At 38.7% G+C, this 121,896-nt stretch overlaps 1 protein-coding gene across 1 annotated transcript; it reads right to left on the reverse strand.

The window, feature by feature from the left end:
* Positions 1-37,974: 37,974 nt before the first annotated feature.
* On the reverse strand, positions 37,975-115,435 carry Gprk1 (G protein-coupled receptor kinase 1). Its single transcript, XM_067142814.2, has 2 exons — positions 115,251-115,435; positions 37,975-44,688 (listed from the first exon to the last, which is right to left on the reverse strand). Exon 2 carries the CDS (start codon positions 44,243-44,245, stop codon positions 42,170-42,172), a length of 2,076 nt encoding a protein of 691 aa, XP_066998915.1. The 5' UTR covers positions 44,246-44,688; positions 115,251-115,435; the 3' UTR covers positions 37,975-42,169.
* Between the last annotated feature and the right edge of the window lie 6,461 nt (positions 115,436-121,896).

A 121,896-nucleotide genomic window follows, 5' to 3' on the forward strand; every position in this document is an offset into this window, starting at 1 on the left:
CACCACACCCGGGAAACTGGAGTTGGGAAATGATGATGATGTTGATGATTTATTTTGTCAGACACTAACATGTACATTTGAGGTCCATTCAGCCTGCGTGATTACAACTGAGGAGCTATCTGACGGTGAGATAGTGGCCCCGGTCTCGGGAGCCAAGATTAACGGCCGAGAGGATTCGTCGTGCTGACCACACATCACCTCATAATCTGCAGGCCTTCGGACTGTGCAGCGGTCGCTTAGTTAGCCAAGGCCCTTCAAGGGCTGTTGCGCCATGGGGTTTGGTTTGGTTTAACATCTACATTACAGTTTTCCTAGCAGAATGATAACTGTGGACCAGTACATTGATTCTGATGAATAGATAGACAAGAATATAGGATATACCATAAGATTTTTTCCTAGTGGTTTAATGTCGTACTAACACGTCAAATGTTTTCAGCGACAAGAGGACGGGAAAGTGCTAGGATTGGGAAGGTATTGGCCGTGGTCTTATCTAAGGTACAACCCCAGCATTTGTCTGGTAGGACATAAGGTTAAGTATAGGCTAATGGACAAAATCACTAAAAAGAGCAGACATAGGACAGAACACAAGACTTGAAACAAAGTCTTATAACTTGTAGAGTTTTAGAGATTCAAATTTTGCACTAGTATTTGTGACATCATTATGCATGACTGCTGTTAGTTTAATTGATTTTCACTCATAAATAAGATCACTACAGAAAATATATTTTTGATCACTTCAATATATTATGTGCACTTCTGTGAGAGTTTGACATTTTAATTTTGATAACGTCCGGCCCCATGGCTAAATGGTTAGCGTGCTGGCCTTTGGTCACAGGGTTCCCGGGTTCGATTCCCGGCAGGGTCGGGAATTTTAACCATCATTGGTTAATTTCGCTGGCACGGGGCTGGGTGTATGTGTTGTCTTCATCATCATTTCATCCTCATCACAATGCGCAGGTCGCCTACGGGTGTCAAATCAAAATACCTGCACCTGGTGAGCCGAACATGTCCTCGGACACTCCCGGCACTAAAAGTCATACGACATTTCATTTCATTGTGATAACGATTTGCTGTTAAGTTCTTTAGGCAGTATTAATTAATTCTGTGGAAACTTTTGTAATTAGGCTCACAGTTTTATTTATAAAAGATTTTTAATTTTTTAGTGTAAAAACTCTCAAATTTACTGACGTTCATGGTGATAAATACCATGATACTTACAATATCAAAAAACTACTCCACAGGAATATGCATTGCAGTGTTTTTAAACGTACTACTAATTTTGAATGATGTAGGTTTAATAGTTCCAGAGAAAAGGTACATTGATTGTGCAAGAATGTATCTTCCCAGAAAACTGTGATGAAGTTTCTGTTAAGTTTTTAATAAAGAGTTTTTCACCTTTTTTATTTAATGCTGGTCATATCCATAGCCTTCTTCTTCCTCCACCTCCTGCTGGTGTTTTCTCTTCATCTGCTTCCTCTGCCTGGCCACCTTTTGCAAATTTCTCACTGCCCTTTTGGCCTTGGCAAGTCGCAGTTCATTGGTATCCCTCTATATAATAACAGTGAATGCCCCAGGTTTGATTCCTAGCCTCTGAATTTCTCTGATTCTGACTACATTTCTACCATTAAACACCAAACAAGCATCACATGCAGTTACCTTCACAACAATTGAAGAGACAAATGTTTCCAATTGAGGTTATTGTGGATCTCGTTTGGCTTCTGGATTTTTCCATGTGTGCCCTTCTGAAGATCTGGATGTGCTAAAAATCTAAATGTGGACTTGATTGCATCCATCTCTGCCTGTGGTAAGCTATGTTTATGCCTATAAGATTTTCCTTTAGCCTTGGTCTGTAAGTATTTGCATTAAGAAATGTCACACAGTGAATGTTCAGACACAGTATCATTGAAGAGTTTGTGAAAATAGATGGCCCAAACAGGTTTTCGCATTTTAATGACATCTTCAGTATTTTCCCTAATGGCTTTGCCATAATAGACTTGCAAGGTGTCGATTTCTTTGCCTGTAGGTCTATTTGCACCCCCTAGCACCTTCCCATCATAATTTTGCTTTTCATATCTTTCTTTAACTTTGTAAGTCTATCTCCCATCCTCTTTTGTATAAAGCCTATACACTCTAACTTCTCCAGCTTCGCATTATGTCCATAGGGTTCTCTTTTTGATAGTTTTTTAAAGCACTCAAGTCCCCATCACCAAGATACTTGGTATATTGTGCACCATATTTTTTTTCTGATAGCTGAAGATAAGCTTCATTCCTGCTGAGTCCATACCTCCAAATGAACCTTCATAATTTTTACTACACACTTTATTGTGTCCTTCCAGCCACCTGCTTTCTTCCTTCTCATTGACATGGTATTTTCTTACTGTGCTTTTATATTATTTTGTGACTATACAGTAATTTTGTGTAATATTCTGCAGACTGAGTGGTAAAAGTAAACTCGTGTCCTCATACCGACATGGTGCAGCTCTTTTCAAGCACACCCCCCAATGGAGGTGAGCTGCATGTACCATTTTTTAAAACTGCATACCAGCCCTCCTGCCATTCTTAAATTTCTGGCAGTACCGGGAATCAAACCCGGGCCTTTGAGGATGGCAGTTAATAACACTAACCGTTACACTACAGAGGTAGACAGACTGAGCAGTGCCCGGTGGGGTCTCATAATTTTTAAGTGATAAATTACATGTGTCTTTGTTTTCATCCCTTTTGTTTACAAGGTTTCTAAAGAATAGTAGCTTTAAAATTATCATGAATGAATGAATGAATGAATGATTTGGACAACAGCCTCCCCCTCCAATATTAACCAGTTAGACAGAGCAGTGTCCTTCTTTGCTGCAATTGTTAAGCACAGAAACCCCAAGCTCAGAAATCTGTTTACGCAGCAGATATTAAGGGCAATAAATGTATCACCGCTGCGCATCAGGTGACAGGTAGCTGACCTGAGTTTCCTCCATGGGATCATAAATAGGCATTACTGTTCAGAACATCTTGTCTTACTCTTCTTTCTCCGTGTTCCTTCCCGCTCCACCGGAATAAAAGATCTTCTCCACATTCCCCAAACTCAGCACTCAATACTTCAATGATCTTTTCTAATCCACCTCCCACCTCTCTTTAATACTATTAATAGGAGACAAGAGCTTGATATAACATCAGATAAAAGCATATCTTAAGGATAAATTGATGTGAAATGGTATAATCGCCATATTGATCAATAATGTAAAAAAATAATGTAAAACAAAACCTAAAGTTTTCCATCTATAGTATTGAATAGGTGAAAACCATTAGCTTTTGTTTTACCTTATATTTATCTTCAATATGGAATAGGACTAATATGAAATTTATTACCGGTAAGCTACTTATGATTTTGACCCATGATGACTTGGCTATGAACATGGGCATTCTCATGGTTTTCGATTTGACAGCTGTTATCAGTAGGCTGTGTACCTGATCTTGTTATCCTGTGTTATGTTTGTTATATTTTGATATGAAAGTTTACATTTGTTAATTAGTTTGTTGACAGTACAAGTGAAATTTGCTCAGTGTAGCTGTATCTTGTGATAAACAAACAAACAAACAAACAAACAAACAAACAAACAAACAAACAAACAAACAAACAAACAAACAAACAAACAAACAAACAAACAAACAAACAAATAAGCAAGCAAGCAAGCAAGCAAACAAGTATATAAATAAATAAATAAATAAATAAATAAATAAATAAATAAATAAATAAATAAATAAATAAATAAATAAGTAAATAAATAAATAAATAAATAAATAAATAATGGGGGATAGGGGGAGGAACTGTCAATACAATTTTATTTACAAATGGCTGATGATAACTGTAATGAGAGATGTACTGTCCTGTAAATAAAAAAATAAATAAATAAGTGAATGAGTGAGTAAATAATCTTCAAATTATGATCTTTCCTACTTTTAAAAGCTTTCCTCAAGTTTATTCATCTACTAATGTCATTCCACTGACAGCTTGAAACATACCACACAGTTGAGCATTTTGTCCCTTACTCCCAAGTCTGCCTAGCCCAAAGTTTGCAACATTTTCGTGACACTATTCCTTTGTCGGAATTCACCTGGAATAAATCGTGGATCTTTTGGATCATTTCCATTTCTCATATCAAGGGTATCGTAGTAAGACGTTATATTTTTTGGAAATGGAGATGGGAAAGAAGTAGAGCATAGTGCAAAGGATGAGAGTGATACAATAAAGCTCTTAACAGGGAATGTAGAAGGTTTGACGACATTGCCCAATATAATAGGGACACAGGAGCTATACTCCAACAATAGCCCAAGCGACGCCTTAGACGACCCCATAAGCTTAATGTTATGGAACGTAGAGGGACTAAGAAGCACCCTAAATCAAATGCCAATGAATATTATAGACACGGACATTGTAATACTAGTAGAGACGTTCTTAACAGATGCATTATCAATACAAGGATATTACATAACACACAGTCTGGCACTGCAAGGGACAAAAGGACGACCCAGTGGAGGAATATCTCGCTTCGTAAAACTGGAACTAACTCCAATGAGAACTATATACAGAACACCGCACCTTTTGCTGGTCAAAACGACGTTTAAATCATTGATATGTGAATACTTTCAGCCAGATACCCAAGAAGACATCATAATAGACTCACTAAAAGAAGCAGTAAACATTATAGGAAAGAATGAACCTCTCATCGTAGCAGGTGATCTAAACTGTTGCAAAGACGTGCCAAATCAGAAAACACAACTGGTGAAAGAATACCTAGAATCTGAAGGACTCCTGCTTGTAAACAAGCCAATGGAACCAACATACATCTGTCACAACGGACACAGTATCATAGATCTTGTCTTTGTAAACCATAAAATTACCATGAAATCTCTCCAAGTAATAGATGATTCACCAACGATCCCAATCAGAAAACATTTACCTATCAAGATAACTGTAACAGTGAAACATTTTGAACCGAAGAGCCAACAGGTGAAGACTAAATACAAAAGAGTAACCAATTTAACAGCCTTCCAGGAAATCGCTCCAACATTGGAAATTGTTCAAAATGACATAACCAAAGGCTTTCACAATTAAGTATTTATTTATTTTCCACCTAGTCGATACAATGATTGCTTAAGGCAATTTAATGGTTAAAAGGTAACTCGTATCCTCATCCAGAGGTGGCGCAGCTCTTTTCAGGCACACCCCCATTGGAGGTGAGCTGCATGTACCACTTCAACCACATACCAGCCCTCTTGCCATTCTTAAATTTCTGGCAGTACCGGGAATCGAACCCGGGCCCCCGAGGACGGCAGCTACGGAGGCGGACAATTTAATGGTTAAAAGTGGTACATGTTTCGTATATTATCAACATCTTCAGCCACATAACACTGTTTAGATGAAAAATATGTAAATTGACAATTGACTACAGTAGATAATATCATACATGGAGAACAAAAACTCTTTTAGGACTTCACCGAAGAGGAAGTAAAAAATTCCATAAAGGACTTGAAGGCTAAGAAAGCTGCAGGAATTGATGGCATTTTCAATGAATGTATACAAACTATAGAAAATATACTACTAACAACATGGACATCGCTCTTCAATAAGTGTGTGGAAATGAACGAAATCCCTGACACCTGGCGACACTCAATGATGAAGATCTTATATAAAAGAAAGGGAAACACGAGTTGCCTAGATTCTTACCGTGAAATTGCCTTAGAAAGCAATATCTTTAAACTCTTTACCAGGTTACGAACAACAAGACTGATAGAAGAGGTAGACCGCGCCTTACCGGAAGAGCAATTCGGCTTTGATGAGGGAGATCTACAATGAATGTGATAAAGAATCTGATTGACGACATAACGGATTCCCTCAGACATCCAAAAGGGAAACTTTACGCGATCTTCGTAGACTACAACAAAGTGTTCTAGTGTGGATCCTATACACAGTCTAATAATGCCTGGCGCAAGAACCAGATAGCTCCACTTTTTGGTCAATTTTTTTTGTTTTGTTTTTGTTTTGCTGTAAACTATCATTAAAAAAAGCTCTATCTGCTGGTGCAATAACTGTACTGCTCCACTGATTTTGTGCATAGTAGGAGTGTAAAAGGAGCTGTCAGGGTTGTTATAACTGTTTCTGCTGGCGCATGAACCTAGACAGCTCCTGGAGCTGTCTATTTCTTGCAGTAGTTATAGTTCAATGTTTGACTACTCGGCACTACATAGCTGGTATCACAACAGCACAAGGTCAACATGTAGTTCCTGTAGTACTGTGTTGTATTAGATCAGTAAGCAGTGACTAACATAAGCAATGTTGGAAGAAGTACCTTAAAATAATATGGACAGTGACAGTGAAGTAGAAGGCATAGACAGTGTTCATCTTCAAGATGGTGATAACATCCAGGCAGTTCCAGAAGCATCAAATGCTAGCCCAACCAACAACACAACCCCTGCTGCTAAAGGTAAGAAGTGCCACAGAAGGGAAGCATCATGGAAGAGAATGTGTTAAAAAGACACAGGAAAAGTGGTCATAAGTCCAGCTAGTGTTGTTGTAGACCAGGGCCTCTCAAACGCCCAAAATCTCACGCATGCAGACAGCGGAGCAGAGTTCCTGTGCACCGTGCATTGGTCCCGCTCGGCTCGGACCAACTCTTCATCTCTGGGCTACTTGGCTAAGCTCGGCTCGGATTTGGAGCACTACGGAGCAAGTGAGGAAGAGGGAGACAGGGGGGGCGAGCGAGACAGGCGTGGGGAAAGAGAGAGACAGCGCTATTGCTCCAGATTGAGGAGTGGGGATCTGCACTCTGGTCAACTAAGCAAAGTCGTCTTTTGCACAGTGCATGCACCAGATGCATGCACCCTGAGAGGCCCTGTTGTAGACGCACATATTACAGGACCTAACTGTAAGTGCAAAGTGAAATGTTTTACCAAAGTGGTGGATAATATTAGAAGTTAATAGAGCACTTCAGTGCAGTAGAGGACAAAAACAAACAGGATACACAGTATATTTAGGTGGACTAATAAGTATTACCCCTATACAAAGACGTAGGCCTAAAACCGGCAATGGACAAAATCGAGCTTACACATGCTGATGAACATGCCAAAGCAGCTACTACTTCTTCTGATGCCTTGTTGATATATGAAAAGTCCCCTATGTCTCATGTACAAAAGGAACTGAGGGAGTATACACAAGATATGTGGAACAACCAATGGATCACCAGCACTAATGGCCGGCTAACAAGGGAGTTGTTCTTTCCAAATATTCAAGACAGACTACAAAGTAGGTTTTTGCAACATGAACATATTATAACTCAGTTTTTGACAGGACATGGAAAGTTTGGATTATACTTCGAGAGGTTTGGAATCAGTATTCAGAAGCCCTACAGCTGTACCTGTGAAATGCAACAAACATGTTCCTCATCTTTTATTTGAGTGTCCGATTTTTAACAGGAGTAGATATGAATTATTAATGCATTTAAACATGTGTAATATAGAATACCAAGCACCTCTCACTATGGTATTTCAGAGAAGATGCTGTTATAAAGTGTTTGTTAAATTTCTCCATCTCATTTATAAGTCATCTCTATTTTAATTCAATTGTCATGTATTAACTTAGTCTCACTATCTATAGCCCTAATATACTACTTGTAAAATAGGGTTTGTAATGGGAAATTCAATAATAATAATAATAATAATAATAATAATAATAATAATAATAATAATAATAATGGAAGTATAGAATAAAGCAAGGTGACTTTGAGGTTAATGTGTGTGTAAAAGGGCTTTCTGTTCATTGCATAGGGTGGATTGAACTAATAATAAAAAACCTACAGGACACAAGTCCGTTTCCTGTGGACAACCGCGGGAAGCACAACAATAGACCAAACAAAATATCTGACAATATCCTACAAACTATTGATGACCATATAACTAGCTTCCCCAAACAAACACAGTCGCAAAAAAAAAAAAAAAAAAAAAAAAAAAACGCTCTCACCAGAATTAAATGTGACAAAAATGCATAGGTTATACTTGGAAAAGTATGAACCAACTGTCTATGAAAAAAAGGAGAAGGGAGGAAAAGTCATCTGTTTATGTCATCTGATTTTCATTCCCGTAATTTTTCTGAGTACCACAACCTATCCTTTGGGGTGCCAAGAACTGATACATGCCAAACATGTGACCGTTTCGACAATCGGATCAAAGGGAAACAAGATTCTGCTACTGTCGAGAAACTCAAGATTGAACTAGAGTTACATGTGCAGAAAAGTGAGGAATTTTACCACGATCTTCAAGAGAAAACAAAGCAGGCTAAGGAAAATGAAAACACTGAAGTGCTCTCTTTTGATTTTGAACAAAGTCTGCCACTGTCAGTAGTACCAAGTGGAGACATATTTTATAAAAGGCAGTTGTAGTTGTATAAATTTTGTATACATTCTAGAAAGACAGGCAAATCATTCTGTTATATGTATGATGAAACTATTGGTAGGAAGGGTCAAAACGAGGTGATCAGCATGCTTAATAATTTCTTACAAAGCAAGATAATTGATGACATCATAGTCTTGTATCTGTTCTCGGATAACTCTTTGGCACAGAATAAGAACCTCGGTATTTTTCATTTTATGTATACACTTGTCGAGGGACTTGGGAGATTTTGGGAAAATAATACACCAGTATCCAGAGCCCAGACACAGCTTCCTCCCCTGCGACCAGACCTTTGGAGTAATCAAAAAGGAAAAACAAAAGCGAGAGAGAATATATTTCCGACAAGATTATCGTGCCCTGGTACAGAATGCGAGTTGCAAGTTCATTGTTCGTGATGTAAGATGAGCAATGCTTTTGGACTACAGAATTCACTTCAATACCTTCTTAAAAACAAAGGTCAGTCCTCATAAAGATGCAATGTTGACAATGTCGAAATATAGATACGTTTGAATACATCAATGGACTGTCGTGTACTGTCAATGCGAGTACCATGGTAAGGGATGTCTTTGTTTTGAAGAAAGTAGGAGCTATTCTTTCCTTACCAGACGCATAAAGTGTTCTACATCGCAGTGTCTTAAAAGTCAATGCAAATATGTCAAAGGATGTTAAAGATATAGCTTCGAAATATGTTCCACTTGACTGTTTGTGGTTTTACAACCAGATAGTTTCAACTGGGAGTGATGATGCACCCGGTGATGTTAGTGCTGAATAATGATGAACTTCCTGTGAACCTCATTTCCTTGGTGTATATAAATTTTGTTGCATTGTAACGATATTTACTCTTACAGTAAGTCTGCTGTATAATAAAGTATTTAACATTGATGACTCAGGTAAATAGTACTGGTTATTGCATTCTCCACAGTAAACATAGTTTACTGGGGCATGAAACAAGACAGCTCCAGTGGTTGTGTGAATAAACTGAGAGGAGTCCAGTAACAGAACCTTTATCATTTCCACTTCAATATGTATGTTACTACTGCTTCTAGCTAGTGTATGTAGATAACCCTTGCTTTTGTCTGTTTTTGGAACATCAATTGAAATCAGGCAACTCCTGCGATCAACTAAGGATAGTTTGCCTAAATTGCAACAACCTGGTATCTATAGAGTTCCCTGTACTTGTGGCAAGTTTTATATTGGGCAGACTTCGAGAGCGGTATGTACTCGCATCAAAGAATATACTAGGTGTATCAGACTCAACCCACCTGATAAATCAGCTGTTGCTGATCATGCCTTAACACCTGGTCAAGATGCCTTGTTCCAAGAAGTGCATTTTCTTGCCCGTTTAAAGCAATATCGCCCAAGAATTATCAGGGAGGCGGTTGAAATACGTAAACACCCAGATAATTTCAACCGCGATACTGGCTATAACCTCAGTTAATCATGGCTACCGGTACCTATTATCAGAACCATTAGAGAATGATGCTTTACTGTTGCCATTCGGTGTCTCTAGAATGGGGCTAAAATGGCATCCGAAAGGGAAGAAGCACACTACATGCCGTAAAATACCTAATAGAACAAATCCAAGATACATTGAGGCATCAAGGAAAGAAATATTTTGTAGTCTTCGTAGATTATCGTAGAGCAACACTTGTCCAGAAACTCAATTACCTAATAGGGGCTACACATCCGATAGCAATCATAATCTCGAATATCTTCAAATATAACTTTATCCAAATATCAGACAACATAACCCTATCCAAAAACGTAACCCAAACAAACAGAGTCCTACAAGGTGACCCAATCAGCCCAATTTTATTCAACATCATGACAGCAGACATCACAGAAATAATCAGAGATACCTCAACATTGCTTATACTTTACGCAGATGATATGGCAATAGGCTCAGAAAACACAGAAGAGCTCCAAGAAGTCCCCAACAGGTTCACATCATGGGCAGAAAGAAACGGTTTGCAAATAAACCACAACAAAACCAAACAAATTATCCAAATATCAGACAACATAACCCTATCCAAAAATGTAACCCAAACAAACGGAGTCCTACAAGGTGACCCAATCAGCCCAATTTTATTCAATATCATGACAGCAGACATCACAGAAATAATCAGAGATACCTCAACATTGCTTATACTTTACGCAGATGATATGGCAATAGGCTCAGAAAACACAGAAGAGCTCCAAGAAATCCTCAACAGGTTCACATCATGGGCAGAAAGAAACGGTTTGCAAATAAACCACAACAAAACCAAACAAATTACCTTTAGGAAAGGAGGAAAACATGCACCTAAAAATACAATAAACATGCACAACAAACCTCTAGAAGAAGTGCTGAAATTCAAGTACCTTGGAGTCACCCTCCAAACTACTCGAACATCCTACAATATCCACGTCAAAGAAAGAGCAGCCACAGCAATAAAAGCCATCTACAACATTCAACAACCTCAACAAATATCATTGGGTACAGCAATGCTACTGTTCACGACAGCCATATAACCAATAGCAACCTATGGGATTAGCATCACCTGGGAAAAACTCACACTCAGCGACCTGATGACAACAGAAAAGGTCAAGGCCCGATATCTCAAGAGAATTCTAGGCATTGGGAAGTCAGCCCCTTCAAGATTAACATATGTTCTAACCAAAGAGGCCTACTTCATTGAAAATATCAAAAAACAGTTTTGTCTACCAAACATCAAGCCCTACGAGAATGCATGCCAAATCTTAAACGAGAAATGAAATGCTATTTTGTCTGACTTCTACTCCATGGACGCCATAAACGGAAGAGTGGAAGCAAGCAAATTACGAGCTACGGCACGTAATCACACGTTACGCCACTCATGGATTTCACCACAGATTCTGCCAAACCAAAAACTTCCATCAGCCGAACGATGATTGTATATGTAACCTGTGCAACGATCATTGTGAAAGATACCATGCCAAAACTGCAAAATGAGGACAACCTCAATAATAAGAATAGAATTAGCATAATTGACCATCTGTACAAAAATTGTTTTTGCACATTGTGCGCTTCTCACTTAATAATAATATAGGTTCTCCTACCACTTTTCCCACTCCTGTGGGTTCGAGGGAACGAACTGCGTCGTACTTGTGGATTTGGTCTTGTTTTATGACCGGATGCCCTTCCTGACACCAATCCTATATGAAGGAATATAATCACAATTGCGTGTACCTGTCGTGGTTGGTAGTGTAGTATGTTGCCTGATTATGAAGTGGTGTTGGGACAAACACAAACTCCCAGTCCCCGAGCCATAATAATTAATCACAAGCGATTAAAATCCCCTACCCGGCCGAGGATTAAACCCAGGACCCACTGAACCGAAGGCTGTTAGGCTAACCATTCAGCCAAGGAGTCTGACGACATTAATATAGGTTATTTTCCATTTTTTTTTTTAACATGCCATCCCCTCAAATTCCCCAACCTTAGCGGGGCTTGGGATGTTCCATCTGCACAGAGTTTTTTTCTCCTGATGGTCATAATCAATCAATCAATCAATCAATCAATCAATCAATCAATCAATCAATCAATCAATCAATCAATCAATCAATCAATCAATCAATCAATCAATCAATCAATCCTGATCTGCATTTAGGGCAGTCATGCAGGTGGCAGATTCCCTATCTGTTATTTTCCTAACCTTTTCTAAAATTATTTCAAAGAAACTGGAAATTTATTGAACATCTGCCTTGATTATTCCAATCCCTAACTCCCCTTACTATAAATGAATATTTGCCCCAATTTGTCCTCTTGAATTCCAAATTTATCTTCATATTGTGGTCTTTCCTACTTTTAAAGATGCCACTCAAACTTATTCGTCTACTAATGTGATTCCACGCCATCTGTCTGCTGACAGTTCGGAACATACAACTTATGATACAGACGTTATTTCCCACTTAGTCAAGCAGCTCGTATTCTTTCTCCCAATTCTTCCTGGCCCAAGCTTGCAACATTTTTGTAACACTACTCTTTTGTCGGAAATCACCCAGAACAAATCGAGCTGCTTTTCTTTGGAATTTTTCCAGTTCTTGAATCAGGTAATCCTGGTGAGGGTCCCATACATTGGAAACATACTCTAGTTGGGGTCTAACCAGAGACTTATATGCCCTCTCCTTTACATCCTTACTACAACCCCTAAACACCCTCATAAACATGTGCAGAGATCTGTACCCTTTATTTACAATCCCATTTATGTGATTACCCCAATGAAGATCTTTCCTTATATTAACACCTAGATTCTTACAATGATCCCCGAAAGGAACTTTCACCCTATCAATGCAGCAATTAAAACTGAGAGTACTTTTCCTTTTTGTGAAACTCACAACCTGACTTTTAACCCTGTTTATCAACATACCATTGCCTGCTGTCCATCTCACATTATCGAGGTCACGTTGCTGCCGTTCACAATCTTGTAACTTATTTATTACTCTATACAGAATAACATCATCCGCAAAAAGCCTTAAATCTGATTCTACTTGTTTACTCATATCATTTATATATATATATATAAGAAAACATAAAGGTCCAATAATACTGCCTTGAGGAATCCCCCTCTTATTTATTACAGGGTCAGATAAAGCTTTGCCTACTCTAATTCTGTGAGACCTATTTTCTAGAAATATAGCATCCCATCCAGTCACTCTTTTGTCTAGTCCAATTGCACTCATTTTTGCCAGTAGTCTCCCATAATCCACCCTATCAAATGCTTTAGACAAAAGAGTTGTGATAGAGTCCATTTGACCTCCTGATTCCAAGATATCTGCTATATCGTGCTGGAATCCTACAAGTTGAGCTTCAGTGGAATAACCTTTCCTAAAACCGAATTGCCTTCTATTGAACCAGTTATTAATTTTGCAAACATGTCTAATATAATCAGAAAGAATGCCTTCCCAATGCTTACATGCAATGCATGTCAAACTGAGTGGTCTGTAATTTTCAGCTTTATGTCTATCACCCTTTCCTTTATACACAGGGGCTACTATAGCAACTCTCCATTCATCTGGTATAGCTCCGCCGACCAAACAATAATCAAATAAGTACTTCAGATATGGTGCTATATCCCAACCCATTGTTTTTAGTATATCCCCAGAAATCTTATCAATTCCAGCTGCTTTTCTAGTTTTCAACTTTTGAATCTTATGGTAAAAGTCATTGTTACCATATGTAAATTTTAATATTTCTTTAGCATTAGTCTCCTCCTCTATCTGGACATTATCCTTGTAACCAACAATCTTTACATACTGCTGACTGAATACTTCTGCCTTTTGAAGATCCTCACATACACACTCACCTTGTTCATTAATTATTTCTGGAATGTCTTTCTTGGAACCTGTTTCTGCCTTAAAATACCTATGCATACCCTTCCATTTTTCACTAAAATTTGTAAGACAGCCAATTATGCTTGCCATCATGTTATCCTTAGCTGTCTTCTTTGCTAGATTCAATTTCCAAGTAAGTTCATTTTCCCCTTACTTCAACAGCCATTTCTAACTCTATTTCTTTCCAATCTGCACCTCCTTCTTAGTCTCTTTATTTCTCTATTATAATAAGGTGGGTCTTTACCATTCCTTACCACCTTTAAAGGTACAAACCTGTTTTCACATTCGTCAACAATTGCTTTAAACCCATCTCAGAGTCTGTTTACATTTTTATTATCATATTTACTTTTTTTAAACTGCCTCATGCCTGCTTTATGAGCCATATGGTAGTGCCTAACAGTCCTACTTTTAAGACCTTCCTTTCTAACATATTTATTTTTCATGATGGCTAATGCCGTCTATTACTTCGGTTTCTTTACAGAGCTTATCTGGTTTTACCAGCACCACATCCAGGATATTTTTCCCTCTAGTTGGTTCCATCACTTTCTGAATCAGCTGTCCTTCCCGTATTAGCTTATTTGCCTTTTGTTGGTCATGCTTCCTGTCGTTCACATTTCCTTCCCGATTGACATTTGGTAAATTCAGATCCCCCGCTACAATCACATTCCTTTCCATGTCGTTTCCCACATAGCTGATTATCTTATCAAATAATTCTGAATCCGTGGCAGTGCTACCCTTCCCCGGTCTGTACACTCCAAAGACATCAAGTTGCCTATTATCTTTAGAAACGTGCCTTACACCTAGAATTTCATGTTTCCTATCCTATCTCTATGATCCACGCTCCATTTCCGTGAGAAAATTTCTGTATCCATTATATCATTTCTCAGCCATGATTCAACTCCTATTACAATATCTGGTAAATATATATATCTATTAACACGTTCCCTGCGGCAGTGAATTTCGATGACTTAATGTTACGTCGTATCGGCCCACCGGTGACCCGATGCTGCCTTTAGTTATTATCGGTTCGGGTCACCGGTGACCTGACGAATTTGACTTTGTTTACTCCCTAGTATGACATCCTAAACCATGCATGTGCACTTGTTGTGTGCGTTATTGTTGAGGAGACATTCCAGCGTATTTACCTGTGCGACAGTGTTCCGATTCAACAATTGCGTGAAACAGAAATGACCCCGGAAATAATTGGGTCACCGGTGGGCCGATCAAAACTAGCAGTATGCCTCGATCCTTTACTTCAATTGGAACACTATGTTGCCATTAGTTAACAGAAATTCGTAACTAGGACGTAGTTACTTACTTCGCAATTCTGGGAAGTTCGCACCGACGGATAAGAGTAACATGTTTCGGGGCACATGGTGACCCGAACCGCACGGAACGTAATATAGGCCCACCCCAGTGCTGTCCTAACCCTCTTTCTTTTCCGTGCCGCCGGTGTGTCAGAATGTGAAAGCTCCATACCTAAAAAAGGACGTGAAATTGCTTGTAAATATTATATACGGAAGATAGTAAATATGTCAATAACTATTCCAATAACTCCAATAACCTCTATTGGCTTTCCTAAGAGCAATGTAGAAAGCAGATATCAGAAGGGTGGTACTCCTTAAACAACAGTCTACGATCTGCGGACAGCAACACTCTAGGCTTCATTCACCGTAACCGCGTTAAGCGATTCCCGCGTAAAAATATAGTTCAGACAACAATCGGGACTCAGGGTGACCCGATGCGATATGAACGGAAGATGAAAAAAACTTCCTTCGGGTCACCGGTGGGCCGATCAAAACTAGCAGTATGCCTCGATCCTTTGCTTCAATTGGAACACTATGTTGCCATTAGTTAACGGAAATTCGTAACTAGGACGTAGTTACTTACTTCGCAATTCTGGGAAGTTCGCACCGACGGATAAGAGTAACATGTTTCGGGGCACATGGTGACCCGAACCGCACGGAACGTGTTAAATTACTTAATTCTATTCCTTTCTTTACAATACTTCTACAGTTCAACACTAACATTTTTATGTCATCCCTACTTGACTTCCAGATCCTTGTACCCTTATCACCGCTCCCTAAACAACCCCGTTTCCCTGAATGTACCTCCCTATTACCCTTCCAAGTTTTGCTGAGAGCTATTCTGGAACATACTCACATACATACATCCATAATCTTGGTAATTTTTTACAGTAATTTTCACCCCTTCTCATCCTCCAATTTGATTGCGGCTGAAGTAGGACTTAACCAGCATCCAGAGTGTCATAGATCAAATCAGTGACCTCGTAAAAATGGATTCGACATTAATATCAGTTGTTTTCGTTTATTTTTATATTTTACCTCCCATTCCCTATGAGTGCTAGAAGTATTTCCCCCCAACAGTATATTTTTAAGATAGTAAGTCATATATGTACTCACTTTCGTTGACAGCTATTCTGGAACATACTCACGTACATCCATAATCTCAGTTATTTTTACATTAATTTTCACCCCTTCTCATCCTCCATTCTGATTGGCTTAACCAGCATCCAGAGTATCACAGTTCAACTCAGCAACCTCGTAAACAATAGATTCAACTTTGATATCAGTCGTATTAGTTTAATTTTATATTTCACCTCCTTCCCTAGGAGTGCTAGGGGTGTTTTCCTCCAACAGTATTTATTTCAGATAGTAAGTCATATGTGTACAAACACTGTACGAGGGCTATACTGGCAGAATCATACATGCGTAATTTCCATAAGTGTGGATATTTTCCTTCTCTCCTCTTCTCATCCTCATGCCAATGCTGGCCAAACATGGACTTCAAAGACATCAGGATTGTCATTATTCACCTCACTGTCCCCGAAAACTATGGACTGTACATTAATATTTGTCGTTTATTATTTCAATATTTCACCCCTTTTTCCGTATTTTTTAAATAATTCAACTCCGCCGCTAGTAGTGCTAGCTGAATCGTACCCCTCTAGCAATTTCTTCCTGGTAGTTCACATAATGTACCATGTTTGGTTGAGAGGTATGCTAGAACATATACACATACGTCCGTAAACTCGTTCACTTTGGACATTTTCTTTTCTTCACTCGTTCGCATCCCCTCTGCTGATTGGAACTGAACTTTGTCTTAGCGGCATCCAGAGTGTCACAATTCATCTCAGCGACCCCGAAAACTATGCATTTGACTCAAATATCGGTCGTTTTCGATTATTTTTACATTTCATCCCCACCCTAGGGGGCTAGGGGTATCTTACCACCACAGTATTTTTTTCCAGATAGTATACGTGTATCAATATTGATAAAGAACTATGCTGGAACATACACACATACGTTTATTATCTCGGCCATTTTGGAAATATTCTTTTTTACCTTTACTCACCCAAAATGCCAAAGAGGCCTGAACTTGGACTCTAAAACATCTGGAATGTCACTATCATATCAGCGAGCCTGAAAACTATGGATTCAACACTATCTTTGATTCCAACCAATAAGGCTGCTAGCGGTGTCTTACCCCCCACGTGGTTGGTCTTCTGATAGTAAGTCATATGTGTAGCAAGTTTGGATTAAATCGGTTCATTAGTCCTCATAACTATGGATTCGGCACTAACATCGGTCGTTTATAACTATATTTATATTTCACCTCCTCCCTTGGAGGTTCCAGGGGTGTCTTGCCCCAACAACATTTTTCACAAATAGTAAGAAATATTTGTACCAAATTTAGTTGACAGCTATGCTGGAAAATACACACATACATCCATACTCTCCAACATATGGCTCATTTTATTTTTGCACTCTTTCTCTCCCCCTATGGTGAAGGAGCCTGAACTTTTATATCTCACTTCCCCCACCTTACCCCACCGAAAAGCGGGCTGAACTTGGACTTTAAAAAATTCGGAGTGGTACTATTCTTCTCAGCGACCCCAAAAGCTATGGATTCCACACTATTTTAGACTATTTTTGTATCTCACTACCCCCCTCGCCCCCTACCCAAAAGAGAGCTGAACTTGGACTTTAAAATGATCCGGAGAGTAATTATTCATCTCAGAGACTCCGAAAACTATAAATTCGGCACTATTTTCGATTACTTTTATATCTCACTCGCCCCTCGCCCTCCACCCAAAAAGGGGCAGAACTTGGACTTTGTCCTTCAGAGTAGTCGCCACCATTGTGTACAACTCGTTGCCAGCGATATAGAAAGTTTTAGAAAACGTTTTGCAGTGCCTGTTGTATTGATATTTCAAATGGAGCGGTCTACTGCCTGACGAATCTCTGGAACAGTTCTGAAACAAATGCAATTGACAGTGCTAGAGGTCGTGCAGCACGACTGTGTCATCAAGGTCTTCAAGAGGCTTGCGGAGAATCTGCATTGCCTTACGGAACAGTGGCAAGGTGGGTAAAAGCCTTCAACGATTTTTTTCATGCCCAGGCGTTCCTTCAGAATGTGAAGCACAGTCGCATGCGCTAATCCAGTGTTTCGGGCCAGCTCATGAATCATATGGCGTCGATCAGTGTCCAGTAACACGGCAAGAGCGTGCACTTCTTCTTCTTCAATGACAATAAGATGTCTTGACCGACACATGTCTGCAACATTTTGGCGTCCCTTGTTGAAGGCTCTTACCCACCGTGCCACTGTTCTGCAAGGCAATGCAGATTCCTTGTAAGCCTCTTGAAGTTCTTGATGTCACTGTCGTGCTGTATGACCTCTTTCACATTCAACTGCAGTCACTTCAGAACTGTTCCAGAGTTTCGCCAGGCACTAGACCGCTCCATTAGAACTATCAACACAACAAGCGCAGCTAAAGGTTTCGTACGACTTCCACATCCCTGGTAATGGGTTGTAAACAATGCTGGTGACTACTTTGAAGGGCAGTAAAACTTGGTAACATGTATCTCTTTAGTATCAGTTGTTATTAAATAGTTGCCACTATAAAAGTTACAACCCTCGTATTTTCGATTATTTTTATATCTCACTCCCCCATCACCTCAAAGAGGGCTGAACTTTGACTTTTTTTAAACCGGAGTGTTACTATTCATCTCAGCGTACCAGAAAACGATGGATTCGACACTACTTTTGATTACTTTTATATTTCACTTGCCCCTCGCCTCCCACCCAAAAGGGGGATAAACTTGGACTTTGAAAAATTCTGGATTGTCACTATTCATCTCAGCAACCCCCAAAACTATGGATTCGACACTATGTTTGAATATTTTTGTATCTCACAACCCTCGTGCCCCCCCCCCCCCCACAATGATGGCTGAGCATTGAGTTCTAAAAAATCCGGAGTGTTACTATTTATCTCAGGGAACCTGAAAACTATGGATTTGGCACTATTTTCGATTATCTTTACGTCTCTCTGGCCCCTCGCCCCCGCTCCAAAAAGGGGGCAGAACTATGTCTTTAGAAAATTCAGAGTGTAACTATTCATCTCAGTGACTTCGAAAACTATGGATTCACTTTACAAAAGAAAATATTTATAAAATCCTCCTATCAATACAAGTCAAGTCATCTGTTAGATGAAGCAAAGTCTATACATGTTTCAGCCTAATCTTGAGACCGACAAGGTCATCTCCATTCGAGACGACAACTTTTAGTTACAAGTAAGTCATATGAGTTTTCTTTTCGTACATCATTTTTAACTTGTTCTTCATCCACTCATATATTCCTTTTTTCTCATTACAGATGTTATACACGTTTTATTCGTAGTATTGACGGTCTCACTACACTCCTCAGCATAGTGTTTTTATTTAACAGTCAGCAAGATCTATTAGACGAGAGGACTTTGTACCTCAATGTGTTTTTAACTCACTAATCATGATCACTGTCACTTCACATCATTACGATTTTTAATTTGTTTGTATATTATGTAATCATTGTTATACTACTGAAGATGGCCTTGAGATTAGGCTGAAACATCTATAGACTAACAGATGACTTGACTTGTATTGATAGGAGGATTTTATAAATATTTTCTTTTGTAAAGTGATAACCGTCAATACGGAATGAGATTCATAACTTGCAACTATGGATTCGACACTATTTTCTATTATTTTTATAACTCACTCCCCCCTTGTCCCCCACTTCCAAAGTGGCTAGAGATGGCTTACCCCCACAGTGCTCCTCCCCCTATAGCAAATAATAAGTGCTCAAAATTTGACTGAAATTACTCCAGTGGTTTAGGAGGAGATGTGTCATTTACACACATACATCCATTTTTATATATAGATAAATTTTATATCTCACCCCCCCCCCCTCCCCTCCCTCACAGCAAAGAGGGCTGAACTTTGACTTTAAAAAATCCCGAGAGTTACTATTCATCTCAGCGACCCCGAAAACTATGGATTCGGCACTATTTTCAATTTTTTTTGTATCTCACTGTCCCCTCGCCCTCCACCGCAAAGGGGGCTGATCCTTGACTTTAAAAAATCCCGAGAGTTACTGTTCATCTCAGCGACCCCGAAAACTATGGATTCGGCACTATTTTCGATTATTTTTATATCTCACTGTCCCCTCGCCCTCCACTGCAAAGGGGGCTGATCCTTGACTTTAAAAAATTCAGTGTGTTACTATTCATCTATTCATCTCAATAACCCCGAAAACTATGGATTGGACATTATTTTTGGTTATTTTTATATCTCACTCCCCCCTCGCCTCCCACCATAAGGGGGATGAATTTGGATTTGAAAAATTCGAAATGTCACTATTCACCTCAGCGATCCCGAAAACTATGGATTTGACACTAGATTATTTTTATACCTGACTCCCCTAACCCAATGATAACATTTCTGAATATTATCTTACGAGTAAAACAAATGTGGGAAATTATTACAGTTGTGAATTTGACGAGATTTCCAGTCTGAGCACGCGTGCGCAAAGCTTCAAGGACTCCAGCTCGCCAGCTGATGGTGAAAGTAGGTTACTGGGTCAATGAGTCGCCGTACGTGAGCAGTCTTCGACACGACGTTCAGGCGAAGGACTTGGTTCGATAGCGGACGGCTACACCTGACAATTGATCGGAAGAAGTCGAACTTCGATTTAACGTAGTTGTATACCCCACAAATATATCGTTTGGGATATTCTGTTTGTCAACGCACATAATACAACAGACGTCAAGATAAGTCAAGCTTCCTACAGTGTATATTCTTTGGACAATATTTCCAGGAATTGGTGGTGTGACAAATTTTTTAATTTTTATTGTACCAGTTTCAGCTTGAAATCCAAGAAGAGGACAGTTACGAATCTCATCATGGTGATGTTACCTAACCGTGTGTGTGAGTGCTGAGATGGAAGCCTAAAGTATGAGACCGTAGCAGGCAGCGATGGGTTGAGAGGAAGGCACATATAGTTGTACTATTGAGGTCGACCAGCCGTCCAGCATCATGAAGACATCGTAAAGCTAAGTCGACGCAATTGTATAATAATATCTGTTCTGTAGTGGGATAGTTATGTATTGGTAAATGGTCTTGCAGTTTGTCGCAGTTGTGTAGTTGTAGTACTTTGCCATATTGTAGTACCAATAGATAATGTTCATATATTTAACTCTGTTAGATAGGCATAATGTGATACTGAATGGTATACATGATTTGTGAATTATGCTCGGTGAATCAGGCGATAATAATTTTCATGGTTTCATTTTATAAATTTATTATAGCCACGATTGGTGGAGAATGATGTTAGAACATTCGAGTACATAGATTAGATTTTACTGGATGTACAGCTGTCGCACAGAAGCGGATTATACTTGTATATGGTATCCGTTGGAATATAATGGTGTGTGATATTTGAACTTAAGTCTTGAAAAATGATTCCGTCACTTTGAATTAGAACCCGTGCATCTAAATGCAGAGTAGAGATAGTTAAATCGAGACTTGAGAACCAGTAGATGGATTGGATCTTCGAGAATTATATACGCATAGGACTTGTTGCTTGATGCTATTGTAATGAATGTGTGAGATCCCGGGGCAGATCACAAATGTATCGTCGTATAATATGGGACATTATTATAGATTTCATTATTATTAATGTGATAATTTTGTCTCCGAGAGAGATTAAATTGTAGTGCATAATTGATGTATTTCTTCGAGAATAGAGTCATGCCATAGGCAACTGAAAATTAGGTATTGTAATATGGTGAATATTTGCGTGATTTTGGATTATGAGTCTGCGTATATTTGAGTCTGACTATGTCTTCGATGAGTTATGTCTAACTAGGTTCTATCCTGAGTTCTCCGTAATTTGTAACTGTAATGTTCGTGTTAACTCGCAGTGGTTCTGGAACAATATTCCAGACTTTGCCCGAATTCGAGACCTTTCATCCAGGTCATCTGCTTGAATTTTAGAAACCTTAAGGTACCCTTAGCTATCCTAGAATTATTCAATGGTATTCTGACGCTATGATCATCTTCCGTGTAGCCAAATGTGTAGATATTGTAAAATATTTTGTAAATATTAGTGTGACTTAGTATTGTAATCATGGTTATGGTAGTTTTGAGTTCACCTTTTATCTTATTATGTCAGATGTTGTTATACTATGTGGGCAGTGTTACTTTCTTTGATATTCGCATCCAGGATTTGTGATGTGGCATTTCAGAAGTTAGATTTTGTGTTAGGCAGACCATTTGAAATGACTATCACGATATTTCCAGACTTTAGTTATTTAATTTTGCTAATCCAGTAAGCGACTGGTAACTGAACAGATAATTATTTCGTTGAGTCGTGTAAAACTTGCGGAAGTTCAAAACAGCGTTAATATAAATGATGTTGAAGGCACTTGGAATCACATCAAATGTGCAATTAACGACGTAAGTCAAGTAAAATTAATGAATGCTGGAAGAAGGAAAAACAAGCCATGGATGACAGAAGAAATCCTGAAACTGATGGACCAGATAAGGTCTTTTAAAAACAAAGATCCTGTAAAGTACAAAAGTTTGCAGAATTTAATACGACAAAGAATAAGGAACGCAAAAGAACAACAACTCTCTGAGGAATGCAATGAAATAGAATTAATGAATTCCAAACATGATTTTTTTAATATGGACAAGAAAGTGAAACAAGTAACTGGTGCATATAACAGGAAGGGTAGTGGAGTCCTCCTTAATAAGAATGGTGACATCTTAGCGAGCACAGAAGAGAAACTTAAGGAATAGATGGAATATGTACAAAATCTCTTCTTAGATCGCAGAAATGTGGATCATGGTGTTTGGGCAGACGATGGTGTGGAAATCACACGTGCAGAAATAGAATATGCCATAAGAACAGCGAAGAATGGGAAGGCTCCAGGCCCTGATGAGATGTATGCTGAGATACTGAAACTCCTTGAGAAAGAAAAATCCCTTTCATTATTAGTTGACCTATTCAACAGTATCCACCGCAGTGGAACCATTCCTCGAGACTGGCTCAAATCGACTTTCGTAATATTGCCTAAGAGAGCCAATGCAAAATTCTGCAATGAATATAGAACAATTAGTTTGATGAGCCACGTTCTGAAAGTATTCCTAAAAGTCTTGCATGCGAGAATTTATCATAAATGTGAGGAGAATATCGGAACCTCGCAGTTTGGCTTCAGGCATGGTTTTGGTACTAGAGAGGCATTATTCAGTCTGCAGGTATTAGTCCAACGGTGCCGAGATGTCAATGTCGATGTTTTTGCTTGTTTCATCGATTACGAAAAGGCTTTCGATACAGTCCGCCATGATGAACTTATGAACATTCTTCGGGAATTAGGACTTGATGGACGGGACATTCGTATTATTGGTAATCTCTACTGGAACCAGTGTGCTGGCATAAGAGTTGATGGTCGTGTCTCGGAAGAAGTCTCAATTATGAAAGGAGTTCGCCAAGGCTGTATTCTTTCCCCCATGCTTTTCAACATCTATTCAGAAAAGATTTTTCGAGATGCTCTTTACGGAAAGACTCAAGGAATTGTGGTTAATGGTTTCATCATAAATAACATCAGGTACGCCGATGACACTGTGCTACTTGCAACCAATCTCCAGGATCTACAGGAACTACTTAATGCTGTCACTGAAGCCAGCAGCGCAATGGGCTTGAAGCTTAATGTAAAGAAGACCAAGTGGATGGTTATAAGTAGGAATGAAGATGGCATTCGAGGTAATCTCACAACAGCGAAGGAACAGATCGCGAGAGTGGCAACATTTAAATACCTGGGATGTCACATCAATGATGACTGGGACCTTACTCACGAGATCCGATGCAGAATTGAGCAGGCCAGAACTTCTTTTCAGAGACTTAGGAAACTTTTGACAAGCCGTGACCTTTCCATTTCACTACGGACACGACTACTCCGGTGCTACGTTTTCAGCATTCTGTTGTACGGCGTTGAGGCATGGACACTAACTGAGACCATGTGCAAGAGATTGCAAGCATTTGAAATGTGGACGTACTGAAGGATGCTTAAGATACCTTGGGCAGCTAAAATGACCAATATAGACGTTTTGCACCGTATGAAAAAAGAACCAGAAATTCTCACCACCATCAAGAGAAGGAAACTAGAATACTTTGGTCATATGATGCGGAACTCTAAATACCACCTTCTGCAAGTAATACTTCAAGGGAAAATTAATGGAAAACGTGGTCCGGGGAGAAGTAGGACATCATGGCTCGGCAACTTGAGCCAGTGGTTTGGGGTGACAAAGATTACTCTGTTCAGAACAGCTATGAACAAACAACAGATCATGCTACTGATCGCCAACGTTCTGCGAGGACATGGCACATGAAGAAGAAGAAAAATGTAAACTTTGGGTAAATAATTGAAAATTTAATATGATTACCGTACAAAATCTAATTTTATTTTCTTCTTTCTAATATTGCAGAGTGGATCCAGAGCTTTCCGAGAATTAAATGAAATCTGTTACCTGAACAAAATTATCAAAATTAATATGTAATTGTGATTTGTTAGGGCAAGATAGGGCGAAAAATCATGTACCACCCCATTTGATTATTTTGTTTGTACGTCAAGAGCTGCATATTTTAATTTTATTAGCAATCATTTCCACTATCATAGTTATTGAAGGATGACAATCTGAGATTTTTTTTTTTGTTAATAAACCATGCCATATATGAATTTCACTCTGTATTTTCTTTATTATATGCCACAATTTAAGTTCATTTTCCTATGCATGCCACATCCTTGGTTATTTTACTTGGGCGTCCTATTTGTGAACTGAGCAGCCCTGAGGTGTCTCAGTGTTCTTCGGCTGTTGAGTAGTATTAACGGGTACAATATATATGCTTATATCTCACTCCCCCCTCGCCCCCACTACAAAGACGGCTGAACTTTGACTTTTAAAAATTCTGAGTGTTACTATTCATCTCAGTGACCCCGAAAACTATAGACTGGATGCTATTTTCGAATATTTTTAAATCTCATTCCCCCCTTGCTGAACTTGGATTTAAAAATTTTTTAAATGTCACTATTGACCTCAGCAACCCCAAAAACTATGCATTCGATACTATTTTCGATTATTTTTATACCTGACCTCCCTAATCCCCACCCTTAAGGGGGCTAGAGATGGCTTACCGCCACAGTGCTAGTCTCCAGATAGCAAACAATAAGTGTTCAAAATTTGATTGAAATTACTCCAGTGGTTTAGGAGGAGATGTGTCATTTACATACATACATTTTTATATATATAGATACATGCTTATATCTCACTCCCCCTCACTGCAAAGAATGTTGAACTTTGACTTTTAAGAAAACTGAGTGTTACTATTCATCTCAGCGACCTCAAGAACTATGGATTCAGCACTATTTTCGATTATTTTTATATCTCACTGTCCCCTCGCCCTCCACCGCAAAGGGGGCTGATCCCTGACTTTAAAAAATTCAGAGTGTTACTATTCATCTCAGCAACCCCGAAAACTATGGATTCGACACTAGATTATTTTAATACATGACCGCCCTAACCCGCCACCCCTAAGGGGGCTAGAGATGGCTTACCCCCACATAGCTCATCTCCAGACAGCAAATAATAAGTGTTCAAAATTTGATTGAAATTACTCCAATGGTTTAGGAGGAGATGTGTCATTTACATACATACATACATACATCCATTTTTATATATATAGATATATGCTTATATCTCACTCCCCTCTCGCACCTCTCCCTCACTGCAAAGAGCGCTCAACTTTGACTTTTAATAAAACTGAGTGTTACTATTCATCTCAGCAACCCTGAAAACTGTGCATTCGACACTACTTTCTACTATTTTTATATCTCACTGTCCCCTCATCCCCCACTGCACAGGGGGCTGAACTTTGACTTAAAAGTTTCTGAGTGTTACTATTCACTTCAGCGACCCCAAAAGCTGTGGATTCGACACTATTTTGGTTATTTTTATATCTGACTCCCCTCTCACCCCCCACCACAAAGGGGGCTGAATTGGGATTTTAAAAATTTCGAAGTGTCACTATTCACCTCAGCAACACCGAAAACTATGGATTTGAAACTATTTTAGATTATTTTAATACCTGACCCCCCTAACCCCCACCCCAAAGGGGGCTAGAGATGGCTTACTCCCATAGTGCTCATCTCCAGATAGCAAATAATAAGTGTTCAAAATTTGGTTGAAATTACTTCAGTGGTTTAAGAAATGTATCATTTACATACATACATACATTCATTTTTATACATTTAGATATATGCTTATATCTCACTCCCCCTTCTGCCCCCCTCCCTGCGCACTGCAAAGAGGGCTGAACGTTGACTTTTATAACTCCGGAGTGTTGCTATTCATCTCAGCAACCCTGAAAACTATGGATTCGACACTATTTTAGATTATTTCTATATCTCACTGCCCCCTCACCCCCTACCGCAAAGGGGGCCGAACTTTGACTTTAAAAAATTATGAGGGTTTCTATTCAACTCAGCGACCCCGAAAACTATGGATTCGACATTATTTACAATTATTTTAAAATCTCATTCCCCCCTCGCCCCCACCACAAAGGGGCTGAACTTGGATTGTTTAAAAATTCAAAGTGTCACTATTCACCTCAGGGACCCCAAAAACTATGGACTCGACACTATTTTCGATTATTTTTATACCTGACCCCCCTCACCCCAAAGGGGGCTAGAAATGGCTTACCCACACAGTTCTCGTCTCTGGATAGAAAATAATAAGTGTTCAAAATTTGGTTGAAATTACTCCAGTGGTTTAGGAGGAGATGTCATTTATACACACGCATACATACATACATCCATTTTTGTATATATAGATTCCCTTGACATTTCTTTAAACATGTCGTATATTTTTTATTGACACATTTGGCATTCCAAATTATATTTTATTTTTTAATGTGTCTTCAATGTCCTTGTCTTCTTTTTACTTTTATCTTGTATACATTCGGCTGGAAGTGCCCACAGTTATGGACGAAGCATGTTCCAATAATAATGCTGACCTGATTAAAAACATAATATCAGTATTGTAAAGGTGAAATCTCACAAGAATAAACTAATGTCTAGTTTAAATATTCTGTCTCATACCATTACAATACACTAGTCATCTTTTGCCATGCTGAAACACTGGCTCCCACGAGATCTCCGAAGTTAAGCATTATCACGTATAATCAGTATTTGGATGGGTAGACTGTGTGTGTTGTTGACTGGAGGAGTGGAAAAGAACTGGCTTCCCTACACGTAAACTCAGGCTGATCAGGAAATATTTGTTACCAGTGTGTAAAAACAAGTGTTAGCTAGGTGGCAGTTGAGTGATAGGCACATAATTAGCAACACGCAGGTATTGTAAACATAGGACTGAATGGGTAGGAGCTTTCTCTTTCCAGTCTGATCTCCTGTGGTCAAATTTATTCTCTACTGATTCCTGTGGTAATTAGAGTTGGATCACTTTCAACTTTTCTTTTTATGACCCTCCATTCTTTTTTTTTGGATCTGATAACTTAGTTCAGTGGTATTCAAGGTGTGGTACGCATACCACTAGGGGCTTCTGTTTCCAGTGAGCAGTTCAGAAAAGAGTTGACCCTGCTCATTTTCAATGAAATCTTGTTTTGACTGAGTGTTTTTGTCTACCACTACACACAGTCAATTTTCCGAACTCCTATTTTCTGAAATATGTTAGTTTGTACCTCCCATTGACAAGTTATATAAAAAAAAAAATATGCTGCATTACTCTTTTAAAATTTTTTGTTACTAAATCCACTAATTCAACTTTTTTTTTCAGTAGTGGTAATTGTTACATTAATAAAATTATAGTCTTATACATAATTATGTTGCTAGGCAATGAAAGCCTCGTAATTCCACTCACAAGAAAACCTCGTTTCTCCATCTGTCTTGTGAAGGATTGCTGCGTTGCCTGAGAGGGAAACAGAAGACTCCACTGGATGAATAACTGGGTTATCATTAAACAATGCACCAGGTCAAGAAAGCCAAGAATAACGACCGGAAGGATTCGTCGTGCTGACCACACAACATATCATAATCTGCAGGCCATCTGGCTGAGCAGTGGCCGCTTGGTAGGCCAAGGCCCTTCAAGGCTGTTGTGCCATGGGTGTATTTTTTTTTTTTTTTTTTTTTTAAGCAATGAAAATGCCGGGAACAGTTTTCCATCCATTGCTGACCGCTCAGTTTTGGGCTGCTTCTGTAAAGGAGTTACGAGGTTTCATTTGCCCACCGGTGATATACAATACATACATTGTTGTTATTATTGGGGAACAGGGTGGTGTAGCAATTTAGCCGCTTGCCTATCATCCCGGCGACTGTAGTTTGATTCTTGGTGTCAGTGGAGTGGGATTTTCAGGTGAAAATCCCATGGTGTGAGGAAGGGCACGAGACCTTAAATTCCCAGCCACAACTGTTTCATGCCTCAGTGTGTGCAGGGACCCTGAGTAAGAGGGATAAACTGTGGAAGATGATGATGATGATTATTATTATTATTTAGCATCCAACAACAATAATTTGTTATTTCTGGTATAATTGCAACGTACTCGCACTTTGGGGGCACAAAAGTAAAACTGTTGGATTTTGGGAGTTCGCCAACCAAAAATTTGAATACCACTGACTTAGATGATACAGTTATGGTTACCAGGTGTCCCATATTGAACAGATTGTGTATTTGACGCTACAAAAGGTTGTCCCATATTAACCCCATGCAGAATGGCAAAAATCCTGTTTTAATAGGCCAGTAAGGATATCTTGTATGTGGAAACTTCGCTACAAGATGAAAATACAAAGAACAACATACCATATATTATCCAGCACGTGTTATCAAACACGGCCTTGATCTTGTGTTTAATTTGTACGTGCTTGTGCCTGGACAATGCAGAAGAAATATGTTAGAACCAAACTGCAACAATGCAATGATATTAAACTATTAAAAATGAGAATGAACTTTAATTCTAATATTGAAACAATGATAATTATAAGTCTGCCCATTTGTCATGTGGTAGTGTTTGTGAAGACTCTTTTAATGAAACAAAATTAAAAAACAACACACATTCAGAGGTACCATATCAGTGATATTTATTGTCAAACAAAACAACTGAGGCATGTACTGTATTATCATCCATTAAGACAAATTATCCTCCAAAATGCTGGTGATATATCACCATGGATCAGAGGATGTTGTCCCTGTATCAAACAGCTGTGAAATCACCCTGCATGTCGAGGAGAGGACATTCCAGGAATAATTAATGAACAAGGGGAGTGTGTATGTGAGGATCTTCAAAAGGCAGAAGTATTCAGTCAGCAGTATGTAAAGATTGTTGGTTACAAGGATAATGTCAAGATAGAGGAGGAGACTAAGGCCAAAGAAGTAATAAAATTTACATATGATAACAATGGCATTTACAATAAGTTACAAAAGTTGAAAACTAGAAAAGCGGCTGGAATTGATCAGATTTCTGGGAATATACTAAAAACAATGGGTTGGGATATAGCACCATATCTGAAGTACTTATTTGATTATTGTTTGGTCGGCGGAGCTATACCAGATGAATGGAGAGTTGCTATAGTAGCCCCTGTGTATAAAGGAAAGGGTGATAGACATAAAGCTGAAAATTACAGGCCAGTCAATTTGACATGCATTGCATGTAAGCCTTGGGAAGGCATTCTTTCTGATTATATTATACATGTTTGTGAAATTAATAACTGGTTCGATAGAAGGCAATTCGGTTTTAGGAAAGGTTATTCCACTGAAGCTCAACTTGTAGGATTCCAGCACGATATAGCAGATATCTTGGAATCAGGAGGTCAAATGGACTCTATCGCAACTCTTTTGTCTAAAGCATTTGATAGGGTGGATTATGGGAGACTACTGGCAAAAATGAGTGCAATCGGACTAGACAAAAGAGTGACTGAATGGGTTGCTATATTTCTAGAAAATAGATCTCAGAGAATTAGAGTAGGTGAAGCTTTATCTGACCATGTAATAATTAAGAGGGGAATTCCTCAAGGCAGTATTATCGGACCTTTATGTTTTCTTATATATATAAATGATATGAGTAAAGGAGTGGAATCGGAGGTAAGGCTTTTTGCGGATGATGTTATTCTCTATAGAGTGATAAATAAGTTACAAGATTGTGAGCAACTGCAACATGACCTCGAAAATGTTGTGAGATGGACAGCAGGCAATGGTATGTTGATAAACGGTGTTAAAAGTCAGGTTGTGAGTTTCACAAATAGGAAAAGTCCTGTCAGTTTTAATTACTGCGTTGATGGGGTGAAAGTTCCTTTTGGGGATCATTGTAAGTATCTAGGTGTTAATATAAGGAAAGATCTTCATTGGGGTAATCACATAAATATGATTGTAAATAAAGGGTACAGATCTCTGCACATGGTTATGAGGGTGTTTAGGGGTTGAAGTAAGGATGTAAAGGAGAGGGCATATAAGTCTCTGGTAAGACCCCAACTAGAGTATGGTTCCAGTGTATGGGACTCTCACCAGGATTATGATTCAAGAACTGGAAAAAATCCAAAGAAAAGCAGCTCGATTTGATCTGGGTGATTTCCGACAAAAGAGTAGCGTTACAAAAATGTTGCAAAGTTTGGGTTGGGAAGAATTGAGAGAAAGAAGAAGAGCTGCTCAACTAAGTGGTATGTGATGTAGATATTGATTCCCATAGGGAATCAGAAATAATTGTTCCGAATGAGTAAATTTATAATACCAATATAAATGGTCCGTTATTGGACATTATAAATTATCCAGCTAACTCATTCCTCGTTGCCAGCGTTTCGCCCCCGTGTGATAGGCTGGGCTCATCAGTTGGTACCTAGCACACCTACCAAGACGCTGGATAGTGTATACCTTGGAGGCCACTGCGTAGGCTAATTGTAGCCACCGGCAGTGCCAATGCACTATGAGAGACATTGTCTCATTATCAAAACTGATGCCTGCTTGGCCATCAGACGATGTAGATGTTGATTCCCATAGGGAATCAGAAATAATTGTTCCGAATGAGTAAATTTATAATACCAATATAAATGGTCCGTTATTGGACATTATAAATTATCCAGCTAACTCATTCCTTGTTGCCAGAGTTTCGCCCCCGTGTGCTAGGCTGGGCTCATCAGTTGGTACCTAGCACACCTACCAAGACGCTGGATAGTGTATACCTTGGAGGCCACTGCGTAGGCTAATTGTAGCCACCGGCAGTGCCAGTGCACTATGAGAGACATTGTCTCATTATCAAAACTGATGCCTGCTTGGCCATCAGACAATGTAGATGTTGATTCCCATAGGGAATCAGAAATAATTGTTCCGAATGAGTAAATTTATAATACCAATATAAATGGTCCGTTATTGGACATTATAAATTATCCAGCTAACTCATTCCTCGTTGCCAGCGTTTCGCCCCCGTGTGCTAGGCTGGGCTCATCAGTTGGTACCTAGCACACCTACCAAGACGCTGGATAGTGCATACCTTGGAGGCCACTGCGTAGGCTAATTGTAGACACCGGCAGTACCAATGCACTATGAGGGACATTGTCTCATTATCAAAACTGATGCCTGCTTGGCCATCAGACGATGTAGATGTTGATTCCCATAGGGAATCAGAAATAATTGTTCCGAATGAGTAAATTTATAATACCAATATAAATGGTCCGTTATTGGACATTATAAATTATCCAGCTAACTCATTCCTCATTGCCAGCGTTTCGCCTCCGTGTGCTAGGCTGGGCTCATCGTCTGATGGCCAAGCAGGCATCAGTTTTGATAATGAGACAATGTCTCTCATAGTGCATTGGCACTGCCGGTGGCTACAATTAGCCTACGCAGTGGCCTCCAAGGTATGCACTATCCAGCGTCTTGGTAGGTCTGCTAGGTACCAACTGATGAGCCCAGCCTAGCACACGGGGGCGAAACGCTGGCAACGAGGAATGAGTTAGCTGGATAATTTATAATGTCCAATAACGGACCATTTATATTGGTATTATAAATTTACTCATTCGGAACAATTATTTCTGATTCCCTATGGGAATCAACATCTACATCGTCTGATGGCCAAGCAGGCATCAGTTTTGATAATGAGACAATGTCTCTCATAGTGCATTGGCACTGCCGGTGACTACAATTAGCCTACGCAGTGGCCTCCAAGGTATGCACTATCCAGCGTCTTGGTAGGTGTGCTAGGTACCAACTGATGAGCCCAGCCTAGCACACGGGGCGAAACGCTGGCAGCGAGGAATGAGTTAGCTGGATAATTTATAATGATATATAAGTAATAATAATAATAACGTAAACGTTTCCACCTTTTCAATACTACAATATATTCACAAAATTACAAATTATACGGTACTAGTTTCGACCCATCTAGGGGTCATCATCAGCCGTATTGGAGCAAAGATCATTTGTGGCGAAATCCTAAGACAATGTTATTTTAAAGAATAACAAGTGAAATGAGATGTTATGGTAATAGTTAATAATACAAGGAATATACATACTAAGAGGTTTTTAACAAAGAATAAAGTATAAATGGGGTGTTGTAAAAATTATAATCATGGAAATCAGTAAGTTCTTGTATTGAAATGAAATATGGCTTAGGAAGAGGGCTTAAGGTGGGGCTGAAGGGTGCGGGAGAAAGTGTAATTGTCTTGGAAAAGTACCTTTGATTAAATTTAGGATTGAGTTTAGGTTGGCTGCATTATTGTTTCTGAGGAAAGTGATAAATAGATCGAAGAGTATGTTGGGTTTCTCTGAGATTTCATTGAGATTGTGACTGGCATTAAAGTATTGGTCTAGGTGTATGTAGTAATTTTCCATTATGTTCAGTAAAGGGCCCTTGTTTGCTAATACGAGGATGTCCATGTCTTGTTCAATATTGGTGAAATTATGGTTATAATCTTGCATGTGTTGGCCGATGGCTGAAAACTTGTTGTATTTTATTGCGTTAGTGTGCTCGTGGTATCTGATAATGAAGTTTCTCCCGGTTTGCCCGATGTAGGTTTTTTTTACAGGTGGTACATTTGATCCTATAAACTCCTGATTTTAAAAAACTGCTGGTCTTGTTGATGTGTGAAGTATTGTATAAAACATTCATGTTCTTATTGTTGGTTTTGAAGGCTATTTTAACGCCTTGTTTCTTAAAGATGTTGGTTAACTTGTAGATATCATTGTTGAACGTGAAGGTGGAAAATGTTAGAGGTTTGGTTATTTCTTTTTTGAGGGTAGTTTTTGGGCGATGTTTGTGTTTATTGATTATCCTTTCTATAAAATGATTGCTGAAGCTGTTGAATTTTGCGATTCCGCGGATTGTGTTGAGTTCGTTTTTTAAATCTTTATTGGACATAGGTATGCTGAAGGCTCGGTGAACTAGGCTGTTGTATGTGGCTCGTTTGTGGGACTGGGGGTGCACTGAATCTTGGCGAATGGTGGAAGCTGTTTGAGTGGGTTTTCTGAAAATTTTATAACTGAAAGAATCTGAGTTTCTAGTGATGGTTAAATCTAGAAAGTTGATTTTTTGATTTGATTCGGATTCTAGTGTGAATTTGATATGAGGATCAATATTGTTGAGTCTTAAGAGGGTGGTGGGTGCGTTAATTGATTTCTCATTCATGATTACAAAGACATCGTCGACATATCTGGCCCAAAAGAGAATGTTTTGGAATTCGTTGTCAATTTTGGTGTATTCGAGGAAGTCCAGGTATATTTCTGCTAAGATACCTGAGGCCGGTGACCCCATTGCCAAACCATTTTGTTGATATATGACATTGTCAAAAGTGAAGAAGTTATTGTCGATGATAAGTTTTAAAATTGTGATAAAGTCTTGTATCTCTAGTTTGCTTAAGTGGCTGTTTTTGTTTAAATTGTTTATAATTATCGGAATTAATTTTGATACTTGTATGCTTGGGTACATGTTTACAATATCGAAAGAGTGGATGGAGTGATCCGGTTGCAAATTGAACTTGTTTAGTTTTTCTACTAGCTCAGATGTGTTTTTAATAGACTTTTTGGATAAGAATTGATAATTTTTTCTTAAGAAACATTGGATGAATTGTGATATTCTGTATAAGGGGCTCGGTCTATAGATACCACGAGCACACTAACGCAATAAAATACAACAAGTTTTCAGCCATCGGCCAACACATGCAAGATTATAACCATAATTTCACCAATATTGAACAAGACATGGACATCCTCGTATTAGCAAACAAGGGCCCTTTACTGAACATAATGGAAAATTACTACATACACCTAGACCAATACTTTAATGCCAGTCACAATCTCAATGAAATCTCAGAGAAACCCAACATACTCTTCGATCTATTTATCACTTTCCTCAGAAACAATAATGCAGCCAACCTAAACTCAATCCTAAATTTAATCAAAGGTACTTTTCCAAGACAATTACACTTTCTCCCGCACCCTTCAGCCCCACCTTAAGCCCTCTTCCTAAGCCATATTTCATTTCAATACAAGAACTTACTGATTTCCATGATTATAATTTTTACAACACCCCATTTATACTTTATTCTTTGTTAAAAACCTCTTAGTATGTATATTCCATGTATTATTAACTATTACCATAACATCTCATTTCACTTGTTATTCTTTAAAATAACATTGTCTTAGGATTTCACCACAAATGATCTTTGCTCCAATACGGCTGATGATGACCCCTAGATGGGTCGAAACTAGTACCGTATAATTTGTAATTTTGTGAATATATTGTAGTATTGAAAAGGTGGAAACGTTTACGTTATTATTATTATTACTTATATATTATTCTCAGTTCAATACGGACCAAAAACATGAAATTCATAACCATCAATAATTTATAATGTCCAATAACGGACCATTTATATTGGTATTAAGTGGTATGTTCCGAGCTGTCAGCAGAGAGATGGCGTGGAATGACATTAGTAGACGAATAAGTTTGAATGGCGTTTATAAAAGTAGGAAAGATCACAATATGAAGATAAAGTTGGAATTCAAGAGGACAAACTGGGGCAAATATTCATTTATAGGAAGGAGAGTTAGGGATTGGAATAACTTACCAAGGGAGACGTTCAGTAAATTTCCAATTTCTGTGAAATCATTAGGAAAAGGCTAGGAAAGCAACAGATAGGGAATCTGCCACCTGGGCGACTGCCCTAAATGCAGATCAGTATTGATTGATTGATTGATTGATTGATTGATTGATATGGTGACTCCACATACTGCCACCCCAAAACAACAGGAAACCACCAACTTGCTGCATGTGCTGGAATGTGTCCGAGACACAATCATGGGAACAAAACTTTATGGCAATTTTGAAAAGACCAATCAGTATAATGTCGTGCCCATCTGTACTGTGCCCCATGATGTTTAGATTTGAGAGCTGGACTTCACCATGGGTGACGAGAGTTAAGTAGTGCCTCATGCAACCTATTTCTCACAGTTGGAGTTGAAGCATGAAGACCTATGGCTGCCAGAAGATCATTACTGAGCATGGTGACATTGGGTTCGGGGTTCCTCCGAGATGAAATTCGAAGGTAACGATTATTGACTGTAGTTTTAGCCCTTGGACGACCAGTGCAAGGCAAATCATCAACAGTTTCCATCTCCCTGTACCGCATCCATGTCGAACAAAACCACTTTGATTATAGCCCACATGTCTAGCAACTAACCTTTGTCGATCATCCTTCTTGGCGTAATGTGTACACATTCACATGTCGACATTGCATACTGTAGTTGATCCGATCGTTGGCGGCTGTAACTCGATCCGAGTATATATAGCTTCTTCCTGCATACATTGACCAGTTCAACTCAGTATATGGATGTGTTTGCGATGACTAAACAGACCAATTCTGGCATAAAACATACGCCCACACAAATCACACTGAATGGATGCAGGAGGGCGGGGTTGTAATTGACAGACTTTTCTTGCTTGTCGGCTGGCCTCTTGATGTCTGCGGCGTTCTCTTTCAAACAAGTTGACAGCGGTGGATGTAGCGTTCCGCCACAGTGAACAGTCCACAGCACATTCTTCTAATGTCTGTATATTTATACCAGTTGTCTTCATGATGTGTTTCAGCTGGTCCTTAAAACACTTAATAGGGGCTCCATGAGATCTACTGCCGGAGCAAAGTTCACCATAAAGAATTTGGCGGGGAAGCCTGGTATCACCCATGCTCACTACACTGCTTAGAACATACTGTACCTATGAAGTATAATGCTTCTACACTAACTTCAACCGAAATATTACCTCCCATTTGAGCGTGACTTTTTGCCAGTGGGTTGGGGTACAAGCAGTTGGGAGTATGTTTACAAACCTCCAAACATTGTCTTTCCAGCCTAGATAGGACAGGTTAGGATAGAAACAAAGTTAAATGACACACAGAGGTGATGCAAAACATTTTTTGAAGGGTATATTCTTGGCTTGCATCTCCACGCAACAATTGAGTCGTATGCGCGAACAAACGTCTATGTTACATTTTTGTGGAATTTGAGATATTCACGGAACAAACATCTATGATGTGTCCTGGATATGTATTTGCAGGTAGTTTGAGCATATCTCAAGAGATGGCTATAGTATTCCGGAAACTGTGAAGAGAAATGCACTTGAAAAATAATGGAACAAAAGTCTATGTTACATCGTTTCCCGCGCGAGCGCTTGACAATGTCACGAATTGAATGCAATGTAAAAAACACATTCTAGTCCGGAGATTCTTCTGATTTGTTCAGTCTTATATTACTGAGTGTATTTAGTTACTCATCGAAACCATAATCATGCAATCAGACGATAGTAGTGGTCGTAATATACTGTTGTCCCCAAGCAGTATACATAAGTTGACGAAAAACAGATGCAGGAAAAGGAAACGTGAGCCTAGTGAGTGGAAAGATGTACGCACCAAATCATTATAATTAGAATAAAACTTTAAAATAACACTATTCTCCTCTGCTTGCATACATTATGTACGAATGAGTGAGCGCGTGCACTTATAACATGTTGATTTACGGAATAAAAGTCTATGTTACATTCTCTTGCGTAGCCATGTCCCGCGATCAACAATTATCTTTATTGCCGTTTTTCTCAATATTTAGGGAATGTAACATAGACGTTTGTTCGCGCATACGACTCAATTCCTGTACAGCCAAATGTACAGTTCAAGAGAGAATTTGCTATGAGTGATGTGAAACAGCTATTCATAATCTTTTAAGGTGTTCACAGTTCGGCTCCATGGCTAAATGGTTAGCGTGCTGGCCTTTGGTCACAGGGGTTCTGGGTTAGATTCCCAGCAGGGTCGGGAATTTTAACCATCATTGGTTAATTCCCCTGGCACGGGGGCTGGGTGTATGTCGTCTTCATAATCAATTCTTCATCATCATAACACACAGGTCGCCTACAGGCGTCAAATCAAAAGATCTTCACCTGGCGACCTGAACATGTCCTCGGACACTCCCGGCACTAAAAGCCATATGCCATTTCATTTCATTCAAGGTGTTCAGAATGGATTCTGTTGTCAGATATGCTTGATGGCCGAGGCCCCAGTCAGACATGCCCTGTATTATCTTTTTCAAAACCTGGCTACCCTAGTTAAAGCCTGTTATATTGAATTATTAATAAGGAGAAGGATGCACCAAAATGTTATGAACTAAAACAATATATATTTACTTCCTAGTCTGACCTATTTCAATTATTATGGTAATTCCTTTGAACAATCTGATATTTGGAAGTCTCTATACTGGATTCACAATGTACTTCATATATAATGTACCACAATAAAAATAAATTAAAAATGAGGAGAGTAACACATCAGAATACGTTCCAATTTATTCTGTTTACTGTTACACAACACAAATTAAAACATTTATTGTTACACTGTAACTTTTTCTTTAAACTTTACATTTGAGCATTTTTTATTATTCATACGTAGTTCATAAAACTGATACGGACATGGATAATACTTATCTGGGAAATGTGATTCCTTTTAACCTTGCACATCTGAATACTCATCTGTAATGTTTCACAGAGCTATGAATATTTAACAAAAATAATAGGACAATCACATCAATACTATTTTATGTCATTCTGTAAAGAATATCTCAATACCTGAACACAGCAAGAACACAATAATGTTCTTCAAACACTCAGAAACGTGTAACCAAGGCGGCCTTCCAATCTTGGAGTTCATGGTAAGAAGAGGAATAATTTCAACAATGATTTTAAAAAAGTTTCACAGAAAGCTGACATATACACTTTAAATATAAAAAATAAACAAATATGTTCTAAATCTTTTTATATAAGATAAAGGAAAAATAACTGCTGGCATATACAAACGTGGTGTTCATTAGGACTTAAAAATCGTACTTATGAATCACCAAACTGGCAAGAATTATTCTTTATTGATCATGCTCTAGGCCGCCTTAATGGTCTCATAATACATCATTGTTAACAACAATATAACAATATCATTATCTAAAAATGCAATTTTCATTAGTAAAATAACTACTACAAAACAATTTTCAAAATCTTCTGTCGATAAATATGAATGATTTGGATGAATGAATGAATGAAGGAATACATATGAAAAATACTTTAAAAAAAGGTATTATACAGGCAATAAATTGAGTTGGATAAAGAATAAGTAGAGAGAATTAGCAACTTATGTAGGCAAGGACCAAAAAACACATGAAGTAGATTAGAACAATATCAGTAAAAAAAATTTCAACATTACATTTTCATTAATCAGATAAGAAGATAAGTTAAAATATTTCTTTTGCATGTTGTTCCAATCTAATACATGTGCTGCTTGTGCCCATTTATAAGTCAGTCTCTCAATCTTTCTACTCCTTCCTTATTTAACTTGATTAAAAAATGGTACTGATGTAGGTATTGTACATAGACTACAAAATAATAACTATACAAGTTGTACACCTACAACCTTGTTTTTTAAATGAAAATTATAGTTTCACTGATGCAGCCTTAAATTACATCACTTCGATGAAATGGTTTCTACTTAAGTTACAAATCAAACTAAAGTATGTTATAATTACATAAGTTTACATTGCTACATACCAAAACTGGTATGGACTCATTTCTTGTAACGGGCTGTTGTGTAGCAAGGATGGCATACATCATCTGAGTAAAAATTAATGAATAAATGTCAAGCTATCAGATTTACTAAAAGTTTCCAACATTTGTCATGGCAGCAATATACATCCATACAATTACTTCCAGCAGGCTACACATCAGTTCATATGGAAAATGAAATAGGGACTTATCTTTACAGTCAAGACATAGGCTGAAAAGAGTTACTGTACTTAAAGTCTATAACAACTTTCTCAAGGTAGCATATCTTGTAAGAAGCTGGGTAGTTAAGAATAATTTATCAAGGTGTAAGTAGGTATAAGAAATCTCATACATAAGAGAACAGAAATTCAAAAAGACAGATTTGTGCAGAGAGAGATAGAGAGCTAAAATTAGGTGCATGCTTCAATAAATAACAATATGAATAATTGGTGTCACGAAAGAAGATGCAGTAAGTCGGAACAAACTATGGACAATGTATGATAAAGGTAAAAGCCATGTAATGATCTAACAGAGTTCTGTACTTCGAGTGAACAGGCTATGATGCCAGAGTTTCTGGCGATAGGAAATGATGTTGGAGGGGACAACTTTTAACTCATCAAAACATCATAATGTGAGTGCATATAGATGGGAATGGAGAGGTAGGTATTTGTCCAACTCGTTAGCTGAATGGTCAGCCTACTGGCCTTCGGTTCAGAGGGTCCCGGGTTCGATTCCCGGCTGAGTCAGGGATTTTAATAGCTTCTGATTAATTCTTCTGGCTCGGGGACTGGGTGTAAGTGTCCATCCCAACACTCTCCTCATCATATTCAGACAACATACTACACTACCAACCACCACAGAAACACACAATATTGATTACATCCCTCCATATAGGGTTGGCGTCAGGAAGGACATCCGACCGTAAAACAGGGCCAAATCCACATGTGCAACACAGTTTGCACCCGCAACCCCACAGGTGTGGGAAAAAGTGGTAGAAAAAATAAGAAGAGGAGAGGTAGGTACTTCTGTGCTTATTTTAACAAGTGGAGACAAGATCAATGTAGAAAGCAGGGCACTTCCTGCACTGCAGTTGGTAGTTACAATGTTGACTGAAGTTACTAACACTTAGACTGTTTCATAATACTGATGAGAAATGAGAGTTGCATTAACATTGAAACAAATTTTGGTGATCTACATTATGATGTGTGTATTTACTGCATCTTTGTCTTCTTCTTCTTCAACACCCACTCTTCCCTTCTTATCCATCTTGACAATATTGCCCATATTCTACCTCTGTTTGATGATTTTTCTTAAATATGTGCATACCACCAGTGGTGCACAACAGCATATGTGTGAGTTTGAGATTATCATTTCAGTTTAGAAGACAATGTCAAAGCTAAAACATACTTTAGGAAGCATACATTGAACAATTACTTTATGACAGAGTTAAACATAATCACTGGAAAAGGAAAAAACATCGGCCCATAGAAAAGAATAAAACACTACTGATTGATATTGGGAGCATTATATTATTCTGCAATAATAAAAACATTACCAGTTAAAGGGCCTCAGAATTTGGTTTGTGTTCTAGAGCTCTTCAAAATGTATTTGCATTATTTAGTAGTGTACAATATATGATTTGCAAATGGAAAAGAAGAAAGTTAAATAAAAATAAAGTGATATAATTCCAGATTTAAATAATGTAGTATACTGATATTTTTCAATGGTTTTGAAAATGTAATACGACAAATAGAAGGAAAAATCATCATTTCTAGACTATTAAATAAATATATGATGGATATAATACTATTTGTGCTGGTCTCTGAAAATAATAAACTGAATAGAGAACTACAACACAAGTATTTTCTTGTCAACATCAGGCAAGATATGTTATGCTTAAAAATATATACAGTATATTTATAAAAAAAGTTATCACTGAAAGCGTACGTAACAAAGATACATTAATGATAATCTTGTTTTTAAAAAAAGATGACATTTACTGACAAATATATTAATAACAATATAATAATTTTCATTCAGAAAAGTGAAGAAACCTGAAAGTCAGGTTTAATTCCACCAATATTTCTGCATTCTTGAGTTACTTCTCAAGACTTTCAATAAAGGAAAGGTATTGATTAAATATATCTATACAAAAGAAATTATAAAAAATTATAGATCCTTTTTCAGCTTCAAGTAGTGTACCATCACAGCTTCCCTTTCCAGTTTATGAATATCACAAACTGCAAAGAGTTCACAAGATTACATATTGTACACACTATAAAGTTTCATTTAACAAGGAACACATTATACCAATAATACATAATAAATACAAAGAAGCTGGAAGAGGACCAATTAAAAGACAATGCAGGAGAAGGAACAAGTACTGCACAATTCCTGTGCAATATGACTACTTGTAATATGTAAGTCAACACCTATATACAGCAAAGTGAGACACAATCTCTTATTCACATAAATCACAAATATGTGATATAGTTTTAATGTACTCTCACATTTATGGTTTTTTAAACATATTTTTCAGACTTGTCTTACGGGGAGAGGAAGATTACAACAGCCAGCACCAAATCTATAGTTCTTTTCTCTTTAAACTGGCAAAGACTTTTTAAGAACTTTCTCTATGAAAAGATGACCACACACAAAGTTGAAATTAATGTCAAGAACTACGAAGGGACTGATGGCAAAGATTTTATACTCTCGTAGTTGCCAACTACACAACGCCCCAATGCTACACAACAGATTATCCATCATAAAAACCAATATCTAAAATCCATATGTACACAGGCCTCTTGGTTAATATGAACTGGAGCATACAGACATTTCACATTTCAGCTATAACATGAAGGGCTGACATACATTTACACTGAGGTGGAAAAGGTGGATTCTTTTACAAACAAAACACACCCTTGCACTAATTGTCACTAGCATTCCTCGCTGCTATGAAGGCAGATTTGTTATTAACATCCCTTTCAGTGCCATAGATTTTTCCAGCTTTCTTAGCCATGTTACCCAACAGTTCTTGAGAGCACTTATGTGCAGATCTTAGAGACAGTCCCCATTCTTTCAAACCTATTTCATCAGGGTTTGTAAGAACGATTTTTCCATCTCTAGTACGTACGACAATACACTGCTCATTTTTGACATGCACCAAGTCTGCACTCACTTCTTCAATCTGATCCATGAAGATAAGCTCTGGCTTGGTACTCCCAGATTCAGCATGCAATTCCAGTCGATTAGGATACAGCTTTGCATAACGTGTCAGCCATGCTGAGGCAAACGGTCCACCCAATTTTTTTATATACCCATGTAGTATGCAATCTGATTCCTTTTCATCGGTATCAAATTTCAGTTTCTGTTTGGCTTTCTTCTTTTGCTCTAGCTTATCTGCTTCAATATTGACAGTCTCAAAGACAGTTTCAGCTACTTCTGCTTGCCAACGTTCAGATATCACCAATGGGAAATTCTTATAAAGCTCCTGATCTGCTTCTGTAAGTTTTATACCTTTTGTATCTTCTTCATCAAATGATCCTATGTCAAAGGCATCAGCTGCATTTACTTCCCCTCGAGGAGGAATAAGGGGAGGAGTGTACTTTTGTAGATATACCTGCTGCCAGTCCAATCCAGCAAAGAATGAATGCTCTTTCACTTCCTCAGCTCCACTGCCTTTACAACCCAACCTCTTCTCAATGTCACGATGCAACAATCCATCCAGCAGTGAGCGTAATTCCTTTGAAAAAGCTTCTGGTAGTTCAACATTCATTGTTAATGTCATTCTGTCGATCTCATGTTTGTCTTTTGTTTTGTGCTGTCTAAATGGGCTATGGCCTTTGAGAAGCTTATATAACATACATCCAAACGAAAACCAATCTGCACTTGAATCATAAGCAGTACCCTTTGACAGTACTTCTGGAGCCATATAGCCATGTGTACCGACACTTGCATGAGGTTTCTTTTTAGAGAAGTCACATGCAAGACCTAGGTCTGATATTCTGACATGGCCATGCTCATCTAACAAAATATTTGCTGGCTTCAAATCTCTGTAGACAATGTATCGCCTATGCATGTGTTCTAAACCTAAAATAACCTCAGCTGCATAAAATTTCATTTCAAGTTCACTGAAAACTCCATGCTGAGATAAATGGTAATGTAAGTCACCACCATTCATAAGGTCCAGTATAAAACAAAGTTTATCAGGAGTATGAAATGCGTAAGTCATACAAACTATAAATGGACAATCTACCCCTGTACTGACTAGAGAAAGCATAATCCTTTCATTAAGAGCTAGTGTCTCACCTTGCTTCATCTTGATTCGCTTTTTGTCAAGACACTTCATTGCATACATTTTTCCAGTATCAGCTTTCCGACAGCCGTACACTTCTCCAAATCCTCCACGGCCGATGATCCGATGAACACTGAAGTCGTTCATGGTAAGCTGGATATTTAATTCTAAATTTTTCCACTGGCAAAACCGTGTATACTTATCACTTTCCAGAAATTTCTTGAAAGGTTCTTCTCGAAGGTGATTAAATATTTCTTCAATATAGGGCTCGAATAAATTAGGAGGTACTTCATTTTTCATTAAATATTTTTGTACATGCGCTACAGCTTCTTTTGAATAGTCATGTGAATGTGCTAGCAGCTCTTTCATAATAAAGTTGTCATAGATTTCTCGAGCTAACTTTCTTCGTTCTTCTACACATTCCAATTTCTCAAACTGCTTAATTTCTTCATAGAATTTAAGGTGAGGTATTGGTTCTTCAGCTACTGTCTCACAGAACTCCTTGAACATTAGGAAACCTAATCTTTGATTGAAGATTTTATCAAAGTTGACCTCATTTTTCTTTTCTAAATATTTGTGCATAACACTCCGGACACTGGGATCAGGGAGTATTATCTTTTTGCTAGCTCTGGCAGCAGGAGTACATTTGCTTTTCTCCATAGCCATCAAATAGCTCACATCTGCAAGCACTGCTTCCAGATCCGCCATTTTGCCGATTCCTCTTTTCCCTTTATGTTGTAAAGCACAAAATCACATCCCAATCTTCAACACTTTTATGCAGGTTATGTGAAATACGTATCTGAGTTCATTATAACAGTTATTTCTCTTGCCACTATGATAAATCAGAATCGATTGCTTCATACATACACCTGTCACACCAATTTCTTAAAAGCACAGATCACCAAACTGAGCCACTGCTACTCCTGGCAAAAACTGACAGACACTAAAATGAAGGTGAGAAATAGAAGAGGTAGGGCGAAGGTGCTACAATTCCATGTGCAGGTACGTCATTTGTTGTTAGCACCTACATAGTGCAGCAGTCTGTAGGAAGCTTAGTCATGCAGCCAGGACACAAGTGAGAGACCATGAAGAGCAGGAGCCCAGGAAGGCGTCAGTGCCCTTTCCGAGGCCTAAGGGGTTGAAAGGCGATTCTGGAAGCAGAAGAAAGATATCAAAATAAATTATTCCTCTAATCTAATTGACGGAAAAGCAAGTAGCAAAGCAGACATGATTTGTGCTTTTGGGCTTATGCCATGTCAAGAAAACAAGGTGAAACTACATTTTGCAGAGTGTGCTTGTTTTCTTGACACGGCATAAGCACAAAAGCCCATATCATGTCTACAAGTACGGGCCGTGAAAGCATCAATATTAACGAGTAGCAAAGCAGTTTTAAGCAGATGGACCACCTTAAAAATCACAATCAGAAAACTGGATTACAAGCTAACTAGATAGGATTATGAATATTCTCGCATAATAATAATAATAATAATAATAATAATAATAATAATAATAATAATAATAATAATAATAATAATAATAATAATAATAATAATATAGGTAGCAGGTAGGGGTCCCAGGAATTAACCTGGGAGGAGTCCATGTGGCTTTTGTCATCACATGGCTCTGGGCAAATGGGAGTGAAACACGCCGTTGCTTGTCATCTGCAACTGTAACATATTGGGTGCAGCAAGAGAATCCAACTTAGCCTCTTTCACTCCAACTCCAGCATGTAACCTACAAGAGGTGTCCCTGTTAAACCGAGCAACCCAGTGGAAGGTTGGGTAACCAATCCCAGCGGGAAACTGGGTTGGTGAGCCGATCAGTGCTGGTGGCTTCAAGGATTACAACCTTGACAGTTAAAAACCCGTTACCTTTTAGGTAACCACCATTATGACCCTCGTAATACTCGAAACATGGAGACAAAGAATATTCAGAAATGTACCCCAGGTGGTAAACAATCCACCCCCACACAGTCTGGGGCAAGCAGGTCATTGGATTCTGGGGAACCTGCACCTTCATGCTTCCCACTTCTATCTAATTCTGCTAAACGACAACCAAAGAGAAACATCGAGTACTTTGCTACAAGAAACATTAATCTCCTACTGAAGGTAGGTAAGCTTAAACAAAAGCTTGACGTGCTGGAAAAGTACAAGGTTATGATAGCAGCGCTACAAGAGACTTGGTTTATCGACGAGGATACAATAGAGTCCGGAGTGTACAGAATCCACACGGGGAAACCTGGTGAAAGAGTTATCAAGACACTTCCACAATTTGGTACTGGGTTTGCGGTACACCACAAGATGGTTGACCATATTTTAGATTTCACTTCACCTAACGGAAGGACCTCCTCGTTATCCTTCAGGTCTTGTAATAGAGCATACACAATCGTAAACTTCCACTCACCCACGAATGACACAAACCGTTCAAGCCTGGAAAACGTAGAACAATGCTGAGCCACCTTAGAAGAAACTCTAGATAATATCCCTTCCCACTATTCCATAATACACATGGGAGTCCTCAATGCACAAGTCGGTAAGGAGTGGAAGTACCGGAAGATGGTAGGCCATTATCCAGCCCATAAGAGAACAAACAGAAATGGAGAATGTCTCACTGAACTCTGTGACAAGTACAACTTAGTCCTGAAATCAACAGCCTTCAAACGTCTACCTAGAAAGGCCAAAATGTGGAAGAGTCCAAATCCTATGCTTGGTGAATTTCAGTTAGACAATGTTGCTATAGCACGGCAACATCATACGGACATACAGAACGTCAAGGTATTACGAGGAGCCAACATAGATTCTGATCACTACCTTTCACTTGTCAAGATTAATATGCAACCCTTTAGAAAAACACTGACTCTCCAAAGTAGTCATAAGATACCCAGGTTCAACACTCTGTGACTGTGCGATGAGGATTGTGATTTTCAGGATACCTTCAGGAAGAATACAGAGAAAGAAGGATGGCCTGCCTTACAAAAGGCCTTGCTGGATGTCACTTAATAAACTATCCCTGCCTCATCAACCAAAGGCAAACACCCATGGTGGAGTTCAAAGTGTGATGAGGTTATAGAAGAAAGACTTAAAGCCTGGACTAGGTGGAACCAACATAAAATTGAAGCCAATTATGAAGCCTTCCTCATGCAAAGAAAAGCTACAGCTAACACCATCCGCAGTGCCAAGAGAAATTACCTCAGGAGCCTAATGCAACAGGCTGAAAATAATTTTCTGGGAAACAACTCAAGGGACCTGTACAAAGGACTTAAGAAGCAAACGACCCAGTACACAGCTCCTACCCTCATCCTCCACGGGCCAGATGGAAAACTTCAACTGAACAATAAAGACTGCACAAAAACTCTTGCAGATTATTTCCAGACGCTACTAAAAGCAGAGGAACCTAAAGAAAAGCTTATTTTCCATGAGCCTTCACACAGGAACCCTGATTCTCAACCACCTATGAGAGAAGAAATAAAGGACATCATCGGTAGTCTCAAGAACAACAAGGCTTCAGGTGAAGACGGCATAGTTGCCGAGATGTGGAAACATGCAGATGACCAGTCTTTGCAAAGCATCCATCAAATCATAAAGGACATATGGACAGCAGAGTCCCTACCTGAAGGATGGAAGTCTGCCGTGATTCATCCCCTCCACAAGAAGGGAAGTAAGACAGACCTCAACAATTACAGAGGTATTTCCTTGTTACAAATTACCTACAAGATCCTCTCTGTAGCCCTGCTCAATAGAGTCACCACACAGCTACACACAGATAGGTGAATACCAAGCTGGTTTCCGTAAGACTAGATCTTGTCCAGAACACATACACAATCTTAAGACAGTTCTCAATTACAAAAGCCGAGGTGGACATCCCTGGGTGGTGGTCCTAGTAGATTTTCAGAAAGCTTATGACTCTGTGGACAGAGACACCCTTTTCTCCATACTATGGGAACTTGGTCTGGATGGGAAGACCCTACGATTGGTTCAAGCCACTCTGAGGAACACGACGTCTAAGGTCAGGTTCAGAGGTGAACTATCCGAAAGCTTTCCAATCAGAACAGGAGTTAGACAGGGTGATGCTCTCTCCTGCATTCTCTTCAACTGTGTCCTGGAAAAGATCATTAGGGAATGGAGAACAATGCTACCACCGGGAGCTGGACTGAAGCTTGGGTACAAGAGAGACAACCTCATTGTCCCGTGCCTAACCTTTGCCGATGACCTCATTCTACTGGCAAACAATATAGAGGAGGCTACCTACAACTTACAGAGTCTTTATAGTGTAGCGGTTAAGACTGGTCTGAAGATCAGCATCCAGAAGACTGAATTTATGACCAATATCAAGGAGGCCCCTTCTATAATTCCTCTCACAGATGCTACCATTCGAAAGGTACCTGCAGTTAAGTACTTAGGAGAATGGATCTCTGCTAATCAGAGCGAGATCCTAGCCATAGATGCCAGATGTACCAAGTTTGAAAGGGCTATCACTCGTGTCGTAGTATCTATTCATCAAAGTGCCTCTCCAAGAACCTCAAACTCGACACTACAACTCGGTCATCAAACCATCTGTTCTGTATGCTTCCGAGTGCCTTGTAATGGCTAGGAAGGGCCCACTCAGAAAGCTGGAGTTAAAAGAGAGGAAGATCCAGAGGAGGATATTAGGACCAATCAGAGAGGAAGGAGGCACTTACAGAATCCACCATAATGATGAACTGTATGAACATCAGGAGGACATCATCACATCTATAAGGAAAAGGCGACTGACCTTTTATGGACACTTGGCCCGTCTGGATTTCAAAAGACTCACCAACAGGATATTCACAGTAACAGGAAGAGGCAAGGCTTCTAAGAACAAACCCATGACTGACTACTGTTCAGTCAAGCCATCCGAAACGGTGTTTTCCCAACGTCCCTTACAAGTAAGAAAACTACAGGAACTAAGTGGACAGAGGAGAGAAAGCTGGCTCATAGTCAGCAAATGAAGGAGTATTGGAAGAAGAAGAAAGCAACAACTTTACCAAAGAGTAGATACGAGCCCCGTGGTCCTCAGTAGGCCTAAACGACAAAGAAGAAGAAGAAGGTAGCAGGTAGGGACCCTCTTCAGAGGCAGCCCTGCCCAGGGAGTGGCACCTCTGCCTATGTGAGTCCCAGAGCACACTGACCCGGTGTGTGTCATCTGGTAAGGATTCCAGCTCAGGGTGACGAGTGAAGACCTCAACGGCAGTGAAAGCGGAAATGAAGATCATTGGTACGGCGGCACTGGCGGAAGAGGCACCCTTACTTTTTGGGATAGTAATAAAAAGCCCGTTTAAAATCCAGGTGCGTCAGAGTGGTATCCACCGGCTCCCTGGTCCGCATCTGACACCCTGTGGGTGCGGCGGCAATACCAAGCTCTAGGAACTAACAATCCCTGGTTCTAAGCACCCAGCACTGCTGGATCTCCTATTACAAGCCAAACATGATTCGTGAGCATAGTAACAACATACCTCAGGTGGTACCCAATCCACCCGTCACATTGAGACGGCAACCAGGCTTTCGGATTCTGAGGAGCCTGGACAACCACAAAAACATGGGAGAGAGTTGGAGCTCTCTGTTAAACTATCCCACAAAACCCCCACATACATTGGTACATTCAATATCAACACTTTGATACAACCAGAAAAATTACTAAATTTAGTCACAGAACTTGATCGGCAAAAAAATTCTTATCCTTGCCCTGCAGGAAACTCGATTTACTGATGATGCCACCTTGGATTATGGAAATTACCATATATTCAAAAGTAAAACAGACCAAAAGATTCTAAATAGGACCCCTTTATTTGGTATGAGCTTCTTAGTACATAAAAGTATACTGAACTCGATCCAAAAAGTTAATTCCATCAACAACCGCCTAATGACCATGAGGATTCAGTGTGCCAATAAAAAATATACATTAATAAATGCACACGCCCCTACAAATACAGACAACAAGAAGAATCCCCAAAACGTGGACAAATTTTGGAACAAACTTGAAAAGGTAATGTCAAAAATTCCAAGGGATGACGTCAAAATCCTTTTAGGCGATTTCAATGCACAAATTGGCCGAGAAAAGGAACACAGGAAAACTGTCGGACTCTACCCGGTGCACAAATTTACCAACAAAAATGGTTCAAGACTCATTGAACTATGTCAACAGTGCAACCTTAAAATCATGTCAACATCCCTCAGGAAACATCCCATCCCAAGAAAACAAAAAACCTGGAGGTCCCCCATTGAATCCATTGGCGAATTTCAGATTGATCATGTAGCTATCTCATATCCGCTACAGAACGAGGTACATGATGTACAAATGAGAAGAGGAGCAAACATCGATTCTGATCACTATCTGACAAGAGTTAAAGTAAAATTTACTCCAAGAAAATACCACCCCAAGAAAATCAATCAACAGAAATTTGACATAAAAAGGATTCCTGTTACAGATCTAAAAGAAGCATGGGAAAATCAACCAGCGAAAACATGGGAAGAATTCCAAACCAAAATCATACAGAAGGCACGAGAAATGGTACCCTTAAAAAGGAATACAAAACACCCCTGATGGAACTCAACATGCAACCAAGCCCTAGAGATAAGAAAATCTGCATTTCAGAAATACAACAGTAGAAAATCCCAGAAAACTCAACGAGAATTTTATGAGACCAGAAAACAAGTATCCAAAACCATCAGGCAAGAAAAAAGAAATCACCTGAAAGAACAACTGGACTCAATTGAAGAAAACTTTAGAAACCTCAACACAAGGGATTTCTACAGAACATTCACAGAAAAAATCTGAGGATACATTCCACAGAACTTATGTTTCAGGAAACAAAACAGAAAATTGGCACTTACTAATAAAGAAAACTGCCAAGAACTTGCACGGTACTTCTCAGTACTTCTTAACTGCCCCGAACCCTCTGAAAGATTTCTTGAAGAAGCATCCAGTTTCACTCACCCAGAATCACCTCCACCAAACCAGGAAGAAATTCAGAGCCACATTAAACGACTAAAGAACAACAGAACTTCAGGAAGAGATGGGATTGTTGCAGAATTCCGTAAGAATCTTGGTCAAAATTCACTCCAGGAACTTACAGCATACAGAAAATCTGGAATAACGAAAAACTTCCAGAAGACTGGAAATGTGCCTTGATTCACCCACTTCACAAAAAGGGAGACAAAACTGATGTCAACAACTATAGGAGAATCTCCCTCCTTGAAGTCGGCTACAAAATTTTCTTTGCATGCCTGTTGAAAAGAATACAAGAGCAACTAGATCATAAGATTGGTGAATATCAAAGATGGGTTCCGCCCTCACAGATCGAGCATTGAACAGATCTTCAACCTCAAAACCGTTCTAAAATTCAAGGCCCTCAGAAACCTTCCAATCATCTGTGCCTTCGTAGATTTCAAGAAGGCTTATGATTCAATTGATCGTCAATCTCTGTTCAACATCCTGAAAGAACAGGGACTAGACTCCAAAACGCTAAACTTGACCAAACAGACCCTCACTTACACGAAGTCAAGAGTGAAATTCATGGGGAAAATCTCAGACGAATTCCTGATAAAAATTGGTGTCTGGCAAGGAGATGGACTGTCACCCCTCCTCTTCAACCTCGTCCTAGATAAGGTGATGTGGGACTGGGAAAAAGAACTGAAAGCACAAAATAGCTGGAACCCAGTAAACATTGGGACACAAAAAAACAAGCTTGAAATTCCATGCTTAGCCTGTGCAGATGACCTGGCCCTTTTGTCCAGCAATGAAGTCACAGCAATTCTCCAAGAATGTACCAGAAAGGTCGGATTTCATATCTCCTTCCAGAAAACTGAATTTTTCTGTGCAAAACTAGACATCCACAGTCTCAATACAAAATATGGACAAATCAACAGAGTCCCTCACTTCAAATACCTGGGCGAAATCTTCGAACCAACCGGACAAGAGAAAATAGCCCAAAACAACCATGACCAAAAACTCAGAAGAGCTTATGGGAGAACAAGAGAAATCTACAACAAAAAATGTATGTCTCTCCACGTTAAGATTAAACATTACAATACTGTAATCAAACCTGAGGCTTTATATGCAGGGGAAACTCTAACGCTTCAGAGAAAGGGCGAGCTGGAAAATATCCTAAATGAAGAGCGAAAAATCATGAGGAAAATTTTAGGACCAAGACACACGGGAGAAGGGTACCGCCTCCAAACCCGGAAATCAACAGAAAAATTATCCAATATTGCAGCAGACCTCAGGGAAAGAAGGCTAAAATTTTATGGTCATATTAAGAGGCTTCCAGAAACCAGACTAACCCACCAAGTTCTTGAAAGAGTTGATAAACTGAAGAATTTTCCTTAGATACACTAAATAAAAGCAGACATGAAGAATGCACAAACTCGACCTGAAGAAATTTTGAATCAAAATATATATAGAAAGAAAACTGACAAGTGGGAAGTTACTCCAGAGAATGAAGTACCTTAAAGAGCAGGTAGCAAGTGGACGGAAGAAAGGAAGAGGATCTTTAGTCAACAGATGAAAGCATCCTGGATCCTCCGCAAACAAAATCGTAAATAAAGCTTCGTGTTTTCCGAAAGGGACCATTCACGCATAATAATAATAATAATAATAATAATAATAATAATAATAATAATAATAATAATAATAATAATAATAATAACAATAATAACAAGGCAGTGAATTTGGTTTGTCCTGTGGTTTTACTAGAAGAATATATACACTGTGTTCTGTGGTGCTGTGGTTCTGTGTGTGATCGTTGGTGGTGGCTGTGACCAAGACCATACCCGGGTGTGGGTGTGGGTGTGTGTGTGTCTGTGTTTGTGTATGAGGGGGTTCAAACCCCCACTGAAATAAACAAATTGACTTGACACATTTAACAGCACATATGGGTTTTTAACAATTCAACTCATTAAATCAAAACCATTATGAAATCAAGACTTAGGAAAATAAAACTAACCTATAAAAATTGTACCATCTGTGAAGGTTTCTCTATGAAAATAGTTACAAATTTACAGAACAAAATGAATTAAAATGTTAATTTTGGTGAGATTTGCTTATTTTTAATGTTTTTAATACATTTTTTCACTATCATTCAATTATTTAAACTCCAGACCAAGTTATTCTTGTCTAAAACGTTTTGCTTGGGCCTTTTATTAGCATTGACAGAAAAATGAAAACATAATTTGTCTTCAACAGTCAAAATGGGCTAGTAATATATCTTAAGAATAAACGTTACACTTTCCAGGTTGTTTACCGCTTTTGAATGGAATCCAAACAGGTATTATACAAGGGGGGATCAAATATAAATGGGATTTTATTTTTTAAATTCATTTATTGAATAACACAAGGCAATTACAATTTATTTTTCCACATAGTTTCCTGCTTTGGAAATGCATTTGTCCCAGCATATGGGCAGCCTTTTGATGCCCTCATCGTAAAAAGAACAGGGTCGTGTCACCAGCCAGTTTTGCACAAAGTCTTCCACATTCTCGTCATCTTCAAATCGTTGCCCTCCTAGAGCTTCTTTAAGCAGTCCGAACAAATGGAAATCACAAGGTGATAAGTCCGGGCTGTAAGGAGGATAATCAAGTGTAGTCCAGTAAATTTCCTGTAGCTTGGAGACAGAGCTGTGGTATGGGGCCGCGCATTGTCGTGGAGGAGGATGACCTGTCGAATCGGTTGGTCTTGTCTTTTGCGGCGATATGCAACCCTCGCCTTCTTCAACAGCTCGCAGTAGTAAGCACCATTGACTGTGCGTCGCTCATGCAAAAACTCAATCAGCAAAATGCCTCGCCGATCAAAAGAACGGTTGCAAGAACCTTGCCAGCTGACAGACGAGTCTTGGCTATCACTGGTGCTGCCTCCCCTTTCCTCCGCCACTCCTTGCTGGCTTGTTTGAATTTGGAAATGTAGCGGCGAACCCACATTTCGTCGCAGGTGACGATCCAACTCAAAAATGCATCACCTTCTTCCGCAAACCTTGCTGTAAGCCTCTGACAGACCTCCAAACGTCTCAACTTCAGATTTTCGGTCAAAAGACGAGGGATCCATCTGGAACACACTTTACGGAACAGTAGTTCGTTTGTGATAATTGCTTGACAGCTCCGATAACTGATTCCGACTTGTTCTGCAATTTCGTATACTCATACCCGTCTATCGTCATCAATAATGTCTTTAACCGCACAAATGTTTTTGTCAGTAATGCTGGTCCAAGGACGGCGATCATGTTGCTGATTTTCTACACGTTCTTGTCCTTCCTTGAACTTTTTATGCTAGGCAAACACACGCGTCCTTGACAATGTTTGATCACTGAACTGCGATCTCTGGGAAATTTCCACCGCTGTAACTCCTTCACGAGCAAGAAATTTTATAATTATGCGCTGCACAGCGGAGGGGTTACAGCATTACAGATGAAATGGCGGGAAATATCTAACAGCATGCTCTCCCCACTCCTAATAGTCCTACTTAAACATAGCAGAAGCGCGGGGCCAATCCTACAAATTGTTGATGTTCAGGAACAAAAAAAACCACTTTATATTTGATCGACCTTCCTAGTATTTCCTTACAAACCATATTGAGTGCAGTTGTAGCTTGGAGTTGTACTTTGACGTCTATGGACCTGTGTACTTGAAAGAGCTACATACAACTGTCCATAACACTGGAGTGGGGAGATTGATCCCAACTTTAAAGTTCGTCCTGGTGGCTTATTCATTGTGACTGAGAAGGCTAATTTATTTTTTACAAGTTGCTTTACGTCGCACCAATACAAAAATGTCTTACAGCGATGATGGGCCAGGAAAGGGCTAGGAGTGGGAAGGAAGCAGCCATGGCCGTAATTAAGGTACAGCCCCAGCATTTGCCCGGCTTGAAAGTGGAAAACCACAGAAAACCATCTTCAGGGCTGCTGAGAGTGGGGTTCGAACCCACTATCTGGCCCCATTTAAGAATGAATGGTATACCCACATTCATAGGTACTAAATCTATTCATGGAATAAAACACTATTTTTGAAGCTGAGCCCGTCTGAATTTCTGCAGGAATGATATCTGGTCTAGCTTCTGTAGATTCAATCTCGTCCCATTGCACAAACCAGTTTTATTAACCTAATTAACATCATTGCACACTATGAATTCAGTCTTAATGTACATTGTTTGGTCACCTATCAACCTATTCAGAAACTGTTGATTAATGTTAACTTGTTTGTTTTTTTGGGCAAAAAATTGCTACTTTGGGAAACATTGTACTCTCACTTGGATGAAAAGAAGAACCAAGTGAATCTCGTGGAAAATTTTTTTGAAATCCGTTTTATTGAATCTCGATAGTGCCATTTGGCCTAATTCTCAATTCCTGAGTTTATAAGCCCTTCAGTGAAGTTAGACTTTTTGTCTTTCTTCTGGAGTAATAGAACCTTGGATGGTCAGCTCATTTGAAATTTGTTTAATAATAATAATAATAATAATAATAATAATAATAATAATAATAATAATAATAATAATAATAATAATAATAATAATGTTATTAGCTTTACATCCCAGTAACTACTTTTACGGTTTTTCGAGATGGTGAGGTGGCATAATTTAGTCCCACAGGAGTTCTTTTACGTGCCAGTAAATTTACCAACACGAGGCTGACATATTTGAGGACCTTCAAATACCACCGGACTGAGTCCAGATCGAACATGCCAAGTTGGGGTCAGAAGGCCAGCACCTCAACCATCTGACCCACTCAGCCTAGCTTTGTTGTTTAACACACAAAATTCATACAACCTTTGACGATCAAAAATTATTTTCAAGTGAGAATCATGCCTTCATGGATGTCATATTCTCCCGAGAAAGAATCAAGCATACGAAATTTCATCTCAGCCATAGAAACACCTACAACAAAGTATCCAAGAACATTTGTTAATACGTCAATCCTCAAACTTTCATGTCCAAGAAGTCAACGAGATGAAATGAACGACTTGATATATGATAGTAGGAAGGGAGAGGGTCAAACCTGATGCTGGCACAAAACCTACTCCTGACTAATAGCACCAAAGGATATGCTCAAGGCTTTACATCCCTACCCAACGGACGAATCAACATCAACAGCGTCATATACCCTCACTCCATATGAGCACTGAAAAGGTTTGAAATTTAATCCAGCCTTTTTGCATGCAATCTGGTGATAGAAATTGTCGATGAAGGGGGTGAAAATTAAAGACTTCCCAGGTCTTGCAAATCTAATAATGCTGGGGTCAAAGGACAACACAAAAAAAAAAAAAAAAAAATTAATTTTAATAAACATACAGGAATATTTTCTTGTTATTGATCCACAATAAGATACTTCAATGTATCAATCCTGTAAACATCTTTTATAATAATTTTAATGTAAAAAATAGTTTACTCCATTTTTAAACAAATGACAGATCTGTGTTTCTTCGATCTTTTTTAAAATGAATGGAAACAGGAATGACTTTAGGTAAGTAAGTGATGTTTTATGTTATCTGCATGTATTACAAAAAGTAGAGAACATTACTGTATACACATTTCCATTTGAGGTATAATGAATGTTCATTATGATGATCAACTGGAGATGATAACTAGAGACGAGAATTTGCCTATTTGCCTATTTTATTCCTGTGTTCAGATACGTAGGCTTTTGAAATATAAATCCTTTTTAGGGTCTTTTTGGCTCTTTTTTGTTGGTTTTATTGTGCCTATAAATGCCTATTTCAGGGGTTTGTGCCTATTTGGAGTATAAGTGCCTATTTGATGCGTTTCTACTGTATTTTAAAAAAGCCTATTTTCTTCCAGTGCGTTATATTGTAGCTAGTGTACTCGAAAGAATTATCTTTTCTCAATATCTGTTTACTCCACGAACAAAAATGGGAATTCTCAGAAGTCACCAGAAATAGTTCTAGAGAAATTTCCATCAGCAAAAACAAGGAACAATTTGACCTCGAAGCCTTTAACCTTTCCAATCTGCTAAGACATATGCAAGAACCAGTCAATGCCGAACTATGTTGCACAACCCATATGCCCTGTACCTTCCTTTTGATGCAAACTGTTGTACGCATACACTTTACGTTCAGAACGTGTTGTGATTTATTGTGAAGTGGACGAAGAAGAAGAAGTGTGTTTGCAGCAATGCTCAAAGAAAACTCGTCCAAAGTCCTACTGCCTGAAGCAGTGGATCACAGAGGATCCCAACCTCACTACGGATGGAAGGGTAGTCTGTCAAGCTTGCTGGAAGGAGGTAAGTTCGTTTGTTCCTTTTATCTCTCTCGTGTTTGAGAACTATGATCGCAATTTCATTGTAGCATATATAGGCCTATCAACTTATGTGTTGTGGCAAGTTGTTTTGTTGCAATGTTGTATTAGTCATCAACTTTCAATAATTTATATTGCTAAAATGCAAATTATTAAATTACTGAACAAGGAGTTAGAACACCGGTGGTCTCTTGTCACAGAATGAATGAAAATAAATCGGTATTTTGAACTGCAATTCATTTCCTGTGAAAATAGAGATTTACAACTGAAATACAATTTTTAAAACTCCCTTTAAAAATCGCGAATTCTATTACACTTCCGCTAAGCCTTCGCGAAACGCTGGTTGCAGATCCAATGTAGCCCGGATAGGACGATGCCACAGCGTGTATTTACAAGGTTGCAAAGACTATCTTTACAAGATCAGGCCAGCGAAAAGACCGTTGGTCTGGATTGGTAAGGTCCGGTTAGTAACCGTTGTGCTTTGGGGTGGTGGGGGGAAGCAAAGAGTGTTTGAGGGGTGTAAGCTCCCAGGTTAACAAGCCTCTAGCATGCCCTCTAGAGTCTTGCTAAACTGTGACAAAAATAAGGATTCTTCTTTATTGCTAGTGGCTTTACGTCGCACCGACACAGACAGGTCTTAATGGCGACGATGGGATAGGAAAGGGCTAGGAATGAAGCAGTCTTGGCTTTAATTAAGGTACACACCGGGTGGGTTGGCCGTGGGGTTAGGGTCGCGCAGCTGTGAGCTTGCATCCGGGAGATGGTGGGTTCGAACGCCACTGTCGGCGGCCCTGAAGATGGTTTTTTGTGGTTTCCCATGTTCACACCAGGCAAATGCTGGGGCTTTACCTCAATTAAGCCCACGGCCTCTTCTTTCTCACTCCTAGGCCTTTCCTGTCGCCATAAGACCTATCTGTGTCGGTGTGACGTAAAGCAAAACATTATGGTACAGACCCAGCATTTGCCTGGTGGGAAAATGGGAAACCATGGAAAACCCTCTTCAGGGCTGCTGACAGTGGGATTCGAACCCACTATCTCCCGGATGCAAGCTCACAGCTGCGCACCCCTAACTGCACAGCCAACTCGCCAGGTAAAATAAAGTTATGGACGCATGTCACCATAGTTTCAAATGACGCAGTTTTTAATTTTCAACGAGTGTGGCGGCCTTGTGGGCACACATGCAGGATCTATTGCAGGCAAGAGAAAATAGTCTTCATGACAGCTGACCCGGCTGACAAAAGCCGGCGAATAGAAACAAAATGTTCTAGGGCCATTTTGGTGGGTCCTTGGCAAGCATAAAGAAGGGATCTCTCCTCTATGCTACTCCAGTATAATTTCACGTCCTTTTTTATTATTTTTTTTTCACCCGGTGAACTCGACAAGATACTGCCAAATTATAACTGAAAATCCTTGAGGACATATTTGCATGTAAATAACTGAAAATCCTTGAGGGCAATATTTCCATGTAAATTACTGATTCCCTTTATCCTACTTTAAAGCTTTGTACTTCTAGAAACATCATGTCTAATAGTCTATTTTTTATGAAACAAATGCATGATATATACTAAGCACTATTGCCAATTAGCCCAAATGTAGAAATTTAAGATATTGGGACAATGTAATTTATGTTAATTTAATTACTTTTCAGATCAAATGTGGAAAAAATACCACATAGATCAACTTAGAAATACTGGGATGCATCTGATACGAGTAGAGAAATCTGTATCAATGCAGCCTTTCTACCAGTCTACTTTGGGCAGCGACCAACAACCATTTTCTTCAAACCTATTCACTGCATTGTTGGCATCTTCAAATTTCAACAAGCTGCCGGGAGCAATCGCCAAGTTGGAAATGAGTGGCATGCCCCTAGTGGAGTCATTTAGAATATATTGTGAAAGAAGTCAGGGGAAATTATGACCGAACCTTTGGAAAGGCAGCCGCTGTCAGCGAAATAAAACCAGATGAAGTGACTTCATTGAAGTTTTGTCCAATCACATCTTTCTCTCAGTAAAAAAAAACCCCACTGTTTTCGGTGCCTATAATTCTCGTCTCTAATGATAACATCACCCTCACTATCAATACATGAAGAAATCTAGTATATCACAACAGTTGCTGTGGGAAGAACTGAAGTGCAGAATGGGATTGCTGCTTCTGATGATTGTCAAGGTTAGTAATTACAGTTTACGTTCATATCATAGCGCAGACAAAGAGAACCTTTCTGATTTTGCTAGCAACATCTCTAGCCACTTGCTCCTAATGATATTGATTACCCACCAGCTCAGCTCAGCTGGTAAAGCGTTCTCTAATATGTGGGGAGCTGAGAGTTGTACATGAAGTTAGAGGTTCAAATATCAACTAGTAAATTTCAGTGGTCACCTGAGCGAGGGTGAGGTGGATTTAGCCTACAAATTAAAAGATACTGACAAAAATAAGACAAAAGAAAACCCAACCATGAATGGTCTTAATCCCTGACTTGCGACAAGTCTTGGACACCCCTTTCACTGATGGCCAATGTGTCTCCTTACAAACACCACCTTTCAACACACAGCTTGACTATCCATGACTGCACCCCAGAGGCACAACTGGCAATCTGAATAGAGCCTCTGAAAAATTGCATCCTGTGTTTTAAAAATAACTTGAAAGTCTACCAGAAGAGTGCAAGAGTGTAACCCACACCATAACCTACTCAGATACATGCACGGGACAAAACAGAAATATCAACATGGCCCGCATGTTCTCGTATATTTGTCAGCAAGAGCTGCCACATTAATTGTGTAGATCAGAAATTTCTGTTGCCCGGACACATGCGTCTCAAATGCAATGCAGATCATGCTCTCATTGAAAGGGCAAAACATACAACTGAAATCCCAATCATGGTACCCCAAGACTGGTTCCAAAATGGGAGGGGAAAAAAAAGTCATTTCAACTTTCAGGGTTGTATTCATGAACGAGACATTGACTTAGAATTAGAAGGCGGTAAGTAGCTGATGTTCTGTACTTAAGTAGACCGAGATCAGAAAAATAATAAAATGGCGGATATTGCTGGTGTAGTTAATTTTGTAGACGAAATTGAAGAGATCCAGGAAATTATTCAGTACGTTATGCCTAATCCTCGGCGTGTTATAAAGAGATGCACGGAACCCAGTTGAATTTAATACAGATAATGAGTTCAGAAAACGATATAGATTCGACAAACGTACAGTATTAGATGTACCAACCATGTTTGAAAACGAATTACTGAAAAATAATAATCAAGGATCACCCATACCTCCAATAATACAGTTGCTAATTTCGTTAAAATTTTTTTAAACTTTACGTCACATCGACACAGATAGGTCTTATGGCGACGATGGGATAGGAAAGACCAAGGAATGGGAAGAAAGCGGCCGTGGCCTTAATTAAGGTACAGCCACCCACCAGCATTTGCCTGGTGTGAAAATGGGAAACCACAGGAAACCATCTTCGGGGCTGCCGACAGTGGGGTTCGAATCCACTATCTCCTGGATGCAAGCTCACAGCCGCGCGCCCCTAACCACACTGACAAATCGCCCGGTGGTTAAGATATTATGCTACAGGTAAGAGTAAAATTATTGTTACTATAGCGCAAAGTTTTTGCACTTTCTACTCACTGTGTTATCTATTTAGTTTAAGGGATGATCAGCTCATATTAATGCATTCTTATGGTAAATACAATAGTCTTTCACACTTTCATGGTTTTGAGGTAACTTCCAAATTGATTCCCCTGATTTACGAGGAGTAAGCCAGCCCTCAGATTGTAGAATAATCAAAAGAATATCGAATATCGATCCTGACTGCCCGAAAGAGACCACAGTTTGTTTCGTTCCCAAATCAGGCTGAATCTCGAAATAATGCGCGACGTGTGTATGAAAGATCCCGATTCCCTGGAGTGGTTGGAGCTATTGATTGCACCCATGTACCAATAATAAGTCCAGGTGGCAACCATGCTGAGGTTTTCTGTGATAGGAAAGGGATTTTTAGATCAATAATCAGGGCATAGCCAACCACGAGATGTTTATTGATTTCGTTTTCAGCTATATCTTTCTTCTCTTTCACTAGTTCTAGTAACACCTCCCTTTCATAGTTGTTGAAGGCAATATTTTCTTTCCAACCATCGTCGAGAAATAAAAATTAACTGTATCAACTGGATTGGATTGAGTTTAGAATCCAATGCGATCTATAAGGAAACAGCTAATTTCTTCTTCTTCTACCTCTTTATTAAGAAAAAACATAGAGTGATGGGAGATGCTACACTGACTGCTCTTTCATTGTTTTCATTGCCAACTTCATATCTAATTCTTCACATCGTAACTTACCAAAGTCTACTTAAGCCAGAGTCTACTTTGTAAAAGTTGCATCTATGAAACAGACTTCCACGAAACTCAACTAAGCGAACTTACGTAAGTCGAAGTCAAAGTCACGTTCATGAATACGACCCTATGAAACATGTCTAGATTTTCAAAACTTGTTCAAGAGCGACTGATAAGAAGGACTACTGATATGATGTGCAGAAAAGTGAACTGGCTAGAAATGAAATGGATCAGGCATGATAAAACTTTCTGAATAATATTACATATTAAAAAATTCACTTTATGATGAGAACTTCTGGGTACTTGACTTGTGGCAATCCTGGCAGGCCAAATGCCTAATGCCCATGTTGACAAAATGTTATAATGGTCCACTGCCCATCAATTCTCTTAAGATGGATCTACTCAGTTGTCTTCCACTAATTCATATGGTGTGTCACAATTTTTACATCAATCTGGAAACAAGCCGCAGAGTACCAAAGGATTCTGACAATGATATTGAGGCAACCGAGTGATTTGAATAAGAATAAAACTTATTCCTTCTTTCTATTATATTGACAAATATATGCCATGTCAATTTAGAGGTCACTGAAATACAATTGAATTTCAGCAATCTTGTGAACTTCTACATCACCTCCTGAAAACTCAAGTTCTTTGACATATCCTATTCTCCTTTAGTAGAACAGAAGCATTTGGTGGTGCTTTGGGACCCATCCTGCATGTTTGGAATCACAGAAGAATTATGTTCTACGATACCTGAATTAGCAGAGAGGAGAGATCCTCTGTATACTTGCCAGGGATCCACCAAGAAGTTTTCTTCCTTATACAGTATAGAAGAATTAAGAGTAAAACAGTGTAAATCAAGGAAATGGCACCATTTTCTTTGTTGCTACTGGCCAACTGTGATGAAGGAAATATTCATCTTGTCACCAGCAGAGCTCATATTGTGTGTAGCCCCATGACTGCTATATTTGGAGAAAATAAGAAGATTGCAAAGTCTGACTGTGTCATGGCATGTGTTGGTTGAAATCGGTCCATCTTTGACGGGAGTGGATCTTTGAGATGCTCTTTTCTATCGCTGTGGTACATACTGCTCGCATGGCAAGAAAAATTTAATTCAGTAGCTGTGTATAATGTTTCGATGTTGAGTGCACTGTGAGGTCGTTCACGCCACACCATGTCGGATCTCTCACCTATCTTTCCCAGGAAGGGTACCAAAGCTTTACCAAATATTTTACAGCATCACTGGCATTATCTAACTCTTTGAAGTAATCAACCAGGTCCAGAGATATTCTTGTATATATGCACTGCAAAAAAAGTTTGGAATATCAAGGATGCAATGCAATAATAAAGTTACAGAATCTTGTTTACTGTATTACAGAGACATACAAACTAGAAATTAAACTTTTACAAACTCAAATGTATTTCTAGCTGACATGCTGTGGCATGCTTGCGATTAGGCTTCTTGAGGAAGAGAGTCCTATTCCATTTGGGGAACTTTAATGAGGTCTGGACAATCAAAAACAGCCATTTTCAATCTGTCCCATGCATGTTTAATTCAGTTCATGTCTGGGAATTAGCCGGCCAATTCATGTGGTCAATACCCGCCTTTCTCATGAAGTTCCTCAATAATAATAATAATAATAATAATAATAATAATAATAATAATAATAATAATAATCGTATGGTTTCAGCTACTGTATGCAGACATTTTAATTTGACGCCATCTGGTTCTCTGCTTGTCAATTTCGATGTTCCGTTTTACTCTAGGCCTACTAGATGGCAGACAGAGTAAACCAAAACTCTCTTGGGCGTCTGTAGCTAAGATTTAATGAATTTTGTTGGGTAAACACCAAATGTGTCACCAGAAATCTTTTATACACTGACATCGTACGAGATGGAGTGATGTAGATGTTGATTCCCATAGGGAACCTAAAATATTTGTCCCGAATGAGTAAATTTATAATACCAATATAATGGTCCGTTATTAGACATTATAAATTTTCCAGCTAACTCATTCTTGGTTGCCTGCGTTTCGCCCTCGTGTGCTAAGTTAGGCTCGTCAGTTGGGACTTAGCACATCACCCAAGACGCAAGGCTAGTGCATACCGTGGAGGCCACTGCATAGGCTACTTGAAGCCACCAGCAGTGCCAATGCACTATGAGAGCTATGTCTCATTTTCAAAAATTGATGCCTGCCTGGCCAAGTAGCCTATGCAGTGGCCTCCACGGTATGCACTAGCCTTGCGTCGTGGGTGGTGTGCTAAGTCCCAACTGACGAGCCTAACTTAGCACACGAGGGCGAAACGCAGGCAACCGAGAATGAGTTAGCTGGAAAATTTATAATGTCCAATAACGGACCATTATATTGGTATTATAAATTTACTCATTCGGGACAAATATTTTAGGTTCCCTATGGGAATCAACATCTACATCATTGATGGCCAGGCAGGCATCAATTTTTGAAAATGAGACATAGCTCTCATAGTGCATTGGCACTGCTGGTGGCTTCAAGTAGCCTATGCAGTGGCCTCCAAAGTATGCACTAGCCTTGCGTCTTGGGTGGTGTGCTAAGTCCCAATTGACGAGCCTAACTTAGCACACGAGGGCGAAACGCAGGCAACCGAGAATGAGTTAGCTGGAAAATTTATAATGTCCAATAACGGACCATTATATTGGTATTATAAATTTACTCATTCGGGACAAATATTTTAGGTTCCCTATGGGAATCAACATCTACATCATTTGATGGCCAGGCAGGCATCAATTTTTGAAAATGAGACATAGCTCTCATAGTGCATTGGCACTGCTCGTGGCTTCAAGTAGCCTATGCAGTGGCCTCCACGGTATGCACTAGCCTTGCGTCTTGGGTGGTGTGCTAAGTCCCAACTGACGAGCCTAACTTAGCACACGAGGGCGAAACGCAGGCAACCGAGAATGAGTTAGCTGGAAAATTTATAATGTCCGAGATGGAGTGTCGAATGGACTTTTTTCTGCCCTTCAAAAATCAGACTGCCTCTGCTGGGTTTGAACCCACTATCTTGGGATCTAGAAGCCGACATTCGACCACTCATCCACAGAGGCAGCTAGTTCCGAACTGATGCACCTTAATGAGGGTGAGCATACAGTAGTTGTTGAGGAAATTTAATTCAACACCACATTCATCCCTAAAGGACTGCACAAATGGTCGAAGAATTTCATCTGTATACCGCTGGGCAGTTTAAGGTACCTCGAACTGGTATGAATTGTGTTCAACGGCCATGCATAATCCCCCCAAAACATTACACTACCACCTCCAAAGGCATGCACCTCTTGAACATGCTGGTACTTTCCAACGCATCCTTTAAGTCTCCACACCCTTTGCCGTCACCATTCATCCTACCTCCAATTAGGATGTTTGATTCATCTTCTCCTCTTAACATGACTATGATTCTCTAGTGGAGCATGTTGATAGGTTAAAATGACCAGGGCACGTGTCTGTGAAGACCATAGTAAAATAGTGCAAAATCACTATATTTGCCATCATAATTTGACCAGATACACTTATTCTAGGTGGACAAATATTATGTGCAATGAATGAACATTGTATATTATTGTTATATCATTAATTGTTGGTGAAAGTTCATTGTTAATTTTTTATGAGAATTTATTTCTTGTGATGTATTTTAAGGCTGCAGAATCACTCCAAGCTGTCGGAAGGGTAAACTCGGAAACTACTTGTATGATATGAATGATATTTTTACAGATGCTACCCACAGCATGTACCTTCAAAGTAGACTACAATCATGATATTTGGTAAAATGGTTCTTATGTGGGAAATTTTCTAATATTGTTATTAAAATTTTCATAAATTTTGTTGAATATTTTATGGTCTGGTTTTCATAAATAAAGAGCTACATTCATGATTATAGTCTGCTTTTCAGACAACAGGGCACTGAAACTGTGTGTCAAATTTCAGTGGTCTATCATTAACGGTTACTGAGATAGTAAAATAAATATTCTTAAAAAATACAATTTTTCAAGAGAGCCATTCAAAGAAAAAAATTCAGTTTGTGACCATCCCGTACAGTTTTGATCCATTCCAGCTCCATATTCCTCATGATTTAGGACACTCTCATCATCCTGCTGTATTCCTCCTCTTTGTTTTGGCTTCTTTATAGCTTTCAAATACCGTACAGCCCTCTCAGCGTCAGTTACCCTAAGACGATCAATTGCAGCTAATGCTGAGGCCATATTTTCCCCTGGAGAGATTCCAAAAAACTCCAGTACTTTTTATATGGATGCACCACCTGCATTGAAGCAGATAACTGCATCCAATACACCCATTTTTAGGGTAGGAAGACCTACAAATATGCTTTTTGGCACACGTTCCCAAATGCAATGATGGAAACTCTCATTAGGGCTCTGAGTTCGTCCATGTAAATATTTTTCCACGAGACTTTTGGCACTAAGATGTATATAAATGAGTTTTATGGCTTCAATAACAGCATAAAGTAATTAATGTTTGACAAAAATCTTTACCCTCTGTCTTTGCTATCTGGTACCCGCACGAGAAGTCTGGACCTGGAGGACATAACACGTGTTTTGGGTGGTCTTCAGTTGATGCTTTGTGAAGTAAACTAGCCCATACAGATTTTCTCATAGCTTCCAAATTACCTTGGTTTCTCCTTATAGCTAAGCCTTAGTGTTTTAATAACCCCTGAAGGAGGTTTCCTGTAGTTTCCCATTTTCACACCAGGCAAATGCTGGATGTTCAGAAATAGAGATTGGCACGCACGCTACTAGCTTCTGTTTAAAACCTAGCACGTTGCGGCTGGCAGATCTAAGAGCAATCAGTTCTTACGCAGGGCAGCCAATTGATAAAATATTACCACTTTCTGATATCTTTACTGGTGGAAAAGTTATGACACTTTCAAATGTTTGACATTTTATGGGGCTTGGCTAATTAGCGCAGACAATTTTTAAAAACAACATTTAGGACAAAATATGCTTGCTAACATATGTAAACTATATATACTGTATTCTGAAAGAGAGAACTCCAAAGAATAATAATATATGAAAATCAAAAATTCAACTTTTTGAAAATAATTCACATACACGTGCCCTTAACTGGGCACAGTGCCACTGATTGCATACAGTTTGTGCAAATACACAGTCCCAGTTATCCTGAAGAAGTTATCTTATAACTGTTTAGCAGACGAAGTTAGTCTCTTCTTCCACATTTTCGACACTGCACTTTGGGTAACCCCTATGATGTGCAATGCTTGCATATGTCCACCCTGAATCAACGCCACAATTCTGGCTCGGCCAAACTGGGAAATATGTGGTGCACATGATATGTAAACACTGGCTGAAGCTCGCACTGCACTGTACACATTACAACCAGTCTTTACCTGAAATGGCATAGTTCACTCTAGCCTCAACACAGACCACAGGCAGCGACATCTGTGCTGTACAACTTATAAATATCATTGTTTTGATTCTGTATTGGCATTAACTCAACTACGGTTGAAAGAAGAATCCCACCTCCCAATATTTAATGTTTTTATAGCTAGTTCATGAAAATACATACATAATCCAGCTTAAAGTCTTAACTACTTAGTTAAAAGGCATGGAGAAAGGTCTGACTGTCTTTTCCCCATGAGCGTGTTTCTTTCAAAGGAATTTCATATATCTGAGTTTGTGCTTCCGGGTATTTTTGAATGCTTTCTTAGCCATACTTACACACTTATTCAGTCGTGAAGTAGGTGGGCATAAGCTTAGTTATGATATCTGTAGTAGTTTGTGGAGTCAAACCGCATATGAACTATGTCATCTGAAATTGATGATGATGATGATGATGATGATGATGATGCTTGTTGTTTAAAGGGGCCAAACATCTAAGGTCATCAGTCCTCATCTGAAATTAAGCCCTCGCGATTATGCATACACTTTATCACATACGTAACACTGTCAAGGGGATATATCATCATCATCATCATCATCATCATCACTGTAGTCTACATAGTACTTCACAATTTCATTATTTATAACTTGATAACACTTTGCAAAATTGTCACTAAAGCATCGTATAACTTTTACAGGAACAGAATTATAGAAATGGCTTCCCATTTTTGGTTGGTAGTTTCAGTGTAGTGAATTATCAGTTTTCTATTTCTCACAGCTTCTTTCTCATACTCTTCATATTCTGCCTCAACAAGTGGGTTGTAAATTTTACAGCAAGTATTTGCCTATGGAAGGTCACCAGCTCCTGCAGAAGAAAAAAGGAAATACAGAAATTTGAGCAAGGATTTATTTACTATAGGCCTACCAAAACTGCCATTTTTACAATAAAGACTGAATTATCCATCTTACCTTTTATATATTTCTTCTTCCACTCTCTTAGACTAAGATGATCTAATTTCTCAAGAGGAATGTTGGCTTGCATAAATGCTTTTGTTGGGTCTTTACTATTTGCTTTGCACTGCACTGACACAGATTGGTCTTATGGTAACAATGTGATAGGAAAGGACTAGAACTGGAAGGCAGCACCCATGGTCTTACTTAAAGTACAGCCCTAGGATTTGCCTGGTATGAAAATAAGAAACCATGGTAAATCATCTTCACAGCTGCCGACAGTGGGGTTTGAACCCACTATCTCATGAATGCAAGCTGATATTGGTGTGTCTATTACCAACTGCTCTCTATCACTTTTTAACTTTCTTGCAATGTTGATTGCTATTTGATGCTTAGAAAGCTGTTAATTTGCTTTTCCTTATGAATTTCTGATTCCCTGCAATGTTTATAGCACGTGTCTTTTCATTCCCACTTAATACGAATATTACAGTAATAGAAGATTCTCGCTTTTATCTTAACCATCATAATCCCAGTCGAGTTGGCCGTGCGCGTAGAGGCGCGCGGCTGTAAGCTTGCATCCGGGAGATAGTAGGTTCGAATCCCACTATCGGCAGCCCTGAAGATGGTTTTCCGTGGTTTCCCATTTTCACACCAGGCAAATGCTGGGGCTGTACCTTAATTAAGGCCACGGCCGCTTCCTTCCAACTCCAAGGCCTTTCCTATCCTATCGTCGCCATGAGACCTATCTGTGTCGGTGCGACGTAAAGCCCCTAGCAAAAAAAAAAAAAAAAAAATAAAAAAAAAAAAAAAAAAAAAAAATCCTGTCACTGATATGAAGGGAGGGCGGGCGGGCGTCCGTCCGTCATCTAAAGGCTGCAGCCACATCCCACGGTCTTCAGCAGTCCTTTTCATCGTGACATAGGAAGCAAAACCCAGCTAAGTGATTTTCCTAAGGTATGAGAGACGTGATCTTCCTCTCAACTTCTTCCCTAGGACCTTTCCTTCGAAGACATTCTGGAAAAGGTGTCATGTCGTAGGACATGTCCAAGAAATTTAGCTTTCCTCTGCTCTATTGAATAAATTAAGGTCCATTTCTCATTAAAGTCATTCAAGATTTGGATATTAGTCTTTTTTTCCTGTCCAACTCGTCCCTGTCAGTATTCTCCAGAACCACATTTCTGCAGCTTCTAGTATTGATTGTGCTTGTTTTCCCAAAGTCAAGGTCTCACAACCGTAAGTTAGCACACTCCAAACAAAGGTTTTAACAAATTTCTTCCTGGTTTCAATTCCTATGTGCTTATTTTACATTTTCCCTGCTTTGAAACACTTGTTTTGCCATAGCAATTCTTCTTTTGATTTCTGTCAGGCACTGATTATCATTGGGAATAACACTACCCAGATAACAAAATTCTTTAACCTGATATATTTTTTCACAGCCTAATTTAATGTTGGTTTTTTTTCAATTCAGTCTTCTTCTTTTGAATGACCATCATTTTCGTTTTCTTTGTGTTTATTTTTAGCCTGAATTTCTCTAACGTGTTGTTTAGTATAGCGAGCATCCTAGTCATTTTGTGCTCTGAATCAGCTTTCAATGCAATATCATCTGCAAAGCGAATACTATGAATTTGTTTACCGTTAAAATTTATCCCTTTGGTTTTTTCTTTTACTGTTCTAATAGCAAATTCTATGAAGATATTAAACAGATAAGGTGATAAGGGACGGCCTTGCCGCACTCCTCTTCTTATTCTTGCTTCTCTTGCCATTCCACTGATGTTTATTTCTGTGCTTTGGGCTCTATACAGGTAAAAGAGCAAACATCTGTCCTTCCAATCAAGACCCAAAGTTCTCAGAGTTTGAAATAATAACTTCCAGTCAACCTTGTCGAATGCTTTCTCTAAATCCACGAAAGTTACATAAGTTTTCCTGTTAACTTCCAGTCTTCTCTCCAAAATTTGACGCAAAGCTAGAATTGCTTCTCTAGTACCCTTACCTGCTCTGAAGCCATATCGGTCGTCACCTAAATTCTGTTCATTTTTCCTGCTGATTCGACCTTTAAGTATTGTCAGTAGGATTTTAGAAGCATGGGATAGAATGGCTATTGTTCTGTAATCTGAACAGTTCTTGGCATTTCCTTTCTATGGGAGTGTTATTGTGCAGCTCATTATGAAATAAGGTGGTATGATTCCTTCTTCAAAGCAGTTTGTAATGATATCAAACAATCTCTCTTTCATGATGTCTCCATAGTTCTTTAGGAGCTCTGCTGAAATGTTATCAACACCTACGGCTCTTTTATCCTTTAATAAGTGTAGAGCCATATTAAACTCACTTTTTGTAATTGGTGAGCCTTTCCTTTCTACCTCAATCAGGCTCTCATCCTCTACACAATCCCAAATGTTATCTATTTCCTGACCTTCGTATAGATCTTCAATATATTGCTTCCAGCGTTCACCTACTTCCTCAATTTCAAAAAGAATCCTTCCTGCTTTGCTTTTAACCACATTACTTCTGGTTATTTTCTTGTCCTGCAATCATTTTATTTTAAAATATGCCTTATCAGATTTCCCTGCTTTTAAATTTTTTTCAATGTCCTCGCCAATTTCATCCACTCAGCTGTCTTTTGCTAAGCAACACTTGTCTGTTATTAAATTTTTTAATGCTCTATATTGTTCAAAATCCCTGCTTCTCATTTTGTTCCTCTGTTCAATGAGATCTAAAATTTCTTGAGTCATCCAAGGCTTCTTTGGTTCCAATTTTCTTTGACCCAATATTTCTGAAGCAGCTGTCATTACGTTGTTCTTGACATTTTCCCATCTAGTACTTTCACTGCTCAGTTGATAAGTTTTCTCTTTGAATTTTGAAGTAAAATCTGCAACGTGTAAGTTATTCAAACACCATTTCTTCGAACCATACGCTTTATGTTTTCTGAATCTAATACTGCACTTTGCTGCAACTAATATATGATCGCTGTCTACATCAACTCCTGGGTAACTGTGACTGGTAAACACTTGGTTTCTGTATCTCTGCCTTACTATTATGTAATCTAACAGATGTCTTCTATTATCTCCAGGAGCCTTCCATGAATAATGTCGTCTCTCATCCTCATGTATTAGTTATTAATAGTTCATGTTGTTCACAAAACTCGAGCAATTTTTCTCCTCTCGAGTTTGTTTCGGCAAATCCGAATTTACCAGTATGTTTAAGATTTTCATGACTACCAACTGAAGCATTGAAGTCTCCCATTAAGATAATATTAGCTTTGGTGTCTACTAACTCAAAGAGTTCTTGAATACAATCATACATTTCTTCTACAACATCATTTTTACTGTTTGTGGTTGGAAAATATACTTGAATAATGACTACATCAACAGTGTCAGCTTTTATCTTAACCATCATAGACGAGCTGCTCGACTAAGTGGTATGTTACATGTTATAATTCTCATATTTTGGTCCGTATTGAATTGTACAATAAAGTCAAAGAAATATTAATGTTTATTTATTCCACCTATTCAATACATAAAAAGTGATTTTAATTAAGAATAAAATCTGTGAATAAAATTATAAGGACATGTTTCGCCCTTTATTTAAGGGCATCTTCAGCCTTAATCTCAATCTGAAAGATAAAAAATCAGGATCCTAATTGTTCTTAATTGTGGTTGAAGTAAAAAAAAAATTACAAATGAATGTGAGGATGATGTAGGAAATATGATTGACAGCAGTTAAAATATTCTTAAAAATAAAGTCTTGATAAAGTCTTACAAACAAATAGTCGTAATTTATACACTTTCTTGAATGTCCTTGTACATTTTCTTGAATGTCCTTGTCTAAAAATGTGGTAACAAGTTGTATATTGGTAGTTCTATAAGAACGCAAATTGCTACGTTGAATCTTGTGAAGCGGCGCCCTGTGTTGGTTGAGGGCGTTATAGAAAGGTTTGGATCCTAAACAGTTCAAATGCCAGAATAATGACGAAGAAAGTTGCTGATTGCTCCTAGTGGAGTTTAAATACATTTTAAAGCTAGTAATGAGACGTTTCTGCCGCTCACTTAAATTATGCTGTAGGGGCAGTTCTATAAGAACGCAAATTGCTACGTTGAATCTTGTAAAGCGGCGCCTTTTGTTGGTTGAGGGCGTTAGAGAAAAGTTTGTATCCTAAACAGTTCAAACGTCAGAATAATGATGAAGAATGTTGCTCCAAGTGGAGTTTAAATACATTTTAAAGCTAGTAATGAGATGTTTCTGCCGCTCACTCAAATTATGCTGTAGGGGCGAGGGAAATGCTTGATACTTCAAGCGGGGTTTATAATAACATAAAGTGGTTAGATTGTTGTAAATCTTGTGTGAAGAGATAAATCTGTAGTCTTCTTAAAGCACGAGTGAAGAAGTGTGCTCAATAGTAAACAGCTGTGTTAAATATTAACTGGAAGGAGCAACTGTAGCTTCTTGTATAGAGTCGAAAGGGAAATTTGGTTTGAAGTCTATTTATTAATGTTGAATTGGTTAACAAAGTTGAGTTGGAGAGAAAACGTTGTGTGTAATTTCATTTATAAATGAAACCCCACTTGAAGTATCAAGCATTTCCCTCGCCCCTACAGCATAATTTGAGCGAGCGGCAGAAACACCTCATTACTAGCTTTAAAATGTATTTAAACTCCACTTGGAGCAACATTCTTCATCATTATTCTGACGTTTGAACTGTTTAGGATACAAACTTTTCTCTAACGCCCTCAACCAACACAAGGCGCCGCTTTACAAGATTCAACGTAGCAATTTGCGTTCTTATAGAACTGCCCCTACAGCATAATTTGAGTGAGCGGCAGAAACGTCTCATTACTAGCTTTAAAATGTATTTAAACTCCACTAGGAGCAATCAGCAACTTTCTTCATCATTGTTCTGACGTTTGAACTGTTTAGGATACAAACTTCTCTATAACGCCCTCAACCAACACAGGGCGCCGCTTCACAAGATTCAACGTAGCAATTTGCGTTCTTATAGAACTACCAATATACAACTTGTTACCACATTTTTAGACAAGGACATTCAAGAAAGTGTATATAAAGTACGACTATTTGTTTGTAAGACTTTTTCAAGACTTTATATTTAAGAATATCTTAACTACTGTCAATCATATTTCCTACATCATCCTCACATTCATTTGTAATTTTTTTTTTTAAATCATCCACAATTAAGAACAATCAGGATCCAGATATTTTTATCTTTCAGATTGAGATTAAGGCTGAAGATGCCCTTAAATAAAAGGCGAAACATGTCCCTATAATTTTATTCACAGATTTTAATTCTTAATTAAAATCACTTTTTATGTACTGAATAGGTGGAATAAATAAACATTAATATTTCTTTGACTTTAAGTGGTTCCGAGCTGTCAGCGGAGAAATGACGTGGCATGACATTAGTAGATGAATAAGTTTGAGTGGCGTATTTAAAAGTAGGAAAGATCACAATATGAAGATAAAGTTGGAATTCAAGAGGACAAACTGGGGCAAATATTCATTTATAGGAAGGGGAGTTAGGGATTGGAATAACTTACCAAGGGAGATGTTCAATAAATTTCCAATTTCTTTGAAATCATTTAAGAAATGGCTAGGAAAACAACAGATAGGGAATCTGCCACCTAGGCGACTGCCCTAAATGCAGATCAATATTGATTCATGATTGATTGATCATAATCCTGTCACTGATATGAAGGGTATTCATCACATTTTGACACCATTTACCTTTTAGGATTATTGCTACTCCATTCATTCCCCCTTTATCATTTCCGGTGTGTATTACCCTGAAATTCCCTGATTCAAAGTTTCCATTTCCTGCCCATCTAGTTTCACGTACACCAAGCACACCTACGTCTTTCTTGATCATCGAGTTCCTTACTTCTTCCAATTTTCCAAGCTTACCTAGTGTTCTCTCATTCCATGTACCTAAGTTGAACTTACTGTTCTCTTTACAAGGATTTTGCATGATGACGACCGGAGAGGCCTTGCTGCTGTTTCCACTCGTGACGAATCTTTGCTTCCGACTTCCATGATTAGTAACTACAATTCTATTACCGCAACTTGGCATGGCTGCTATACAAGGGATATCCCTAGGATCTATAATGTAGTGGTTTCCCATTGCCTTCTGCATCCTAATGTCATTGACCAGATCAAGCCAGTTCATCCGCCTTTAGGGATGATTTCTCATCCCAAGGACAAGAGGGTGCCCTGGACCTCTACCTGCTTATCCGCCCTCCGAGGAGGCCATTGGCACTTAGTAGCAAGGGACCACTTATACCGGTGGTCACTCGGTAGACACAGTTTAATGTCATGCCCGGGACAAAGAAATTGAATAACATTTCATTTTCTGCAGTTTGGTAACTTTCTGAACTTAATGTAGATTATTGAAACCGATTCATTAACTATTTACATTTACATCTTTTCTAACTGTGAAATTATTAATCCAGCGCCACAGTATAAACAATATTAGGGGCATAAATGTATCAATTCCTTTGAGTCCCAACCCTGGAGCAAGCTGCATAAAATAAGGATGAGAGAAACACCAAGTTTCCAAATAAATCCCTGCTATTTTCAGCGACTGTCCTTGAGCCTCATTTATTTATTTTTTATTTATTTATTTATTTATTTATTTATTTATTCCTGACTGACATTTGTGGTGAAGTTAAGACTCACAGCCCTCTCTTACACTTAACTACTTTAAACAATAAAATGTAAAAATATAAAAAATTTAAAAAAGTTCTCTACTTCATAGAGCAGTAAGACTAGCATGGAGTGTTGGTAAGGTACCTTCAGATTGGACAAAAGCAGTAATTGCACCTATCTATAAGCAAGAGAACAGGAAGGATTGCAACAACTATCAAGGTATCTCATTGATTAGTATACCAGGCAAAGTATTCACTGGCATCTTGGAAGGGAGGGTGCAAATCAGTAATTGAGAGGAAGTTGGATGAAAACCAGTGTGGTTTCAGACCACAGAGGGGCTGTCAGGATCAGATTTTCAGTATGTGTCAGGTAATCGAAAAATGCTATGAGAGGAATAGGCAGTTGTGTTTATGTTTCGTAGATCTAGAGAAAACATATGACAGAGTACCAAGGGAAAAGATGTTCGCCATACTGGGGGAGTATGGAATTAAAAGGTTCATTATTAAAATCAATCAAAGGCATTTACGTTGACAATTGAGCTAGAGTGAGAATTGATGGTAGAATGAGTTCTAGGTCCAGTGTACTTACAGGTGTTAGACAAGGCTGTAATCTTTCACCTTTGCTGTTCGTAGTTTACATGGACTATCTGCTGAAAGGGCAGGGAGGGATTCAGTTAGGTGGAAATGTAGTAAGCAGTCTGGCCTATGCTGATGACTTGGTCTTAATGGCAGATTGTCCCAAAAGTCTGCAGTCTAATATCTTGGAACTTGAAAATAGGTGCAATGAGTATGGAATGAAAATTACCCTTTCGAAAACTAAAGTGATGTATAGACAAGAAATGTGTTCCACCGATCAATACTTGTTTATTGTAAATGGATTTACATTAGTACTGGTTTCAGCCTTCCATGGCCATCATCAGCTAGTACATAATTATATTACAGCCATTAGACAAAATCACAAAGATGTTATGTTAGATCATCCGGATGTCTAATGGGGATGGAATTAAAATATATTCCAGTAGTGTGAGGTTAAAATATCTGTGATCAAAGGTGGTGGTGAAGGTCACAATAAACTAAAACCTACTGAGTGTACATTGGACACGAGTACATTACACATATTAAAATACATAGGTCACAGTATAAAACACTTAAAAAGTTAAACACACTAAAATATGGTATATATATGTTAAAACGCTTATTAAAATTTGAGTTTGTGTTGCGCGGATTTCATTCTTCAATCTTCTTTGTGGCTCTTGTGCTTCTGTATCATGTTGATTAAGTTGTATGAGGTGATCTTCGAGTTTGTTCTATGGCTGATATATGTCATATTAATACGTGGTAAGAACCGTTGTCATGAAAATTGTTTTTGAGTACAATGTAATCCAACTGTTGATGTACTTCAGTAAGTTTTTAATGATAAACTGCAAGACTTGAGTTTAAATTTTGATTAGGAGCTGTTGGTGGTGACACCTCTCTCGTCTGTGTTCGTGTTGTGGTTGTTGTCTGTAAAGATAAGCTAATATAAGTATAGTGTGAGTATAAAGGAATGCCCGGTGTATGTATCGAAATGAAAAGAGTACTTACTATTGTTGTTGTGGAGGTCGTGTACCGATATGTTTGGAGACCTGCTGTGTTCTACTCTGAGTGCGTCTGGGGCTTATGTTAGCTGTGGAGAGGGATGTAGGTGGAGGAGTAGGAGGAGTGGCTATTGTGGAGGTAGGCGCGGGGTAGAGACGGCTATGTTGAGCAAGGGACCCAAACACAACTGCGGTAACGCATCATCCTATCAGAATATTATAACTACCACTACTGAAACAGAACTTGCTTTACAGAAAATCCCATACGATATACGAGACGAAGTTAGACACGAAATCAGTAGAAAGATCCCGCAATACATCAATAACATTCACAATAATAACTTAAACATGAACACCAGCAATAAATCGAGCCTAAACAAACTCAAAAACAAAATAAAACGGAACAATCTACTAATAACAAAAGCTGACAAAGGCAACACTACGGTCATTATGGATAAGAATGAATACATAATAAAGACTAAAGAATGTTTCCAAGACAACACTTTTTCAATCAAACGCTGAGATCCAACCAATAACATACAGAGGAATTTAAAAAATCTACTCAAGAACACACACTTTCTTTTTACCAAAACAGAATCTGCTAAACTTATAACAATGAACCCCTCCCAATTACCATTCGCAAAAGCCTACCCTAAATTACACAAAGAAAATGTACACATGAGACCAATTATAAACTATGGAGCCAGTCCAACCTATAAGCTATCACAATTCATTCAAAAAATTTTGAAAAAGCATTATTCATTTTTAGCAAACAAAACAATACAAAACTCACCAGATTTTTGCTACAGAACCAAAGAACTAAAGATGGAACAACACCACACCCTTGCTTCATTTGACATAACAAACATGTACCCTAACATTCCTGTTAAACAAACAATCAAAATAATAGAATCTAGTTTAAGAAAGCACAGCAACTTAAGCACCTTAGAAATAGATGAATTCATGAATCTACTTCAATTTACCATAAACAATAACTACTTCAGATTTAATGATACCATATATCAGCAACAAGGCCTACCTATGGGATCTCCCGCCTCCAGGGCATCTTTGTCTGTTCAGCAATGATCTGGTGTATCTCGTCATCAAAAAACAATTCAAATATTTTGATCGGTTTTGTTTTCCCTAAAAACCCTCCCTTTACATCATGACAGAATTTTGGATCAAAGCAGGATCTTCTTTGTCCATTTTCAGTCTAAATTGATGAAGATGTTGCACTGGTTGTAATATTATCAGTATTATCGTCACCACTGTCACTGTCATGATCGCTACTTGAATTGGAAACAAACACGTTGTCTCTTTTGCGGCTGCTGAACATTCGAATCAGCTGGGCCCGAACTCTGTATATTCAAGCCTGCAATACTTGTTTCAGGTAAATATCTGTCACTTACGAACTCTCCTTCGGCAGAACTTACTTCACTTTGATCACTATCCTCCCCACTAAATTACAACATATTGTTTCTCTGAACGTTGGAGCGTGGGTTGGCGACCACAGGGCTCTTAGCTGAGTCCTGGCATTGCTTCCACTTACTTGTGCCAGGCTCCTCACTTTCATCTATCCTATCCGACCTCCCTTGGTCAACTCTTGTTCTTTTCAGGCCCAGACGGTATTACGTATGGAGGCCTAGGGAGTCTTTCATTTTCATGCCCTTCGTGGCCGTTGTCTTCCTTTGGCCGATACCTTCATTTTTCAAAGTGTCGGACCCCTTCCATTTTTTCCCTCTGATTAGTGTTATATAGAGGATGGTTGCCTAGTTGTACTTCCTCTTAAAACAATAATCACCACCACCACCACCCCTAAATCATCTTCCCCTAACGGTGGGGGCCGGTAATTGCTTTTAGACATTCTAGCAGGAGAAAAGTAAAGAATTGAATAGAACCCTGGTCTCTGCAGTTTGTAAGGAAACCATGAATTGTTCCTGTATTACGGAACACATGCGTGCGACAGTCAATTTTGTGATACCAATATAATGGTCCGTTATTGGACATTATTTAGGTTCCCTATGGGAATCAACATCTACATCAGTCAATTTTGTGTACGAGGTAACTCGCGGTAAACACACACTCCAGTCGTGAAGGAAGAACTGAAGACTGGGGATAATAAATCAGGTCACAGTTCTAATGTGTCATCAGAGACATCTATTTAGTATCATAATCTCCAGAAATCCCTTCTACAGCAATATTATTGCATTCGAGGGACGATTAGGCGATGAACTAAAGCTTCAGCATAAGGCTATTGGGTTCTAGGTCTTTTTTTTTTCCCTAGTCGTTTTACGTCGCACTGATACAGATAGGTCTTATGGCGTTATGGCGACGATGGAATAGGAAAGGCCTAGGAGTTGGAAGGAAGCAGCCGTGGCCTTAGTTAAGGTACAGCCTGAGCATTTGCCTGGTGTGAAAATGGGAAACCACGGAAAACCATCTTCAGAGCTGCTGACAGTGGAATTCGAACCCACTATCTTCCGGATGCAAGCTCACATCCGCACGCCTCTAACCGCACGGCCAACTCGCCCGGTTTAGGTCATTCTTGCTTGGACATAAGTTGCACTCTTTATGATGCAACTCGTGGATGACACATTGGTGTTCGGAGAACATAGTTGAAAACTTCACATCAGAGGGCAGATTCATCCAGAATACGCTGCTGAAAAAGAAATAAACCTCCGCAGGAAGGCAACTGAGAAAAAATATAATTAGAATCAGCGGATATATCTACATTCCCCACCAAACAAGCGATTTGTAGCAGCGGATCTCGCCGCATTGCCTACTGAACGGGTTAATATTCAGTACCTGTGAAGTCATGAAATAGACTCTTTTTGAACGGTTATACTTGGTCTTATACCTAAAGTTTGAACAATGCTCAACATAATCCAAGTCTAATTATGTGAAATTCGATTATGTATTTGCCTTGTATATTCGAGTCATTTTTCATCATCAGGATTATAATAAACCCCTTTGATTTTTAAAATTAAAAATATTGTTCTCAATCGGTCGTAGTTATATGACACCCGTATTCTCCTACCCTTTATGCCACTAAGTTCTTTATATATTTTTGATGCCCACTTGATTTTAACCCAGATAATGACCCTGTAGATTTATCGCCGGAGACTCTATGGGTAGGGGGCAGGTGCAGTATGTATGTATGTATGTATGTATGTATGAACGTACGTACGTACAGAGTCTCCCATATAAACTAAGGCTGAACGCAAGGGGTTTGTACTCAGCCGAATTATGCCGTGTGTGGCCACCCTGCTTTAAGCATCTATACAATCTTATATGAAATATTACCTTATAAAAGATGCTGGAAGCGTCATCCTTCCTGAGTTATACAACCATTGTATCTGGTAACCACATTCTGGTTGACGTGAGTTTTGCCACTGTAATGTTTCCAACTTCATTCGTAATGTTTTCTCTCAGTTCCTCCAACGTGTGAGGATTTGTTCGATACACTTTTTCTTTCAGTTTACACCACAAGTAAAAATCAGACATTGTTAGATCTGAAGAATGAGGGAGAATTAGACCAGCACTGATCACTCTTTCTGCAAACACTTTCAAGATTATAAAAAGGGAATCTTCTGCTGTATGAGCAGGGGCTGAATCTTGTTGAAACCACGCATGCGATTTTTCTTCTTCTGTTCACTGATGGAACTGAATTTGAATTTATTGACGATTTACATGCCACTGAGGCTGAAAAACCCCTTTATGTAGCATCTTTGTATAATACAATACAGGTTTACGAACACACTAACTACATTTTTATAATATTAAAATATTAAATTAAACAAGAAACTTTAAAAAATTAAAATACAGGTACCAAATCCAATAAAATTGTACATACATTGTATAAGAAGTAAAAAAGTATATCATTAAGCCTATTTATTATTTTAGACTACAAGAATCTAAAGAATATAAAGCTAAAACAGAGAAACAATTTTCTTAAAAATATACACATTTCTGATTGTTAGACACAAGAATGCCTGATCTCAGCCCCTTGCATACTCCTCCAGGAAGATGGATGTTATGGTCTGCTTTAGTTGGGTACAGGTGTTATTTGCGGAACGGTGAAGATTAAAGACGTTAAAGATACGTGATGCAGTGCACACAAAGGATTTGTTCAATTTAGTGGTACAATGTAGGGGAATTTGAAGGGTAGTTTTTGTAAACCTATTATCTCTGTTATGTACTGACTCCATAGGTTTAAATGCATTCATTATAAAGATAGGATGGGGTCTTCAGTTTGAGAATTGTGTGCATAGCAACGGCTACTACTGGGATTTCCCGTCGTTCATGGAGTTTCAACCATTGCAGCTGTATGTAATAGGGTGTTATGTCTTCATCACGCCTGGCATCTGTCACGTAACGAACACATGTGTTTTGTGACCCTCTGTAGTTTTATGTTCAAAGTTTCAGATAAGTCGTCATATACGACTGATCCATAGTCAATTATTGGGAATTAAGACTTTGAACAAGTAGTTTTTGCATGAGGCAAGAAAGGCATCAAAATGTAATCTTGGTACCTCTCTGCATTTACTGTTGTCTTGAGAAAAATAGGCCAAAACTATTCATCTTGCACAAACAGCACACCAAACACCTATCTTCCTATCATAATGAGGGACTTCATGAAGACCATTAGGATTTTCTGCATGTTCAAGCCCCGCTGTCGGCAGCCCTGAAGATGGTTTTCCATGGTTTCCCATTTTCACACCAGGCAAACGCTGGGGCTGTACCTGAATTAAAGTCACAGCTGCTTTCCTTCCCTCTCTTAGCCCCTTCCTGTCCCATAGTCGCCATACGACCATTTGTGTCAGTACGACGGAAAGCAACTTGTAAAAAAATTTAAATAATGAGTTTCTGCACACCAATATTGAGAGTTATGACCTCACACAACCATTAAGATGAAAGCATGCCTCATCCGAAAAGAACACAAGCCATGGGTCGAATAAATCATTCAATGATGCAAGATACCAATCACAATACCTCCCTGTTATGGCTGGATCAGCAGGTTTTAAAAAATGGGCCTGTGTAAACCTGTACAGTTTGATGTGTAACAGCTTTGTAGCTCTGTGTCCAGAAGAAACTGAAACGCCTACTTGTGTGCTAATTTTGTGAGCAGTTTATTCGGTGGTACACGATTCCAACTGTCATTAGTATAAAGACCCACATGCCAACGGAGGCTGAAATTGAACTTAAACAGCATCCAGACTCTCACAATTCATTTCAGTGACCTCAAAAACTATGGATTTGACAATAATATTGATCATTTTTAATGATTTTTACATGTGAATCCCTCCCCACCCCACCCTTAGGGGTGCTACACGTTTTACTCCCACGGTATTTCTCTCCAGTCATATGTGTACCATGTTTGGTTGAAATTGCAGGTTTGCCTATAATCGCTGCCATTTCTAATAGTTTAACTTCGCCGACATCTTTACGTAAAGATATTGCTCCATAACTGAGTGCAACCCACTGATACAGTATGTATTGCAAGCTAGGGTAAGCCTTTGCCTGCAATTATTAGAGTGACTTAATTTTATGACTTAATTTTAGGATTACTCAAAGCTGACTGAACTCTGAGACTTATCAATGCTTGATGATTCACTGGCAGGTAATTCCGGAGATAATTAAAAAAAAAAAAAAAAAAATTAAGCAAATTGGTCCAGTGGAACAGATGGACAGACACGACAAAGCTGCTTTTAGTAAACTCTTATAACATATATGAAGGGTACACAGGAAAAACGAACAATGTCCAAAAATTCAAAAAATGAGTTATTAGTCCCATTCGTTAGCTTAGTAGTGAAGCTATCAACACGAGAAATGTCAAAGAGAAACAATGAACGATGTCCGAGATATGCAGTAAAATAGAAATGATACACAGAGGAAGAACGAACAATGTATGCGTGGAACTACATTAAAACGAACAGAGTCCACCAACAGCTTGAATGCGCATGCGCGTGTCGCCGTCATTGCAGTTTAAGGTGATTGATGGTTATGTCAGTTGATTTGTTCTGTCTCTGTATTGTGTAGGTTTGTTACACTAATATTGTATGTAGTACGATGGATGCTGTGACGGACACTCATGTCTCCAATTCAAGTGATGAAGAGACTCAAGTAGAGAACATGGGGAATTCTACAAAGAAGAAACGTAAATTCGGTAGTGTGAGAAGTGTTATGAAGAGGTTACGAGATACTACGTATGAATCCGGTGAAGACTGTGACTGCAAACGATTACAATGTTTTAAGCGGGTCCCTGCAAGTGAACGGAATAAGCTAATACATGATTTTAATAAGTTAGGTGACAGAAATGCCCAGAACTCGTATTTGGCGGGATTAATTACTGTAATTCCTGTTAACCGAAGGTGACCACGGCAGCCAGCACAAGAGGCCCGTCTGCATGATTTTTCTTATGTGTATAAAGTTCGTGTCGTGCGTGAAGGGACACTCGCTGAAATTAATGTTTGTTTTAAAGCAATCTTATCTTTTTTTTTGGTGTAACTGCCCGCCGTTTACACACAATTAAATCGTCCCTGGCTACAACAGGACACTCCCCAATTGACAAAAGGGGAAAACATGAGAATAGAGGCAAAAGTAAACTTCCTGAAGAAATATATGAAGCAATGACTACATTTCTCAGTTCTCTTAAGGCACGAAAAGCTCATTATAGTTTACAAGATACAGGAAAAGTTTACCTACCTGAAGAACTGAATGTGAGAAAGCTACTTTTCATGTTTCTGGAACGCTATCCGCATGTTCAAATTTCTTACGAGATATTCAGAGTAAAATTTGTCACAAAATTTAACATCTCCTTTGGGTATCCCCGAAGTGACACGTGCAGCACATGCGATGAACAGAAAGCATCAGCTAGTAACTTAGAAAAGGTTAAAGAAACGTCATCTAATCTGGAGGAAATAAAGAAGATTGAAGAAGATTTGAAGAAACTGCATAATGAAATGAAACTGCACAAAGAGCTGACTGGTTCTACAAAAGGAAGAGAAACGCAAGAAGAGAAGCTAGAAAAGATGCAACATACGAGGGAATAGCTATAGATTTTGGTAGAAATCTTCCGTTACCAAACATAGACAACTTTCATTTTATGTGTTCAATATACATGTTTTAGCAACTGGTATGTCGGTGTATTACACTTACGATCAGACAGTGGGACAAAAGGGAGCAGACGACGTAGTTTCAATGCTACATCATTTCATAACAACCTACCTAGATCATTCTGTCCGTAAACTCCACATTTTCTGTGATTCATGCAGTGGACAAAACAAAAACTTCACCATGATTAGATTTCTCCACTATGTAGCAATAACTTTGAATCGCTTTGACCAAGTAGTTGTCACATTCCCAATAAGAGGACATTCGTACATGGAGTGTGACACAAACATGGGCCTAATCCAAAAAAAAACTCCAGCAGAAACTCCAGATGACTGGCGGGAAGAAATTAGAAATGCTCGAGTGAAACCTTCTCCTTTTGAGGTAGTCGATTGTAAAACAGATATGTTCAAGTCCTGGGGGTAATTTCCTAACACCGATGTATAAGAAAACTTTCCCTGCTGCAACCCGGCCCATCTTGGAACTTCGAATTACACCCAGATATCCACAGACTGTTGAACACCGTGAAACATACAATGGTCTCTTCAATTCCACCGTTATTACAGCAACAGGGCGTAAGAACGTGTTACACGGCCAACATGAAGTTGCGCAAGCATATTCAGGACCAATTCCTTTGCCTGAAGAGAAGTACAAGGACCTCCAAATACTGAAGAAGTTTTGCCGAGATGATGCACAGGAGTTCTTTAGTCGTCTACCTGTCATAAAAGGGTCGACTAAGAACCAACCGAACGATGACGATAGTGATGTTTGATAAAGTACTGTGGTAAGGTGATTAAATTAAATCAATCATTATATAAGAGGACAGAGAAGTATTAAAATGTGTATTACGTTTCATATGTGTACGGCCATATTTAGTTATAAAAATGTTCAAATTATTTTAATTTTTGAAGTCGAAAGCCAAACTTTTACTAATTGAACCATTTTTAGAAAAACATTGATACAGACATTTTAATGTGAGCTATTATGTGCATATTTAAAGTAACATAACACATTAAATCCATAATTGACTGTAATGCTTTTATTTCAATTTGTGTTAATTTGAGTTTATTATTATTATTATTATTATTATTATTATTATTATTATTATTATTCTAAAACATTGTAAAATACCCTCAAAACTATTTTTTAACATATTGAGGTATTGTTAATGCTATATTGGAGGAATAATCAGTGTAATATTGTGCAAGTGCCCATTCTTTCAGGAGAATCCAGAGGAAAAATGCACATAGTCCTTGCAGTAATGAACTAAAAAATTTATTACTAGAGTACTTGTTAACTTAGAAACATCATATTGATGGATGAGATACACATATATGTGACAATAATTTAGACACCTACGTACAAAAAATTATCTCCTTAGTATTTTTTGTAGAAGTGTTCAAACTTTAAAATGTCTCTCCTGTAAAATTTGCTTTTTGTGACAATGTTCGTTTTTCCTGTGTACCCTTCATATATAATAATAACAACAAAAATGATAGCTTAATTTGAATGAACTCAAATGTCAAGTAAGAAACTGCAATGCCACATACCCATAAGTCAACCAAAACTAAATTTCCATGCCAGATTAAAAAAAGAAAAGAGCAATAATAATAATAATAATAATAATAATAATAATAATAATAATAATAATAATAATAATAATAATAATAATAATAATAATAATAACAATAATAATAATAATAATAATAATAATAATAATAATAATAATAATAATAATAATAATAATAATAATAAGCCCATAGTGAAAGGATGAGGAACTTTTGGGAAAATAAGGAGATCAAGAATACCAATGCTAAATAATGGTTCTACGTGCTCCTTAGAGAGCCAAACACATGTATAATAATAATAATAATAATAATAATAATAATAATAATAATAATAATAATAATAATAATAATAATAATAATAATGAACTGCAAGTACTATTCCAAAAGAGTTAAAGTAAAGCAAAAATGACATAACTGAAAATTACTGGTATAACAGGCAGCCTATTAAATACTCAAACACAGCATGTAATTGACTAGAACCGAACCCCACTGAAGATGGTATTCCATGGTTTCCCATTTTCACACCAGGCAAATGCTGCAGCTGTACCTTCATTAAGGCCAAGGCCGCTTCCTTCGTACTCCTAGACCTTTCCTAACCCATAATCGCCATAAGACCTATCTGTGTCAGTGTGACGTAAAGCAATTTTTTTTAAAAATACTCAGTACGCAGCAGCAATCCATGTTTAACACCAAGAGTAGGTTCAGTAAATCAGGAGTATACAAACTGTCGTGCCAAGATTGCGGAAAAAAATATGTCGGACAGTCAGGTAGAAGTGTGGTGGTACGGTATAAAGAGCATGTCAATGCACAAAAACATTCTAGATACTCTGCAATGTGTGAACACATGCATGAAAGCAACCATCATTTCACAAATATTGAACGTGATATGACTTTATTACATTCATTAAGCAAAGGCAAACAAATGAATGCCCTAGAGAAATTAGAAATATACAAATTGCAAAAATTTGATAATGAGAACAGCCTAAATGAACACCCAGAAGACAATCAGTTGTTTAAATTGGTAACCCAATACCCTAGTAAGAGGCCAAATGATGTCAAGCATGTAAGGGGGGGAAGTATGACTGTAGTATCAGGGGCGGTTCCTTCCACCCCTCCTTCCATCCATCATGCAACCCAATGTAATTCCGTAACCAGTTGCCATACAACATCTATCTAACACATGCATGCCACACGTAATATTTACATCATCACACTGGTAAGGTTTAATATTTTTACCCCGTTGTATTCTCAATTGTTCATGTCCGAGCCTTTTGTTAATTTTTATTTCATTTCCTTTTTATAGACCATTTTAACCTATTTTCAACCTGGCTGCATAATACATCTATCAACCGAAGATAATGGCAGGACTCCAAGTTTTAACGCAACTTCATTTATTCTTGTACAAATCCAATTGAACTACGCAAGATAGTATTATAATTCCTAGGACACCGTAAATTCACACCATTATACGATGCTGTGTCCAATATTTTAATTTAAATAGACATCATCTTAACACCCATTAACGGTGGATATCGGCAGGACTTCAAGTTTTAATGCAATTTCATTCATTCCTAACTCAACATTTTTGAACTACGCAAGGCAACTTTAAGGACACTGTGAATTCATATCATCACAAGACGTTGTATTTAATTAGACATTACTATATTGTGTTTTTAATTTGTACTTGACAAAATGGGATTTTAATTCTACGTTTGTACTATCCAAAATTTTTAAGTGTCAATGGTTCATGTTTGTGGGTTACTGTAGTCACGTCCTAGTTCGTGAACCATGGGCAACGGCTGAGTGGCCTAGTAAGTGGTCCTGAGAGTCGGGATACCAGTTGCTATGGAATGGGAGTGGGCATCTCCGACATATTCTGAGTCGTGGTCCTCCTTGCGCTCAGGCGGCTAGGACTATACAATCCACCGGTGGTCCATAACCCGTCAGAGGAGAGATCCTCACTTGGACTACGTGCAAGTAGGGCAGCATCCTGCTTCATGAATCGACCGAGCTCAGAACATTTTAAGCAAGCCTCGGACCTATGGGAGTAACGGAGTCCCACTCCCATTTGACAGGCGAGGGACTCCTTGGAAACAACTTGGCGAACGAAATGGAATTCGATGGGGAGCTATCAATATTAATGGGGCTTATGGAAGAAAGAAAGTAGAACTGGCTGAGTCAGCAAAGAGGATGCATCTGGATGTGCTAGGAGTAAGTGATATTCGGGTAAGGGGAGATAACGAGGAAGAGATAGGAGATTATAAAGTGTACTTGACGGGTGTTAGAAAGGGAAGGGCAGAGTCTGGGGTAGGGCTCTTTATCAGGAATACCATTGCACGGAACATAGTTTCTGTTAGGCACGTAAATGAGCGAATGATGTGGGTAGATTTGTCAGTTGGAGGAATTAGGACTAGAATTGTGTCCGTGTATTCACCATGTGAGGGTGCAGATGAGGATGAAGTTGACAAGTTTTATGAAGCATTGAGTGACATCGTAGTCAGGGTAAACAGCAAGGATAGAATAGTGTTATTGGGCGATTTCAATGCGAGAGTTGGGAATAGAACTGAAGGATACGAAAGGGTGATTGGTAAATGTGGGGAAGATATGGAAGCTAATGGGAATGGGAAGCGTTTGCTGGACTTCTGTGCTAGTATGGGTTTAGCTGTTACAAATACATTCTTCAAGCATAAGGCTATTCACCGCTACACGTGGGAGGCTAGGGGTACCAGATCCATAATAGACTATATCTTAACAGACTTCGAATTCAGGAAATCTGTTAGGAATGTAAGAGTTTTCCGGGGATTTTTCGATGATACAGACCACTATCTGATCTGTAGTGAACTAAGTATCTCTAGGCCTAAGGTAGAGAAAGTGAAATCTGTCTGAAAACGAATAAGGGTAGAAAATCTCCAGGACGAGGAAATTAGACGGAAGTACATGGATATGATTAGTGAGAAGTTTCGAACAGTAGACATTAAGCAGGTTCAGGATATAGAAAGTGAATGGGTGGCATATAGGGATGCTGTAGTAGAAACAGCCAGGGAATGCCTTGGAACAACTGTGTGTAAAGACGGGAAAAGGCGAACATCTTGGTGGAATGATGAAGTGAGAGCAGCTTGTAAACATAAAAAGAAGGCTTATAAGAAATGGCTCCAAACAAGGGTCGAGGCAGATAGGGAGTTGTATGTAGATGAAAGAAACAGAGCGAAACAAATAATTGTTGAATCCAAACAGAAGTCATGGGAAGATTTTGGTAACAACCTGGAAAGGCTAGGTCAAGCAGAAGGGAAACCTTTCTGGACAGTAATAAAGAATCTTAGGAAGGGAGGGAAAAAGGAAATGAACAGTGTTTTGAGTAATTCAGGTGAACTCATAATAGATCCCAGGGAATCACTGGAGAGGTGGAGGGAATATTTTGAACATCTTCTCAATGTAAAAGGAAATCATCATGGTGGTGTTACAAACAGTCAAGCTCATGGGGAGGAGGAAAATGATGTTGGTGAAATTATGCTTGAGGAAGTGGAAAGGATAGTAAATAAACTCCATTGTCATAAGGCAGCAGGAATAGATGAAATTAGACCTGAAATGGTGAAGTATAGTGGGAAGGCAGGGATGAAATGGCTTCATAGAGTAGTAAAATTAGCATGGAGTGTTGGTAAGGTACCTTCAGATTGGGCAAAAGCAGTAATTGCCCCTATCTATAAGCAAGGGAACAGGAAGGATTGCAACAACTATCGAGGTATCTCACTGATTAGTATACCAGGCAAAGTATTCACTGGCATCTTGGAAGGGAGGGTGCGATCAGTCGTTGAAAGGAAGTTGGATGAAAACCAGTGTGGTTTCAGACCACAGAGAGGCTGTCAGGATCAGATTTTCAGTATGCGCCAGGTAATTCAAAAATGCTACGAGAGGAATAGGCAGTTGTGTTTATGTTTCGTAGATCTAGAGAAAGCATATGACAGGGTACCGAGGGAAAAGATGTTCGCCATACTGGGGGACTATGGAATTAAAGGCAGATTATTAAAAGTAATCAAAGGCATTTATGTTGACAATTGGGCTTCAGTGAGAATTGATGGCAGAATGAGTTCTTGGTTCAGGGTACTTACAGGGGTTAGACAAGACTGTAATCTTTCACCTTTGCTGTTTGTAGTTTACATGGATCATCTGCTGAAAGGTATAAAATGGCAGGGAGGGATTCAATTAGGTGGAAATGTAGTAAGCAGTCTGGCCTATGCTGACGACTTCGTCTTAATGTCAGATTGTGCCGAAAGCCTACAGTCTAATATCGTGGAACTTGAAAATAGGTGCAATGAGTATGGTATGAAAATTAGCCTCTCGAAGACTAAATTGATGTCAGTAGGTAAGAAATTCAACAGAATTGAATGTCAGATTGGTGATACAAAGCTAGAACAGGTCGATAATTTTAAGTATTTAGGTTGTGTGTTCTCCCAGGGTGGTAATATAGTAAGTGACATTGAATCAAGGTGCCGTAAAGCTAATGCAGTGAGCTCGCAGCTGCGATCGACTGTATTCTGTAAGAAAGAAGTCAGCTCCCAGACGAAACTATCTTTACATCGGTCTGTTTTCAGACCAACTTTGCTTTACGGGAGCGAAAGCTGGGTGGACTCAGGATATCTTATTCATAATTTAGAAGTAACAGACATGAAAGTAGCAAGAATGATTGCTGGTACAAACAGGTGGGAACAATGGCAGGAGGGCACTCGGAATGAAGAAATAAAGGCTTATTTAGGAATGAACTCGATGGATGAAGCTGTACGCATAAACCGGCTTCGGTGGTGGGGTCATGTGAGGCGAATGGAGGAGGATAGGTTACCTACGAGAATAATGGACTCTGCTATGGAGGGTAAGAGAAGTAGAGGTAGACCAAGACGACGATGGTTAGACTCGGTTTCTAACGATTTAAAGATAAGAGGTATAGAACTAAATGAGGCCACAAAACTAGTTGCAAATCGAGGATTGTGGCGACGTTTAGTAAATTCACAGAGGCTTGCAGACTGAACGCTGAAAGGCATAACAGTCCATAATGATAATGTATGTATGTATTGTCATACTCATTGTTTTGAATTTTTAATGGGGGCCTCCGTATTTTAGTCAGGTCTTATTGTATAGGCCTACTGAATTTTAATCCACTAGCTGAGGAAGAGAATGCATAATATTCTCAAAAAATGTACTAGATGTTAAGGTGAAAGGTAAATAAATGAATAGTATTGACTAGAAGGACTATCTTCCAACATATTTACTGTTACTAAGTCAATACGGATCCAATCCCGACCATCATGGTCAAGATTATTAATAATAGTATCACAGTATCGCTGTACTATGTACTGCTACAAACATTGAAGTTCCGAGAAATACTGCCGATACATAGTGAAATACATAAATCAGTTCCACAATGATAAGTTCCGTTCCGACAACATAATCACTCCATTCTAGTTCTAGATTTTGTTTTGTCTCTCGTTCTGGTTTTGTTTTTCAATGATAGCTGCGTCTGATATTTTATAGGCTCATTCCTCTTCCGCCGGGTCTCTGCTTCTGAGCCAATCTCTTTTTTCCATTCTTTCTCTTCACCAGTGCGGTAGGCATGTCTACAAGGTGTACATCTCCATGTCACAAGCCTCGCACAGGGTGTCTGTCTAATTCAAACAAGCTCGCGGTAAACCGACTGACTCATGCTAATTTTCCAGGCTTCCAAGAATAACACATCCTTATACAAAGTATGGGGTGAAATGACACAATTGTAGGTTTCTAGTATAAACCAAAATACAGAATATAATGAATACTTCTTCCAACATTATATAAATAATAAAATATGCTATAATAATATAAATGATAAATGATTTGAATATTATCTAGATTTACAATCGCCTGTAATAAAATTTACAGATGTCAATTAAATATTCCCGATGACAGATCTTCTGATATCGTATGATATCAAGTAAATTGGGCTATATAAATAATTTATATATGGGTGTCAAAACCTGGAAGGTTACAGAATGTTGATGCTGATGAAATGGGAGACCAAATTTTGAGGTCAAAATCTGACAGAGCTTTGAGAGACCTAAATAGGAACAAGTCACCTGGAATTGATGACATTCTCTCTGAATTACTGACTGCCTTAGGAGAAACCAGCATGACTAGGTTACTCCATCTAGTGTGTAAAATATATGAGACAGGAGAAGTGCCATTTGATTTTAGGCAGAATGTTGTTATACCTATTCCCAAGAAAGCCGGTGCTGACAAGTGTGAAAACTACCGCACCATTACTTTAGTATCTCATGCCTGCAAAATTTTAACACGTATTGTTTACAGAAGAATGGAAAGACAAATTGAACCTGAGCTGGAAGAAGATCAATTTGGCTGAAGAAATGTTGAAACACGTGAAGCAATCCTTACTTTAAGTCTGATCTTAGAGAATCAAATTAAGAAGGACAAGTCCACATATATGGCGTTCGTAGTATCTTGAAAAGGCATTTGATAATGTTGATTGGACCAAGCTATTTGAGATTCTGAAGGTGATCAGTATCAGGTACCGAGAATGAAGAATAATCTGCAGTTTGTATACAAATCAGTCTGCAGTGATAAGAATCGAGGGCTTTGAAAAAAAGAGGGCAGCAATCTAGAAAGGAGTGAGGCAAGGTTGCAGTTTGTCCCCCTCCTTTTCAATGTTTATATAGAACAGGCAGTAAAGGAATTCAAAGAGGAATTTGGGAAGGGAATCATAATCCAAGGAGAGGAAATCAAAACCCTGAAATTTGCTGATCATATTGTTATTTTATCTGAGACTGCAGAAGATCTGGAGAAATTGCTTAATGGTATGGACAGAGTCTTGGGTAAGGAGTAGAAAATGAAAATAAATACGTTCAAAACAAAGTAATGAAGTCAGGTGATGCAGAAAATATTAGATTAGGAAATTAGGTCTTAAAGGAAGTAGATGAATATTGTTACTTGGGTAGTAAAATAACTAATGATGGCAGAAGGAGGACATAAAATGCAGACTAGCACAAGCAAAGAAAGCCTCACCTCGAACATTGACATAGTAATTAGATGTTTATGAAGACTTTCGTCTGGAGCGTGGCACTGTGTGGAAGTGAAACATGGACGATAACTAGCTCAAAAAGAAAGAGAATAGAAGCTTTTGAAATGTGGTGTTACTGAAGAATGCTAAAGGTGAGATGGATAGATCAAATCACGAGTGAAGATATACTGAACTGAATTGGTGAGAGGAGATCGATTTGGCTACATTTGAGGAGAAGAAGAGATAGAATGATAGGACACATCTGAAGACACCCAGGACTTGTGCAGTTGGTTTTTGAGGGAAGTGTAGGTGGTAAGAACAGCAGGGGTCAGGGGTAGAAAAAGAAATAATTCAGTAGTCAGCCCCTTTTCATCAGGAGCCAGCATTTAGGATAATGTTACATATTGTTTTTGAAATGTGTCCTTAAGTAGTCTAGTCTATCAAATATAAGAATGGAATCAAAGCAATTCATATTTTAAGATATTACTAGTGCAAATCGTCACCAATCGCCTTCAATGTTAGCATCTTTTGAAATTACACTTCATGTGCCCGTTTGATTTCCCACCTAAATACCAACAATTAATACATTTTATTGTATCAAAGTCCTTTATAAATGGTCCATTCAAAGATATCATCAAGAGATCACTTAAGTTCTTCACGGCAAGCTTGGTTTGCAGTTTGTGTTTAATAATATTCATTGTGCTGAACTCTTGCTCACATTATGTTGATACAGGAATTGTTGCCACTATACTGAAGAGCTTTCCTAAAATCAGAAGTCGTCCTTTCACAGTCCGCGATTTTTCAAGTAGATCGTTTGGTGGAAGACCTATCCCGACTACTTTGAACTCATACCACTCGCTCAATATGTCTTCTAAACTTTTCTCTTCAATTTGAAGGTGTTTTAAAAAACAAGTGGCAAGAAGCTGTATTTCACTGTTGCCATAATTTTCCAATTGTTTCCATGATGGCCAGGAATATGTGTCAAAAACACCAGTGGCACTTTGAATATCCTCATTATGTAAAAAATGTGGATTTCAGAAAGTTAATCCCACTTGCCAAAATATGTTCCTTGGTGTTCTGAAGTTGCTGCATTGAATTAATTGCATTACTTAAATGTACTCTTATCTGACTTAAAATCAGATCATGCCTCTGAAATACAAGTGAAAGTCAAAACACTCAGATGGCATAGTGAATTATGATGACAAATTTGAAGTGCTTGACCTTCTTTAGAAGACCTTTAGCCGTGATTCCTTCTTCACCTTTCCATTCAGAAATATCTTCTAAATGCACCACTAGGCATTCCCAGTCTTTGACAACTGCACGCAAAGCATTTAATTTGTTGCTACCCAACTAACTTGGTGTAAGCACTGTAATTTAGATATTGCACATTCCAGCAACTCTAAAATTTTGTTCAGTTCGCGAAGTCTTTTTGGTGAATGTCGATAAAACTTACATAGTTTCCTGAGTGTAGAATCAATTTCATCAATGATCTGAAGTTTCGGATTTTTCAGTGAGTGAAGAGTTGATGTGCAACACAAGGCTATTTGCTTTACGTCGCACCGACACAGATATGTCTTATGGCGATGATGGGATAGGAAAGGCCTAGGAAGTGGAAGGAAGCGGCCGTGGCCTTAATTAAGGTACGGCCCCGGCATTTGCCTGGTGTGAGAAGGAAACCACAGAAAACCACCTTCAGGGCTGCCGACAGTGGGGCTCGAACCCACTATCTCCCGATTACTGGATACTGGCCGCACTTAAGCGACTGCAGCTATCGAGCTTGGTGCAACACAAGGAACGTTTACCAAGTTCGAAAGTAAAGTATCAGCTCCTCATCATCAGATTTATCTGTTGATCCATCGAGTGAGATACTGACATATGAACTTTCCTTAATTTCACATATCAAATCTTCATGGAGATCTGAGGCAATGTGTGAAATAAATTCTCTGCATTGCTTATCATTCACACACTTCTCTGAATCAGTAACATTCAATTTGCTTAATAATGCAACCAAACCCTCAAAATCAGTGTTAGGGTCTGCTAATTTTTTTTTAATATGATAGAATGCAATGAACAATGCATTCATATGCTGTAACATATTAGCATCCATTTTCTTTACCCACTTAGCTAAAGGTGCACATTTGGGATTTTTCTTGAAACTGTCAGTCTCCAGACACTTCGAGTGAAGATAGGATTTTTAGTGTTTTTTATTTTTTTAAGTTTCCAGTTTAAAATGTCCAGAAAATCCGGATAAAACTTTAGAATTTTGGTTAGCAATACTAGGAAAGTTACTGCATAATGCAATTCCTTCTTGATAGGGCAGCCATGGTAGTAATTCAAGCCACAATTGCTGAAATTTCCGTTTGCCTGATAATTAAAATTTTGACATATTTTTAATTGTCTTGAACACCATAAATTTCACACTGGTCATTGTCGTCCTGAACACTACAATCGGCACTTCCATCAACTGTTTTTCACATTCACTCACTTCTGCATCACTTTGTGTTATATTTAACGGCCTACTTATGAAGTTTTTTACTCGCATCAGTAATTTGCGCGGCTTTGTTAGTTTCATTTTGCCAATTTTCTCAAGTATAACACAGAAAGGTAAAACACGTAATAGACTACAGGAAATCACCAGCGTTAACCTTCCATTACTGACGTGAATTTTTACTCTCAACTTTAGTGACTTCGGTCCAGTAGACTGGCCTTAAATAATTCCATACTTTTCATTATTTTAGAGTATATTTTTAAATAAGTATTTTATCATCTTAACCTTTATTTAAAATACACTTAAATAATCTATAAGCAATAATAAGGAGAAATTATAACTCAGTTATGACAAGTGAAATTAGCGAAATATCCCATGATAAACTCTGTTCAAAAGAAAACAATCAATCATGATTGAGATCTAAAGTTTGTAAATTTGCATCAGTATAGGACAATTAACCTTCAACACAGTCATTATATAACATTTGCATGTTCAAGGCACAAATTATGACACTTCTTACAGAAGTACTTTGTCTTCCGGTTCTGCTTAGAGGCTTATAGTTATGAATTTCATTGGTTCCGTATTGAAGTGGGATTACAGTAAATAATATATAAATTCTTTCAAGGTCCACCTATTCAATACAATGACGCTTTATTGTGATTTAATCACATGTCAAATGGTCAAATGGTACTAGTTTCGGCATCTATGTGCCATCATCAGACTTGAGTACAAATTAAAACAAGGTATATATTCCTAAAACATCTAAAACACATTTTAACTCATTATAAAATAACATACAATTAATGTGGTGATACATGAAATACGATAAAATTATGATACAATTGGTGTGATATAAAATTCTTAAAATTCCGGCTGTTCGTTACATAATTCAGTCTGTGTGCATCCGGGATAAGTGAATTTTTGCAGTTGTATGCTGTCTATGTGAATGACATTTGTTCCTTTAGATATTAGGTGGTTCTGCTTAGAGGTGCAGATCCTGCACCTTCCCACTTCCTTTGATGGTTTTAATCTAGGTTGGACATCTTCCTTGATGTTGTAAATTTCCTTCAGCCTCTCTCTGGTTGTTCCGGCAATATTGGAAATAGAAACTCTTCAAACGGCATGGTTCTTCATTAGGTCAATAGTCAAACCAGTCAGGAATTTACGCCAGACAATTTTGGCAGATGGGCAGTTATGACTAAATATCACCTGAGTATTTATGCCTGAAATATTAACTAAGCCAAAGAAAATCACCAGGGGCCAGCGAGCAGTATTCCTAGTGCAATTATAATTAGCACCCAGTTGATCGACCACGTCAACACTGATCTTAGTCTTGTTATATGACACAATAATTTCTGCTTTTCCTGTTGCGTCATCGATGTTGTCATCGTCGTGCATGGAACTGATGAGCAGAACATTTTTCCCCTTCGCAGGAATATGAGAAACTAGCATGCAATCCTTGCAAAACCCAAACATTGTTGATGGACTAGGCCTCGATTGCTGCTGTAGAAATTCAGGGGGAATCTGACGTTTGTTCTTCCGGATGGTGCCTGAAAAAGTTAGATTATATTGATCACGGTATAAGTCACTAGTTCAATGCTAGTGAACCAATTATCTGTAGTGACATTTCTACCAGTATGATATATTGGTTCACACAGCCTCTCAACAACTGCTAGGGGAGAGGTGCTGGTTTGGAAAGGACCATCAGGCTGCTTGCCTATGTAAACTTCTAAATTTGATGTTTAAAACATCTTGGCATCACTTTTAAGCTGTACTTGTTCGGCTTAGATGGTATAAATTGACGGAAACTACATCGTCCACGAAATCTCAGCAACATTTCATCAACGGTCACCCACTGAGACATACTGTAATCGGCTATGCAATTTACTACAAAGCTGTCAAGGATACCTCGAATGGGAGCAAGTTCATCACTGGATCTTCTCTCCTGGCGTGTATTTCTGTCATCCAATCTTAGGTGCTGTACGAGAAATCTGAATCTCTGCAGTGACATGACTAGGTGAAATATTTCTGGTGAACTACCATCAGTAGCAAAGAGTTCATCTGCATTCAGCTGATTAGATTTTTTCACACTACTCAATATTAGAATTTCAATCAGAGCTTCAATTTCATTACTATCAGTTGGTCTGATATGAGTTTCCCTTTTATACTGCCCCAGAGATTTTTTGCACTATGTGTTGATTAGTATATTGCACAATCATTTCTATCATAGAACCATCAAAATATTTCCTCCAGATTTCAATAGGTTCCTTGATGCCCTTCACTGACGCCCTAGACCCTGGAAACTGTGTTACAATGTTTTTGGATCTTGTTCGTACAGCCTTCGGAGGACAATGTATCTTCCCTTTGGTCATATCCTTTCCTACATGGAACTGAGAATCACTACCTACATAAAACTGTATTTCATCATTGGTATCTAATTCTCGTTCACTGTTAGTCTTCTTCTTGTACTTCAACAGAGTCGATTTCTTCAATGTCGCTTTCATTGTCACAGACATCAGCATCTGAGAAGTCAGCTTCATCCTCTAGACTAGCAGGGTTGGCTAAAACAGCTTCAAGGAGCTCACTAACACGGGACTCTTTGCTTTCGCATTTCATATCCTTGAATACACAAGGAAAGAAAACATAACCATATTGTCTTGACCAGTAAAGAAACAGTGTTAGCACAACAATCTAACAATTCTAACAGTGAAGACAACAATTGACACTGCTTACGCTACTAGGGTCCAGAATATAATGAGCTAATCATAAATCCACAAAAATCTAGATCATACCTTTCATTTGCATGCAACCATAAAACGAGATTGGTGACCTCGGTCTATAAGACTGTGTACGCTTTTAGTGACCTCGTTGTGTGAGACCGTAAAGACTTCCACTGACCTGTACGGTTATCGTTCGAACTTATGCAGTGGTTAGTGTACTCGAGAATGAAATTGATGAAGGGAACCTGATGCGCAGCTAGCTCACTCCAACGGGCAAAGAAGGAGGCGCAATCGTTTATGACGTCGGTCTGTGACACCGTGCGTCACGAACGGAGGGTTAAATGGCTTCCGAGTTCGCGGGCTTTGATGTCTGATGCAACATTGCCAATTTTCTATATCCGCACAGAAATAAAAACAACTGTATTTCTAAAGTGCAAAGCGTTCAATACCAAGATGCTGTAATTAAATTAAAAGTATAAATAATGATCACTGAAAATACAAGAATTGATAAATCCATATGTTTTAAATGCAAAGACTGAATTCCACAGGAATTTATCAGCACTGCTTTGGCGGCAATAGTTTAGGAATGGTTAGTCACGGGAAGGAAGGCGGTAATGTAGTGTTTGTGGAATTATTTAACGTAGTAGTTCTCTGCATTTCTCCATAACTTTATATGTTATGATATGATATGTCCACATGAAAGGCTAATTGTATGACGGGTTGCAATGATGTCTCCCATGACCGCTCGGCAGCTCTCGCGCAGAACTGAAACTTCAAGTTCCAAGATACGAAGCGTCAATTACAGAATTCATAGACTCTGCCAAAAGCAGTGAAAATGTTTATTGCAGATATTAGAATACATGAGCCACTGAAAACACGTGAAACACCATACGACTTGTTACTTTATGAAGCGGTGGGAACATACATATAAGGGAACTCCGGATTTCGAAAAATAAAGTTTCAAAACCGATTTTGACAATTCAGGTGCCAGGTAAACATTTTCAGGCGCCATGGCGACTGGGTGCCCGGTATTTTTCGACCCCTGGTAGGAGTAGACCAAATTATGAATATGACAAGCAGGTTGGAGCAGATGTAGGATGTAGCAGTTATGTAGAAATGAAAAGGTTAGCAGATAGGGTGGCAAGAAGCGCTGCATCAAACCAGTCTGTGGACTGATGACTCAAACAACAACATAATGTCGTATCTTGGCAATGACAGCCTAGACAATGCCCCCAGCTACATCAGGGGACCACTGATCAGGCAATCTAATTGCGATAAGTGTTTTTCTGCTCCTCAAACCAAGAGCAAATGGGCTACTCATCCAAGTGCTGACCCCATCCAATGTTGCTTAACATTTACCTACCACTTTCAGAATGAAAAATGGCTATTCTACTTGAAAGACATTTACAATATTTTGGAAAGCCTCATATCTACAGAGTGACTCAAAAGGTTGTGCAGGAACTGAAGCAGCCCACAGGTGTCAAAATATAAAAACTTTTGTACAGATACATATGGTCTAGGGCAAAACCCTGTGTCAGTGCAAACCTGGGAATGCCAAAAATGATTTCATCAACCATTTATTTTATTTCTTTTCTCCTAAATAATTCTGAACTGACAATCAATGAAGTGATAGTACCTATCAGCTTCTGTTACATTTATAGAGTCCGGTGTCAACTTCATAACTAATACTTCAATGAATGTCAGCTTGCATTGTTTAGGAATGTAGAGAACTTTGGAAAAATGAATAAAATAAATTGTTAAATATGTTGTACCTGACATTCCTGGGCTTACCTCGAAGCAGGGTTTCATCCTATATGTTCCTATTGGAAAGTTGTACTTCAATTCCTCTATGGACTACTGGTATATCAATCAATTTCTTTGCAACCTTTTGAATAATCTGGTACAGGAGTGATGCAGTAGACCTACATTTCCATCTGACAGACAAGCGACTCTCTGGAAACCATTTGGGAAATGAAGAAGGAAAAAATTTGGGAACTGCTGGACAGAAGGAAGAAAATCTTTCTAGTCCAGTACTGAGTCAAAGAACTGGGATGAGAATGATTATGGTATTAATATCACTGGGAATCACCAAGAAAGTGTAATACAGCAGCAAGGGTGGATGAAATGTGAACAAAAAATGATAAAATATAGTGGCAATGCAAGGATAAAATGGCATTACTGAGAAATAGTCAGGGATTCTTAGTGGATGTAATCAGTAACTGCAAGTTTTTGGGACAACACAGTGGGCCAGAATGCACATCTAGCAGGACAAAATTACTCAGCATAAGATACAGTTTGAATAGTTACTATGCTGATTTAATATTGGATGGTGAGATTACCCCAACTTGGCAGGTTCGAACCTGGCTCAGTCCGGTGGTATTTGAAGGTGTTCAAATACGTCAGCCTCGTGTTGGTAGATTTACTGGCACGTAAAAGAACTCCTGCGGGACTAAATTCCGGCACCTCGGCGTCTCCAAAAACCGTAAAAGAGTAATTAGTGGGACGTAAAGCCAATAACATTATTAACACACAAAAGAGAAAGATAAAACAACAAATTTCCCTGAGCATAGTGGTCAGCCATCACAAATGTTACATTTTAGAAGCAACCAAACTGATCTATTTGGAACTGTGGTAGAAATCTGTTACATTAGTCATATGTGGGAAGATCAACTTCATCACTGTCCTGGTCACTTTCATCATCATCACCACCACCACCACATTCGTCACTGTGCATGTCACCTTCCTGCTCAAATGTGGCACTGGTTACTCTTCATTCCTTCAGCAAACAACAGACGTTCAATGATAATGATCTCCTTTTTCTTGCTCCTTGATAATGTTAGCTGTGAAATTATGAGGTCAGAAATTACTAGTAAGAGATAAAAAATGTCGTGTATAGTAGATCTTCGCAAAAACTTCCTCGCAAGGCTCTAACTTGTACCTTCGTAAGTGCTTGTTACTTGCTCCTATGTCATCTTGTGATGGCATTCCAGTCGGCAATATAGCGGCCTGTATTACTTTGGAAAATTCTAAGTTCCCATGGAGGGAATTAGATATTTTTCACCAATAGAGCATGTCAAAAACAGAACAGATGTAAGGCTTTTCAGCTGCTTGCTCTATTAACCAGCGTTTCGTCTTAGGTCTGACACTAGACTCATCAGAATGGGATGTGTCAGACCCTACCCACTGACACTGGGGTGTATGCAGGTGAACTTATCAGAAGCCCATTATAAGAGGCACAGTCTGATAACTGCATACGGGAGATAAATCTCCACAATGGAATTATTGCCCGCCTAGCAATTCCGAATGGAAAATTCTAAGTTCCCATGATGAGTTTAGTGTCAGACCTAAGACGAAATGCCTTACATCTGTTCTGTTTCTGTATTACTTTTGCACCATGAATTAGAATTTTGTGGACAGAAGGAGGCAAGTAAATTCATGAATACATATCTAAATATGATTTTCCAGTTTCCAGAGCATACTTATTGAAAGCTCCTACGTTTACTCTGTAGCCACTTGATCTGGTCAGTAAAATTGTGAAAACTAGTTTAATAGCCTAAGTTCTTCACTGATACCTGTAATTTTTGAACAGTGTTTTGAGTAATTCAGGTGAACTCATAACAGATCCCAGGGAATCACTGGAGAGGTGGAGGGAATATTTTGAACATCTTCTCAATGTAAAAGGAAATCATCATGGTGGTGTTACAAACAGTCAAGCTCATGGGGAGGAGGAAAATGATGTTGGTGAAATTATGCTTGAGGAAGTGGAAAGGATAGTAAATAAACTCCATTGTCATAAGGCAGCAGGAATAGATGAAATTAGACCTGAAATGGTGAAGTATAGTGGGAAGGCAGGGATGAAATGGCTTCATAGAGTAGTCAAATTAGCGTGGAGTGTTGGTAAGGTACCTTCAGATTGGACAAAAGCAGTAATTGCACCTATCTATAAGCAAGGGAACAGGAAGGATTGCAACAACTATCGAGGTATCTCATTGATTAGTATACCAGGCAAAGTATTCACAGGCATCTTGGAAGGGAGGGTGCGATCAGTCGTTGAGAGGAAGTTGGATGAAAACCAGTGTGGTTTCAGACCACAGAGAGGCTGTCAGGATCAGATTTTCAGTATGCGCCAGGTAATTGAAAAATGCTACGAGAGGAATAGGCAGTTGTGTTTATGTTTCGTAGATCTAGAGAAAGCATATGACAGGGTACCGAGGGAAAAGATGTTCGCTATACTGGGGGACTATGGAATTAAAGGTAGATTATTAAAATCAATCAAAGGCATTTATGTTGACAATTGGGCTTCAGTGAGAATTGATGGTAGAATGAGTTCTTGGTTCAGGGTACTTACAGGAGTTAGACAAGGCTGTAATCTTTCACCTTTGCTGTTTGTAGTTTACATGGATCATCTGCTGAAAGGTATAAAATGGCAGGGAGGGATTCAGTTAGGTGGAAATGTAGTAAGCAGCCTGGCCTATGCTGACGACTTGGTCTTAATGGCAGACTGTGCCGAAAGCCTGCAGTCTAACATCTTGGAACTTGAAAATAGGTGCAATGAGTATGGTATGAAAATTAGCCTCTCGAAGACTAAATTGATGTCAGTAGGTAAGAAATCCAACAGAATTGAATGTCAGATTGGTGATACAAAGCTAGAACAGGTCGATAATTTCAAGTATTTAGGTTGTGTGTTTTCCCAGGATGGTAATATAGTAAGTGAGATTGAATCAAGGTGTAGTAAAGCTAATGCAGTGAGCTCGCAGTTGCGATCAGCAGTATTCTGTAAGAAGGAAGTCAGCTCCCAGACAAAACTATCTTTACATCGGTCTGTTTTCAGACCAACTTTGCTTTATGGGAGCGAAAGCTGGGTGGACTCAGGATATCTTATTCATAAGTTAGAAGTAACAGACATGAAAGTAGCAAGAACGATTGCTGGTACAAACAGGTGGGAACAATGGCAGGAGGGAACTCGGAATGAGGAGATAAAGGTTAATTTAGGAATGAACTCGATGGATGAAGCTGTACGCATAAACCGGCTTCGGTGGTGGGGTCATGTGAGGCGAATGGAGGAGGATAGGTTACCTAGGAGAATAATGGACTCTGTTATGGAGGGTAAGAGAAGTAGAGGGAGACCAAGACGACGATGGTTAGACTCAGTTTCTAACGATTTAAAGATAAGAGGTATAGAACTAAATGAGGCCACAACACTAGTTGCAAATCGAGGATTGTGGCGACGTTTAGTAAATTCTCAGAGGCTTGCAGACTGAACGCTGAAAGGCATAACAGTCTATAATGATAATGTATGTATGTATGTATGTATGCATATTTTTTAAAAAAAACTGTGTTTCCGTCGTTCGAAGTACCACTGTCTCCTGCTCTTGGTTCATAAATTATCCTTACCATTTTGCATAAAAATTTCTGTTGAATTATGCATTTTTTCTCTCCAACCATTGCTTTTCCTTTAGTTTTCAATGCTTGCCACTTTTGAATATCATTCCTGTATGTAATGTGTGAAATGCACTCAAACAAACAGATCCAGATATGCAAAGGAAAAGTCCAAAAGAATAATTCATAGTGTCAATGCTACTGCAGTCCCCTACATTAATGGCATTCATTGTTTTTGGAGTACTGGCACATGTGTTGCAAACCTGTGAAGAAGTGGCTGCCAAAGCATTACATATTTTGCCATCTACCTTGGTCGTAATTAAATTATGGTCTATTAAAGTATCTAACCTTCTCCGTTTAGTTCTCAATCTGCTATCTTCAAAGAGTTTTCTAGGCCTTCCAACTATGAACATGGATGGAAATTAACTATTCGTTTGAAGATTAGATGGTGCAGCTTTATGCGCTACTACAGAAATATGTAAATCCTTTGTTAGCCAATTGGATTTTTTTCTTAAAAACCTGTCTTTCATCCTGTAACTTAATTTCCATCGCTCTTGAAATTTGTATTTCAAAACACTCATTATCAATTAAAGGTACTGTAAAACATCTGAAGAGCAGTCGTGAATGTTAATCTTTGACAATACATAATCCACCAGCTCATTTCCAATCTGTTAATTGTCATGCAACACTTCACACAGCTCACTGTGTGTTATTACAGGTTGCAGTGGAGCACCCGTCACAGCAAATAGTTATTTTTCTATGAAAAGTGCAAAAAAGTGGGCGTACTGAGACATAAGCCTTAATATTCATGAACTGCTCTACATTATGGCACCAAAAGTCAGGCAGAAATGTGCAGATACATTTTTATAACTCAATGTAAAATACTGTAAAGTTAGAATTTTGTACGCTATTCACATTGCATAACATAAGTCTTTGGGGTGAAATAGTGATGTTTCAATTAAATTAATATGAAGGGGCATACTTGTAGCTTTCTTTTCCACACTTCAGATATTCGCTATTGTCCACTGATACTAAATTAGCGACTGGAAAGGTTTGCTGCTAAAACAACTAGCAGTAAGCCATACAGCCTCTTCCACGAAGGAGAGATAACGAGTGTTATTTCTTGCCATATCTGTTTACATGTCATCACCAGGGTTAAAATTCATTAGCCCTGGTTATTTGACTATAGTTTGGGAAGGGAGAAATGGAAATAAGAAAATGCTGTATTTTATAACTGTCCCGCTATATTACAGTTTCGGTCCACTGTGGACAGGAAGGATTATAAAAACTTCCAAGCTATTTCTTTGATGTATATATGAGGTACAGTATTTATAGGCTGTTAGGAAAAGAGATTCCAATCAGTGAGTAAAGATATGGATGAAAACCAGCACAATTTCAAAGGGATTTCAACATGGGCCAGGTAACTAAGAAATACTCCGAGAAGAATAGACAGTTATGTTTCATCAGTGGTGTGCAGTGAACCCTCTAGACAGGTGAAACAGCGGATTCAAGTAACAAATTCCAAAATATCCTTCCTTCAGGATAATCATGTAATATTTTAGGGTATCAATTAAGAAATGTGATCACAGATCAAGTAATAAAACCCAACTATGCACTGCAATGGGAAAAAGAATTCAGTTAAACTCTGAAATCAGTCATAAACTAAAGAGTAATATTCTAATTTTAATTGTATATATTTGAAAATATTAATATTAATATATTTGTTATTTCACTGTAAGATCAACAACCCATTACTACTGTGTCCTTCACTGTTTTTACTATTCAATGCTGGTTTAGCAACCCAGCCTGCCTCTCACACAGAGGCCCTCGTTCGATTCCCAGCCAGGTCAGGGATTTCTGCCTGGTCCTGTGGGTTGGTCTGAGGTCCACTCAGCCTACATAATTACAACCGAGGAGCTATGCGACGGCGAGATGGCGACCTCGGTCTAGAAAAAGAAGAATAACGACCAAGAGGATTCGTTGCACTGAGCATGTGTCACCTCATAATTGGCAGGCCTCCAGGCTGAGCAGCGCTCGCTTGGTAGGCCAAAGTCCATCAGAGCTGTAGTGCCATCGGGGTTTTGTTTAATGAATGGTGTCCATGATGGTATTGTGGATCTGAATTTTCTTTTTATGAGTGGTTTCATTTGAGCGAATATGTCAATTCACAGAACCATAGGATCTGGGATACAGAGAACCCACACATTTAACAGCCAAGACCTCTGCATGATGTAAAGGTAGGTGTATGGTGAGCTATTAGTCCCCGACGAATTATCGGCCAGATATTTTTTCAGGGCACAATTACTTCCGACCGTTATATTCACAGCATTCTCAAACCATTTTTTGCTGAACTGACTGAAGAAGACAAAAGGTACTATTATTTCCAGCAGGATGGTATGACAACCCATATGGCGCATAATTCTATGCAGGAAGTGCCCGATGATCAGATCATAAGTAAAGGCATAAGGTCCCCTTTATTTGCCTGATTTAAGCACATGTGAATTTTATCTATGGGTAACTCTCATGGGAAAAGTTTGTAGGAATAATTCTGGAACTGCAGAAGAATTAAAAATCGTGATTAGGAGCACTGTGCTTTCCATCAGTATTCATGAACTGCAAAGTGTGTTTTGAAATCTCATATGATGTGGAGCTTGCATCACAGCTTAAAGAGATAACTTTCAACATCATGTGTAAATACTGAAAGTTCATTTTCATTTACTAGTTTATTTGCTTTATTTAGTTGTCCTGAGCAGGTGTATTGCTAATAGGTTCAGTTCCCTTTTGTTTCTATAGGCATACCCATGCTGCTTCTTTGAGACAACTGCATCCATTTACCATGGCGGGCACTGCGCTTGCTGTCACCATTTCTTCATGCTCCTATGCCTCAGTACTATGCTATGAAGTCTTAAATTATACTTCCTGTATAAAATGACTAAGAATTAATCATGTACTAAAACTAACTATATCATATTTCAAAAACCATTATGTAAGTCTCCTCTAGACATAAGCTTCTACGACTAAGTGATACCTCGAGTTTAAGCAACAACATTTCTAGGACTTAGCATAGATGAGCTGCTAACGGGGGAGAATCGCATCAAAGCACTTTCTGATAGAGTTAACTCCTGTTATTGGTGTACTCAGCCGATTAAAATACAAAGTTTCTCATGGACCGCTGAAAAGTATTTATCATGCATGCTCTAATTGAAAGCCACCAAAGTTACACAATTCATATCTGGGCATGTTGCAACGAAGAACAATTTGAAAAGGTCAGTCTCTTGCAGAAAAAAAAGCACTGAAAATACTCTTCAACTTACCCACCTTAACACCAAGCACGCAGGTCTATCAGTATTATAATATGCTATCACTGTACGGTCTTCATAAAAAGGCTGCAGCTCTTTTGTTGTATAAATTGAAAAATGGACAAGTTCATTCCAACACACTATGCAACTTGAATTCTGATATACAGTACATTCATACAGTACAAGAGTATATACAATAATACCCAGTAGGTGGCATTATTCTCTCAAGGTTTTCAATAGCCTTCCTGAGCATATTCGAGATGCTACTAAATTACCAATCTTTAAAACTAAGTTTGTTGATTATCTAAAGGAAAAAATGCCTATCCTATAGAGTTCTGCTTTAGTATATTTATATTACTGCTGTTCAGATTTGGTTTCCATCACTATGATGTTTTAATATTAGAATCCCTGTACAGTATATTTTTGTCCTAGATGTTAATGTTCTAGAATTTCATCTCTGCTGTTGAATGTAATTAATTGTACTGCGCCGATATGAGCCTTGGCTCAGGTGCCTCTTTTGAAATAAATAATCAAAATAAAAACGTATCCTGCCGCAGTCGGGTGATGGACGAAGGAACTGTAGCACACCAAATTGATGCATGCTTCAGTTTGTAATGTGTAACGTGTACATTTAGTATAAGGTATGCTTTGCTGCTGGAGGACACCTATAGCTTCACTGTGTAACTTTTAGCACAGACTAAAACAGCAATTTTACTTATGGACGACATGAAACCTAGGTGTTCAAACAAGTTAAAATAGCAGTCAATACTTCAATTTAAAGGACATTTTAAGCCAATCTGAATGCTGGTATGACTTAGCGAAGCAGTTCTTCATTTCCTTCGGCCCAATGTACATCAGTGGATTTTATATATCTAAAAGGATGTATGGCACAGAACCAAGGCAAATGATGGAGAGGCATAATACAATCCTGGTTATTTTATGGAATCAAAGGCATTTATCAAGCTGCAATGAGAGTTGATGGTAGAATGCATTCTTGATTCAGTGGCTACAGAAATGATGCAAAATTGTAATCGTCCATGCTTGTTGTTTATACATGACTAATTTACACAGAGGCATGAAGCGCCAGGGTGCGATTTAGCAGGGTGAAAACCAACCACACATATGCTGATGACTTGGACTAAATGATTGACGGTACCGAAAACGGAGATTCTAATAAACTGAAACTCAGAAAAGTAACTTAATGCTAGGTATGAAAATTAGCATTTCCAAGATAATGCACAGTATGTTACTGGAAAAGGAAGCAAAGAAGATTTAACGCCAGGTAAGAACAACAAATTGGAGCAGATGGACGTATTCTACAAGAATGGCAATACAGTAAGAGAAAATGAATCAAAGGGAAGCAAATCTCTCTTAGGAATATACATTGTATTTTGCCAAGTTCTGACAAACATTGAAGCCTAGGCTCATGGAATAATGGTTCACTGTCTTATGCCTTACTATAAATTTTCTGACTAAGGAAACTGTGATTGTTGAACAGTATGGTTTTTTACCAGTTATATAGTATTTTTTCAGTATCATACACTACATTAGTAGATACATTTTCATTATAGACTGTTACGCCTTTCAACAAGAATTTTGTGAAAGAATTATTCTGAACTTCACCAAAATATATGACTTGATGGCAGGCCAGCTGTATACAATTCTCTCAATTACAGGAATCAGAGATAGCCTCAGGTGTGAACAATGTCACAGGATTTCCTTGCACTGTATCTCAACAAATTCAGCAAATTCTTTCAGTGATGCAACATTTGATGCTGAAGAATCAAACTCACTGTAGATCTTGAAGATCAAAGCTTCAATGTTATAGAGAAAATTCTAAAGCCCATGTTTGATAGAATTGCTTATAAAAAGACAATAGCAGTTTAGATTCAGGATGAACGGATTTTCCTTTTTAAGTAATACAATAACGGAATTGTTCTTGCCATAGTTCATAGGTTTATTGTCAGTACTATATGCACTTAAATGGTTCAGGTAAAAGCCATTAGCATGTATAATAAGCTATTCTTCACTGCACAAAACATGAATCTCTTTGGCATTTTCATAAAAAGTCAAGGAAAATCTGACAAATTCCATGTTTCACATCAAAATATTGCACTGCACATGGAAAAGTGTTAATATCGCCTTGATTTGATACATTACAGGACAAAGAAAAATAGAACAATTTGTGAAGTTCTCCTATGACGTCATCTTGATGAAATGGACCAAGAATATTTTGGAGAGAGAAGTTACCTTGGTTTGACTACAAAATTTTTGTTGCTATCTGTTAGCAAATATAGAATGTTTCAGTATCATTTTACAATCCAATGAATTGTAACTTCGGCTGCGTTTCACGCTGTGATAAATAGATGCAACGTCAGCTATTGTGACAGCACCCTCTTATGACTCCTGTTTTTTCACAAGGAAAATAATCATACGAAGATAATCCCAAAAATAAGGTCTCCCATTTTTTTTATAAATACATAGACCTGTTTATTTCTATAGTGGTTTACATCATTTTACAGCTTGAACATTTAGCTATTTTTCTACATAATCACCATGTCGGTCGATGCATTTTTGTAGATGCTGTGACAGTTTTTGTATGCCCATGTCATACCAGCTTGCCGCCATGCTGTTCAGGTGTGAGCGGCGCTTCGGGAAACCTCAGGAACCAAAGTGCAGAGATCATCCAAGGTGATCCGCCGATCTTCACGCATGATTTGCTCAACCTTCACAACTGTCTCGATGGAAATTGATGGTCTCCTGCTCCTTTGTTCGTTCGTCGTGAATTTCAGTCCGACCGGCTGCAAACTCTCTACACCACTTATGAACATTTTTGACATCCATGCATGACTCACCATACACTTCCGTCAATTGGCAATGGATTTCAATCGGTTCAGTACCTTTTGCGTTCAAAAACCGAATAACTGCGCGCACTTCGCAGTAACACCCAACGGGAGCTCCATTCTCAAAGGCTGTCAAGCCAAGCCTGAGTGCCTTAGCGCGGCGTGCACATGTTTATATGCGAGCGTGGGAAACACCCTTCACAACATTGTGACCAACAGCCACACGAACAGAGTTCAGTATTTATGAAAAAATAGGAGACCTTATTTTTGGCATTACCCTCGTAGTTTGATTTTTACACAGTTGCAATTCTGACATGAATTGTTTCTTTCCATTTTTTATAATCAACTACAGCTTCTTTGTCCTCAAATTTCATGGAAAATGTGACTGTACAAATTACACATTTTGCTGTTTCGTTTTCCTTTACAAGCCACTTGGCAAAGTCCTTGTCTTCAAACCAGTCTTTGTTAAAGAAGTGAAGGCCTACTGTGTAACTTTCTTTTCTCAGTTGCAGTGAGTGAGGTGTCTACTTTGTAGACATAGCAGAACTTGAAGGAATACCTGGATCATGCACATCTTCACTGTCATCGGGTAAACAACGAAACCTGTGTCCATAATATACGATGTACTGCAGCAAAATTCATAGTGATAACAAAGAACTAACAACTTGAAATACCTGAAAATTGTTTAAATATATAAGTTCATGTAAGACAGAACAAAAGTGTATCCAGTGCCCTTTGCCCAAGACCTGGAACAATGTGTTAAATTCCATAACAATCCTGCCAAAAACTGGCTGGGTGCTATATTGCAGAAAGAAACATGTTACCGGTACTAAAAGGAATGAGCAAGAAAGATGAAGCACACCGAGGATGATGGAAATAGAGAGTCATAGCGTCTAACCCCAACTGAAGATAGTAAGGGTGAGAAGTAGAGTGTAAGCTCACTGAGTGTTAATATTTGAAGGCCTAAGGAGAGTGGCCAAAGTAGCAGGTCAGTTAGCCAGACAGAGAAATGGAGGAGGACTTCTACCTTGCCCGCCATTATGCATTGCCACCACCACCCACCTAATGCATACTCCTTTGCTCACACCAAGAACTGTTTGTACACAAATATAGTGACGGTTATTGGAGTTCTGGGTCGGCAGCGTGATAGCTGTGCTCAGGTGGTGGCTGGGAACTCAAGCCACCACAATGTATACCAGTATTGTCTTTTTCTGTAACAGAAAATGAAAAAAAAAAAAAAAAGAGTCTCAAGTTATTTCTATATCAGTGTTTTCCCTAGGACCTTTTAATGGACGCACCGCAACGCCGTTTTCACAGACCGGCCGGCTATCAAACATAGATGTTCTTAGTTACATAATATTAATACACACCGAGTCACTGGGTGCTCCAAATGAAAATGTAAATACCGCAAAACTATTTATTTTAATTTTAGTTTGACTGTCATGTACTGTCGTGCACAAGCAGTGTCTTGATCAGCGTGGAATTGCATGCGAGCACTTGATTCTGCACATCACAAAACTGCACGTCACTCCACAGTAACTGAGTGGTAAGCCCCGGTGTTACGCGATTATGAACGAGCAGAACACTTGAAGTTCAAAATAACCTGTTATGTCCTATTTGTGAGAATAACACGAACATAATTCAATTTTGCAGTTAGTGTTTACCTGTCTGATATTACTGTTAATGCCCTGAGGGGGATAAATTGAAATTTTATAATATTAATTTTTTACCTAGTAGGGCCTATTCCCCGCCCGGCTAGTAATTCCTTCCACCCGGCTTACAAAAATGTCTGGGGAGAACACTGAACATATAAGACAATTTGCAGATTTGGAAGATGCCTTTAAACTCAACATCCTTGAAAAATTGCCATTACTTTCTAGCCAAGCCTAAATTTCTTTTCTAGATTCATATGTCATTAAATACAACAGTTTTGGTGTGATCCACATATAACAAATAAATATACTACTACTACTACTACTACTACTACTACTACTACTACTACTACTACTACTACTACTACTACTACTACTACGGTGATCCAGATCATTATACACCTTTCTTAAGATAAAGATGTACCAACCAAAAATGCTCCTTAAATAGGCTTTATATACAGTACTCTGGCATTATTGTACAGAAACAACACAATTAGTTATCTGCCATTTGCCATTTTCTTCAGATATCAAAGGGCAAATGATCTCTGCAATATTGGATTGTCTTGTAAAATCATGTTCTTGCTCCTCAGTGATGTCTGTCTGTTGTCCTGAGATGTGTAATAGGCTTGGCTTGTGAGTTACATTGCTGTACTGAAGAATATTATCACAAGTTTCCAATTACAGAAGAAATGTTCTCAAAAGACAAACAGAGGGAAGGACCCACCCCTGGTTTTGTATCGATTTAAAATCTACAGCTATTAATGCACAATTTGTGCGCTATAATAATATCTGGTATGATTAATACTGTACCTAACAGGCAAAATTGAAATAGCCAATAACCTAGGAAGAACATACTAGATCATCTGTCACACAATTTAACCCCCAAGCGCATGCATTCTTTTTCATCACTCGAGCACTTGCGTGGCGCACCGAGTGCTCCATTAAGTACGTTAATGTTTTCATTGAAGTTAAGTAAATTCAAAGCCTATATTCTATGTTTTATCATTCATCAATTAATTCTTGAAATATTTTACATAATATTGGTTTTTATTTTACCTCCCTAATTGCATTACAAAATAATACTGTCATATAAATTCACTAAGCTTCTACTTAAATGTTAGGTTTACATTCTAAACTAAAATTAACAAGTGTATTTTAATACAATGAGTACATTCAAATATGACATCAGTTCAGTCTATTTTTACATGTTAACAATCAGAAATATAATTATTATGGCATATTGTAGCTCGTAAATTTAAATCTGGCATCACTGTTTTGTCCTATATACTCTGTATCACAATCAATCACTACTGATCTGCATTTAGGGCAGTCACCCAGGTGGCAGATTCCCTATCTGTTGATTTCCTAGCATTTTCTTAAATGATCGCAAAGAAATTGGAAAATTACTGAACATTTTCCTTGGTAAGTTATTCCAATCCCTAACTCCCCTTCCTATAAACGAATATTTGCTCCAATTTGTCCTCTTGAATTCAAACTTTATCTTCATATTGTGATCTTTCCTACTTTTAAAGACACCACTCAAACTTATTCGTCTACTGATGTCCTCCCACGTCATCTCTCCACTGACAGCTCGGAACATACCACTTAATCGAGCAGCTCGTCTCCTTTCTCCCAAGTCTTCCCAGATCAAACTTTGCAACATTTTTGTAACACTACTCTTTTGTCGGAAATCACCCAGAACAAATCGTGCTGCTTTTCTTTGGATTTTTTCCAGTTCTTGAATCAAGTAATCCTGGTGAGGGTTCCATACACTGAAACCATAGTCTAGTTGGAGTCTTACCAGAGACTTATCACTGGCTGGTGCACTCTTGCAAATTTCGCATGTGTATGTGATGTTTACATGTTGCTTGCAGACGAAGCTGTGATATGAAGTGCATCTTATGGTAGTGTTTATATTTCTAGCACGTCCACAAGTTACACATCTTCCTCGTTTCTTCAGAGAAGGCTCCACAACATTTCTTTCTTCAGGGCTCTTGAAACGTTGGGAGGAAAACGGAAACATCTGCAGGAAGAGTCTGTACATTAGCTCTTTCAACTAGATGTGGTTCCATCAGAGAAAATGACATTTTTTTCAAAAATATTCTCCTCGGGTCTCTTCTGTTATTTTTGTTTGAAAAATAGATCACTTCTGCATTTATCCCAGCTATGTCCAAGAAGGCATAGAATATTGCCAGTGGCCATCTTCTTGTGATGCGTGTGGTGGTATACATTTGATCCACTGTGTCAACACCCCCTTTTGTTGAATTATAATCCAGGATCATTTCTGGTTTTTCCGTTTCTTCATCTATGACACCACTCTCATGCATGGTGGATAACAGCAGCATGGCCTTGTTCTTCTTCGGTACAAATGACACCAAAGTTACGTCGTTCTGGTATCCAGACAAAGAAGATTTCACAGGTCGATCTTTTTGAGGCAGAAATTCAACAGCAATTTCCCATTTGTTTTTCCTCAGTGTTCCAATACATGTAATTTCCTTCTTAAATAGAGACATTGCCAGGGGATAGCTAGTGTACCAGTTATCCATGGTGATGATCCGTTTCGTGCCTTCAATGTGAGAAACTAACCTACCAACAATCACCGAAGGTGAGTTTGAAATGTCAAAAGGTCCTTGTTCGTGTTTGCCACAGTACACTTCTAAATTTCCAGTGTAGAAGGTTTTGGAATCTGTAAGCAAAAACAGCTTTATTCCGCATTTGCCTGGTGTGAAAATGGGAAACCACGGAAAACCATCTTCAGGGCTGCCGACAGTGGGATTCATATTCCGTATTTGTCTGGCTTGTTTGGAGTAAACTGAACAAAGCTGCATTGTCCTCGAAAAGCTTGGAGCTTTTCATCAATGGTTACAAACTCACGAAGATTGTAACTGTTCTTACAGTTTATCACAAATGCATCAAGAACCATCCGTATTGCAGCCAGTTTATCGTGAGTTCTCCTTCTGACCCTCGCGGACTTGTCATCAAATCGAAGACATGTCAGTAAAAAGAGAAATCTTTTGTAACTCATTGTTGCCCTTGTGATTTCTACTCCCATGCCATCTTTAGCCCTGAGTTCCCTAACGTTCGTGTGATTAGCTTTCTTTGTGCCAATAAGTTATAGCAAGCCTAACAAAGCCATTATTTCAGTACGCGACATTTCCTTGGTATCTCTCTTTTATATCGTTCAACCTGGGTAGCTATGTACAAATTAGTGAAGTTTACAATACTGTCAATGATATGTACGTCAATAATTTTGTGAAAAGCAGACAGTTCACATGTTACACTCCGAGCTTCACCCTTTGGTCCTGGAAATATTTTGACAATATTTTTTTCTTTAGTCTTAGAGGATCCATTAGAACATTGTTTATTCCATACACAAACTTTATCTCTTCCTATGAAACAATCACTTTTGGCTAATGCAGCTTTACCAGAACTTTCGTCACTTGTCCCGAGTCATAATTCTGTTCACTTTCTGAGTTATGCTCAATGAAAATTATTTCCCCATTTTCAGTTTCAGAATTGTCTTCCTCATTTTCACAGTCATCTGCTTCGTCGAAATCAGGTTCATCATTCAGTAATCAGTTCAGCTGTGGACTTGACAGATTTCTTCCAGCCCTAAATAAACGGAATGAATATTGGAAACTCACGTAGAAAGCAACAAACAGTCTACAGAAAACTAATGCAAGACAATTCTAGTGAATACATAAGTAATTTGTAAATAAAAATATACTTACATGATGATACACATGGCGCACTCAGTTGCGACACGAATTTAAAACGCAGTTTAATTCGTTTCTGTTGAAGAAATATTTATTTGACTTCTCACACAGATAGCTAAAACTGTACTGTAGGAATACCTAACACAGGTCAGCAGATTGTTAGTGCGAAAATGGATATCTGTTTATTTAAACGTGGCGCACTCAGTGCGCCAGCGCGAGTGCTCGAGGGTTAATGTAGGTTATGCCCTCCTTATTCAACGAGAACTATTCTTCAGAACACTAAAATAAATCAGAAGTCTCACAAATCTTCAGTTACTTAGAAGAATTACCATTTTTTATGATTGGTAGATATGAATATACTTTTGTGACAATAGTGTACAAGAGATATTATCTTAACACTCAATTACGCATTTTAAAAAGTTTCATGGTTTAACATGGAATGAGAAACTTAAAGCCTTTCCATTGTACACAGCCACTCTCATTACAGACTAGTCAAGGCATGCACCAGGTGGACTGGTTTCAAGTTCTTATTTGGTAATTAAACTAGAAATTAGAAATACATAGTCAAGTTATTTCATAAATCATGGAACTGCATCTCTGCAATCACTTTAACATGCCCTGGTTGGCTCTACAACTACAAAATTAATTTAATTTGATTTGAAATTAACAGGATTTTCTTTTCTTTTCATGAGGTCATTAACAGCATGGTTGGTGCTCTCATAGCTAGTGAGTTTGTCAAGTAGGCTATTATAAAAAGCTCTGAATGGTAGGCCTACAACATATAGCTAACCTTCAGAGGGTTAATTTTATTTTGCATCTATATGCTAACTGAAATTTTGTCAATGAAACAAGTTAGTATAGGCCTAAATGTTTATATGTAATCAACTTGAAAATTAACTGCATAGATGCAGAAACATTTGAAAGCAGCATGCATTGAGGTGTCTGTCAAAAGGCTCTCAACCATTTCCAACACTAAACCATCAACTTTTCAGATGACAGTTAATGCAAAGGAAATATACACTACAAATTTTGCTCTACAGGAACAGGTTAATCCCAACAAAAGCAGAACATAAACAAGTCAGTCTTATAAATAAGCACTGACTGGAGTTAAAATGATATTGATAACACGCCATCGCAATTACCGATATACATTGTTTATTATGAGAACTTAATAATCATGCCTAGTCAAGGGGGACCTCAATTTGAGGTTATCTAAGTAATATAGGAGACACTGTAATTAACTACATTCAGTGCTTCGAGATAGGGACCAAAATAAATTAGTTGCATCGGAAACCAGGGTTTTGTTAAAAGAAAAATTAACGATACATTCATATCTGATAGTATCAGATGGCAATTCTATCCGTGATCTTATTTGGGGTCATGGGCACAGTGAAAAGGAAAACAGATTTAAACTTCTGAAGAATGAAATGACAAGTATCCCGCGAAAAAGGACCCTGCAAATGACATAAAACATCGCTCGCGGATGTTTGTCTACAGTCTAATCGTCAAAATGACATTTTTTGCGAGAAATAACTCGAGATCAGATCTGAGCAGAGTAAATTGATCAAGGAAGTGGGGGATACAATGTTCTACAAAACAATTTTATGGATCCTCAGTTCAACTGTCTGGCTAAATGGAAGCGCCCCTCTATAGAAAGGTAAACAGACGAATAATGCTGTGGATTTCATAAACAGCGCCCGGAGGAAGCTACTGTGCTCAAAGTTAATTCGATCTATCAAAACACGAAGAAGTTTACTTACTTATTTCTTGTATTTCAATGAAGATAAAACGTCACAGCACACTTCCAAACACAACAGGAATGATATCTTATTCAAATCACGATTGATAGCCTAATCAATGACGACATACGACCGTAAATACGTATTATTATTGATATAATTTGCCGGTTCGCATGACCTGCACAAGATGACGTTTGAGCCCTACGTATGGCACAGATCATTAGATTTTCTACAGCTTTTCGCCTTGCTGAAAGTACTGTACTTTCTCCAAAGATGTCGTAAGAATCAGTTCATGGTTCAAGCTCCGAAGTAATAGTCATAGAATATTTATCACTGTACGAGCATGGAGTCCGAGTTACCGATTCAAGTCGATCGAAATAAGGCATCTACCGGTATCGAAAACTTAAACCTAAATATGGCAAATCATTCATTCCTAACTGGCACACGGTCATCCGTCCAAATATTGACCACGCCCACTGTTCCTCGGGTCAAGACCGACTGCGATGTTATAGTCGACCTTGCTCGGGTACGATGGCCTAAAGATTTGTAAGTCCCTGTCCGGGAAATATTGGTCCAGTCAAAAAAACACTATTCCATGCAATTTATACAAACGAAGTCCGGCTCCATGGCTAAATGGTTGGCGTGCTGGACTTTGGTTACAGGGGTCCCGGGTTCGATTCCCGGCGGGGTCGGGAATTTTAACCATAATTGGTTAATTTCGCTGGACCAGGGGCTGGTTGTATGTTTCGTCTTCATCATCATTTCATCCTCATCACGGCGCGAAGGTCGCCTACGGGCGTCAAATCGAAATTCCTGCATCTGGCGAGCCAAAGTAATACGCCATTTCATTTATACAAACTTATTCAAACTGAGTAGGCCTACGACTTGTTCCTCTTGAAGTAAAATCAGCCTGCCGGTTATCTAGATCCTCAGACATAACTGAATTTAGATGTGTCTAAACTAGGAAGACCATTTCTACCTAGTTTTCTGTCCGACTCGTTGGCTGAATGGTCAGCAGGTTCGATTTCCGGTCGGGTCGGGGATTTTAACTTTCATTGGTTAATTCCAATGGCTCGGGGGCTGGGTATTTGTGCTGTCCCCAACATCCCTGCACACACCACGCATAACACTATCCTTCACCACAATAACACGCAATTATCGAGCTCGATAGCTGCAGTCGCTTAAGTGCGGCCAGTATCCAGTAATCGGGAGATAGTGGGTTCGAACCCCACTGTCGGCAGCCCTGAAGATGGTTTTCCGTAGTTTCCCATTTTCACACCAGGCAAATGCCGGGGCTGTACCTTAATTAAGGCCACGGCCGCTTCCTTCCACTTCCTAGGCCTTTCCTCTCCCATCGTCGCCATAAGACCTATCTGTGTCGGAGCGACGTAAAGCAAAATAGCAAAAAATAACACGCAAAAACCTACACATGGCAGATGCCGCCCACCCTCATCGGAGGATCTGCCTTACAAGGGCTGCACTCGATTAGAAATAGCCACATAAAATTATTAACCTAGTTTTCTTCTCCTCTGTGATCTAGAATTGAAATTTCTAAACATGGAAAGAGAAAATACCATTAATGTAGTAACCTGACATTAAACTGAGTGTAATTAGACTTCAAGAGAAGGAAAATAAGCTGAGGGTACACAATGGAGCCCAGTTGAACTGACATAACTTCTGTTTATTCAGACCCTTCAAACTGAATTCAGTTTAGTCTGCCCTACACAATTTAGGCTACTGGTACACAGAGTGTCTCAATCCTCAAAATATAATGCCTACATTTTCAATTTCATTGTGGAAAGTAAATTTGGATAAACTGCAGTAGGCCTATATTAAAACTTATTCCTGAGATATATCATCATCGGTCATCACTGATTTTAATTTAGGGCTGTCACCCAAGTCTCAGTCATTTGTCTAGTTTTTTCTTAAATAATTTCACAGAAGCTGGAAATGTATCAAACATTTACCTTGGTAAATTATTCCAATCCTTATTTCCTCTTCCTATCAACAAATATTTGGCCCCCCAGTTTGTCTTCTTGAATTTTGTATAGTTTAATTTTTATTCACATTTTTCATAATACAGTATTTTAACAAAGTATGGACATTTTTGTGAATCCTTCATAAGCAAGCTTGAGTGTGGGCTTGTATACATTACGTGTATAACATTAGGTCAAGGGGTTGATGACCTAGATGTTAGGTCCCTTTAAACAATAAGCATTATCATCATTATAATCATCATAATCATCTTCATCATCGCTTCATCATCATCATCATCATCATCATCACATTGGATCATAAAATAATAATTACAAAGGGGAAGTAAAAATATGGTACCCATTAAGTCATGAGTTATTTACATTACTTTGCCTTCACCATTTGAATATATTTACCAACTTTATTTTCATATTATGATCGTTCATATTTTTAAAAATTCCACTCAAGCTTATTTGTCTACTAATGTCATTCTGCTCCACTTCTTCACTAACAGATAGAAACATACGGTACCATTCATTGTTGCAATTTACAAATTTCATCATATAGATCCATACTGATACAGCTTAATTAAGAAATATTTGGTTTAATGATCCACCTAATCAATACACTTCACTTTACAAGTGAGAATACACTTAATATTAAAATATTATATGCATATTCTGGCACTGGCACTAGAGCGAGGATCAGCCGTAGTTTTACGTACGCTACGAACAACTTAAAAACTTACGCCGAAATGTTAATTTTTTTTTTTTTTTTTTTTTTTTTTGCTAGTGGCTTTACGTCGCACCGACACAGATAGGTCGTATGGCGACGATGTTAAATTAAATTAAAGTAGCAACAAAGAATCTACTAGCAAGGCTCAATAGGGCCATACATAATTTTCCATATTTGTAGGGCCTACTGCTTGAATGAAAGGAAAACACTTAGGATTGTGATGCGCGGGGATATTTCCCGGTAGAGGCCTCAGTATTGGGAATGTAACCGTGTGCTGACAAATGTCAAGAGATGAGGAAAAGGGCAATTAGCAAGGGATTATTCAGTGGGGGGCCGGAACGTGACCACCGAGATAACGGGGTTCCACGGCCAGAAACAGTTGCAAGCTTACAACATCGTGTAAGCTGTTGCACATCGGTTCCAGGAAACAACAGTATCCTAGCGATCCTTGTGTTGTACCGTGGTTGAGAGATGTGCTGTGTTTAAGTTGCAGCATTGGGAAGACTGTGACAGGATTTTGAGCTGCACGTTAGTTCCCCATTTTGTGCCATCAAATACAGGGTCTCTACTGCATTTGGTGCCATAGTAAATTTTTGAAGAGGGACCATTTAGTCACAGAGAAGCCAAAACTATATGCATCCTCGGTAAGTTCTGAATTTTTTTTTTTTAATTCTAACAGTAGCAAGACAATCGCAGATGCGTGCCTAAGTTCTATAGGTAGGCCTACATATTTTGTCAAATGCCCGGGGACTGATTGGAACCTCAAATGGCACCATCAAAAGTGCGGGTAAATATTTTGTAATTGGCGGGCGTGATAACTCAGTTCCAGTGGTTCTATCTTCTCATCAAAACGGCCGAGGCTTGAATCGCAGTCGATGCATGAAACATTTTTAAAATGGGAAGTCACGTTCTATTGATACGGATTCTACTTAAAAAACTAGATCCCGTTCTTTACCTTTCTTTATACTTTTGAGCCATAACCGCGTCATTTTTGGTGGTTTATTTTGAGTATCCGACCATTCTTCGGGCTTAGTTTGTACCTTAAATGGTGAGTGGATGCAGTGGCGTACCCACAGAATAATTTCAGTGGGTGGGGTATAAGTCCAGGGCAGCAGCGTGGATACAACTTTTCCTTGGAAGGGGTTGTGAAAAGCTGTTTTATTGTTTATTTAGAATTTGCTTTACGACGCATCGTAGGTCTTATGGCGATGATGGGAGAGGAAAGGGCTAAGAGTGGGAAGGAAGCGGCCGTGGCCTTAATAAAGGTACAGCCCCAGCATTTGCCTTGTGTGAAAATGGGAAACCACGGAAAACCATTCTTAGGGCTGTCGACAGTGGGGTTTGAACCCATTATCTCCCGGATGCAAGCACACAGCTGTGCGCCCCTAACCGCACGGCCAACTCGCCCGATGGATATAAGAAGAAAGCCGGTCCTACCGAGTACGGTGACGGATCTTCAGTAGATATTGATGGTTTTGATTGTTATCATGTACAATCATGGCTTTTGTACTCTTAACACAAACAGGCTGCATTACTGAAACTGTTCGTAAAATTGATAATATCGTTCTTCGTTTGTGAGGAAGTAGAATCTTCTTGAAAAATTTGTCTTCTTGAAAAAAGGAACCACTTCGGTACTTCGCCCCATGAAGGTGACTACCTTCCAGGTCGTAGATATTTCGATTACGGGAGATTCAAGGCCAACTCTACTGCACCCACAAACAAGGCTGTATCTTCCCCATCCCATGCCTTTCTTAACTCTGTCAGTGCCGGGAATCGAATGCAGGATGCCTTAAGTCAAATTCTAAAATAAGGAGACCTGAAAGTAACCAACTGGCCCCGCGATGTAGGGGTAGCGTGCCTGCTTCTTACCGAGGCCGCAGGTTCGATTCCCGGCCAGGTCAGGGATTTTTACCTGGATCTGAGGGCTGGCTCGAGGTACACTCAGTCCACGTGTTTATAATTGAGGAGCTATATAGGCCGGTCTCCACTGATTAACATTTAACACCAACATGTTAAATTTAACATGTTACAATTGACATGTATATTGTGATTCTGTCTTCCAATTGACTTTGCATGTTAACTCAGAATGTTGAGGTTAACACTTTTAAAATGTTGGCGTGTTTTCCGCTCCAAGTGGAAAACATGTCAAGTCATTTCGTTGTTCGTGAGATGTTGGCACAGCTTCGACAACTTCCATTCTGTTTCCATACCAACAGATAGCCTAAACGACGCAAACGACGTGCTTCTCGTGAAGTAGGATTATAGTTACAACACTCGTTCTTCTTGTTATAAGCTACAAATACAGTACGCGCACGAATGCCATTCTCTCTGCACTATACCGGTACTAAAATTTATAGTCAGAACTGGAGAGGAGCAAGGAGATTACTCTGGACTTAATTAACGATATAATAGAAAGGCCTTGTTTGTAGGATGTCTCATCAAATGAACAGAGATAAAGCGAAGAAAGCCGACAGTTTCCAGGAACTCGAAATTATCTATGATTGTTCCCGCGAGTGCATCGAAAAATCTAGCGTCCCTCAGCCCTTAGTACATTCGGGATATTTAAAACGTTCAGAAAAGTCGGAAGTCGTGGGCGGGGGTTGACGAAGTTTATACTTCAAAGTGGTTTGCTTTTGAAGCAATGAACAGAATGAGGGCAGGAAATATGCCTAATAAAACTGCATTTCTAAATCGTAACAAGAAGCAACAGTGACAATAACAAAGGCCAAATCCTCTTCATGTTTTTCTTTTTGCTAGTAGTTTTACGTCGCACCGACACAGATAGGTCTTATGGCGACGATGAGGTGGGAAAGGCCTAGGATTTGGAAGGAAGCGACCGTGGCCTTAATTAATGTACAGCCCCAGCAATTGCCTGATGTGAAAATGGGAAACCACGGAAAACCATCTGCAGGGCTATCGGCAGTGGGATTCGAACTTACTATCTCCCGGATGCAAGCTCACAGCCGCGCACCCCTAACCGCACAGCCAACTCGCCCAGTAATCCTCTTCATCTGAGTCCATTGCCCTTGTTTGAAAATGGTAGACACTACCTAAATGTATTACCACAAATTGATATAATGAACTACCTGTGTATAGACAAAGGAATTCAAGTTTAACATGTTTATTAAGTGTGGACACAATGTTAAATGAAACAGTATTCAACATTTAACACTTAACATGTTGATGGTGTCACCAGTTAACATTTAACATGTTGTTGTTAAATGTTAATCAGTGGAGACCGGCCTTATGACGGTGAGATGGCGGCCCCGGTCTAGAAAGCCAAGAATAACGGCGGAGAGGATTCGTCGTACTGACCACACGACACCTCGTAATCTGCAGGCCTCCGGGCTGAACAGCGGTCGCTTGGTAGGCGATGACCCTTCGGGGCTGTTACGCCATGGAATTTGGTTTGGAAAAGTGAACAGAGAAGGAAGCGACACTTCTGCAAGGCTCTTTAGCTTCCAGCTAGTTCTTCTGTCCGGCCTCGTGTATTTAGGACAGCTGGAAAACATACGCCGTAATAAATGCTCCTCATAAAACCTTTGTAAAAAATACTAACTGCATCTCTATTTATAAGAATAATCATAAACGTCTCCTTTTCATGTGGCTCGTTTGGTTGAGTCGCTGTCCTTCCGAGTCCGAGTTCACAGGTTCAAATCCCGGCTTGGGTCGGTGGCCCTTAAAACGGTGTTGAATTGCCAACAGCTCCGTGTCGTTGGTTTCTGGCACGTTAATAAAAATTATACATACGAATATTAGCGTCACAAACTGTAACTTTATAGGTACTACTATGTTCTGAATCCCAAGCTCACGAGGGAAACTAATTAACAATTTGCTTTACGTCGCAGCGACACAGATAGGTCTTATAGCGACGGTGGGGTAGGAAAGGCCTATGAGAGGGAAGGAATCGGCCGTGGCCTTAATTAAGGTACAGCCCCAGCATTTGATTGGTGTGAAA

This window comes from Anabrus simplex, chromosome 3, assembly GCF_040414725.1.
Source record: "Anabrus simplex isolate iqAnaSimp1 chromosome 3, ASM4041472v1, whole genome shotgun sequence".
NCBI classification, from domain to species: Eukaryota; Metazoa; Arthropoda; class Insecta; order Orthoptera; family Tettigoniidae; genus Anabrus; species Anabrus simplex.

Coding starts and splice junctions, on each gene's coding strand:
- Gprk1 (XM_067142814.2), bottom strand. CDS start 44,245: ATGGCGGATCTGGAAGCAGTGCTTGCAGATGTGAGCTATTTGATGGCT.